This window comes from Syngnathus typhle, linkage group LG7 (genome assembly GCF_033458585.1).
Source record: "Syngnathus typhle isolate RoL2023-S1 ecotype Sweden linkage group LG7, RoL_Styp_1.0, whole genome shotgun sequence".
Taxonomy (NCBI): domain Eukaryota; kingdom Metazoa; phylum Chordata; class Actinopteri; order Syngnathiformes; family Syngnathidae; genus Syngnathus; species Syngnathus typhle.
The window spans coordinates 13,149,800-13,291,208 of record NC_083744.1 but is presented as its reverse complement, the minus strand read 5'-3'; the positions used below and the strand labels follow the sequence as shown (position 1 = coordinate 13,291,208).

The 141,409-nt window shown below is 36.8% G+C and overlaps 9 protein-coding genes across 22 annotated transcripts; 5 read left to right on the top strand and 4 right to left on the bottom strand.

The window, feature by feature from the left end:
- Positions 1–3,946: 3,946 nt before the first annotated feature.
- LOC133157510 (protein preY, mitochondrial-like) lies at positions 3,947–4,506 on the top strand. Its single transcript, XM_061284117.1, has 2 exons — positions 3,947–4,215; positions 4,371–4,506. The coding sequence occupies exons 1-2, from the start codon at positions 4,013–4,015 to the stop codon at positions 4,504–4,506; spliced, it is 339 nt and encodes a 112-aa protein (XP_061140101.1). The 5' UTR covers positions 3,947–4,012.
- Positions 4,507–4,631: 125 nt separating this feature from the next.
- On the top strand, positions 4,632–4,891 carry LOC133157511 (phosphatidylinositol N-acetylglucosaminyltransferase subunit Y-like). The gene has a single exon (XM_061284118.1). It carries the CDS (start codon positions 4,632–4,634, stop codon positions 4,842–4,844), a length of 213 nt encoding a protein of 70 aa, XP_061140102.1. The 3' UTR covers positions 4,845–4,891.
- Positions 4,892–5,084: 193 nt separating this feature from the next.
- Positions 5,085–7,390, bottom strand: si:ch211-176l24.4 (uncharacterized). The gene is made up of 3 exons (XM_061284116.1): positions 7,326–7,390; positions 5,501–6,860; positions 5,085–5,372 (listed from the first exon to the last, which is right to left on the bottom strand). Exons 2-3 carry the CDS (start codon positions 6,854–6,856, stop codon positions 5,226–5,228), a joined length of 1,503 nt encoding a protein of 500 aa, XP_061140100.1. The 5' UTR covers positions 6,857–6,860; positions 7,326–7,390; the 3' UTR covers positions 5,085–5,225.
- A 3,065-nt stretch (positions 7,391–10,455) lies between these two features.
- On the top strand, positions 10,456–22,999 carry LOC133157534 (BTB/POZ domain-containing protein 10-like). Of its 2 annotated transcripts, none has more exons than XM_061284147.1 (8): positions 10,456–11,007; positions 14,905–15,146; positions 15,603–15,924; positions 17,431–17,533; positions 19,194–19,314; positions 20,223–20,420; positions 21,208–21,318; positions 21,590–22,999. In XM_061284147.1, exons 2-8 carry the CDS (start codon positions 14,966–14,968, stop codon positions 22,027–22,029), a joined length of 1,476 nt encoding a protein of 491 aa, XP_061140131.1. In that variant the 5' UTR covers positions 10,456–11,007; positions 14,905–14,965; the 3' UTR covers positions 22,030–22,999. The 2 variants fall into 2 exon arrangements, with proteins under 2 accessions (XP_061140131.1, XP_061140130.1); XM_061284146.1 differs by lacking the exon at positions 10,456–11,007 and adding an exon at positions 12,120–12,436.
- Positions 23,000–25,230: 2,231 nt separating this feature from the next.
- bmal1a (basic helix-loop-helix ARNT like 1a) lies at positions 25,231–38,893 on the bottom strand. Of its 2 annotated transcripts, XM_061283303.1 has the most exons (20): positions 38,731–38,893; positions 36,623–36,766; positions 36,315–36,378; positions 35,835–35,982; positions 35,287–35,307; positions 35,091–35,123; positions 34,916–34,945; positions 34,022–34,179; positions 33,824–33,903; positions 32,992–33,084; positions 32,792–32,909; positions 31,946–32,095; positions 31,093–31,339; positions 30,197–30,303; positions 29,898–30,048; positions 29,736–29,815; positions 29,519–29,630; positions 29,306–29,399; positions 28,754–28,847; positions 25,231–28,556 (listed from the first exon to the last, which is right to left on the bottom strand). In XM_061283303.1, exons 3-20 carry the CDS (start codon positions 36,358–36,360, stop codon positions 28,399–28,401), a joined length of 1,920 nt encoding a protein of 639 aa, XP_061139287.1. In that variant the 5' UTR covers positions 36,361–36,378; positions 36,623–36,766; positions 38,731–38,893; the 3' UTR covers positions 25,231–28,398. The 2 variants fall into 2 exon arrangements, with proteins under 2 accessions (XP_061139287.1, XP_061139288.1); XM_061283304.1 differs by lacking the exon at positions 36,315–36,378.
- Positions 38,894–40,213: 1,320 nt separating this feature from the next.
- On the top strand, positions 40,214–77,503 carry ppfibp2b (PPFIA binding protein 2b). 10 transcript variants are annotated; one of them, XM_061282419.1, is made up of 29 exons: positions 40,214–40,427; positions 47,112–47,211; positions 47,332–47,540; positions 53,982–54,068; positions 55,305–55,418; positions 59,672–59,818; positions 61,603–61,830; positions 62,599–62,691; positions 64,485–64,596; positions 65,874–65,935; positions 66,025–66,100; positions 66,209–66,291; positions 66,520–66,587; positions 66,680–66,742; positions 66,855–66,915; positions 67,082–67,129; positions 68,484–68,643; positions 69,102–69,134; positions 69,891–69,923; positions 70,070–70,205; positions 70,298–70,417; positions 70,767–70,917; positions 71,547–71,658; positions 71,731–71,819; positions 71,911–72,033; positions 72,816–72,941; positions 73,020–73,208; positions 76,483–76,692; positions 76,791–77,503. In XM_061282419.1, exons 2-29 carry the CDS (start codon positions 47,130–47,132, stop codon positions 76,866–76,868), a joined length of 3,093 nt encoding a protein of 1,030 aa, XP_061138403.1. In that variant the 5' UTR covers positions 40,214–40,427; positions 47,112–47,129; the 3' UTR covers positions 76,869–77,503. The 10 variants fall into 10 exon arrangements, with proteins under 10 accessions (XP_061138403.1, XP_061138406.1, XP_061138408.1 ...); XM_061282420.1 differs by lacking the exon at positions 40,214–40,427 and adding an exon at positions 45,687–46,028; XM_061282422.1 differs by lacking the exon at positions 67,082–67,129.
- A 4,656-nt stretch (positions 77,504–82,159) lies between these two features.
- rep15 (RAB15 effector protein) lies at positions 82,160–85,874 on the top strand. The gene is made up of 3 exons (XM_061283656.1): positions 82,160–82,305; positions 82,991–83,306; positions 83,697–85,874. Exons 2-3 carry the CDS (start codon positions 83,034–83,036, stop codon positions 84,240–84,242), a joined length of 819 nt encoding a protein of 272 aa, XP_061139640.1. The 5' UTR covers positions 82,160–82,305; positions 82,991–83,033; the 3' UTR covers positions 84,243–85,874.
- Positions 85,875–85,924: 50 nt separating this feature from the next.
- poglut3 (protein O-glucosyltransferase 3) lies at positions 85,925–89,199 on the bottom strand. The gene is made up of 6 exons (XM_061283652.1): positions 88,861–89,199; positions 88,435–88,632; positions 88,016–88,299; positions 87,699–87,909; positions 86,683–86,879; positions 85,925–86,606 (listed from the first exon to the last, which is right to left on the bottom strand). The coding sequence occupies exons 1-6, from the start codon at positions 89,114–89,116 to the stop codon at positions 86,169–86,171; spliced, it is 1,584 nt and encodes a 527-aa protein (XP_061139636.1). The 5' UTR covers positions 89,117–89,199; the 3' UTR covers positions 85,925–86,168.
- A 147-nt stretch (positions 89,200–89,346) lies between these two features.
- LOC133157258 (NADH-cytochrome b5 reductase 2) lies at positions 89,347–93,916 on the bottom strand. 3 transcript variants are annotated; one of them, XM_061283653.1, is made up of 10 exons: positions 93,548–93,916; positions 92,925–93,048; positions 92,642–92,770; positions 92,493–92,565; positions 92,292–92,398; positions 92,090–92,219; positions 91,311–91,394; positions 91,053–91,138; positions 90,878–90,977; positions 89,347–89,692 (listed from the first exon to the last, which is right to left on the bottom strand). In XM_061283653.1, the coding sequence occupies exons 2-10, from the start codon at positions 92,964–92,966 to the stop codon at positions 89,520–89,522; spliced, it is 924 nt and encodes a 307-aa protein (XP_061139637.1). In that variant the 5' UTR covers positions 92,967–93,048; positions 93,548–93,916; the 3' UTR covers positions 89,347–89,519. The 3 variants fall into 3 exon arrangements, with proteins under 3 accessions (XP_061139637.1, XP_061139638.1, XP_061139639.1); XM_061283654.1 differs by lacking the exon at positions 92,642–92,770 and having other exon boundaries at positions 93,548–93,915; XM_061283655.1 differs by lacking the exons at positions 92,642–92,770; positions 93,548–93,916 and having other exon boundaries at positions 92,925–93,088.
- Positions 93,917–141,409: the final 47,493 nt, after the last annotated feature.

Genomic DNA, 141,409 nt, shown 5'->3' with positions numbered 1-141,409 from the left:
GGTTGCCAGTCAATCCTAGGTCCCGTGGAAAAACCATTCACATTCACCGCAATGAACAAATGAGGAGAATTTGCAAACCCTACACAGGAAGGCCAGAACCTACATTGGAACCCCAAACCTCAGACGCACTATCTACGCATCACAGAAATGATTTTAACAAAGCGAATGTAAAGGGTGAAAGGTCTGACGTATAATGTTTGTTATTGTGGGGTTTTTTTTTTTTGTCTTCAGCTGGACTAACCTAAAAACACAATTGGACAGAGTTTTAAGTCAGAATTTATGAATTGGTTCTGCCAGTCTCCTCTTTATTGATAATTAGCAAAAAACTAGGCACAGTTGGACCCGAAGTCATAGAATTCAGATTTCAATTAAAGCAATCAGAAAATGTTCACAGTAAACAAAACACCATCAATTAATGGCATCAACTGTGACCGGAACATATTATCTCATGAGATTTCAGTTTGGATGTTTCTTTGTGTTTTATTCATCCATCTCTAAGAAAAGTATGCATTTATAAGACATTTAGTGCAAAGATACAAACTGGAGTAGATTCTGCTTTGTAGGATAGTTAAAGAAGAGAATGTAGGTCTTCACAATCTTGCAGCCTCTGAGAATGCTCTAATTATTCCCCACTAGAAACAGTGTGCTGTCTCATTAGTCCACTGAGATTGTAGCTGGACGCTTTTTTTTTTTTTCCCAGCAGCACTCATCACCCATTTCCCTCTGTCATTAACATCTCTCCTGTCACCCCAACACCCCACATGCATGAGTGCATGTCTTTTTACTAAGGAGGAATCCATCCTTGCAGGGATGTTAGGTTCTCCATCCAAATATCGCAGCAGCAATCATCTATTTTAACATATGATCTATTGGAATTCAAACCCAAGCCCAATACCCCAATACCATAGCAGTATTCTGGCGAGTTGTCATAAAGGCCTCGTTAAAACACTTAAGCGGCCCACTTGACTTAAGCTGTTGGAGCCGCCTCCACCGCTTGGCTGAGTTGCTATGCAACAAAAAAAAAAAAAAAAATCCACAAGAGGTCCTTGTGTCTTTAAATAGCATGTTTCTCAACACCCACCCTGCAACCAGGTACTTACTCAAAAACACAAAACTAGTCTCTATGGTTACATTTGGAAAAGTACAAATAGGTTTATGATGCAGTATATGACTGTGTTAGAGACCTTACTAAACATATTTACATAATGAACTAATTAGTTAAACTAACTTAAATCTTTGTCTCAATATGTCCACAAGAATCCCTTTAGAAGTGCCTTAGAAACCTCTTAAAATCACACCAAAATTGTTAATTATAATTTTAATTATCAACAAATTTGGCTTTGTGAGAAATGTACATGCTTTTTCTATATAAGTAATTGATTATTTTTATTTAGTATAATTAATAAGCCTTTTGTAAAAGCTGTACCTCTGTTTATTTACCCTCAAACATCTGAATGTGTCATCAGAACATTCAAATATCAGTACAGAAAACAAATCCCCAAAGTATTGTGGTTTATCCAGGTAGTCCTTGGAAAGGTTTAGTCATTCCTTTTTATATGATTTTAGAGAGAGTTTTGTACTTTTTTAGATAGATATTGTGTTTGTGTGTGTTTATGCACTTCTGATTGCCTCAGACAGCTCCTTTGTTTTCATTCTTGTGGCAAAGAAAAGGGGACAACAGGTGTCTGCAACCTTCAAAACAGCCATTTAGACCAGAGCTAGTCACTTCACAATGCCAGTAACTCGTAAAGCAGTATGTCATGGATTACAAGTAACTAGATCAACACTGCTACTTAATGTCACAAATTCACATTAACCTTTCGGTTCACTCTGACATTTGCTTTGAGGGAAATGTGAAATAAAAAAAATGTGCAGTCATGTATCTCCACCGGGCTGTGAAAGTTGAAATCACATCTTCTTGACCAATGAAGACATCTTCCCAATACAAACTAGGTCAACAAAGTAGGGGGGGGGGGGAACACAGCCTGAAGTAGTCAGAAAAGTCATGCTGGTGGACAGCTCCTAAGGGCCAGCTGTCAGTCGGCAAATATCTTGTGTCCACATGAATGACTGTGAAAAGGTCACAGAGGTGTCGGACTGAAGCTTTGTCAAATATCACTGCTGTGGAGTGGACTCGTAAAATCGGCCAAAACCTCGTAACCTGTCTGGTTTCTGCTGCTGCCGTGTGGGTGATGCCTTCACTGCTGCTGCTATTGATTCCACTTGTAGAAAATGTCAAGAGGTGCTGTGTGTGAACTATGCTTTCCCTCTCTGAAGGTCTCTGCTGTGATGAAAATCTACAGTCTTTGAAATATGCGCAACATTTCTTGAGAGGTGCAGGAAACAACAGTATTTCTACTATTGGCAGAGAGATCCAGTCTGCCTAGAAGTGGTTTGAAGCAGTTCTGGCAACACTGCTGCACAGTCAGATGCATGTGAATGTGGGCTGTGCGGTGGTGTCATTTATTCATGTGCCTATTTTTATTGATAGAAGCAAATGAAATTCACTTTTATTTCCCAGGTTGCTCTTGAAAGTTTCTGATTGAACTCTCATCAGAATTTATTTCCAATCTTGTTTCTATCCATCTATTTTCTACAGCACGGTTCCTCGTTTGTGTCGCCATCCAATTGTCGACTATTCCTCACTTGAAACCTCAGTAATTCCATTTAACCACAATGTAAACCCTGCAGAAGACTTTATTGTATTGCAGTAAAATCATGTTGGTCTTATAAACCTAACTATTTACCGTAATTCTCGGACTATGAATCGCACCGGAATATAAGGCGCACCAGCCATAAAATGCCCAAAAAAGTGAAAAAAAACATATATATGTATATAAGTCGCTCCTGAGTATAAGTCGCCCCCCCCCCACCCAAACTATGAAAAAAACCGCGACTTATAGTCCGAAAATTACGGTAGTCTTGATGGGTGATATGAATATACAACTCAAATGATAACAGCATTATGTTCTGTCCATATACTGCAAATGTTTGGTGTGTTGGTCCACAAGCACCATTTTTTCCAGTGACACATCAATAAGGGCGAACCCTAAACCACTCAGTCATTTGTGCTGTTTGTGTACATCTTTCTTCTGTGTCAGAGTAATTTCAGCCAGAAGCTCCACTCAGCTGATTGATACAGCTCACGAGTAGACAACCAGCACAAGGAACTGTCCCTGACTGCAGCATGCGACATAAAATCTCTCGTTTTACCTTTTGCTGGGGGTAAGATTTATTATTGTGTTGTGCAGCTAAAAAGAACAACTAGTTGCAAGTACTGTGTATGAGTCTCAAAGCAAATAACATTTGTGTGTGTCACAGACACAGTTGTCAATATTCAATGAAGAGAGATTTAAATACATTTAAATAAAGAATCACTTCAGACAATGAATTGTTCATTTTGAAGTGTGTGTGATTTATCTAAATAAATCATTCATGCAACAATAGTATTTGATCTTTATAAGCATGACATTCTGCTCTGGAAACAAGAGTGTCTCTAGCTAGCCCAAATGTATCACTGATTATAGTGTTGATGCACATGACCTTGGTTTGCTTACTGTCAACATTGTTTTGGATGATGCGTTGGCCAGTCTAGACATCTTCTGCTGCATAGGCTGGTTATTGTGTGACAGTAAATAAATATGATCGGGAAGTCGAGGTCATCAATTTGGGTGCCGTAGTGACACTGAATGCCAAGTTTGACTCAATGTGGGGAAAGTACATATTTGCACTGCAGAACAATGCTGCCACTACATGGACAAATGTGGAAGCGCTTTAAGTACAATCAGTTGTGAATCAAATAATGATGATCATGCCGAAACCTTTTTTTTTTTTAAATGCAACAAGTAAATAATAAATAATGTATTATTTAAACTACAATCACAGAGATTTTTTAAATACTTGCCCGGAACGTAAAAGGCTGAGTCCCAACAGGCGGGGGACTATTATTTGAGGTGCACTCAAACGGTTTTCCGGAAGTCATTAGGGGACTATCTTTAGCTCTATTGTGGACATGTTGCGCAATGTTTTGGGCCGATTTTTGACCGAATCGCCCTTAATTCATACCAATGTTAGACACAAGGCATCCATTCAGGCAGCTGTATCTGTTTTTACGTCGGTGAGGAGCTTTACGGATGTGAAGGACGAAACGAAGCAGGCGTTTGACACATCGCTGCTAGAGTTCTTAGTGTGTCCACTGTCCAAGAAGCCACTCAGGTAAAATTGTCAATTGCTACTTTAGTTATTCGGTTTATGGCTCGTAATGCAATTTATGTCTGTTTTAGTACGGACGATATTGACTGTGTTACTACAGCATTCCCATCACAAAGGCAATTTCACTGAGTCACGGGTGACTTTGGTCTGCTCTGCAGGTTTGAAGTCACGACCAACGAGCTCATCAACGACGAGCTCGGCATCGCTTATCCTATCGTCGACGGAATCCCCAACATGATCCCCCAGGAAGCCAGACTTGTACAGAAAGAGTCAAACCCATCTGCCCAAGGATAGAATTGTTCACTTTGCATCCTCGACTAAACTTTTAGCACCCTAGTTCATATACTATAGTCATCGAAGTGGAGTAAGAGGTGATACCAATCTAATATTTATTTGTAGAGGTTCACACAACTGCAAGCATGTTTTCCTTGTCTATGATGGTAGGCTTGGTTCCCATCGTGTCCCTCTTTGGTTTGTTCTACTCTGCTGCAATGGATGAAAACTTTCCTCAGGGCTGCACGAATAGCAACAATTTGTGCTTCTACAGTCTGCTGCTACCCATCACCATCCCTGTCTACGTCTTCTTCCACCTGTGGAGCTGGATAGGAATTAAGCTCTTCAGGCACAATTAAATTTTGATGTGGTGTTTAACAATGTTGTATAAATTAGTGACACCCTGCCCCTTGTTTGCCCTTGCTTTTATTTGTATTTTTGAAATGCAAATCACTAGTAGAAAATTCAGGTCAGAATGTTACTTACAGTAAAGATGACATATTCTCTTAATGCAATAAACTGTACCAATAACATCACATTTTAACTTTCAACAATCAATGAGTAAACGTTCCTTTAAGATGACTTGCAAACTCGAGCCGATACTCTTGCTTGTTCTTCAATTATTCCAGAAGTAGAAAAAACAATTTCCATTCAACCTAAACAATAAATTCTGTTTTCTGAAAGGTAAAGTGTAGTAGACAAATGATGGCAGTTGATTTTACGGGAATTTCCGATAAACCTCAACGTGTCTTCTTGCCTTTCATGTCTTTCTCACTTGCTCTGCTCTGAGAAAGTTTCATCAGCGGCGACTCAGGTCTGGGCGAATGTCCTTCTCCTTTGGTCTTGAAGAAGAATGACTCATTCAGCCTCATCTGTACTGGCTTCACCTGGCAAAGCAAACAAGGCATTATTTTTGGATTGATGATAAACCGAAGGTGTAGTATTTAAATGGAGGAAATGCTATCTACAGAATATGAGCCTGAATGTCGGGGATGAGAACGTAGGTTGTAATCACCTGGTTCAGGTCAACCTTTTTGCTTTGGCCTGGCAGCTCATTGCAATCGCTGGATGTTGTCGTGTCGCCGGACTTGGGCTCCGACTCCGTCAGGGAACTCTCCGTGGTCTCTCCTTCCCTCTTCTCATTAACAACAACCCCTTCCTTCACCTCCAGGTCTTTCATGGCTGAACAACATGATGAAGGCACGTTGAGCCCTCGGGCGGGCAGTTTATTCTCACCCCATTTCTCATTCTCTTTGACTTCACTTGAGGCCCACCTCCAGGGGTCTTTCCTAGCTCTTTGAGGCAAGCTCAGATCCAAAGGATTCTCGACATCATAGCCACCCGCCAGTCTTCTCTTTGTGGAGAAAGCAAAATAGGAAGAGAGTTCGGCAGTGAAGAAGTTTTCTGTCTGAGTGGCGGTGCAGGCTGTGGGTTTGAGGGGTATGTGGAGAGCGCGTTTCTTTGTGACCTTTGGTGGTGACCTATCTGCTACGGCCATCTTGTCCATGTGGAGATTCATCACATTAGGCTTTGAATAAAGAGAGCACAAGGGCGCCTCGGCCCCGATGGGGCTCGCGGATTTGTTTTGGAATGAATCGTTCTTTTTTCGACTGTGCGATCTGTTCTTCTCCGCAGTCCTTGTCTTCTTTCCTGTCTTTTGTCGTTTCTTTTTTCTTGAAAGCTGACAAGAATCCTTGTCGAGGTATTTGATCTGATCCAAATATTTGTCTAATATCTGGGTTTGTTGCGGCGAAGTTGTCGTGGCAGCTTTGTAGCTGTCTTCCCCACTGGTGTCTGAGGAGGATGATCTGAATATCTTTTGGGTGATGAACAAGTCCTGGCTGTTGCTCTCCTCCCACTGAATGTTGTTATCTTGAAGTTGAGACTGATGCTGAGCTATTTCGCTCACAAAAGTAGCCCGCTCACAATCTGTTTCAGCGGCTTTCTTAAACTCCGGACACTCTTTTGGGAACTTGGGACGTATCGAGGCAAAATTTGGGACACAAGCGGAGTCACGTGACAAATCGAACGCCACTTTCTTTTTTCTTTGGCCTTTTTTCTTGGTGTCCTGAATTGTGCGATGAGACTTCTCCTTCCTAATAGTGCCGCTACTTCTCGGGTGAGACGTGACAGATTTCGATTCTGTTGTCACTGCAGCATCGCCGCTGCCAAATATACTGTTTAAATCGGGTTTCTTTTTCTTCTTCTTTTTCTTCTCTTTCTTTGGTTGCTTTTTCTTCAGGATGATGCCATTTGAGTTTAAGGGTATGTCGTTTTTTCTTTTTGACCCACTTTTGTCCTTCTTTGTTTCCCATTTCGTTCTCCCAGGTGAAAGCAGGGACTCCCAAAAGTAGTCAATCTCATTCGACATGGCTCTATAAAACAGAAAGGAACACCCAAGTTCATTGATTTGAACAACAACATAATCATTAAAGAATATTACTATCAGTGTGTTGAAGCACTGAATGATACAGCAACAAATTAGGTTGCACCATGTTAATGTTTAATATCGCTTAACAGTACAATTAATGCATTAAGAAGAGGTTAACTCGTCACGGGTAGAAATAATGAGTCTACTTAAAAGGAAACAAAAGCATAAATTTAGACAACTGCAGGGAACTTTCGGGAATGATTCTGCGTGCTGTTTAATTTAAAACAAAACAAAAACGAGAACTCGACGCAGATTAGTCAACGCAATACTGTACGTAAAAGACGGTCACATTTCCCTTGTTGTAAACCGTTTTCGAGATGTTTCTTTTACTCTTCTGTAACGCATACGTTTTACTAGCATCATTTTTTCATTAGTATAATGTTTAAGGGTGACAAAATGACTACTATACCTGAATATTTCGCAGAAAGTAAAGTTGAAGTCAACATCAATAGGCACCGCCGATGCCGATATCTGGTGTTGCATTCATGAACGTAAGGTAATTTACCCTTTTTAATCCGCTTGGTGCGTCCAATTTTCAACAGTGTGTCTTGCAATTTGTGGAAATCTGCTCACAAGTATGATGAATTATTCCACCAGTAGTTGTAATTTCAAGCAGCCAGGGTAGGTGGCAGTTATGTATATTGTGCATTTATGGTCAAATCTCTCACAGAGGTAAATCATGATCAGTCGTCAATTTATCCCACCAAATTTAACATTGAAAAGAATTGTCAAGGTTTGCAAATAAGGGTCAAGAAGAATGTCCATCAAATGCTATTGGGATTAAAGTAAGAAGAGGTATTGTACATTTTTCATCGTTTTTGCAGTATGTGCCGAGCTCAGAAAAATCTTGTGCTTTGTTTCGGTGAGCTTTGGGTTGATCAGGGCCTAACAAATGTGATGGTCCAAAAAGATGATGACATAAAACCAGAAAGCATTTGATCTCGATACAAACCTGGAAGTTTGAACTTAAGTAAACAGTGTATTACTTTTTCAAATGTGTGTTTGCTTGGACAGTTGAAAGACTCAGTCCTTTATGCCTCCAATTAAACAGGAGACATGTTCTCCCCTTAAAATGGAATTATAAATTGCATGTTTTTAAATTGATGTTAGAAAAAATAAGAAAAAAAATGAATACAATTAAAATGCAAATTCCAGTCTATTTCTGATGAGGTGAGCATTTTACCCTGGTGTCAAGTGAAACAACAGGGGGTTGCCTTTCGAAGAAGGGCAAGCCAGTGCTGTTCCAGGAAAAGCGGGAATAATTAAACCCCTGTGATGCTCATGAGCTCACTCACCATATGACCCTTCAACTTAAATCGTAAATCCTGCAAATCACAAGATTAATTAATTAATTCACCAATCAATTGGAAGTTCATTTTATGATGAGATACAAATGATTATAATCCATTTTAAAAAAAACAGATATACGGGCCACGTGTTAACAGAACATTTGTGTCATGACCTCTCACTGCTTCGACTAATTTGAAAAAACTCGAAACTATGACCAAAGTAAGTTGTGGGGCTTCCTTCACTTTTTCTATGCACATTTGTCATCCTTGAGATACTTGCTGAAAACAGAGTGCAGTGACACCTGAGCACAAAAGCCCGATTCCTGGTATTAAAAAAATACATCTATTAATACAAAAAGCATTAAAAAAAAAACTACTCCATTTACACTGATTCGTTATATCTTTCATAAATAAAGTGTATTACATATTAATGTGTGCCGTTATCTTCACATCCAACATTAAATTTCATTAAATTTCAGACGTTGATCCGTCTGGTAATTTACTGCCATGTATTTGTACACACAGAGGATATAACGTTAAGCCCGAAGCTTCTTATTTATGACCTGGCAAAATTTTGAGTGCAAATATCTTTGGACAGTGAGGTTATTTAAAACCATTAACATAAAACTATGTAGCTTTAATATCATAACGGTGATGTTGAGATGTATCATGTTTGACTTTAGTTATGGATTATTAAAAGTAAACTTGATTTTAATTTGGCGAGAAAATGATAATAATGCAGTGGAATATGTTTTGTGTTGCCAATAAAATACGTGATGAGAGATTTGAAATGTGAAAATAACTTAAATGTTAACTCTTTTCAACAAGAGATAAAACTATCTGAATCAGTTCCACGATACACACACACAAACACACACACGCACGCACACACACGGACACACTTATCACCGTTTATAAAGATCTACAGGATTACCGACTGACGCCACCAGCAAAGCGCTCTATACTCTTTCATTCAGAAGATATTCTCTGACGTCAGACCAGTGTAAAAGCTTCTTTTTTGGGAAGCACACTCTTTAAACAATGCTAATTCTTGAGTAAAGACTCAATGTAACCAAGGAGACTTGGAAATGGTCAACGGCAGTCATAAATCTATCCAATTGTGGCAACTATTGTTGTGCGGAAGGTTAAGAGTCAGATAAAAAGGTCAGATGTGAACAAATTGAAATGGCAAGACCACGTGGGAGAAAAAGAAACAATTTTAACATGATTGCAGAAGTTTAAGAATTTGTGTGACAAAATAAAATGCATGAAAAAACATCACATAGTATCTTTACAAGTATCATTGAGTTAAGTTGGATCTCAAATGCATGCATTGCTATAAAAGATTGGAATTTTGCTCCTCAAGAGTTTGTGTCTTTGGTGTGTGGAGTGGTATTTTGGTTTGGTATGAGGAAGGTGAAAGAAGTCCAAAGCGAAAAGGAGGTGTTGTCATTCCTCTCCAGCCACCACCAGCGGTGTGACATCATCAGCGCTAATGACGACAAGTCATCAATGGCTGGCCCAACTGGATATAAAAGCAACTCCAGTCCAGAGCTTATTTCGTCAAGTGATAGCCACCATCAACCCAACTAGAAGTGAACTATGATTGTACTCGCCTAATATATTGAAGACTCAGGATAGGCCACATCAGGTATGTTGAACTCATTCGATCTAATAAATGGGAATTTGCAGTAAGCCAATATCAGCATTTTGACATCTACTGTTTATAATATTACATACAGTGACATACATTTGAGTTGGTGTGTGTTGATTTGTTATTTTTAACATTATCTTCCTTTTAAAAGGTCATCAAGTTATAGTTCATCATGAGAAGTTTTCAGTCCCAAGCCCTCTTCATCTCACTGTGCCTTTTGCACCTCTTCGTTGTCACAGAAGGGCGCCCCCTCAGGTAAGTAGCAGTAGATTTAACTGCCCCGTTTCTAAATGTATTCCTACTCAAAATACAATATACATGTTGTCCAGGAAAAGGACAATAAGTGAGGTCCAGCTCATGCACAACCTCGGGGAGCACAGGGAGGTGCAAGAGCGCCGCGACTGGCTGCAGTTGAGGCTCCGGGGCATCCATACCGCCCCGCGCCACAGCCAATTGGAGGCGGGCCGGCCGAGGAGGAGGTTGCTTCCCGACGAGCTGCCCGAATTGACCGGCCTGACAACGGAGGAACTCCAGGAAGCCCTAAAAATATTTGAGAATCTCCTTAACGCCACACAACCGGAGTCTGAGAATTTCACTTGACAGGCGGACTTTTACTGCAACAATTTCAGTTTTTTTTTTTATTCCCCTACTTGGATACTTTTCGATAAAAGTTATTTTTTTAAATGTATGTGCTATTTTGTAGTTATATTTATTAAATTGTTATTTAAGAACTGACTAATTTGTTCACTGAGGAGCAAAGACTTGAGTAGGCACTTTATTCTTGTTTTTTTCCCATCTATTTATTTGCGAAATGAAAAACGAACAATGTTGTAATATTACCATTGCACTTACTGGCACTTGGAGATTGTTGTCAACATAAATCAAAATTTGCGTTTCAGCAAAATGTGTGGTTGTGTATGTATTTGTTGTTTTGAAAATGCAGTTGGTCGTGTTTTATTGCGTCTAACGCGAGAAGTCATGAGTCGTCCGTGATGTCACGCGAGAGTTTAGCTCGGCAACCACAACAAAGAAGCCACAGGCAAATGTAGTCCATGGCAACCCAAGCTTAAAAAAACAATCTATCGAAATTAACCAGAGGTGGTTTCTTACCCAGAATGAAAGTTCGCTTCTGGAATTTACACGTTAAGGTAAAGAAAATATTAACTTTTTACCTGACCTAACGTTAACAATTTAAAATGTCTGAGCAGGTAAGGCTTATATGAAAATCATGACGGAATATGTAGAAACGGTATTGCCTTCAGGGGTTACTATGTTCAGTGGCTCAAAGTAATAAGACTATGTTTAATAGTCTCTTTACATATTTTGAGCACATTTTTTGACAGTGATGGGTTATACGTCACTTCCGGTGCAACGAGTGTTGCCGGAAGTGGTGTCCCGGCAGTACGTGAAAATGTAATCCATTCCTTAAATCGATGGAAATTCATGATGATTATTATTATTTTAATACTTATTTTTGTTCAGGGTCATTGGAACTGTTTCTCTGCACTCAAAATAAACCAATAATCCCAAATCTTACATATAGGAAATGATCAGACTGACTTTTTTCTTCATTTGCAAGTGAACTCGATCCTAAATGCTTCAAGTACAAAGTGACTTTACACACAATCAATCCACTCTTAATAAAAACCAATACCAAAATGAATACCATTTAAATTAGTAGATGATCCAGCATCTCTAGCTGTCAACAGAAGTCCCACAATTCTCCATTTTCTGTTATCTCATCTCTTACTTTCTTCTCTTTTCTTTCTTACCGCTATTTTTTATTTTTCTCCTTCGTGCTACCGCTATTTTTATTTTTATTATTCATGACAGGGGTTCGCTTTGGCCTGGGGAGTTAAGTTCAGCATTCACGTTAAAGATATCTGGCGCCATCTAGCGTTGTGAATGGGTATAATGTCTAGACCCCGAATATAAGACGTCCTCCACTTTTTCAGTCTTATTTCAATGCAGAATAACACCGTCATATTCGGGCCAATACGGTATATATTCCTACTCAGGACTTCCATATATAGAGTGTAAATTCTGTAACTGTAGACTCATTCATTCATCCATTCATTCATTCGTTCGTTCGTTAGTTCATTAATTCGTTCGTTCATTCATTTATTTGTTTGTTTATTAATTAAGTTGTCATTTTACTTCTTTCCGTCGGTGTTGAGATTTGATCAACATTTACAACACCGTTGCTTGCACGAGGTATCTAGAAGCGGGCGTTTACGAGCGGCACCTGAAGGCAGCATTGCTGCGATTCAGTCAAGCACGCGGCCATTCACAGTTTAAGCTCTCTTCTGAGGCTCCGAATCACTCGTCGATGCACGCTATCCCTTTTCTGGATGTAGGACAGGTTCGAAGGTGTGGGACGAGAGGGTTGCGTTTTGCGTGAGCGCTTCAAGTCAAGTTTGTGAAATGATGTCGATGAAGTTGGAAAGTAATGAGCAAGGATGCTGAAACTGACGGCAAGCCCGTTTTGTTCGGAGGAGCGCAAGGCTTTTGTGCCGCTGTCATCCCGTGTCTCATCCCTTGCTGCTTTGTCTACTCTTGGCCCGCTGATCGGGACCGGTAGGTCTGCTTGCTTTTAGCTTTGTCATTGACTTAACCGGTACTTTGCTTAGTCTCCTTTTGCCTTGCTTTTTGGGTATTGTATCGTTAATCAGCGGGACAAGACACGCAACTGACTGCCACATCTGACTTTTTATTTATTTATTTTTTTAATACCCGTTTATGGATCTTAATCAATACAAATGTTATACATCAAAACCATCTTTTGAAAGGTTCCACATTTTTGTTCATTGCGGTCAACGATTTTTTTTTTTTTTTTTTTTTTTACGTGTCTTTACAGTTTTATTGCTGGTGGTACTGCTTTTGTCCATCAGTCTGTGTCAGCAGCCACTAAATAATTGATGGGACCCTCACCCCCCGAGTCTTTTACCTCTTACTTTTAATAGATAGCCACGACAGCCTGTATCTTTGTCATGGTTAAGTCGTTTTTGATATTAAGAATCTAACCCTTTATATCCCCCCCCCCCCCCCCCCCCATGTGGCTCAAGGCCATTGATCGAGTCAGCAAGATGAGGTATAACTAAAAACAGAAAGGTATCTTCTGCTTTCTAACAGGAAGCTATTTGAGAGCAACTGAACAGCAAGAGAAACCTTTCCTGCTATACATGCACATCTTTTAGTCAGAAGATGACACAAGTAGCTTTCACATATGACATATTTATATCACATCATCAGTTCCTTTGTTCACATCACCATATTGGTCTGGCTGCTCGGCTGCCTGCCAGCTTGGCTGATTTTCTTTTTATCATCCAATTTTGGCCAGCAATTACAATCTCCTCTGAGATTATCCTTCAATATTCAGGGTAGCAAGAGAGTGAGTGCATTTTCTGTTGTTGGGCACAGGAGGTTGTCTCATCTGTAAAATGTTACCTGCAGAGCCGTAATCTGTTGTTGTGACCCTTTTCTTCAAGGACGTTTCTGTGCTTCAAAAACCTGAAAAAAAGATGCTAATCATGGTATAATATTATATTTATTTGAATGTTACCCTATTGTATTGTGTTTACATATCTCAAGCTTTACTAATCAGGAGCCAATCAACCTTGTCTGGATATTGTGTAGCAGAAAAGACATGAGTTGAACGAACTCAAGATGGCATGCCATTTAATGTCTGGGTCTCCTTTTTGGGATATGATGAGTAATATAATGAGTCACCTTCTCCCCCGACTCATAGAATTTGACATGTACTGCACCTATTTCTAATCTACCTGATACTGGAAAGACATACTTGACAACTCGCAAAGAAAAGCATTAAATGCACATTTGGACAGATTTAGATTTTTGCCAATATACTATTGTAGGTTGATAATACAGTAATTCCTCGCTATATATGGCGGCTTCAGTATATCGCGCCCCCCCCTGCCCCCAAAATAATAAAAAATTCAAAATAAAAATTCTAAATTGAGGAATTACGGCACGAAAGTTGCCCGCACGCCAGCAGAAGGTTAGAAAAACATAATAAATGCTCATAAAGGCTACAAGACCTTCTCCCAGCAGCTTGATGTTTCTGTGACTACAGTTGCATGTATTATTCAGAAATTTCAACGGGACTGTAGCTAACCTCGCTGTATGTGGCAGGAAAATAGATGAGACAAATAGAAGAGACAGGTAAGATGAATGGTAACAAAAGAGCTCGGAACAACCACTAAAGAAATTAAAGGTGAACTCCAAGGTCAAGTTACATCAGGGTGTATTCACACCAGAAAAGTCATTTGGCCTATTTGCTCCCATTACGCAGAAAAAGAAACCTGGAAATAGAGAAAAAGATGCATTTCCTACGTGCATATATATGCTGTTATTGTGGCTGCAAAATACTAATTTTGAGTGTCAATGCAGGTTTGCGAAGATAGTTTTGGTGAATACGGCAGCTTGTTAAGCTTAAAAGGTGACATGTATCCTGTATTTGATGCAGCTCAGCAGTGGTTTGTATTCAGACCTGTAGCGAACAGCACCGAGTCCACTTTGCTAGCCTAGAAATCTTGACTTTACCAGAAAATTGAGTTTGGTGAGTGGTCACATGAAGCACATTTTTCCATTGTGTTTTACTTCTTTTGAAGTTTGGGCCATACTATTGTTTCAGTACCGGTTTTGAAGTACTAGATATTGGTATCATGACAATATTCATCACTGCATCTTAAGGTGTTGCTTTTGTTGGTTTTCTGCTCCTGCAGAGTTCACAGAGTTCCTGCCGTGTTCTACTGCATTCCAAATATGATTAATATTCTTGATTTGCCGCAGTTCTGCGCTTTAGAGACTCAGTGACCTGTTTTCCGATACCACTTTCTGTCGGGGCATACATTTTTAATTATTTGTAATTCTGCCCTGCTTTGAACTCATGAAACAACATCAACCGAAACTTTGAGTGTGCCATTGTGTGACTGAAGATCATGATATGCTATCAATGCATTTTCATTCAACTCTATTGCTTTCTGTATTGATTGATTGAATATTTATTGCTTTCCGAATAACAGGCAGTGTGGTGTGTCAGTGTTGGACTGCGAGCAGCAGCAACAGCAGAGCTGGGCCGGAACCATGAGTCTGAATGGCGCTGGTGCCACCAGTGATGCGTGCGGCGGGACGAGAGCTGCAAGTGAAGGTTACCGGGAGCAGCGGCGGCGCTCCAGTGACCGTTCACGTGATTCGTCCCACGAGAGAGGAGAGAATCAGCTCACCCCCTGTATTCGGAACGTAACATCGCCCACTCGGCAGCATGGTGAATACACATTTTCATTAAGGAGTCCATTTTAATCTTATTGGAATTGCTATTTTCCCCCCTCAATATTGCAATTTAGAATTAACATGAAATAATTTCTCCAAGGTCTTCTTACCATGCATTTTTTGACAAACACAAGAAAGGAATTCATCTGTATTACAATCAACCACGCTAGATTCGTTACACTGATGTTTCGGTTTTTATAGATTGGGCTTCAGTTCAAATAATGGCAAGAGAACCATGATTTAGTATAAAAGATATCTCTGAATTTGAAGTGATCTTGGTTAATGGGGAAAAGTGATATTCCAATTCTCTTTCAAAAGTGACAGCTGCAAAACAATTGATAGTTCCGAGGCTCAGCTGGACCTCTCCAAATGCAAACATTGCAGTCCAAATGAATTTCTAGGTCCCACATTTATTCATGAACAAGTGAGTTGAGCTATTTTTTTCCTTCAGACCGAGAACGTGGTGATGGCGGCTCATCCTCCAGATCCTCCAGTCCACGTCCCCCACGGGTTTCTCTTCCCTGTTCAAACATTGGAGGCGCTCTGTTTGCGGGACACATGCCACGGTCCTTTGGTACTGCTGTTGGTGACCACCACCCCAAGACCCTCAGCCAAGGATCATGTGATATGATCTATGTGTATGACCTCAGCAGTAAAGAGGTTCATCGTGGCGGTCTGCGAGTCGGAGAGCGAGTGACTCTCATTGTGGATAATACGACATTTGTGGTGGATCCGGCCATCTTCACAGCTCAACCCAATACCATGCTTGGCAGGTAAAAACTAAAATGTTAACTGTTTCTCTCACATCAGAAACTTGAATTCAACAGTATGATGTCATCGTAACGGTATCTGCGGTAGGTCTTTATTTTTTCAGGATCTCAGACTGGACCTGTGTTAAATGGACAAATATTGTTTTGTTTTAGGTGTTATTCATGCAACCACATAGGGTGTGCAGGGTTCCTATTTCTAAGAATGTGAAAGAACTGGAGTAACCACAGTGGCATGAAGTTGATGAGCCACAGCATGAAGTTATGGGAAAGAGTAATAAAAGTGAGGCTTAGAAAATAAGTGAAGATCTGTGAGCACTAATATAGTTTCATGCCGAGAAAGAACTACTGAGGCATTGTTTGCGCTGAGAATACTGATGGAGAGGTTTAGAGGGCAGAAGGAGTTACATTGTGTGTTTGTAGAGTTTGAGAAATCTTATGACCGGGTACCAAGGGAAGAGTTGTGGTATTGTATGAGGAAGTCTGGACTTGCAGAGAATTATGCGATGGGAGTGGAGGACATGTACAAGGATAGTGTGACAGCGATGAGATGTGCGATAGGAATGACAGATCCATTCAAAGTGGAGGTGGGATCACACCAAGGATCATCTCCGAATCCTTCCTTGTTCGCAGTGGTGATGGACAGGTTGACAGATGAGATCAGACGGGAATCTCCACGGACTATGATGTTTGCAGATGACCGTGATCTGGAGTGAGAGTAGAGAGCAGGTTGAGTCAAGCCTCGAGAGATGGCGCTATACTCTGGAGAGCGGGGAAATGAAAGTCAGTAGAAGCATGACTGAGGACACGTGTGTGAATGGGAGTGAGCTTGGTGGAATAGTGCAGTTATGACCGGTGTAGCACAGAGGTGTTCAAGTACACGAGTTTAAAAACTTAAATCGATTAATTGAGAGCAAACCGATTATCACATTAATTGCCTTGTATTTTAATAATCAAGGAATCGTTTCATAAATATATGTTTTAACTAAAGATTGTCTAAATCTTCTGAAGTCGTGATTTTCTGATTTCTCTAGTCTCGTCCTTCATGAGAGCAGACTGATTCATCTTTTATGTTTCATCCAAATAAGCTTTTGCTTTGTAAAAAATCAATAACCATCAATCTTTGTGTGATATTGCTTCACTGTTGTTTAGTTGATGCTTAACTGCTAAACAATGCCAAATAAATAAGAATATTTGGTCAATAAGCACTAATCAGGGGGAAATATGTTTTTTATACACTGTGATGAAATGGTGTCTGATTATTGGATTAATTGATGAAATAAGCGATATACTAATCGATCAAAATATTCGATAAAGCACCAACCCATCGAAAAGTGTATCCATGATGGTCCACATACAAATATTACAAAAACAATGCGTGATTTCCATTTGTTCCTTCCGTTATTGGAGTAGCCATTGTGGGGGTTTCTTTTATTTACAGAAAAGCAGCAACAGTTTTGTCAGTGTGTATTGATTTCAAAAGCTTTGTTTTTCTTCCACATCTCTTTTCAGGATGTTTGGCTCAGGGCGAGACAACAATTTCACGAGGCCCAATGAAAAAGGAGAATTTGAAGTCGCTGATGGTATCAGCTCCACTGTGTTTAGAGCAATTTTGGTAAGAACCCCCTGACAGTTTTACACTTGATGCATTTTCTTTTTGTCCTTTTCTCACTTGTTACATCCCTTTCCCTATGCCCATTATCCCTCCTCGGTCAAACTTGTCTTCCTCCTCTCTCCTGCTTTAATTCAGTGACTGTCCACTGTTGCGTTACACCTACAGGAGCTTTAATGACATTCTAAATGAAATTACATAAAACATTAGGGTTGCAATTATACACATATAATAATTGTCATGTATCAAATTGTTCAATACTATTGTCAAGAACTGCAACCTGGTTCACCAGATGAAAGGATATTTGCAATACTGTGTTTTGCCAACACTAAAACTAAAATTGGCACACTGGTTCGAAAATAGCAGTTGGTGTTTTTCTAGCACGTAATTTTTTTTTCAACAGTTCACCTTTTTGATAAGCAAAATTCTACTAGCTGTAGTAAAAATAGTAAGAAACACGGATTATGATTGGACTCATGTACAGCTACATGGCAACTTCTTTGGGACAGTTGGGTAAAAGGCCTGTGCAACTCCCAATCGATCAGTACTATTAGTAACTGCAAATAGAAAGATGTTTTTTATCCGAACTTTGTAACCATAGGCATATCAGTTCTATTTTGTTTTATGTTGTTTGGTTCTCAAAGGTTGTAACTATTCCGCCTTAGTGTTTTATTTACACTTACTGCATATACATTTATTTTTTTTTTTTAAGAAAAATGATATAATTTCGCTCAAAAACCTGCTCCAAATGACCCGGCTTAAAAACAAAAGACAATTACACATTGTGTATTTAAAACAACTACACAGATTACACTAGGTTAATGCCAACATGTGATGGGAAACACCATAAGTTATGTTATTACTCTTCAAGTAACAGATATCTAAAAACAAACGGTGCAGCAACACAGGTAAACTAATATTATAATATATAGTATATTATTGTATACTTATTTATTGCATATATTGTTTATTCTCTTCGAAGAACCACCTATATTATTGCTGTATTGCTGGGATTGAGACTTTACTCGTCCTTTTTAAGTGTTCAGTTCCCTGAGATGTGTATTAATTGAGGACAGAAAGAAAAAAAATATGGGTTTCTTTTTCTTTTTTTTTTTTGAAAAGGGTAAACTACCATCCTCTGTCAACATGTTTATGGCTAAAATAACAAGCGAGCATAACCTGATGTAGCACCAGGACTGAACGTCAACTGCTTTCAATTAAAGTGGTGGTCTAACAGTTCTTCTGATGCATATAATGAAGAGACAATTGGATGAATTAGGAATGCTATCAAGATGGTTTCCGGCAATTCCTCTGCCATTTTAGACAGGCTGCAGCCAGGCATGAAGAGGTGGGAAAGTGCAGCAGGGAGTGTGACGACAGCAGCTTTCTCCTCTTTACCCATTATATCCGCCTCCCACCCTCAGTCTCCCTCTTTACCGCCTATGATGCTGCCAGATTTTTATGTTAGTCAGCACTCCACCCCCTGCCCCCATCTATTTCCCACACACATTCTCTCGCTCCCTCCCTCCCCTACTGGCTCTGTGAGTTGAAGCAGCAGCATCAATAATGGCGTCTTGTTTCCCATCCTCCATGTGTGTCTGTGAGTGAACGCCCGCCTCTCTGCTCACTTATTCACTTGTGTGCATGCCGCTGAAAATGGCAGGATTACTACAAATCGGGGATAATCCGCTGCCCTGACGGCATTTCCATTCCTGAGCTGAGGGAGGCATGTGACTACCTGTGTATCTCCTTCGACTACAGCACCATCAAATGCCGAGACCTCAGTGAGTACTAGGCACTGTTCACACTGTGTGGAACTGCATGCACGCTAATGTACAACTTGCTTTTGTTGATGCGCCGCTTTCAGTAAGTGCCGTTGCCATCTTCGATGAATGCATTTGATTTATCTTGGCTTTAATAGTACTCTACAGAGACTTGACTTTACAAACACGTTTGCATGAATGTTGTAATGAACATCACGACTTGGATCTGCAAGTTAATACGTAGTGTAGCACGGTGCTTCTGTTGCCGTTTTACATGCACTCCCGTTTGCGTTTAGACTTTGTGCGTCCTTGTTTGGCAGCGTGTGGGAGGGACAGCTTCTACTCATGGCTTCTCCTGCGTGTCTATGTGTGTGTGTTGGTGGTCTAACTAGGTCATGATTAGCTGGGAGATTTACAGCGTTTTATTAAAAGGCACAGCAGAAACCCACGCGAGCAGGTCCGGTTCTCAAAGCACCATTCTATTGAAATGAACTCATTAGTATTACATTAAGCGGCGTTAATCGAACATCAATCAACTCAGGTTAGATATCTGATGGAAATGTTAATCCATTCAACACTGAATTCTATACAGAGATGAGTCTTACGTAATACTGTTGAATAGTGATCCCAAAGTGTCAGACTTTATTTCATTGAAATGGCCCAGTGAGTAGTTGGCACTATCGATACTGCCGAGAAGTCAAACAGGCAACAGTTACAACGTGTTCTCAATAAAGGGATTACTCAACATCATCCAACTCTACTGTCCTCCTCTGTGTGGAACATCATGTAACTCCATTTTTTTTTTTCTCCCATCAATAATAAACAGCTGATGACAAACATGAAAATCAATACAACTAGACTGGTTGTCTGACTCTGTGTAGAGTTTTGAAACACGTTACTGACAAACATTTCTTTTGTTGTCCCCTTAGGTGCCCTGATGCATGAGTTGTCAAACGACGGGGCCAGGCGTCAGTTTGAGTGTTACCTGGAGGAGATGGTGCTACCGCTGATGGTGGCCAGCGCACAGAGCGGAGAGAGAGAGTGCCACGTTGTGGTGCTGACCGATGATGATGTGGTGGACTGGGATGAAGAGTACCCTCCGCAAATGGGAGAGGAGTACTCTCAGAGTAAGACTTGACTTGTTGAATAATTCTATGAACAAGGGTATGTTTATATTAGACTATAGATATTTCTCGAACCATCCTTTGAATACCTTTAATCACTTGAAAACTTGGACAGACTTTTTCATGCTATTGAATTGAAAAGGTGTGTCCACATTTTTGAGTGGCACTCAGTGCCTGCACGTGCATGTTGGTTTTTACACCGTGGTTCGGAAAAGGAGTGGAAACTGCAGCGTATCTTGTGAGACGATATTATCGTGGTATTTTGCAATGGTAACAATAACGTGACACGCTGAAGAAAATAAGCTACAATTTATCACTATGTGTAAATAAAGAAAAAGAAACATTGTTACATTCACATACTATTTATCAAAAAACATCTTTTATGCTTTTTTTGTCGTATTTCCATAAGTTCAAATTCTAATGTAACAGATAAATTGTTTAAGATGATCTTTGGAAGCGACGTGAGTCCCCTATGTAGGCTTCTCTAAGCTTTTAATAATAAATGAAAGAACAGATTTACACAATACCGTCAGTAGTGACATGATTGAAAGCATGAGGGAGCCTGCAAAAACAACATTGATGTCGCCTTGGTTAGAATTTGAATGCTAACACAAATGGTTTATAATGGTAATGACGTGAGCAAGTAGGCCTACTTTGAAAACTTTCCATGATATTATTGAAGTTGTTGTTCTCGTGTTTAACAAATATATTTACTCATCAGTCTTTAGATTTTATGTTAAACAAAGGCTAAACCAAAATGACCTGTAATTGTCTCTTTGTAAATGAACAGTTATCTACAGCACCAAACTGTACCGCTTCTTCAAATACATTGAAAACCGAGACGTGGCCAAGTCGGTGTTGAAGGACAGGGGACTGAAGAAGATCCGATTGGGAATAGAAGGTATTTTTCGAATGATGTTTTACATACAATGCAAAGCAGGAGACTGCACTCATTTATTTACATGCATCATAGTTATGGTTATAGAGTGAAGAAAAAAAGAAATAACATCAAAAAAAGGACAATCCAGGACATTGTAGTTGGATGTGTTTGGAAATAGTGACCTTAATCAGCTCCAAAAACAAATTAAAACTAGTTGAAATGAAAAACCAAACAACAAAATGAAATCAAAAACTATAATGAAAAATGACAAACTATTATATTCCTGCTCCAGGCTACCCGACCTACAAAGAAAAGGTCAAGCGGCGCCCCGGGGGTCGTCCAGAGGTCATCTACAACTACGTCCAGCGCCCTTTCATCCGCATGTCGTGGGAAAAGGAAGAAGGCAAAAGCCGTCACGTGGACTTCCAGTGCGTCAAGTCCAAGTCCACCACCAACTTGGCCGCCGCTGCCGCAGACATCCCCCAGGACCAGCTAGTAGTCATGCACCCCCCGCGTCCGCAGGTGGACGAGCTGGACGTGCCCCTGCAGCCAAATGCACACGAGCCTTCCCAACTGCTGCCGTCGGTTCTGGGCGTGGAGGGCGTGGCTTCTCAACGAGTTCAGGACAACCAAAACCTAGTCGCTCACGTTGTGGCACCTGGCAACCCGCAACACACTCAGGCAACTTACCGCTACGAGGCCGACCCAGACCCGCCCTCGCCCTCTGCATGACACCCGTCCGTACTACACAGCTAGTACAGGTCACCTTTTCCGCAGGATTTGCACCATGAGCCTTCTCAGTTTGGAGGTGGCCAACGTTTATTTGATATTGTTGATTTTTTTTAGCTTGAGTGGGGCCCTTTTACACTGTTAGTCCTCTCACTGGTAAGACCACATAGTTTGACGTAAAATGTCTTCTGCGAGGGTGCTCATTGTCCTCACTGGGCAAGGCAAGGCCACTTTTTATTCATCTAGCATCACAAGTTACATCACCTCGTTGATGCTGTTGTTCAGATGTTAGAGCAGCACTGTGCCACAGTAAAGCACACACTGGCCTTGATAAGAAACGGCCCTCTTCTGCCCTCTTGTGGCTAAACATCATATTGCCTTGTCGCATCTTGGCTGGGGCTTTTTCCCTCCTGGACAGCACATACACTGGGGTCACCCACCTTTTGTTACGTTTAGACCAAAGCCAAGTGATTTGTCAATACAAGACTAGATACTGAAAAGACACTTCTTTATGTGGCTCTTTTTAGCTGGATCAGAAAGTGTGTACTATATATTAAATGTCATCATGATCTCTTCATTAGCAGCTTGAAAGGTTGTTAGTGATGGGAAAATTCATCTTTATATGAACCAATTGTTGTACTTTTTGACTAAGAAAGAAAGAAAGAAAGAAAGAAAGAAAGAAAGAAAGAAAGAAAGAAAGAAAGAAAGATTTAAGAAATGGTGAGTGTGCTTTCAGCCTAATGTTGAACAGAGTGCCATCTAGAACAGTGTTTCCCAACCTTTTTTCATTCACGGCACACCTCATTGGAAAAAATCTCGAGGCACACCACCAACAAAAATCTGTTAAGTGTTACACCAGCTTCTACATTAAAATCTGTTATATATATTACACCAAAAGACGTAAAGTTCTATTCCTATATATGTATGGAGAATCGAATAATTGAATAAAAATAAATACTAAATATTCTTTCAATTGTAAGTATTTCTTTTGTAAATGAAAGTGACAGTTTTTGAAAAAAGGTTTATATTTTATATATATATATATATATATATGACTTCAACCAACCAGTAGGTGTCGGTAATGCGCATTGAAGCTGGTGCCACCACGCCGTAAAACAAAACGAAGAAGAAAATGACGTAACTTCCCGTTCATGAACGCGAACGATTCAATGGGTCAACTGCCTTCCTTCCTTCCTTCCTTCCTTCCTTCCCGTGCATCAACGGATCAGTCAGTGAATGTGTTGCGTCTCCTCCCTGGCGTGATTTTATAACACTTGTAGTAGTTTTTAAATGACGTGTATGCATACATACGCCTAAATGTTGTTATCCAATATATCTACTGCAATTTCACATTAGATTGCTGGTTTGAAATTTACTTTTAATATTATTTTCAAATAAACATTTATGTTAAAACTTGTCTGGTGTTTTATTCCTTGTTTTTCTATTCGCCAATTAAAACATAAAAGTCAGACATTTGGTTAACTGCTTTATATGACAATATGTGGCCTTTTTTTTTGTTTGTTTTTAATAAAATGTTTTACCAGGTAAGCCAATTGAGAACATTTCCTCATTTACAATGGCAACCTGGAGACAAGGTGTGTGAAGTGTCTTGCCCAAGGACACAATGACATGTGACAGAGCTGGAATCGCACCGCCAACCCTCCAGTTACTAAACGACCCACTGCCTGAGCCACAGCCGCCACAGGTTTACGTTGTTATATGAGTTGGTGTCATAACGGATTTTTTTTTCAACCTTTTATTCAAACACATTCGGTATAATAACACCATCAACTACAATCCAACAAATACAAAATTAAATATCAATGTCGGCATAACGTGTCAGCTGGCATAGCAGCAATGCTGTCACTCACTTGTGAATCTTCGTGAACAAACCTGAAAATAGCGGTGTACCTAATAGAGTGTCCGAATGACGTCACAGATCAAACAGCCAATCAGAGAGTGGGGGGGGGGGGGTATACCTAATAACAGGCCACTTTATTAGGGAAATATCATGGTCAAAGGTCATAGGTGTCAAGCGCTAGTCCTCGGGGCCGCGTTCCAATATGTTTTCCAAGTTCCCCTCGTTAAACACACCTGCGTGAAAAGTTTTAGCTCCTTTCACGTTCCGCAGGGGCTAAAACTTTTCACGCAGGTGCACTTAACGAGCTAGTCACACGGACACTTCATTAGGTACACCACCATGTTCAAGTGTACCTAATAACAGGCCACTTTATTAGGGAAATATCATGGTCAAAGGTCATAGGTGTCAAGCGCTACTCCTCGGGGCCGCGTTCCAATATGTTTTCCAAGTTACCCTCGTTAAACACACCTGCGTGAAAAGTTTTAGCTTCTTTCACGTTCCGCAGGAGCTAAAACTTTTCACGCAGGTGCACTTAACGAGGGAGTCACACGGACACTCCATTAGGTACGCCGCCATTTTCAAGTGTACCTAATGACAGGCCACTTTATTAGGGAAATGTTATGGTCAAAGGTCATAGGTGTCAAACTCTAGTCCTCGGGGCCGCGTTCCAATATGTTTTCCACGTGACCCTCGTTAAACACACCTGCGTGAAAAGTTTTAGCTCCTGCGGAACGTGAAAGGAGCTAAAACTTTTCACGCAGGTGCACTTAACGAGGGCATGAATGCACATCACTAGTACAAAAGAGTGCAGACGGCCAAGAGACGCCAGGTCGAAATAGCCGACTGGTTGGTGATACGGGCTGTCACTTGGAAAAAACTTAGTTCGAGTCCAAGTGTGAGCATATGCCTGAATGTGCTTTTAGAATTGGACCCTCGCTCCGTATGCAAATGCAATTATTTATGTGTAAATACATAAGATGGCTCGCGCTTAACCCTAGCTTTAAACCCTACTTTGGAACCCTAACTCTCTTCACCCCGCCCCTTAGGTAGTGGGCGTGATTCATTGGTTTGCTCCGCCAATTTGGGGACGGGCCCTTATGTATTTACACATAAATATTCTAGAAGAATCAAAGTATACAACAAGTGGTTCATGAAGCAGATTTGAAGCTTAATTTTTCCATCACTAGACCATATATCATCCCACGCACAACTTCTCAGCTCCATTCTTGGAGGACATGTTCATAGAGACAAAAATCCTATGGAGCTGCTTGATTGGCTGAGAGTTGACAAAAAACAACTGCAGAGCTGGAAGCTTTTCAGAAAGAAAAAAAACAATGCCACACTGACAGAAACAAATAGTTTTATTTTAAAAATATTTCACTGCTGATACAATACACTCATCATACTCATATTTGCATAAAGTATACTCTTAACATAATATTTATAGTTTGATACATAATTGTCCGGTGGGGAATGGGTAATCGACATGGGGAATACTTTATCGTAGTGTCTAGCGTTTAAAACACAGAAAAGAAACACTACAACAGACAAAGAGTGGACAACCTCATCAGCTGAGCTGAGCTGAGCTGACCGACCATCTGTCTTTTGGGTTCGGAACAATGTTATGAGTGCTGTCAAATTATAGACTTATAAGCACAAGCAATCATAAAGAAATAAAATAAATAACTGCCCGTATGGAGAGAACTAGCTTTAGTGGCCTGTTGCAAAACGTAATTTTTGAATTCATGTTTGGATAGTGGTGGAAAAAGTCTTGCTCTTTGCCGCAAATGGAACAACCATGCACAGTTGTACATTGATACTCTTGGAAGTATCTAAAAACTAAATGACTTATTTTGACTACAATTTGAACAGGATTTGGCTTGGCTTATTAAAATAGTGTCTGTCGTGTTCTTAAGCACGAGTTAAGTTTGACCTGCCAAAACATTATGACCGGGTGGAGCAATACTTTACGGTCACCAATACTACAGCTGGATGTAAAATTATGCCTTTATAAAAGGCATTTAAAAAAAAAAAAAAAAATATCTAAACTAAAGTGGCGTTCCTTAGTTCATCTTTATATGGCATTAAATACCTAGACAGCAAAAACACAGCACTAAATTTGATTATCGTACAATACGAGCCTTTAAAATACCTGTTTAGTATTAATTATGATAAGCTCAGTATTGTCTTTCATTACATTTAATTAAAACATATAATTACTTGGTAGTTTTACTATCTTATGCAAAAAAATGCCTCCATTTTGACTAGGGGTGCATGCCGTAAAATGTTTTAGAACACTTTTCCAAATACATACATATAACCTTTTGGATGTACTGAAGTGTTGTACTGTAAAGTCTCCATACGGGCAGGCGGCGACGCACGCTAACAACCCTAACCCCCCCCCCCCCCCCCCCCGACATCTCATTTCAAATCAAAGCTTTAAAGGACACGGCTTGTAGCAGCAGCCAGGTGACAAGGTCGTATCGAGATTTCATTATCACCAATGGAATCTCAAATGAAGTCGCGGACATCTTTCAAGATTTAATCATTAAATATTCAGTAGGTGTAATGTAAGTAATCCCCATTGCACTTTTCCTTTGCGGCTAAATGCACTTGGATCTTGGTTTTTATTATTTTCAACTCCCCTCAGTTAGTTGGTAAGTAATAAAGTGTTTCATTTAAAAAAATTGCCCTGACGCTTGTGTTATCAAGAGCGAAATGGAACAAATTCAAGAGTTTCTTTTTTTTACCCCGGCCGGGGGTGTACAAAGGGATATTAGGGCCACACTGAACACCACTGAGAATTAAAACTCAATGTTACAAGCATAAAGTTGTAATTTAACAAGTACAAAAATTGCAATCATCCAACACATTTGTAAAATTCTGCAAATACATTCTTACATGCATGAAGTCATAACGTGAACAAGTTGACAGTTTTGAGAATGTTTCAGTTCATGTGGGAATCCATATTGCCAATTGGTCCTTGACAAATAGACTTTTTTTTCCCCATCGACAATGACAATTTATAAAATTGATTTTTCTGCTTACAAAATGCATTCCGTAAATATTTAAGGTATATTTATTTACATTGTTTTTTTTATAGTCTTTGTTTTTTCTCCCAAAATATGACTTCATACGTGCAAGAGTACATATGGGCGTTCATATTCACAGCATTTCAACATTTTCTTTGAATAAGAGATTATACGTGTTTTTTTTTCTTCTGAAAAAATATGACTATACTTTCAAAAATAAAGTGATACTGTGAGGGAGATAAAGCCACAAAAAGTAGTAATGTTACGATTATGACTTTAGCTTTGTTCTCTATATTAAAACATTTTCATCACAAACATTTTATACTACTTGATTTTCCAAAAATAACTTGATACTTGAACATTCTTTTATCCCCCCTCCCCCAATAAAAGATACAAATTACTTGTATATTACAACTTTTCTTTTCAGCGTGGCCCTAACATGTTTGTTAAATGACGAATGCAGACTCCTAAAGAATCAAAACGTAACTGACTCAACAAGATTTCACCAACAGATATTAAATGACGGCAATTTAGTGACTGAGAACACAGGGCTTTTTATGTCTTGTGTTTTATGGTAATTACTTGCCAGGAAACCTTTGCTTGGACAAAGTGCACAGATGTCAAACTGAATGATGAGAAGCACTGCTTTTTTTTTTTTGTCTTTGGTCAGCACAGAGTCTGACGTAAGCCTTAAAACACATAAGGCTACTACTCTTGTCACATTCCAACGTTTTTGTTTGCTTGTGGAAGAGTTACAAGAGGGCCATGACTACTTCCTTTCCCCATCAGGAGTTCAGCTTCAAAAAGAGCACTAAGCAAGAGTTTTTGGATGGTTTTTGAATGAGCCATTCAAACTCAGACACACCTGGATGTCTTCCTCGGATATACACACCACTGGGGAAAAAAAAACGTGGAATTCTTGGGGTCGAGTGTCTTCTGAGCAATGATCCAGAGAGTTGTGACCGTTTTCTCGATGTCAACTTGAACGGGCACCAACACCAACAGGACTAACACCACCTGTGAGACTGGATCTGCTGAATGCTTCAAAGTTTGATGTTGGTCGGGGCTCGGCAGCTGACAGAGAAGCCCAGAGCCAGTGTTAGAAAGAAAACGGACTGTCAGCAGACCTAAATTAACCGCTCTATTTATACAAAGTTCAACTGTGGAGGTAACCGTCACTGCAAAAGTGCTCGTCTGTACATAGATCATGGAAATGCCTTCATTTGGCTTCATCTTGAGGCTCCGGGAATCCTCTTCTTCCGTTTAATTCTTCATTTCTGCTTCATTCTGAATGCCACGAATGACACTTTTGCAGAGAAGTTGGCAGGTACAGTGGATGAAACAGAATATAAAATGGAACAGGAAAGCGATTTCCTCTTGACTGAACTCTCTCTACCGGTGACTCTGGTGCTGAATGGGGGTGTACTCTTTCTTTTCTCTCTCTTCCGCTCTCTCTCTGCGAGATGCCCTTCAACGTCTTCACAAAGGCCAAGGCAGGTCGCTGAAGTCCACTGGGCCGCCTAGGCCAGCATCTGCCTCTAAAAGAGACATGATGACAGCCATGGCCGCCTCGTCGTTGCTGGGGCTGCTCGAGCCAGGCTCGTCCATGATGTCTATACTCAGGTGGGAGTTGTCGCCTGAATTGAAGGATTCAGAAGACAATTAGCACGAGCGTGAGCAGAAACAAGATCTTACAGTGTACCGCCACTATGCAATGATTTTGATTTGCTTTTAATGTGTTTAAAGCGTCTGGCAAGGGTAAACCTAAATAGAAATGGGGTGGGTTGGAATATATCCATCGCGATTGACTGAAATCTGTGACTATGAGACTCACTCATAATGGACTGGTTGGAGTAGGGGTAGCCGACAGAATCAGGACCAGGAAGGATCCCCGTGCTGGCCAGCTCAGGAGTCCCTCCGTTGTGAATCTATTCAAATGACAAGTATTAGAGACTGTACAAACACAACAGCTGAAATATGTGATGACATTTTTCTTTCCGTTAGCAAGTTGTTTTGATTCAACACAAATATAATAAGTCTGCTTTCATGAAGGACTACAGAAATTGGATACTACTAATTGCTGAAAGGCTGAAATAAACTGTGGTTTATTTTCCTTGATTTGGAAGCTGAAATGATACCTGGTATACCTTTACAAGACATGCTTTTTTTTGTTTTGGCATGGAGACTAATAGCTGATTAGAGGAGCATACATAATCTCATACATAAGGTCTGCATTAATGACTCCCTTTTAGTTCGCATGATTGGCCCATTATGGGTGTAAAGGGTATAATTATGTTCATGAGCTTTTTTCTATTTAATGTGTGTACTTTTCAAGATTTGATTTTCCAGTAGGTATCGCGCACGTGTGTGTGCTTGTGTTTGCTACCTTCTTTCCCCCAGGAGAGCAGGTGTCCGGCGGAGGAGTACTGGTGATATTCAACGGGCTCGAACCACAACTGGATGGGGAGGAGCCTCTGATCCTACAATCAAAACAGTGAATTATTTGTTGACAAGAATAGAATATTAAAAGGAATAAGAAAATAAGAAGGATCCCCTTGATTAATATAGAGATGATGTCCCAATAGGATCATGCTCTTACCTTTGGATCTCCATCACTTCCTCTGCAATCATTCTTCCAATTTTTCCAGCTCCTGCTCTTGTGCCACCGGGAATGCCAGGCACCGTCTGCAATGCCCGTCTTCCTCCACCTACTGGTCAGCGGCAACCCAGAAGAGCAAGGTTTTAACACAAGGCAGGGGTCGGTAATGCTGGACAGTGGCGACGCTCGCAGTTTATATTGTGCATTTGAAGCTTACCTTCTGAAGGGAGAACACTATCCATACTCTGTGGGGATGCAGCAGATTGAGTGTATTCTGATCCTTCTATCATAGGACACCTAGTGAGAGACAAATCATGTGAAAATGATCGGTTTCAAAACAAGACTTTCGGACATCTTGTATTTGTCCTCTGCCACTTACGACACAACGGTGTTAGTGGAGACTATGTATTCCACCTCCTTGGTCCAGGGGTTCATAAAGCTGAACCATCGGCTCCTCAGTGTGATGAATGAGCCATCTTTGATCTTGAATTTGTAACAGTTCGTGTTAATCTTCTCTCTCATCTGCAGCACTACAAGAATCAACAGAATAAGAAAATGAATCGATTTATGGGACTTCAGCTCTCTCGCTCTGTTATTTTAGTCTACGGTGCTACAGCCCAACAGACTTTTCTTTCACAATATGTTCGATAGCATAGTGTTATCATGATACCAACGTACCTTGTCTGTGGCACTCTGCCAGATGGCTGATGTCATCCTGGTGAAAATACTCGTAGAAGGACGTTCCCAGCAGCTCCTGGGGTAGGTAGGCTAGGATGGCTGTTGCTCTAACAACAAAAAACACAAAATGATTTAGACTTGTCAAAGGCACATCATCGTATTTGTGCACTCATACATTCAAACTGGTGGTCTATCTCTATCTCTCTTTGAGTTATGGACGCCCCAGAGCTAAATTTTAAAATTATCATTACAAAAACAAGACGTTTCCAGAAAATAGTGGGCAATAAGTAATGCAAAATCTTAATGGCAGCGAGCAGGGTTCCACATTTAACAGTCTCCTGGTGGCTGTGACTGTCAGACCAGCCGACCAGGACTGTACAAATTTAATAAAAAACACCACAGATTATGTTCTTGCTTTTAAAAAAATATTTAATATTGAGTATTGAGAATTTCACCCATTAAAATGAATAATTGTTGATCTTTTTACCGCATTACCACACTTTTTTTTTCATGTCAAGTTAAATCCTTCTGCGAGGAATGGATTGAGCAAGATATGGAGCCCAGAAAATGTCAAATATCGAATTTTTCAAATGATAAGTAGGACTTTTATTCCATAGTTTGGCAGGTCTTCTGACGTACACACAGGTGCACCAAAAGTATTTGTTCCCATTGAATTAATCTAAAAGTTTGAAAAAAAAATGTTGGCTTATAGTTGACAGCACAATCCCAAACACAACAGATTTTGTCAATACCAGGATCGTATCATAAATTTTTGATGGCAAAAATGACAATTCCATCATTACCAGTTACCAGCATCTGCAACAGCCGTTGGGAAAGTGGTGAGAAATAAACTATTCAAACTGCTAATGTTTGATCTGATGATTTGCGTTGCTCACCTCTGGTCAACGAAGACGAATTTGCCATCTATGGCATGCCGGGAAACGTACTCAGTGGGCTTCACTCTGATGTCTGCCAAGCTGGGCTGGGGGACAATATGCGGATGTAGTCGACCAATGGCGACCAGGCAGCTCAAGTTGCAGCCTTCGTTATCAGGCTCATTGTCTTCATCAAGACCCATCTTTGTAGGCGGCCAACTTTTTAGGTACCCAGTGCTATGGATCGTGCAGAAGCTCTTGCGATCAGCTGTGATGACAATACAACAGGGAAATGTAAGAATATATGCATACCAAAATAAATGATCAATTATGTCCTATCCTATATTTCACATTTTACGGGTTGTGCTTTAGCATAGGAGCATTCGGTCTGGTTTAGTATGATGTGGATGTGTGTCATTCTGAGTCAGCGCTTAGAATTGAAGCGGCTTTAAATGGAACAGGAGAACTGAACCACCCACTCAGTCGCTCTATTTGTCAATGGATGCTACAGCTGATTGTTTACTTTCAAACTTAGCTGTAGAAGATGTGTGGGACATCATGCACACTGTGATCATGATGCCGCTGATCCACTGGCAAAAGTAAACATTTAAGTAGGCCAACTTCCTTTGTTGTATAATGTATAATGCTAAGTGCTCATTGAAGTGTGAGTCCTGGTTATAACAAGGATGTGTGTGGCCTTTTAAAGAGGGGCAAAAAGAACAAGAGTTTTTATGACGTGGCAGCTAAAACTGGTGTACAAAGTTTATAAAGATAATGATGAGAAGGGGGGGGGGGGGGGGGGGGGAGGCCAAGAAATAAACAAAAGTAATTCATTCCAGGATAGGATGCTTAAGTATATAGAATTGTTGCAAACCTTTTTTCTTTGAGCAGGTTGAGGGAAAGTCCTTGTCCTCTACTTTGACAGATGGCCTGTTGCACTTCATCCTACAGAAAAATGACCGTCTAGCACCAGAACAAAGTCTGGATGGTCCAGGTGTGATGTCTGTCTTGACTGGAAGACCAGCTGCAAATTTACATACACACAAAAATCAACATTATACTACCTCAAAAATGAAAAAAAGAAATCCTAAAAAATGATTTGAAAAACACTGTTGTAATTTCTCAAAGCAAAAGGCAGCACAAGGGAAGTGGAACTTTGAAAGACCTTGGAGTGCTGCAAGCTTCACTTTCCCTTTTGCGTAAGTCGAAACACTGGTTCTGGTGGTGTTTTTGGTCTCCTGTCTCTTCTGGTGCATGTCTTATCGTAACTTAATGGAATAACTGACTTCATCCACACGCCTTTTTTTTAAAGTCTAAATCCATGAGTGATGCAATAAATAAAACAAGAACCTAACTACCCCCTCTGTATGAAGTGGATATTAATGAAACGGCGGGTTTTCTCGGGTCCTTCTGCAATGAAGCATCACTTTGATTGATTTCAAACAAGCCAACTTAAATGTAGCCTACCTTATTATTTCCACTCATTGTCTAAAAACATCCAGGCATTAAGTAGAGGAGACAATTAAAGGGACATTAAGCGAGCTCAACACTGGCACTTATGTAATAGGACGATTAAAAAATTAAAAAAGACCTTGGGGTCCAGAATTTGGAAATTGTGTTAATTCTGAAAGCTTGTTAAATACAAAGTCTTGGAAAGGGAAAAAAATTCAGAGCCAAGCAAAGGGTGTACAATGTAGTGAGCATTTCGAGATTGGCTTACTTTTAGCATCAATGAGCCTTTCACGAGGGGCTGTATCGGAAGAAGACAGCTGTTCTTTGACTTTAGCGATGTCCTTAGGATGTAAGTAGTCAAAGAGACTCTGACCTATGAGGTCATTCTGGAAAAAGAAAGCAACACAGAAACTTAGTCACTCATTACTCACGCACGGACGCACCCACACGCACACACACAATCCATACCTGGCTGTAGTTAAGAATCTTGTAAACTGATTCCGAAACAAAAAGAATCTTTCCCCGATCACATCCAACCACAAATAGGAAACCATCAGCAGCCTGCCGTATGCAAAAGATAATACATAAAAACAAATATTTAAATTCTGGAAACAGTTCAACATACAAACAAGCACACCAACAACATCCCCACCCCCCGAAGAAAACATTTTCCTTGGTTTAAGGATCATTATTTTCTCTAGCGTAAATCAACAAATTACACCCTAATGTGGGCTACTGATTGCAGCCTCTTTCGGCTCTTGTATGTTTCTGAGGATTTCTCCCTTCAGGAGGTAAAATGCATGGCCTATTGGGTTAAGGGCCGGTGATAGACTTGGCCAGACATTTCTTCTCCATGGAGAAGTTTTTTGTTGTGTTTTGGGTCAATAATTGGCCCTTTCTGGTAAAGGGCTCAAATGTGATTTGGATACTTGCTAAACACATGATGGACAGTGAGCCCTAAAAAAATGGATTTGAGGAAGAATCCGATCGGAATCAGATATTCCTGCAGTCTGAACGCTTCCATGTAGTCCTTGGTGCTAACTCAACCTGTAGCAACCATGTTTATTTCCTGTTAACATAGCAAAAAGGTATGCTGGAGTTAGTGTAGTTGCTTTCTTGTCTTCCTCCCTGCTTCCTATGCACGCAAGTGCTCACATCCCTTACTCAGCAGAAAAAAAAAAGGGGGGGGGGGCTGGTCTCTCATCATTGAATCCAATTGTTTATCATATTGTACCTTGACATTTTAAAACACTGGTTAACAATCAAACCGGCAACTGCCCCATGCCCTGCGTCAACTCACCCTTAGTATCAAATGTTTCAGCTCATCATCTGAAAGGAAGGAAGGCTTGTAGTTGGCCTCTGTGTATGGATTTGCTGCTCCTGCATGAAAGAGTAAAGTACAGTCACTAAAAACCAGGACTATTTTAAAAACATTTCTATTGAATATCCTTTCCAGATCTGGCCAAATAATTCTATAACTGATGGAGTCCATTCTAACCTCTGAGTGTCTTCATGTGCTGAACAGCCATGCGAAGAACTGTGAGCTTGTCCAGTTTACGAGACATGGCATTACATGTGGGCACCAGTGACGCCAGCTCATCGATGAAGCTGTTCATCTTGTCCCTTCGACGCTTCTCAATCTGGCTGTGAGCCTCTCTGTGAAGAAGCATAGAGGAAATGTTAACATTAACACGTGCCTGAAATTCATCTGCATAAATTGGCGACATTTCGCACACACTCTCACTTGAATTACAGCAACAATTGATGAATCCATAATGGATTATCACATAGATAATTCATTGTTTAGAATGTATTTATTCATTTAAAATAGTGCAAATCCTCAAAATTTCAGCAAATTGTGCATCAAATGTGTGTGTCATTACTAGAATTGCAAATTGTCTTCGCTTTTAACAATATCTTTTTCTTTAAATATTTGACCAGTTTTTACTCGTCTGATTTGAAAACGAGTTATTTGTCAGTTTGTTTTGTAGCTTTTACTGGATAGAATATGAGGTGCTCATACATTTATTTGGGTTGACAGTCATAATGGCCCTCCGAAAGAAACTGACAACAATGCGGCCCGCGAAGAATATTAGTTTGACACCCCTGGTGTAGAGGGTATTTCGTTATTATAATATTTAATCAGCTTAAAACTTTTTTCAGGGAATCAGATTCTATTGATGTTTGCAATTATTTTAATTGTGTACACTAATCAATCGCTGGAAAAATAATTTTGACAGGTCTGTGATTTCAACACGACCATAATCACCTGATCAATCTAAATTTCAGCTTCTGATTAATGACTTTCTTCACAAACACATGATCAGGCAAAATTTTTGTGAATCGAAAAAGATTCACAACTGCATGGGGAAAAATAAAAAAAGTTATATACCTGGCATTCTTTATTCGGCCTGGTTGGTCACTGAAAGGAGAAAAATTTTTACAATTAAAAAAAAAAAGATCAGATGAATATTTTTCAAGGGGTGATCTTTGGTGAAATTACAATCTAACACAATCTACTTAAACTGTTTTTCTGTTGAAAAAGATACGTAATAGTGACACCTTACCTTCCCAGTTTATCTTTGTCTGGGTCCATGTCACTAATGAGGAAAAAGAGACAATACTGGTTTCAAGAACATTCAAAGAAATGCAACAGTGCGGTGAAGCTTGGAACAATCATTTTCAGTACAGTAAGTATACCAGTAAATAAAAAATATACAACAGCTAATAACATATGTGATGTTTTGTGATTGTTGAACTTACTCAAATGAGAAGCCATCGATTCTGTAATAAAACACATTGATTGGTCAGTTGTCGTGTATTAATGTCAATAGACTTTCAATTTTCATCACACTATGGCACTAAGTAAGCAATCTTGATCTGCTTGTCAAAATCTGATCTTTGCACCTCATTACACATGGACTAGCAAATGAAAATCAAATGCTGGGCCGCTGTTCTTTTCGTTCACTTCTAAAAACCCGCAATTGTCCGTAAGTGACGAAAATGAGTGCATTGCATTTGTTACACACGTTGTAGTCATTGATCCAGCAAATTTGTGATTCGCTTACTATGTCTGTCCTCTTAAGGGATCTGTAGCAGAAAGATGGCTGCGACCTGAGGCGTGACTCATACAATATAATTAGACCTATGTTTCGATCTTTAAAAAAATGTACGTTGATGTGATAGACAAAAAAAAAATCATATTACTGAAATCGATAATGGGTTTTGAAAATGATTGAACATTGACAAATCAAAGCCGTATACGCACTGTACCTATAAGCATACTTTTGTATTTTTCCTTCTTTACTTACTGATATTCTGTGGTACTGCCCTTTCTTTTCCGAGTGTAGTCCATGCCAGGAGTGCTGATAGAGCTCGAGATGAGGTCGGTAGAGCTGGGAGACATGAAGTCAGTCATTGTAGAGGAGATGTCCATCCTTTGGTCTGCCATCAGGTCATCTGTCAGAAAAGAGAACAATTGCTCTTTCTTTTTCTTTTCTTTGTATTAAACTGCCTAACCTGTTTCAATCTCTACTCATCAATGAATCAACCTTTACGTAACCTCGACTTTTTAAAACCATGGTAAACCATCAAACCGGCCCAAGCCTGGAATGGAATAACTGATAAATACTAAAACGAAGAGCATTTTCACTGTAAATTTAGTTTGTTGTTATTTATTCATGAATACAAAATGTTTCATTTATTCCGTTTTTCTTTTGACCTGTTTATGAAGTTTTTTTATTTATTTTAAATTTCATTTAAAATTTGATTTATGTATGTCAGGTTATTACCACAGATGTTCATCACAGCCTCTGTGTTAAAATCATCTCCTTCCATCCACTCTCGATCCCGCAACTGCAAGCATAAAAAACAAAACAAAAAAAAAAACGTCTGACTGTCAGAATGTTCTACATTAGTGTTGGAATGGTTCATGAGTCCGTGCAAAGATTTAAAATAAATTAATACGGTAATCATTTTAAATAACTGTGATTTCAATCGTCAAAATTGTAATTATTTCTTCCCTAATTGCCCAGCCTTACACATATAATATACAATACAAACACAATTAAGAACATGAGTTACTAAGCCACTTGATTACCTTGATAAGAACCAGGAAGAGGCCTCCTTGACTAGATGAGTCGTATCCAGTACAGAGCAGTGCAGTCGGCTTTAATCTCGTGTGGTCTCTGGTACGAAGGTGATGTGCTCTGATCCTTAGGTACAAGGTGAAGCTCGTGTAACTCTGGAAAGAGATGAAAAAATCAGTGACAGAAATCAAAACTACAAAATAAACCCTTCTAATTTCAGAATAACAATGCTGGATCAACAGTTTTAAGTTCAAGATACTCAAAGTTCCATACAAGTAAAAGTCCTGTTCCACCCGCGTGTGTTTATCCACGTTTTGGCTAGTTTTTCTTTATTTTATTTTATGGCTTCGTTTTCCGTAGTCTATTCTTAGCCTAAAACACTTGAACCATAATGCAGTTGGAGAAACGGTGCAATTTAGCAGTAACATTTTGTCATCTTCCAAAGATCAACCAAGCATTAGTGGAATCAAAGCAAAGGTGTAGACAACTTCACTGCAGTGAGCATTGTCCATTTTTATTATTGTCCATAAAAGTTGTTTAACTAAACAACAATTGTGTAATAACATCAAAACTGCTATTAACATTGTGCGCCTCTCATGTTGCTAAATGCGACCAAAATATTATACAAAGCTCTTAATTATTAATGATTACATATTAAGACTTAATATGATACAGTGTAGCTTTTACACCACAGCCAACTATTTCCATACATTTTTTTTTTTGCAAATGTCAGGAAAGCTATAATATGAAACCAAACATTGCGTTTGTTGTTACAATAATCTTGTAAAATTCTGTTCAGATGTCAGTAATTTTTTTTAAGTGGTTTTACCTGACAGTGCACATTTCCGGGAATCTTTTAATCCAGTTCCACCCTTAATGCATACTTCTGACAAGGGTGGTTCAAACAACACCAATATATAATCTATAATTTAAAAACCAAATTAGAATGTCAACAAGGCAATTTTGGACCATATTCTTGCTATGTATTGTGACCACAAACTTGAATGTGACCCAAATTAAACTGAGTTCTGATCACAAAAAAGATCTCTGGCAGTTCACGTGACAACAATACAATAGTGTGATTACTAAAGTTTAGCTTGTGCGCTACAAGCAGCACAAAGCTTTTTGCAGTTGAGATTTTTGCGACCATTCAACTGACACAACAGAGCTCTATTTTCTTAAAACAATTAGTTGGAAAAAAATTATATATTGTATAAAACAAAACGGAAGGCTTTCTTCTCCATGAACTGGCTAAATGTCGTTATAAATAATGCATGACAAGGACTGTGATTATTAATTACCAGGTAATGCGTAGGAGCCAAAACGGACAAAATTCTCATCATACATGCTTCAAATGCAGGAATACCAAATTAACACTAAAACGTCAGCCTGGGAAGATCTTAAATCAATCAAGAGTCCCCTTCGAAGACCATACAGCACTAAACACCGAGTGTGGTTTCATCTTAAACACATAATTGATCATCATCAAATGTAAACATCTGCAGAACACATAATTGATCATCATCAAATGTAAACATCTGCAGAGAGAAGCGCCCCTTGATGTCGTCATTTTTTTCACAGCCAGTGCAAGTCTGTCACGATTTCCATGACTAAATGAGCCTGTTGTATCGAGGCATTTCGGGGATAAGGGTGGGCTGCTAAACACCTCGCCTGCATTACACAAATAGTACATGAAGGATTTTTTCAAGTTTTCGAAACAGAGAAGATGCTGTCGAAGAAAACGTGCACTAGTTGCTCACTACGGCCTGTTTACACAGCTAGCCTCTTAGCTTTAGGTAGCATTGTTGGTCACCTGGTCGTTAGCACTGGACAGGCGGGGGTTTAAATTACGGCGCTTTCATCAAAGATTCCGTTTGTCATCAATATGGGTAATTCCCATTGATTTCGCTACTCTTAACATGTAGTCCAATTGACCAGTATTGGTATTAGACTGTTAGCCGCGGACCGCTGTCAAGAATTGGCCAGGGAGCTAATGTCCCTCCTTCCCAACGCTGGGAAAACAACGACGACATACATCATGGATGAACCCCGGAGAAGCAGAAAAGTCTCCGATGTACAACGGAGAAAGTACGCATGCTGGTTTTCATGTAATACTTACACTTGGTCCGCTAGGATTTTATTATCCATTGAAGGCCACTAGGTAACGTGTTGTAGAAAGTCCAAGAACTGTGACATAAACGATTTTCAATCGGTGACCTAGTTTCTCTTCACCGTCATGCCTGTCGGACCACTAACCTAGTTTTCCAACCAATGGGAGTAGTGCTATTTGCCATTGGTTCATCCCTGGCCAATCAGAAAGAGCCTTACGATGGCGAAAGGATGACGGGGATACAGTCGGCCAATTAAAGCCTTCAGTCAAACGGAATGCAGAGGCAACTTGCGTGCGAGAGCGCGGCTTGTGGCCACCAAGAGTCGCTCACCGGGACTTCGACAACCAGCTCGGTGAGCGGAAGTATATCGAAGCTGCTTGTAATTTTCAAAATAAACGTTTGGTCGTCTCTTAAACATCCATCCATCCATTTTCTATACAGCTTGTCCCCACGGGGGGTCGCGGGCGTCCTGGAGCCTATGTCAGCAGTCATCTGGCAGTAGTCGGGGGACACCCTGGTCTCCGAAACAGCAAAATATATTTAAATATAGATGTATATTTTAAGGCATGGGTGGTTTTAAGGAAATTAATAAATCGAAGGAATTAATTAATTATCTTATTTTAATTTATTGATGTACAGTCAAATCTCTACATACGATGTTAATTCGTTCCGGGACCTACTTCATATGTTGGATCAAATAGTTATCCACCCATCCATTATCTACACTGTATTTTTTCAAGCCCAAATGTCGCCCAGTTTTTTATTGACCCCAAATATGATTTCACCGTCATTCTGTGTAATAAAGTGATACCATGAATTTGTTCGATCAGAGTTGGAAAATAAAAATAAAAACTCATGTGCTATGAGTTGCCAGTGACTACCACTAGATGACAGTGTTGAGTCGGATAAATCCACGAGTTGTTTTTGTCATTATACTTGGTTAAGTTTATACTGTTTGTCGTATCGGAATTTCCACAATATTATTGAAAGACACTACTATAAACACTACAATACATCATCTCTACATCTGTCCGTGCCACGTATGGTACGACATAGTTGTGTCCCTGGGCAAGACACTTGACACCTTGCGTCAGGGGCGACGGATGACAAATAAATTGGCTAATTTCTTTTGCATTTACAGAAAAGTTCATTCATGTATACTGTCCCTGCAAAACAAAAAAAATTAGATACATCCCACATGAGTGATTGTGAATTTGTTATAGCGGCGATTATCAAGCACTTACAATGACGCATATTACGTGTTAATAACCAAAAACAACATTGGCGTATTAAATAGTGTCTGGTCTTAACAAAAGACTTTTGAGGATAATTCTGCAGTAAACTTGATTTGTTTTCATTAGCTTTGTTTTTCAATGTAATGTAAGTCATTAACGTTTTAAATTTAGTAGAATTTTCTATTGTATCTCGAACAGTATGAGAAGTGACGACCTCGTTACTTCCGAGGCGTTCATGAATGCATCATGGCTGTCACATGGCAAGTGGAATTGATGGAGCTTGCGCTTCAGTTGAGCGACGACACGGCAGCCAAGTGTACTGTACTCTTCCGCTCACCTTGCGTGCGACACCCTGTTGTGTCACTTTAGGAATGTTTGTGTTTCTGCCTGGGCGCGATCATTTCATCGGGAGGAGTCTCCAAAAGAACATATTTAAGGATTTAATCCGAGAACCTCGAGGTGACGCCTATGTAAGTAAAACGAAGTCACGTTTGCCTTATGTTGACTATTATAAGATAATGCGAAGCTGACGTAGGATTCAATAAAAGTTTTCGAGAGCGTGGTAAAAACAAAATAAACCCCGTGAACACATTGAAAATGCCTGGTGTTGAAAAGGGGTAGGTAATAGCAGATAATACCGCATGATCAGGAATTATTTTAAAATTTTAGGAGTCATTATTAGTAATTAGGAGTAATTACATATATATATATATATATATATATATATATATATATATATATATATATATATATATATATATATATATATATATATTCCACTTAATGTCTTGTGTCTCAGTCATTGCAACTCCTAGAATACAGTTTTTTTTAACTATTATAACAAAGGTTGAGCCCAGTTTGCTCTTTTATGCACTGTCAGCTTTGCAGAATGAAAATGATGTGTTGTTGCACTGACACACACACGCACACACACACGCACGCACACACACACGCACGCTCGCACGCACGCACGCTCGCACGCACGCACGCACGCTCGCACGCCCCCCCCCCACGCACACATATATTGTATATAATGTATTTATATTTTGTGTCTCAGTCATTGCAACTCCTAGAATAGTTTTTTTTTTAAACTTTATTACAACAAAGGTTTAGCCCTGTTTGTTCTTTCATGCACTGTCAGCTTTGCAAAATGAAGTGTTGTTGCACTGACACATGCTGTGTAACTAACTGCCCATCATCAGTTTCTGACATGCAAGACAAAGTCTATAAGTTTTGGGGGGATAATAAGAGGTAGTGCAGATAAAAACTAATGAGTGGCTCTCTTTAGCTGAAGATCTAACATCTAACACCAGGGATGCATACACACAACAACACAGGGGGCTTGAGAGGACATCTCCTCTGTAGCAAAGCTCATTTAAATGTGAACAAGTTGAAAGGAATCACTGGCCCAAAGGGAATGGCATCAGTACTTAAAAACAGCGTATGATAAAATGGCTGTTAACATGGAGCGGTGCAAGATAAAAGCTTAAAGGTTCTTCGGTAAAACAGTTATACAACGTGTTTTGTTTCTAATCAAAGAAATCCATTTGATAGTCTTTTTGTATTTTGCTAGACAGTATCAGACGCTTTGTCTGTCATCCTAATTTACATCTCCTCACGCAATTATGTGTTTTAAACAAAAAGAAATCGACTGCCGTCTGTTGGGAGCTGAGGTGGTGAAGAAGAATGAAAAAGATAGATGTAGGCGAGAAAGAGGGAATCTGGTTGTTGCACCTGTGAAAACAAAGTCGTGCTGCTAATCTGCAAGAATTAATCCTCTGCTTACTGCAGGGATGGAGGGTAAAAAGTGAAAGAGAGAAAGAAAGAAGCACAAAATGAAATGACTGCAGTTCTTGCTGTTATCTGCTCTGCTGTCAACAGAGGGAAAAGTGCGAAGGAAATGTGAGAATGGATCCTCAAGGATGAAAAAAAGGTTGAAAGTGCAAGACAGGAAAAAGATACAAATATATTACCCACTCACCTCTGTTCTTTTAATGCTCAAACTGAAAAAACATATATTAGTCATAAACGACTTGACTTTGGCTACAGGAGAACACAATCCATTACTGCATGCTGGGTGACCTCCATTATGTTCCGAGTGGATCATGGAATTAAAAAGCAATAGAAATGGAAAGTGTCCCCAGGCGGTGATGGAACGTAACAATGTTTTTGGAATGTGGGTGGAAACCGGAGCATCACGAGAAAACCCACACAGGCACGGGGAGAACATGCAAACGCCACACAGGAAGGCTGGATCCAGACTCGAACACTGCACCTCTGAACTGTCAGGTGGACGTGCTAACCAGTGCACCACCGTGCCACCCTAGAAATCTCAAAAGTGCTACAGAAAATTTAAAAAGGTTTCAAATTAAGTTAAGTAGTTAAGAAACCAAAACGTTGCAGCAGACAGTTGGTTAAAATGAATGATGGTTAAAACCTAATGATTTGAGAAAGAAAAGTTTTAGATGCTTTTTGAATGCCTCCAAACTTTGAGTACCCTTCGGGGACTCCGGTAGTGAGTGCCAGATTTGTGGGCCACTGACTGGAAGGCCCTGTCTCCCATGGTGATGAGCTTAGTCCTGGGCTGGCGGAAGGAGTGGCTACTGGGACAGGAGGCTTCTTGTGGATGCGCGTGGGTTGGGAAGCTCGACAAGTATTCTTTTCACCAACTCACAATGTTCATGTTTGCAAAACTTCATCTCCACTATACAGCATTGATGGTGCACTGCTTAACCCTCCTTAGATGCCAAATGGTGGACTATAATTTATTTCAATGAGGGCTGCAAGTATGGATCGGAGAAAAAAAATTGAAGGTGTTGGCAATGGTTTTTCATTATTAGCTGTGTCTGCCACATCGACGAGTTATTCTGCTCTGTCACCTCTAGCAGTCAAAACTACTTAAGAAGAAGGGTGCAAAATGCTACATGAGTTCATACTTATGTTTAATCAACCAACAGTTGTGGAACAATCGCTGTTGAGAAGCCAAGCAGTCAAAGATCCCCGTCCGGGCATTGGTGTGGCCCAAGCTGGTAGCTTAGCCTAAAATTTGATTCTTGTATGTTATCAAAAGTTAAGCATACTCTCCCAAAAAGTGAAACCAAAACATGGGACTTCATCACTCCAGCAAATAAGCCTCGTTTGTGACGTAGAAGAAGTAGAAGTAGAAAGAACACCTCAATGACAAATATAGTTTTGGTCATTCTATTTGTGATGTGAAATATTCATATAGTTTCCTCTCAAATTTGGTGCACTCATATATACAGGGTGTAAAGCCTTTTTTTTTAATATTAGTGCCCACTTTGAAGATTGGGAACTTATGAGAACTAATAGTCCCCGTTCAGAGGTAGTACATTTAATAAATAGCTTCCACAGATTTGTCCAGAGACATTTGCAATTGTAATAAATGGATGGATGGATGGATTAATTTATCCCCATTTCACAAAGATTAGCCTCTCCACGTCTGATTTATAAGAGATCGAGGAAACGAGCATCTTTCATGATCGACTCAGATTTACAAAATCAATTTGATTCGATTCACAATTCACTTTGATTTTTCAATTCGGTTAAGAATTTCAAGCAGTACTATTTTTTCTTTCATATGGATGACATTCTCAGAAGAAGCAATCCTGCAGCTAGTCGAAACATATTTGGTGCAATAAAATGATGAATATTTAGAATAAGAATTGAACCCAACGCAGTTACAATAAGTTATTGAGCATGACCTGATCGTAACACCAATCATTTATATCGATTCCAACCACAGAACAAGCTGTGTAAATGTGGCAAAACACAGTAAACTCATGACAGTACTCAAAGCTAATGACACATTGACACATGACACAACTTCCTTCTCTGTGACTGGAACATTACCCTGTCACCTGATCTTTGTGACGTTGTCTACTTGCTGTGGAGCAGGTTATGTGTGTAACCATAGTCTCATGTAGCCTCGGTACCTCGGCCTAAATAGTACAACAAATACATTTGAAAATATGCAGAGGATGATGTATGTATAGTTTTATTACCATGTTTGCATTTACTTGTGGAACATACAACTTTTTTTTATGGAATTGTGCAGTGTTTTTTCCCACCAGTTGACTTTGATGGAGTCATGGAATGTGATGCTTCTTTTGGATGGCATCATATCAAAATGAAAGCTATTCCAACAAAGGTACTCTGGGGTGCTCTAGCTCCACTCTCTCTCTCTCGCTCATCCTCTTACCCCTTACCCTCTCTTAACCTTGTAATATATATAAAATTTCAGTATCTGCGATGCTGTCCCTGTTTTTAACACAACCTCGTTACAGCCAAAATACGTGTTGTTCCTGATCTTTAGAAAAAACACGGGTCACATTCTGAGGAAGTTTGACATCTCAACAAGTGAAATAGTGCAAAATGGTCATGTGGCCTCAACCCCAAAGCATGTTTGAAGATCCCATGAAGTTTACAATTCATTTAGAAAACTTATTAATTGCAAACACATTTAAGAGGTGTCATTTTGAGTAAATACTTAAGGGCAAGATTTGAAAGTCTTGGAGAACTACACCCTCTCTTTTTTTGTAGAACGTCAACCATGTTTGGCTAGTCAAACATCTACAGCGATGTCAGTGATTTGCAAATAGAAACCAATCACCTTTGGAATTTCAGTTCTACCAAAACCTTCTTCACCAAGGGCGATTTGTGAGTCTCACTATGCATGTGAACCTCTGAGATGGACAGGAACGTATTACCACTAAATATTCACAGCTAAACATCCACACAAAAGGAGTATATGTGTGAGGCATTTCTCCTCATTTGACGTAGCCTGTTTGGATTAGTGTCACCAGCTAGAGGCCAAACCTAAGCCTCGGGCGCTAAACACAAACTGTGTGTGCATGTGTATGTGCGTAGTGAGGCCAACAGGAGACACCAGATTCTTCACCAATTAACATCATCAGGACACCACCTCTGACATTTAGGATTTGTATGTTCTCTGTCATATCCTTGAGCACCAAATCATCTTCTCTGAGCGGCGAAGGTTGGTGAGGATTTGTACACGGCACGAATGTTGATTTTTCGTCAGCATTTCTAAGGTCGTATAAGGTCACAGACATACAAACATTCAAATTATCAATGAAAATTACATTGTGTGAGGGACAGATAGACCGTAGCCAAGTGTTAAGACTAAATAGTCTACTAAAATGGCCAAAGCTTCATTTGAAGGATGTGGTTGGACCAGAGCTACAAACTAATTTTTTTTATCAACCCTTTCCAACTTTAAAGAGACTATTGCAAAGCACAACTGGTTTAACTTTCCCAACTGCACATCTATGGTAAAGTAAGCTTCGTTAGCCAATTCATTCTAGCATATAACTGCCAGTTAGAACCTATTTTAATCACTCCACCAGTGGTAACAGACACATGGTTATTGGCTATTGTACTTTGTCGATTCATGAAACCAGGGGTGTCAAACTCGTTTTTTTCGCGGGCCGCATTGTAGTCCTAGCTTCTTTCGGAGGGCCATTATGACTGTCAACCCAAATAAATGTATGAGCACCTCATATTCTATACAGTAAAAGCTACAAAACAAACTGACAAATAACTCTTTTTCAAATCAGACGAATAAGAACTGGTCAAATATTTAGAAAAAATATATTATTAAAAGTGAAGACAATTTGCAATTCTAGTAATGACACACGAATTTGATGCACATTTTGTCTTTGCGGGCCACATAAAATGATGTGACGGGCCGTATCCGGCCCCCGGGCTTTGAGTTTGACACCCGTGCGTTAAACAATGGTAACAAAACATGCACATTTTCACACCTGCCATTTGTCAAACCCATGTTGAGTGACTCATTGTTTTGCCTGTTAACAGCCTGCCAACTCTGCACCCTCATTCGCAGGCACTGTCATCTCTCAACAGGCCAAGTCGCACTAATAGAATACAACCAAATAAGTTCGAAGTGCGTGTACTTTATTAAAAGGTACACTACGGTGCCACAGACATGTTGCAAGCCTACCACCAATTTCCTCAACAGCGGTTCAAACAAAATAGCACCACAAACAACTTCTCGTTTTCCTTCATGCGACATCGTAAGTGTTTTGTTTTTGTTATACAAGCTGTAGTCACTGAGCCAGCAAATTTGTGATTGGGTAATTTGTCTCCTTCCGATGTAGCAGAAAGTGTGTGAGAACATTTCACTAGTGTGTGTAGAAGGATTTCAGTTGTGTGCGTGAGGACACATTTCAATTGTGTATATTAAAGCATTTCACTTGTGTGTGAGGTTTTTACTATGGTGTGTGAATGTGTTTTTTATATATATATAAATATATGTGTGTGTGAATGGTAATTCTGAATTATGTACCTAATGGCCCCTCATACACATCAGATTGTTATAAGCCAGGGAGTCATGTATCAACCCTTACTCATTTGTTTTGTCGCAAGAAGCAAACTAAGGCATGAGTGTGTAAAATTCTTGATTTAATTTTAAAAAGTATTACACACACACACCTCACTGTGTGGTCATCTTTTGTGGCATTGGTGTTGGTCAAGTCTACATAAATTGTGCCCTCGCTCTTGCGTTTCAGTAAAAATATGATGGTCTTATAGTGCACCATGAGCAACCCTTCAGAAATTAGTTCCATTAGTGAACTTGAAGAAAAAATATGATGGGATCACAGTTGTAATGGCAGCATGTTACTGTACAGTACATTGACTTTGTGCAGATTGGCAGTGTGAGCTGTCACAGTGTCTTGTCGCTAATGTTGATGAGCATTAGGATGATCTGTAGGGGGCATGATTTCCCCAAAGCAAGATTACATCACATCCTCCCCCTTGCGTCCTTCATGATGATGTCTTTCTAAATTGGCATGACAGTATGACATGATGGGAGCCTTAAAGGAGGAGAAGAGAAAAATGTCAGTCCAAAGTCAGAGTGAAGGAAAACAGCATCATAGTGTATTCAAGCAAAGCCAATGTAGAATAATTCAACCATTATGATTAAGGAAAATATTATTTACTTTTTAAACGGTATTGGTTGACACAGGGCTATTCTTCAAGTCAAGCAGGCATGATCTGGCTCTTTGATGAGTGAAATAAATAGACAACAACCTCATTACAGTGTATACATTTTTTTTTTTCTTAATTGAATAACTTTTTTAATGTCCTTTCGACAGATGCATATCTGAGGTCAAATGCTACCCACCATTACAATGGAAACTGAGGCTAGTCACATGCTCGAGGCAGCTCTGGAGCAGATGGATGACATAATTGCAGGTATGGATGGAACAACCTAATATTCCCATGAACGGTTTATCTAATCAGTTTAAGCTATTCCAGTTTTACCCCAGTACTGAATGTTTTTCTCCTCTTATTCTCTACCCCATACACCTCCAGGTTCGAAAGCAACAGCTTTGGAGCTCACTAATGGCGCGTATGACCTTGGTTCTGTCGTGAGCCACACCCCTCTGCGGGTTCTTCAGTTAGCTGTAGACCTCAAACTTGCTTTGGAGCTCCAACCAAACCAGGAAGAGAGAGAGCGCCTCAGAGCACAATTGCCTACAGATACAGCGGAAGCTCTCAAAGACTGGCTCCAGAGTGGAGATGTGAGTACGTCGCGTACGTCCTTGAATGTCAAATCCTGCTCAACTGTCATTTTTCATATGTCAGGGCAGTGGCCTGCAGAGGGCAGGCCAACGAGGCAGCCACGGCAGTTCTTTTAAAACCTCACCAAAAAAAAAGAAAAAATTCAATCATATTAACTTCTGAATTGTGAGAAATGAAATCCAGAAAAGACATTTCTTTGAAATATTAATAATTAAAAAAAAATTTGCGGTTTAACCCCTATTCCACAAGACCAATATTAATCTCAATGCCTTGTTTGGAATAGAGGGAAGCACGTCCAACAAATAACAAAGAGAATGTTTGGGTTGACTTCTTTTTTTAAAGCAATAATGTACTTTTTCAAGGTAAGTTTGGCAATACTTGTCTGGATGTCTCTTTCAATAAGAGTAGTTTTGTCCAATTTCACATGGGAAGACAACTTGTTTAGTGACACGTAGTTTACCGTACATAAGTTAATATGGATAGTTTTCATGGAGGTCAACTGTTTTTTAAACGTAAAATAGCCACAAGCTATTTCATAGCTGTTCATTCATCATGTTGCTTTTGCTTTACCTACATGTTATTGGTACTTTTACATACGTTTACTTGTCGTTAGTAAATTTCAGTTGGGGATAAGAGTTACTAGTCGAGTAACAAGCCGTGCAAATTATCCAGTTATCAATCATTTAGTGTTTTCACAGTCCAAAGTCTGTCAGTTGCAGTCCGGTTAGACAGGGTCAGCTGGATGGTCAGAGGGAGGTGAGGAATTTTGCTATTGTGCAACAGAAAGGCTATTTATTTCCAGCACCATGTATTCTTTTTGTTCCTGGTCAATCTGCTATTTTTTTTTTCATAAGTGACTCTATATGTCAAATGTTTAGTAAATTGGCCTTACAGATCTGAGGTTGGGGGTTCAAATCCAGGCTCATGCCTTTCTGTGTGGAGTTTGCATATTCTCCCTGTGCTTGTGTGGGTTGTCTTTGGGTAATCCAGCTTCCTCCCTCAATAAAAAAAAACCCCAAATATGCATGTTGTCTTCATTGACGACTTCTGATGATTTGAATCAGAATGTGTGTTGCATTGGGAATGCATCTAAAACAGGCTGGACTTGCTGACCCCTGATCTAGAAAGTTTCTTCTGAACTTGGCCTTCTCAATTGTTGGTGCCATGTTACGTCATGCACCACATGAACCATTCTTGGCGCGTTGAGCTTGACTAAGCGGGTACTTGAGGCAGAAAAATGAATGGTTCAAGCATTATTTTGAACCGAGGTATGCACATTATTGGAAGACTTGTTTAGGCCCTAAATATCAAAGATAACAATAAGAAAAAAATAACAGAGGGTTAGCTTCGATGAATACTTTAGCCTTTGTAATGTATGTTAAGCACCACAATTTCTTTCTCCAACTGTTTTTAGTGGTACAATGGAAAATACTGTGAAAGAGTGGCTGCATAAAGTTTCCCAAAGAAGTGGACTATTACCAATTTCCTGTCCCTCGGCCCCTTTGCTCCAACCACTGGTTTTCCTGCGTGTCCTCTCACAGCTTCTCTTGTTCTTAATAAGCTATTTCCGTGGTCTCATTTATTCTTTTGAATTTAAGGTTTCATAAACTTCCATTTGGGTTTACTGGTTGAGAGACATAAAACTGTTTTTTTTGGGGGGGCTTGTGTTGACCTGCAGAGGCTGCTGTTTTCTTCCTAGAAAGCAGTTCGACAAGATGTGTAAGATACTTTAGTTGGCTGAAATGAAAAAGGTGGATCTTGGATCCAGTTTAGCAGCTTCTGCATTGTTTCAAACAGAAGTTGATCCATCTTTGTTTTTCAACATCGGATGTTTCTGCTAGATGCCATTCAATTCACTTGTATTTAATTTTTTTTGTAGCACTAAATTGAGCAAATAAATAAGCTAGTTAATAAACAATTTTTTTTTTTTTACAAAAACATTCATATTGGTATGAAGCCGGTTCTCTAAAAAGAGCCGTAATTGACACTTTAAGGCCCCCACCTTAATCCTGCAGCTCACCACATTTCTTGTTTATTTGGGCTCTCACTTCCAACCACACGTTTCACAGGCTTCACATTGCTTCTCTCCTGCCTCGCCTTCTGACTCTCATTTGATCCATGCCAATTGTCAAACCTTTAATACCAAATACCTCTTTCTCTAAGCACCACTATAATAGTCAATATTTATTACTATTGTAAGCCACTCTAACGTTGCAGTTTGAACATTAAAACTGTGCTTAGAAATATCGGAAAATAAATGACTGTCCTTGATGACGAAATCAACAACTTTTCGCACGTATTAGGAAAAACAAAGGCTCGGAAGCATTCCCTCTCAGAGGCAATACATGTGGATTGAAAATAAGTCATACCTTGCTAATTTCTCAACCAATTTTAATGAAGCTTGCTGACTTGTCATCGCCACAGCGTGTGCTAACATTAAAGAAAATGCATCTTTGAATATTTGCTTTTCCTGACGTCCACAAGTATGGAACATCTGATCTTTTATTGGCAGTTTTTATGAATGTAGGTCTCCTCCCTTGATGATGTCATGAGATGAATAACTGAGTGGCTCCATAGGGGACACAGAAAGAAAACCAAAGTATGTTTATGAGACAAAGTGGGATAAAAAAGAAGAGTGAAACATTTACGGATGTGAATCGATGAAACTTGTATGACATGCTTAGCAGATGTGTGTGGCAGCACGCGCGTGTGAGAAGCTGACTTTGAACCAAGATGGTCACAAACAGATGACAAAACAGGCAAAACCTTTTTGACCACCCCCTCTTTCTGGGCTTGGCCATTTGGCCGCAAGACAGACTGCAGCAGGGCAAGAAGGAAGCTGAGAAAATAGTGCATGAAAGCAAGGAAGGGGTATTTGTTGATAAAAGGGTTAAAAACCAACACAAACAGGGGAAAATCGAGGAACAGAATGTAGACAAAGACAGGTCAGTCTTACTGAAGAAGATAACAGGAAGAAGAAGGACTGGGAGGGAGTTTTCTGCTCAGACAGCAGAGATCTTAAAAAAATGATAGTGAACATTGAAGTCATGCGTTTTCACACGTGACATTACTTTCTTCAAACTTAAGACTTACATGACTTGGTCTGAATACACACAAAGGGAGAGAGGGATTGAGTAAGAGAGGGAGAGAGGGAGAGAGAGAGCCTCACATTCTAACCAGCTGAGATAAAATCCTAGAGGAAATAGACAGGGCAGAAATGGGCTGAGAGCATGGAGACTCCCATTGATGTCTACAAGCACTTCTCGTGGCTCAGAAAGGTAAGTGTTTAAGCTTAAGTTGATCATTTTAGTGTGATGAATCTGTACTTTTACAAGACCGCATAAAAGGAAAACTGTGGTGATGCAACAATTCATTTTCTAGCTTTGATGCATGATGTCATTTTGGTCTTTTGTGTCTTTGTTGTTTTTGGTAACTAGTTTCCAATTTCATAGCAGAATTCTCAGGGGATTTGCAGGAATGCATCACCAAGGCCATGGTATCAGGTTAGGCGAATTAGCCATCAGCTGATTCCTGTTGACAAAGCCGCATCTGTGATACTACTGCAAGATCCAATCATTGACAGTCACACAAAATCTGCCCTTGTAGCTCGAGAGTCACATTTGTTTACAGGACCAACACAACATTTTCCCATGACGGCAGTAGCTTTTGGGTTTTATCGTTGTTGTCGGACACATTGTTTTCATCGTTTTAAATGTCGTGTGTAATGTAGATTGTGTGTCTGGTAGTGAAACTTGAAATTGACACGGGACTAGGTAAACAGAGTTGCTTCAACCCAATTCCCTTTTTTGACAAGTCATGTAAAACAAAATGTGAAGTTTTAATAAGTGTGTTGTACTTGCTGAAATAAACAAAATCAAAAAAAAAAAAAAAAAAAAAATCATAACATTTTAGCAAGACAGTCGAACATTGATCATGGTAATTCATGGTAAATGTTATGTGCCTGAAGTTAAATCTATGACTGAGATTATAATAAGGCAGAATTCGGAATGAACTATGTTAAATGAGGGTCCAATGGTCTAGGCTTGGAACGTTGGGGGTTGATTTAAAAATCGTTTTGCAGACTTTTCATCATATATTAGTCCTCATACACGGCATAAGACTTCAAGTCAGCATGCATCCAAAGAATATGTACTTTTACAAGACAACATAAGAGGAAACCTATGTGGTGGCCTCTTTTTGTGGCTTTATAGCAACACATGGGAAAACAAATGGGCTGCCACACTGTAGGGTGTGCTTCCCAAGTCTGTGTTTTTGTCGAATCCCATCTTTTTATATACATACCAAAGCCGATCTTCTAACGTGAACGCAATTTTTCTGTGAAGTGACAGGCATGCGTATACAGCATGACATCATATGGCACCCAGTGTTTACAGAAGTGTTGCCTCCCCTTTAGGTCTCGGTCATGACACATTTGTTCTTTTACAGCACCTACCCGTCCCCATGTAGTATTTGTCAGCTATAAAGCATTTCAGCACGTATTTTATGCTCTTCTGACTGCAATGGCTTTCACGCCCAGTTGTGACGTTTTTGGATGAAATTAGAGTTGACCTGCAATATGAAGATAGCCTACCTAGCCTAGTCAACGTCTCTAGAACTTTTGAGATTCAGTGAAATAATTACACGTGAAGATTATTGATCTGATGCTATTGTTTATCTAAAGTACAAGGATAGCTATAGAAGTATTACTGCAGGAATACAACACTATTTTGTGCACTATTGTCCATATCCTGTGTGTCTGTAGTGGTGTGATAGACAGGCACTGCGCAATGTTGGTCGTGTAAATGGGGTGCTGCATGTTGTATTTTTCAGCATTCTTTAGCACTCATGTCATATATTGCTCCACCCATGATGTAAAAAAAAGCATTTGTTGCATGTACATTGCACAGCTTTTTGAAACAGTTTTGGAGCAATTTGAAACCCATCGCACATCCCATGTCGACTTCATTTAATATAAGAGGTTTCGATTTTAGATATGCATGCTTGGGAAATATGAGCCCGTCCTCAAAAATACTTTCTTTAAATTTAACTTAGGTTGTAGTAGTTTGTGGAAAGGCAAAAACTTTGACAGTTGTCACACAAGCTGACAGGTGACAGAGAAATAGTCAGTTTTCTTTTATCAGTCCCAAGTGCCATTGACAGTTTATTTTAGTCTGCTGAAAATGTGTGATTGACGCACACATGGATTACGTCCAAGCATGCAAAGTTCAAATGGATGTAGATAGGTCAAACTACAATATTAAGGCTTAACCTCCTCACATGCCAGGATTCCTATCAAAATTAATTGTATTCTTCATACAATCATCACAAATATCACTAAAGTCATCACCCTATCTTTCTGCCAGCCTGTTTATCCATATTCTGAATAACTGCCTCCTTTTAGTCACTAGAAGATTGTCAGCATGATACATGATTTGTTTAAATCCTAAATTTGGGATCTTCTCAATTAAAAATGATGTTTTAAGAATTCAATTAACATTTTCCATGGCTGAGAAGTTGGTAGCCTCAAACATAAAATATATATACGTACATATAAATCTTCAATTTGAATTCCGAGAATGTTTCACAATGTGCAACAACAAATCCTGCCTGGTTGTCTTAAGATGCAATGTCTGAATGGATGAGACCTCTCATGATGTTTCAGCAGGCTACCTTGTGCTTTGTGAAAGACTTGTTTTTTTATGTGAGTAGCCCTTACAGCATGTCCTCAGAAACATCTTGCACTCTAGACACATTGGTGCCTTTGACATTAAAAGAAAAAGAAATGCAGCACCTTGTGACCCTGATGCATTCAAATTGCCCTAGTGATAATACAATCTTTTTTCCAGTTGTATAACACCAAAGATTAAAAGACAATCACAAGCTCTGTATTTATTTTCATCTTGAATAGAAATGTTTTGCACTCTGGTCCTGGAGCAAAATCCTAATGGGTTAAGCTACTGCCGCCTCCAATCCTGGCCACTCATCTTGATTAACTCCATGTTCTTAAATCTCAAATTTTGATATCCTGTTTCATAAGCAGTAAGAGTCATAATAATCGTTGGATCTTTTTGATTTATTTTTAGAAATGTAGTCAATGCTGTGCAAAAGTGTTTGCTGATGAATCAAGTCTCAACATATTTAAGGCAAATTGCTCAGTGGCAGGGGCATTGTTGATTCAGTCTCTCAAGTTCATGATGTCTAAAGAACAATAAGACATCAGCTAGGAAATTGCAATTTAGTCAAATATCAATATGTATAGAAACATCATCATTTTCAAGTGTTCCTTGCTGCTTTTTCTAGAAATTGCTTAGGGTTGTTTGACCTGTAGACAAGATTCTCAATCAACTATTTCATTAGGACCCATTAGGTCAATAGACAATGAAGATATAATCACCTCAACTGACATAACAATTATATTTCTGCTCTCTGTGTTTGTACAGGTGAACCTGTGTCCTCCTTCCAACAATGAATCCTACCAAGAGCGACTGCTCCGTCTAGAGGGTGACAAGGAGTCCTTGGTTTTACAGGTGAGCAATTTCTTTGTGTGTGCACGCGGGCACGTGTAAATTGACTTTTAATATTATTTATCTCTAAAAAGATGAATTCACTTGTGTTTGTGTTGATGCAATCATTGAAAGTGTAAATGGGATTCGTCTGGAAGGTTTGGTGCCACACTTGATACACATCTGAGTTCCTGGTTGTGAAGTATATGTTGTTCCAAATAAAACATGCCTGAACGTCTTTGACCCATTCAAGCATGTACTTGCATTCACTGGTTGCTGTTAACACCAGATGCTATAGTCACCAGACACTTCTTTCACCTTAATAGCTACTTCATCCAGCTTTGATAATTACAATGTTCACCTCTAAATCGAATGAATCAGCTTGGTGTATTTTTTTGTGCACAAACCAAACACAAAACTGACAAAATGGAATTCTCATTGTTTATATGTGACCACGGTTGCTGATACCCAAGGTGCCCGGAACTTGTTTTTCCAGATTATCTGTGTGCTAGTTTGGTCCTTTTGCTGTTATCAGTGCAGCTCTCACCTGCTTCACTTACAGACCTACTTGTGTGTATTTGTGATTTTGTTATAGCACCTAGTGGAAAAAATGAACATGCATAAGATTATTTGTAATCAACCATGAGAGAGTTCATGAAAAAGGAGCTTCACATTCAAATAAATGTGTCGAATTATGTGCTCGTCTCGTGGTAAACTAATAGAATGCAATGACCAAAGGTCAAAGTGCATGCATGTTGATAGAACATTTTTTTTTTTTGCATACTGATGGATAATTATTCGTGGATTTTTAAAAAGGAATGAATCTAAACTGTCTACACACTGTCCTTTTAACAAGCGTGCCTTAGGTTAGAAAATGGCTGCGGGGTTGACTGTAATGGGAGTTGAAGTGACAGTGAATCAGCTACTATAGAGGAATTCCACACAATTTCTTAGAAAGGGGTGTGTGTCTGTCTGTTTGCATGTCTGTAATTTGTAGGCTTGGCAGGATGTGAGTGTCATGTCATGGGGATTATTGTAAATGTCCAGCTCAGATTCCTTCGCGGTAGACTTACCGAGTAATAAAAGGGTGTTGTTGAGTTGAGGAATCTCATGTTTGATATTATCTTTTTTTGCTGACCGATGAAACAGAACAAGGGAATGTTGTTATGCAAGCTGGTAAAATGTTGTTTAATGACGTTTTCTGTTCATTGACTAATTCTACTGTGTAAATGTAATAATAAATAATTGTGCCACCTTTAGGTAAGTGTACTGACTGACCAGGTGGAGGCCCAAGGGGAGAAGATCAGAGATCTAGAAAGCTCCCTTGAGGAACACAGACGGAAACTAGCCTTCACTGAGGAGATGCTGCAACAGGTAACACTGACATGGGAAAACTGACACATACAAAAACTTCTTTGTGGGTCCAAAACTATGAATGACTTTATTTACATTAGCACCATAAGATCCTATACAATTTTAATAAGCAAGTGATTCAGTCATAAATATAGCCAAAACATGTATGAATAATAAATTGCCAAATTGTTGGCAATTGATTGGCCGTTTCAAGAAATTGAATTGAAGATTTTATACTAAATGGTTGTATTTCGTATCTCCATTGCCGCAAATGTTTTTGACCTCATCATTGAGGCAAACGTTTGAGCATGGCCATCCCAGGCTCAACAATAGCACAACTGAGTTTACCAATGAATCTCTTCTCTGTTCAAACATTACAATGGATCCTTTGTCTTCTGCATTGTCAGCAGTCAAAGTAAAATCCCACATTTGAATACATATCCCACTGAACCATGTTTATATCTGTTTTTAGCAAGTTTTTACAACCCACAGAACTTAAAAGTAAGCATGATCTATTAATCAAAAAGTCTTTTCAATTTAAATGAAGGGAAGATGTAGTTTCTCCTAGAGCAGGGGTGTCAAACTCATTTCTTTCGCGGGCTGCATTGTAGTCATAGCTTCTTTCGGGCGGCCATTATGACTGTCAACCCAAATGAATGTATGAGCACCTCATATTATATACAGTAAAAGCTACAAAACAAACTGACAAATAACTCGTTTTCAAATCAGACGAGTAAAAACTGGTCAAATATCCTTTATTATCGTATTATTAACAATAAAAATGAGCACATATTCAAATATCCCCCCCACAAATCCAACTTTTCGCCACGCTCGATGTTTGAGCAAATGTTTGTGAGTTTTCTTTTAACGTGTAGTTAATCAAGATTGAGAGTCTTTACGGAGAATAATAAAAATTAATTTCTACAAAAACAATTGGGTCCTCGCAGCTTTCACTGTTGCGGCCCGCTTAATAAAATATTATTCATGAACAAAACTGATGGTTGCTGCTTTTTTTGAAAGTGGCATTAAGCCAACAGGGATTTCAACATTTCAAACTAACAATACAGGTCCAACTGTCACTGCAAGAGATCTCCTAAACAATGCCTCACGAGAGGTGTTTGTTAAGTTTAGAGCTTTTATTGGATTTAGCTGTATTGATCCACAGCTGTTGTCCTGCTTAGCGGTAATATTCGTGCTGTTTGTGTTTAATATCGTCCCATTTGACAGATAATGATTGACAGTGTCATACTGCTTAACTAATGTGAGTTTTTGTTGAAGTGAGATGAAGGACAGTAAAATTTGTCATTTTCTTGTGCACTGTTTTGTCCTTCTTTTGCACGCTTATTGTATGACCTCGGCGTTATCTCATTTATGCAGCATTTAAAGTTACTCGATAATTCATCCTGTGTCATCACTTTTTCAAGCGAATGCTCAAATCAATTAACGGTGCCATTTGTTAAATTACAGAACAAATTGTTTTTTTTCGGAGATCTGCAAAAGCTGGTGAACGTTTGTTACATGGTTGTTCTCAATACGGGTTAGCATGGCACACTTATGGCCACAGATTCCTGATGAATTAGGTTTTAAGACTGCTGATTATCCTGCTCTAAGTGAGACTGGTGTTAGATTACAAATGAACAGACAGCTGTCATTGCTACGTAAATACTGTGTGCGTGCGTGTCGTGCTGGAATCATTTGGGGTTTTTAGCTGTGTGTCTGAGCGTGGCTGTGGTGCTGATTTTATTTGCCATGTGCTCTCCATTTGGAGTCTTAGTGAGCTCACTGTGATAAGATAAAACTGATGTTTCTTGTCGACATCCAACATGGATTTTTAATCTCTTCAATTAATGACAAATTTAAAGCTGTTGACTTTGAAAATCACCCATTATATCACTTATCCATCATGCAAATCTTCACACTTTTAAGATTTGTCTGTGAATAACTGCTCTTGTTACATTCTCATTTGGGTAGGAGCCAACATTCAATCTTAAAATGTTCCTCTTGCTCTTTCATTTCATTTTTCTCTTTGATTTTTCAAGCAAGACGCAGCAACGATTAACTTTGTACAAAGAGTGCTGCCAAGCATGCTGGAAAATCTGCAGCTTCACCATCACTCCGGTATGAATGTTATTATTAGGATATGCTTGGTTTCAAATGTCATCTCTGGTATTGGTGATGTGTTCATGGTGTGCCCAGCTTGGTTCTGCTTGCACTGGATAAATTGATGGATAGCTCGACGTGATAATCACAAGCTTAGAAGTGTAGCGAGTAAGAGGGGAGCTTCGCTCCATGCAAAAATTCCCTTCCCTCCCTCTGGGCCAGTTTTAATTCTGATGTAGATGTGGGAAAGCCCCTCGCAGTTAAGGCTTGTCGGCTTTTTTAATGTAAAGAGGGTTTACGATTCTTGGAGACCTGCTATAGAAAGAGAAGAAAACTATGTGAGTAAAAATCAACTCTTTTGTTCCAATGGGCATTTTAACAACAAAGCCATGCTACAATGGCCACAATGAACCTGTGACCCTATCAAGAGTTACTTTAATCCAAGCACCTATTTTTCTGTAGGTAAATATAGAAGAAGGAAAAACCAGAGTATGGAGTGTATTTGCAATGTAATTGAACGATGATTAATGTTTGCTGTCTGCCTCAAAGACATTATAGTTCCCAGATCAACTATGAATTTTAGTTCCTGTGCTGTCCTTTAATATTATGGTATATTATTGTGTGCTACTGCAGCCAGTAAAAAGTAAAAGTAATCTTCTTCATTTTTTTCTTCATATTTTAAACAGAAAAAGACTTGTACCACACCTACTTTGCGATACATTTTACTTCCAGTTGTATGGCCATCGCTAGGGATGGGAATTGATAAGATTTTTACGATTCTATTTTCGATTCTGTTTAATGATAAAAAAAAATCAATTCTCATTTGGGGGAAAGAAAAAGACACACATACACACCGATTATGATCATTTTGTTTTATAAATGTAAATATGACATTACAAACCTAAGAGTGAAGAATGCAAACATTCTCCTACAATAGAAACCATCACCCATGGAAAATCAGGGGCTTCTACGGAGGCAAATGGGTGCAAGCCTTTAACTACAAACTTTGTCACTGCACGATGACATTCCTCAGTTAAACGTTTTGCTCCTCCCTGCTTCCTTGAACGGATAAGCTCGAGGTACATCCACTACTGCTGTATTTCCTCCCCTTGTTGAAATTTCAACATTGCATGTATTGCACGTCGCTCTGTTCTCGTCCCTCTTCGCGAAATGTAACCAAACTTTGGAGCGCTTCTGCCTCACAGGTGCCATCATTGTTTAAGTTGCTATGCATAATGACGTAATTTGCGCTGAGGGGAATCGTTAAGGGAATATTTAGCAAAATAGTAAACAATTCCAAGGAATTGGTAATGTAGGAACCGGTTCTCAACAAGAAGAACCGGTTCTCGATTCTCATCCCTAGTCATTCTTCTTCACTTTTTGCAATTACTGGTACTGTGGCCTTCTTTCAATCCTTTATTTGTGTGAAATGTATAGCTTGTCTTGATTACATTTGTTCATGTTTTTTCATTGTGATGACAACCTTGCAAGATATACAGAAGGTGTTAGGGTCAAGTCAAGTTAGGGTGAGGAGGATGCATCAAAATGAAAACTCTAGGCCAAAACTGAAACTCAAAAAGGAAGAAACCCAGGCCAAAACACCAAAATAAATGATAATACCTGAAACCTAAAATAATTTTCTGCATTTTATCTAATATGTGTGAAATCCCTGGTTCCTCCTGCAGTAATGTCTGCTAACATTTTTGCAATCTTTGCAATTAGCTGGAGCAAGACATTGGTTATCAAAGTTTTTTAAAAAAAGAGTCCATGGATATTTAAATTAGATTTTAAACAGAGGAATTGAGAGCAAATGAAAACACTCGTGGTCAGAGACCTTGAAGAGACGACATACATACACAATTTTGTGCCCACCATCAATTTTTGCTTTCACACACTTTTTTTTTTGTCTGTCTGCCATACCATGGAGGCATCGAGTTTTATTAATAGAGCCCTTGACTTCCCTGTGTATGAGTGTGTGTATATTTAGCTTCATGGGGTCTGGGTCCCCAGTCAAGTCTGATTTCTCAGTGTGGGAAGAACACTGAACTTAGGAACGCCTAAACATCTCTAGTCTTCGCTCGGGTACATTATGTGTGGACATTTACTCTCATGTTTGTGTATTTTTGCTTTTTTTCCAACTCATCTTATTGATTCTATGTATTTGTTTTTCTCAGGAACTGGTGAGCAGGACATCTCTGGAAACTCAGAAGTTAGATCTGATGGATGAGGTCTCATACCTGAAACTGAAGTTGGTTAGCATTGAGGAAACGGAGAACACACATCCGCAAGATCCCATGGACACAAACCAGAACAAAGCAGAGGTAGGCAAAGTTCTGCTATATGTATGAATGTGTGTGTGTGTGTGCGTGCGTGTGTGCTTTTTTAACTTTAATCATTATGTACTTTTAAATATACCAACATAGTAATAATGAGGCTAAACATAGTGTTTGGTTGAGATTATGGCATTATATGGTCGTCATAACATTTCGATCCTGCTTGAAGGGAGCTTGAGTTCCAACGTAATGGTCTATCCTGTCTATTTGTATACAAATATGTAATATTTCAATTTTTTGTTTTACCTTTGAGGGAATAGGAATCCTGTATTGCTTGTACGAATCCGCTTTTTTATTCATTTTGATTGGATGAAAATTCTTACAAGAAGCTTTGATGGGGTTGTGATATATTTGAACGCTTGACACAAATCTCATGTTTGCTTGATGTCAACCGTTGGACGGATAAAGTTCCTCCAGGTGCTTATTAGTAATAAAGTAATAAAACCAGTGGATATGCAAATCTCTACTTTGCAAGTTAATTTGCTATGTGCGCTCCCAAATTTTCTTCCAGTGCCATTCAAATTTTCAGTTACTGGCCATGGTGCTCTGAGTAAATAGTCTGGACTGGAGCCCCTCAGTTTCTCTGCTACTGTAATAATGCCAGTTTATTTAGTTAGTGGTAAGTGTAACACACAAACACTGACTAAAATATGCCTTAACCAATATTGTTACGCTGTTTTGCTTGTCTTGCGTGGCATTCACTGCTCTTCCAATCTGCCACAAAGCCTCATTTGTAGTGAGGACGTGTGTGAATGTTAAGACATCACATGGCATCCAAAGCCATTGCCTGGGGATTTTAGCCAGCAAATTTGCACTGCTGACTACATTAGTCACCAAATGATGACGTTGTGAATGATGTGTGGAGGGTGGAGTATTATTAAACAGAACTGGAGTGTGTGCACGTATTAATATTTCGAGCGTAAAACGTCACTTTGGCCCATATCTGCTTGTTCACTCAGCTGCAGAAAGTGTTGTTCAGTGTACACACTTACAAGGGAACAACAAACAAATACTAACACTGATCACAACCAAAATGCACCGAGCAGTACTTTCACTGTGTATTTTCTATTTCTGGCCAAATTTATATTATGTTGAATTAATCTAGCCATTTTCTATTAGACTATTAACCTAATGGCCACTTTTACTAAAAGGCCTAACCTTCTGCTATTCTTTAATTGAGCTTATTGGATACATACTGTACGTTTAGAACATAAGTTCACATGCGCACATATAAAATTTTGCAGAGGTCCTCAAATGAGCACCAGAGGTTGTTAGGTGCTCATTTTTTTCCCCGATCCAGCAATCTCATTTTCCACTTTGTGTGTGCGTGCTTAATGTAACATACTTCGTACCTCTAGTTCTTGAAAATTTCATTTGTAATTATGATTTCTCAGCTTTTTCCCTCCAGGAACTGTCCCAGTCTAGCAATCAAAGAGCAACAACAAACTATCACCATAATCAATCACTAGAAAAATGCTAAATAATTGTTGGTTTTTCACTTGAAGAAACTTCAGTTGCACAGTAAATTTGACAAATTTCATAAAACATTGTCGCAGTACTTGTTTTCACGTCTTTGGGATTGTTTTTCTCTTTGACAGTAGGCAGGTCAGCCATATTTCCACGGGTTGCGAGGGAAGCAAAAAAGTCCTAGATTCACATTTTATGACCTCGCAACTGACTGCTTCATTTGTATTTTTCTTTATTTCAACAATTTCCTGCTCTACCACCACCCTTGACTTGCCTGCCATGGTTCATTGGCTCCTTCCTCCTAGTGCGTGGTAAATCTCATTAGTGAGCTCCAGGAGCAGATGTGCAGGTTTCAAGAGGAAATCAGCACTCGCATTCAGGAGAAGCGGGCCCTGGAAGATGGTGACACCCAGCGTGGAGAGCCACGTGCTGACCAAGCCCAGGGTCACAGCCCTGTGGTCGGGCTGAGCGGCACAAACCTGAGCCCGTGTGGTCTCAGTACTTGGAAGCACAACGGAGCACTGACTACAAATGTAGGGAGACTTCATGGATGACTGTGTCTTACCCGCTACTGCCACCCCCCCACACACACACAAATCTTCGCCTCTCCCCCTTTAACCAGTCCAAACCGCACCTGGTATAGAACATTTTCCAGAAAAACTAACAATTGTTGCCGTGTCTGTTGTGTTCATTTCTTTGGGATGTTCTTGCAGAAATGGAGACTTATGGTTTTCCTCATGCTTCCATTCTTTGAGGTGATAGCAAATAGCCGTAGCAATTGTGTTCCAGGTCACAGCACCATAAAAAATATAGTATTTCTCTTAAAGCAACCGTGTGGCTTGACAGTATCTTAATATGTTGTATGTATCACTTGCATGACAGAATTTTTGAACTAACCAGGTTTGTAGGAAAGTACTTATCCAATAAATGAAAATATTTTGATGTAGAAACAGAATGATTAACTTATAAATCAGACATTGCCATTGGTGTATAAGATGTGCAGCCTCTTCATGCTCATATATATGATCACTTTGAAGGGTTCTAATTTCCAACTCTTTTTGATAACCGCACGTGCTGGTGGGTCTTTATGGGAGATCCTGGTTCCTGCATTAACCACTGTTTCTGACTGGGGAGACCTTTACAACTGCAATGAGTGTTAACCTGCTTTTTGAATTCCCTTCCATCTTAGCATGTGCACAGTTTGGCAACAGAATTACCCATTTGTACACCGCCACCCCCTCCGTCACAATCATTTTATCGCTGAGGCATTTTGGGTTTAATTAAACTTGTTTTTCCCGTAGGATTTTTTGCAAGAAGTGAAGAAACTCAAGAATAAAGTGGAGGAGTTGGAGGAAGAGAAGGGACAGTATGAGAGGCAACTTCGAGTCACCAAGGTACATTACAGTCCATGCATGATGCACAATTTATTAGGACCGTAACGGTATACGAAACTACATTAAAGGGGAAGTCAATTCAAAAAATGTCTTTACAATAAGTCCTCTGCATCTCAACAAGTCTAAATGTAGTATTCTGTTTATTATTGCATTTGTGAAATATGAATTGGGCAGAAAAACCCACCCATTTTTATCCACCTCAGGGGACGGCCATTTTATCATGTACTGCCATTTCTTAACTGAAAATGACATTGCAGTGCCCAAGTGCTCAGGTAACGATCATCACAGGCTGTATTGGGGAAGTTTGTTTTCTACACAAAGTTCAGTTTGCAAATTTTAAAATCAACTTGTTCAGTTCATAGTTCTGTTCACCTTTTCTGATTGAACTCATGGGAAAATAACAGTGTAGTCAATCATTTTGGAAGTGACTAAAATGTGTTTGCTGCTAGAGTTGATTTCAAACTGCATCTGTTGTAATAAGCTCTTAGAATGAATTTTCTAAATTCACCATAAAAGAAGGCTTTCTGAAGATCTCTGAAGAAAGGTCAGCAATGTGACTAGTTTTTTTAAAAATACCATTTATTTTGGGGGTTTTTATTCTTGTTTTTCAGCGTCTAGTACAAACAGAGCGTTAAAATAACTGAATCTATAAAAATCCTAAAGCAGTCATGTTAAAGAGCGTTAACTGCATGTGCAATTAGCTCTCTTCCACCTAACAATTTTCTGAGTGCCGTTGCATCCTCTGTGCTCACATTGCTTCCTTCTCCCCCTCCTTTTTCCTGTACTATCTGCTGTCTTCTCTATAAACCCCTCCATGTGGCCTGCTGTCTCCTTTTCTGCTCCACTGTTCTCTACATTTCGCAATCTCCTCCATCATTACTCTCTTCCTGTGTGTGTGCGTGTCTGTCCATTCTTTCTCTCCCCTCTAGCTCTCTATCTCTTACTCACTCCATGTGTGTTACCAGTCGCTCATGACTCAGCTCTCCAGTCTCAAGCTGACTGTGGGGCACACACAGCTGGAGAAGCAACAGTGGGAAGAGCGATGGCGCAGCGCACAGGTGCCGCCTCTTACTTTTCCTGGCTCCTGCTTTTCTGGCTCTTTTTCTGTGTTCTCTTTTTTAGCACAGTCGCTGCTCTTGTATGCGCTTTTCCACCTCTTTCTAACCTTGGCAAAGATTTGAAATACTTGTTTATCACTTTACAACACAAACCCTTGATTGCTGTTTCTTTATCCAGACATGGTATTTTTTAAGTGGAACAAATTTCGCTATTCATGTTACGCAAGCATTTTCGCATGATTGCCACGGGACAGGGACTTTGTCAGAAAAAGACAATGTGGGTTCACAGACAATCAATTAAATTGAATTACAGAAAAGAAAGCGCTGTTCATTAACAAACTTCAAGCAATGAACTTCAAATGAATGATCCATCCATTTGTTGTGGACAGTGAATGGAATGATATGAGGAGATACATTTACATGGTTAGGGTTACCTCGTGCTAAAATGATGTTGACACGCCTAAAACTAGCATTCCACTTTTTACTTGTGCCCTTCTGTGGAATATTTTTATTTTTTTTAAGTTGTGTTGATTGGGTCATTATCCTTTTTGGAGGACCCATGACCTCTGGCAGCCGTGGCAGCAAAGCCTGTTTCTTTCTTGTTGTATACATGGACTAATTTAGCTGACCCTTGTGGGGTTTCCTTTCTGTAATGGAAGCATGCTAAAAATATTGTGCTCAAAGATACGGAAGACTGACTTAATGATTTTTTTTTCTGCTCATCTGCTTCCACAGGGTGAAATTTCCGACCTGCAGCAGCTCCTTGCCTCCAAAGATGCTGAGATTGAATGCCTACACACCCAACTTCTGGCCAGAGGCAGCACAGCCAATGACAATGCAGAGAGAGGTACATGCTGATGTCAGCCTGACTGTCACATCGAATCTACAGTTCAGGGAGAATATTGTAAATGTGTGTGAGTGTGCGTATGCACGTCTGTCAACTTGAATTACTTGTGTTTCAACTAACTCTTAACTTATCCGTCCTTTGCCGTGTTTTTGGCTTTTTTCTTGATTTTATGCTGCCCTCTGCTGTAGAGGAGGTGTACATCAAACATCTGATAAACAAATGTAAGACAAGACCGCCCTTTTGTCGTTGATCTCTTTCCCATTCAGCTCATGTCTGTTGGACCGGCACAATTTCTCTGTTTCCTGTTGTTGAGTCTGAATGTTAATCTTCCCCACTAAATCGTTTACTTCCCACAACTTGAGTCTCAATTCCACTACTTTGTAAACCCATGGCAATTACCAACTTAAGGTGGATAAAAGTATTATATTTGATTATTACAGTTACATCAGTTTAAGATTAGGTCACAGCAAAACTTCTTGTCAGTCATGTGCCTAATCAATGAATCAAAAGATAAACAAATGTAGCCTTTTTTATTGCAAAAAGATCATGCTCAGTCTTTAAAGAAACAGTTGAATATGTTTGTTGTCATGGTTGTAATTTCCATTCTGATAATACATAACTGCATCATACTGAGAGATGTGCCGATTTTTTTTTTTGCTAAACTCAGTTACATTGGAGAGTAAAAAATAATCAGAACAGCTTTCTGTATGATGTGGTCCAGTTTTACACCCCTGCAAACTACCAACACAATAATGAAAATCCTTCTGACAACATTATATACATTTTTAAAAGTATAATACTCGGTACAGATTTTGTGTTGGGTTAGGTCGTTTTATTGTGGAAGTGGTCGTACTGCTGTCCATGTTAATCTGCAAGTCACTGTTTGGCTTTACAGGTTAATTGGACGATTAATTCATTCACTGCCATTGATGGCTATAAACATCAGATATCCATTTTAACTGGGCTGGCAGTGAACAGAGGCAGTGGTTTATTCCTATCTTCGGCTTCTACGTGACATCATAGAACATAGCAGCTGCCTTGCATTGTTTTTTTTAAGTACGCGAACATCGTGAAATTCATTTCACAGTTCGTTTTTGTCTCCAATGGCAGGTGGTTGCGCTTCCCGTCAGCATGCATTTGTTTTGTTGGCTGCGTCATATTAACATGGCTGTCATATCGCTCACAAACATCATCCGGTCAGACACTCATCAGATGTTTTAATGAACTTGATATGAGCTTGGATTCATGAAATTCACTTGCATGGCTCATGTTTTCAGATCAGGAATACCAGAGGCTGAAGGTGGGGATGGAGTCTCTTTTAGCTTCAAACGATGAAAAGGTAATAAAATACATTTGTACGACTTGAGAGATGAATGATCTCTGACATCATTTGAGAATTCAAGCTCCCCACCCGGTTTGCATCTACAGACGCGCCGTATAGAGGAGCTGACAAATCTGGTTGGCCAGTATAGAAAGATTAATGAGCTCATGGCACTCACACATGGTAAGAATATCACTACAGTTTGTGCTTTACTGATTAAAATCTAGTTAACGTTCACATGCAACAATGTTCTTTTCTCTTCTTTTTATTCATTTTTTTTCTACCATCCAGGAAGCAGTGAAGAGGAGCTGAGTGGCAGTTTAAAAGTCAGAGCCATTGCACACAAAGCCCATTGTGATATCTACAGGTCAGAGGTAAGGCCACAAAGCATCCAAAATATCCTCTAAACATTTCAAATGTTCATATTGCTTTGTATTACATAGCAAACAATTTCTCCTTTTCTATACAATCGCACTATTTTTCAGGGGGAAACCATTTTTATTTAACCTTGAGTCTTCCCGGAAAGACTCCAGTCCCTTATGTGGAATGTAAATTGGATGGACATTTTATGAATGATGACAAATGTTTTTGTTTTTCCATAGATGTCATCAAGAGGATCTTCGCCACTTATGTTATCCTCATCACCTTACCAGAGAGACCTAGATTCATGGTATATATACTGCTAACACCTAACATATCCATTGCATTGGTATTTTGCACTACTGTGGATCTCATACATGTTTTGCGTGCCATTTATTTCAGTTTTCAGAACTCTATGGACATATCACTTTCTACCGGCGATGCAACCTTCTTAAATGGATCATGGTGAGGTTTTCACCCCTTTGTCTTTCATTGATTGCATGTACAAAAAAGAAAAGATGATGACGTTGGAATGGTACATAAACATAAATATACATAAACTTGTCCTTTTCTTTAGGCATCAGCGCAGGTTGCATTCAAGCAGTCTTGAGGAATTGCAGAGCAGATCTCTACAAAAGGTTCCCACAATTTCTTCTGATCCTGTTTGACTGCCATTCTGCTGTTATTCTAATTGAACTAATCAATATGAGGCATTGTTAGTGTACTCATAGATGTCCTGCTTTTTAACATGCAAACTTAAATTTGTTCTTTCTGCTTGCATGTGTGTATTTGCGTGGGCGCTAGCCCGTAGAGGTCCTGCCAGATGAAAGTGAATCAGACGTAGGGGGAGAGGTACTGGTCTACTGCATGGCATAACACAATCTAACACGCTGCTTTATAAACAGAATTTACAGTTGTTGATTGCATAACAGTGTTTGGGGGAAAAGAAAAAAAAAAAACAGAGACACTCTTCAGTGAACTGAGGAAACTGCCACACAAGGTCACTTAGGGTTCTCATTTCTTTTCTTGAGCTTCTGTTCCAGGCTGCAATGTTTATTATTATTATTATTATTATTATTATTATTATTATTATTATTATTATTATTATTATTATTATTATTATTATTATTATTATTATTATTGCTACAGAAATTAAGGTCCAGAGACCTTGCACATGTCCATGTAGGACTTTGTTAGCATTGCCAAACGGCTACTGCTGTTGCAAATAAATGTTAAAAAGTGTTCCATATCTTATAGGACGTCCATAAGCTATCTTAACAACTTGAAGCATTAATTATGATAAGATGTCTGAACCACATTAGTTTCATCGTCAGCCTGATTCGGAATCAGCGCAAAAAAAAAAAAAATCATCTCAAAATGTTTCCTTGCATCCCTGATTAACAAATGTAGTAAAAATGTGTTGACTAATATAGATACTTCTGTTCATGAATAAAACCATTACAACCAGAAACTGCACCTACAGGAGGTGCAAAGGCTAGTCAGGTTCTTCCACATCAGACTCATTCAACCAGTATTAAAACTTGCGTTCTACACTGGGGCATTATCCTGTTCCCAGAATGTTGGAAAGAGAATCAATAAATACAATGTAATTAAGAATTCGGCAGAACTGATAGATCTTGCTCATTGCTTGACTGATGAATTAATCACACCCTCTCCTGTGTACTCTAGATGTAACTGTTAAAAACGTACTAACAATTATTTTATGGAATATTTTTCTTACATTTGACAGGTCAAGCGGATAAATTCCTTTTCCATAATGATACAGTGTATGATCTTGTTTATGACGCACATTCGCACACACACAGACACAAGGGGAGAAATCCACATGAAGTAGCTGTCAGAAGTGTTTAACATCATGACTGCCTCCCAGCTCTTTTTTTCTGTTGGCCTTTCTCCTGTTATTTACTCCTAGCCCCAATGACTTGGGTGCAGCGTCCCACATGCACCCTCCTGTTATGCAACAGTACCACATCCCGTCATTATCATGATCAAATTGGATGTGTTGTGTGCTGACAAAGGCGAACACTTGACATATTTGCAGTCATCAGAATTAGCATGTTCACTGCACATCGGAAATGAAGCTACATCCACCTTGCTATATCCTTGAAAAACTCTCGAGGCTATGGCAGTTGATTTGACAAAATGTTGCGCCTGCCATTTTAAAAGAAACATTTCTCTTTGGCAGAATGCTCTAATGGAGCTGAACAAGTACCAGACGCTGCCAGGGAAGCTGTGTGGAAAAAGTGAGCTAAGGACCAAGATGAACGGTGACAGAGAAAGAGAAGAATATTTATCTCCTGTCAGGCTCTCGCCTGTCTCTAGCCACGACCATGACTACAGTCTGAGTGAGTTTCATCTTTGGTTTCATACAATCTGCTCTCTAGCTGCTTTCAAATTTGGATCATCTACTCGAATATTTTATCACCAATAGTGAGCGGATGCCCAATTCCTATGTATTGACTATATCCTTGTTATTTTGTTGTTGTCTTTCTGTTTTTAACTGTCACTGGATTTGATGTGACCTATATCCACTACTTTTCTTCTATTTACTAAACACCTTAAACAACTTGTGCGTCCATACAAAATACAGGTAAATAGTGTCAACAGTGGGCAGCGGCTAAACTAAAGCAAACCATAAATAAATTGGAAATAATAAATAGTGTTTAGGTTTGATTGCAGGTAACATCTGACTGAGAAACTCCGTCACTTAACTGCTGCTTCAACTGCTTTCCACTTGTGCTCTTTCTTATCTTCCTGCCTGCTTTGCTGTTGGACTTTTCTGTTTCCTTGTTTATGGCTACAGTTCGCTTCAGGAGTGCCAGTGCTCCAGTTTTAGGTACTGTATGCTCCACTTGGTAAACCAGAAATTCATCTTCATGAAAAGGAAATCACAAATCTTATCAGCAAATCAGTATCTGTTATTTGTGGAGAATGCATTTCCAGTCTTTTGCAATGCCAACACTGTGTCGACCATTACAGAATATATCAGACCTCTCCTTCAATAAGGCTGAGCTGGAAGCTAGCAGGAATGAGTGCACCATGCTTTAAAAATAGATGATTTTTGTTTTCGATTAAGTATCCGAAGTAAACAAACAAGTATGTTACCTGACATGCCCCATGCTCCCTGTGCCTCATATGGCATGATCTATTCTTGAGTGTGGGTTGTGGAATAAAAAGCAACTCAAACGATAGCATTTACACGCAATTTAGAGAGCTAGTAAGATCATGGAAGATACCGGAGTTTATTCTAGCACCTCTCTTGTTATGTTTTAGACTGTGAAGACGATCAAGCCAACAAATTAAGGACAAACACTGCATGGTGTGGAGTGACCTCATTATTCAAGCTTGTCCTCGACTCATATGAACATGCCTAATGTGGACGAAGCCTTATGCACGTATAATGCTGAATATCTGCTGAATAAATATGAATCACAAACTTTGTGAGTCATTTTTATCAAGTTAGCAGCATTGTACCTGCCTAAGGCTCCTTGGTTTGCTTGTTTGTACAATCAACATACTGTATGAGGTCCTTTTGGGTGTGACTAATGCCCGCTCATTTTTTTTCTTCTCACTTTTTACTAACCTGGCTCAGGATCTCCTGGAAAGTATGATCTTTACTATACTGGTGGGTATTGCATAATTCATCTGTGCATCACTTGTGTAAACAAACATACACGTAAACCTTGCTTTTTATTTCATCGTAAATTAGCAATTGTGTACTTCTGTTGTCATCTATCTGTAGATTCCTCTTTTTTTCTTCCTATCCGATAGAATGTTCAGAGCAACTAGAAGGGTGTATATTGTCGGAGCAGTCACCTCTATCTTCTGAAATGAACTCTGGACAGCACTCTCCTATGTCACCCGAAAACAGGAAAAGCCAAAGAGGCATAAAGAAGCTCTGGGGCTTGTAAGTAATCAGAGTAAAATTACGGCATTCTCGATAGATTGGATTATTTTGCGTGCTTATTACCTGAACTTTATCGGTCATGCTTTTTGCAGGATTCGTCGGAGTCAATCAGGTAGTCCAGTTCCAACGCATGACCCCGATCTTGTCGAGTTCAAGAGGGGAGGCCCTAGAAACACAACTGGACCAAGACAGGCACGTTCAGGGTACATAAGGTACAAGACATTCACTTCTGTTTGAAGATACGCATGCATGGACGCAAACGCACGTGCGCACACACACACACACAACACACACACACACACTTGCACACTGATCAACTTGCACCTTTCGACCTTGAATTACAACTTTTTATGATTGCTTTTTTTCATGTCTTTAATATTTTGAGTGATTCAGCATGCCTGTTTTGACATGTGTTGTGATTTCAACTTGTTGATAAAGTACTGTATCTGTCTATCATATCTAGCTATTGGCTCAAGTTCTTCAAGTGCCTGTTGGAATTGATTCAATAGCTCCACGGTACCCTATCCAAATCAAATCTTGTTTCTTCGATTTGAATTTCAGAGACCTGAAGCTGCATTTTTCTAGGTGGAACACAGAGCAGGTGTGTACATGGCTTGAGGACATTGGACTGGGCCAGTATGCCACCATGGCCCACCAGTGGGTCAGCAGTGGTCAAACTTTATTGTCTGCCACACCGCAAGACCTAGAAAAGGTACACACATGAGGAGTGAGCCAAAATCCTTTTGTTGAGAGATGCCAAAGGCAAAGAGTGTGAAACAAATATTTAGCTTTTTTTTTTTTTTGTCCAGGCTTTGTTTCATCAGTTTTTTATAGAAATCCTTCTGTTGAAGCACAATTAAAAACAGTGTGGTTTTCCTTGGTTAATTTTCCATTCTGGTTTTATTTAAAACTTATGTCAAATTTATTTTTGGAGCACTGTGGACTTTTCTTTCATTAGCAAAGCGGTACCAACAATTTTGTTTACGTGTACGCACAGCAACACCAATCGCCAGTCTTCTGAATCATCTGCTCATTTCGCTGTCAGGCTTATCTTCGGCACTGCATGTTAATTGTTTTTACTTGTACCTGTCTCTTCACTGTTGTTGTTTGTCTGTTCATTTGACATTTAGTAACACCTGCCTCTGAAATTCAGCCTGCCCTTTCGTTCCGCCTTCAACATTGTCACGTCATCTTCCTCACACCTCCCTTCTGCTTTGTCTACTGTCTCTTTCATCGGGATGGTGTTTTTTTTTTCTTTTCTTTTTGCAGGTGCAATTTCATCTCTTAACCATCAAACATAGCTGTGAGGGGAAAATGAATTCTATCTTTTCGTTTCTCTAGGAAATGGGAATGAAAAATCCATTGCACCGGAAGAAACTCCATTTAGCCATCAAGACGTTTAATAGCAAGCAGCACGAGAAGTCTGCCGAGCTGGATTACCTCTGGGTCACTCGTATGTACAAAACACCAGAAATGTATTTATCTCAATAACAATAATACTTGAAATGCAACATGTGTTCCGAAGGCTGGCTAGATGACATTGGCCTTCCTCAGTATAAGGACCAATTTAGTGAAGGAAGAGTGGATGGGCAGATGTTGCAGTACCTTACTGTGGTACGTTCGATAGAAAGTCGAATAGCATAATCAGCATAACATGAATATAAAATTGTTGTAAAACCACTGATGTTTCCACCTCTCTTTTCAGAACGACTTGTTGGTCCTCAAAGTGACCAGCCAACTGCATCATCTCAGCATCAAGTGTGCCATACATGTTCTACATGTTAACAAGTTCAACCCTAACTGCCTCAAACGCAGGCCCGGCACTGAGGTCAGTAAGAAATATGTACATGCTGGTAAAACAACCAATAATGAATGAGATGACATCGCCATTTTACTTTGAGTCTGACTTTTTCAAGGGCCAACTTGGCAGTGCTCAGAAAGCACACTTTTGTCCGTCAAACAACTTTTTCCCTCTTTTTCTTTTTTGATCGATGGAACTCATTTTGATTCTTCAGCCCCAAAGCCGAGTCGTTAAAATTTGAATTCATACAATAATTCCTTAAATACTGACCTCGACTCAAACAGAGACCATAATAATAATAATAATAATAATGACTGTAACTATAAATGCTACAGATCCTGGAATCTGGTCTCTTACATGGACGTGAAAAAACTCGTGAAACCAGAAAATTTAGTCTGGATATGCCAATTCGGGTCCTAATAAAATAATTTAAAAAAAGGAGCACCTACTAAAGAACTAACAATCTCTCCTATGACTCAGAGTGGCTTACTGGCTGTCACTGTTGCTATAAACAAGTTCACCGTGCGATGTTAAAGATGATTTTAAGTTATTTGCCAATGATCATTTCCTCACCATTCTCACCGCTCTCAACCACCTACCCATCCAGTTACGGGTGGGCTGGAGCTTATTCCAGCAGACTTTGGGCAAGAGGTTGGCTGCATTTATTGTAAACTCACAAAAACGAGCATTCAGACTGATTCACTGAAAGGATGGATGATCTTTGCATGTATGGCACAATATCTAACCACGAGAAGAACTGCGAGATGAGTAAAAAGCGGTAACCATGTGTGTTTATGTGTGCGGTTCAGAACCAGTTTGCTCCCAGCGAGGTGGTTCAGTGGTCCAATCATCGAGTCATGGAGTGGCTGAGATCTGTGGATCTGGCAGAATACGCCCCAAACCTGAGAGGCAGTGGAGTTCACGGAGGACTAATAGTGAGTTTACTCTACGCGTGGAATTATGACACAATATTTCACGATTAACTTAAGTGTCTTGTGCCTCTTCTGCAATAGATGTTGGAGCCTCGGTTTAATTCCGACTCGCTGGCCATGCTGCTTAACATCCCTCCTCAGAAAACACTGCTGCGGCGCCACTTGACCACCAATTTCAGCAACCTGGTGGGAGTACAAGCTCAGCAGGAGAAGAAAGAGTACATAGAGGCAGTGAACTACACACCACTCAGCATCACTGCCAAAGTCAAGGTGAGGCAAATAAGGCCAGCACTACTGCGTTCTACAGCATGGAAGGGGCACGAGGCAAAAATAGTTGTATAAGAGAAAGCAACTCCTATCTCGTGTTACATGAATGAAAAAGCAGCGTTATCTGCATGAGTCCTCGTTGCGTCAGCTCACTTTAAGCTCCACGCATTTCCTGTGTGATAATAAAGCGAGGTCGGAACTAGAGATGCACCGATCCGATATCTGGATCGGATATCGGTCCCGATATCAACAAAATAGATGGATCGGGTATCGGAAAATACAACCGATCTGTGAGCCGATACTTTCCTTAATCTATTGGGACGCGGGCTACGTCATACGTCAGCAGCACGTGTGCCGCATGCCACGAGAGTTTTCTAAACAAACGCAAACATGGAGCGAACGTTCGCTTCTCTTCCCCGGGTTGCTAAGCGGACGTCAAACCATGCGCGTTCGCTTCTCTTCGGGTTGCTAATGGGACGTCAAAGGCTGCGCGTTCGCTTCTCTCCCGAATGGGGGGGGGCGGAGGCTAATCGGATGTGAAACGCTGCGTGTTCGCTTCTCTTCCGGGGGGGTGTTAATGGGACGTCAAACGCTTTGTGTGGCGGGCTCTATCTAGTGTGGAAACTGAGAAGCTGAGCTCAAGCTTCTTGTGCGGGCCATATTCAATTATGTTTTCAGAATTTGCTGCGGGCCAATAAAAACTGGACCGTTAGTTTGGACACCCCAAATTTAGAGCAAAGAACTGTGTAGTCTGCCTGATGCCATTGCCTTTGGTCTTTTCTGTTCCACATGTAGAGTTATGTAGCTTGTTAAGTTTGAACTGGACTGCCCCTACACCTGTCTATGGACCCCGTGGAGGCTATTTTGTGTGTTTTGGGGTGTTCTCTTGTATTGAGGGGTGCTGGTTGGCCGCTGTTACTTTTTTTCCTTTGTCTTTTAGCTTTGTTTTGCTTTGATGGCTTTTATCTTGAGCACTTTCTGCCTTTCTTTGTGGCACCGTTGTGTGGCAGCCTTATGAGAGCCTATTGAGTTGCGCTCATGCCATCTGTGTGTCTTTTGTATACCCACTCTGTGGTATGAATACGGCTGGGGCCTGAATTTCCCCACCCCTGGGGATCAATAAATATACAATCAATCAATCAATCAAGTCAACCATAATATCGGATCGGTATCGGGTATCGACCGATACGCAAAGCCACGGCATCGGTATCGGTATCGGAACTGAAAAAGTCGGATCGGTGCATCTCTAGTCGGAACTCCTCTGCTACTCCTCACGGCTTCAAGGCTTAGCCGCAATCCCCCGTCACTGTTCCACCGAAGGAAAGAAACAGGCACATACAACTGGAACTCTGGAAGTTGTCCCTTACATGATTTTGAACACTCTGTACTTCATCTTTACTGCTGCTTTAAAAAAAAAAAAATCATTTTAATAGCGTACACTATAGGTCATCGGGATGCATTGTGGCCGGTGGCACGTTCTGCCACCAACAGGGACGTATCAGAGTGAAATGTACTGGTCATGCCAATAAATGATTACATGCAGGGAAGTTTACAGAGAAAAAAAGACTTCCAATGAAAGCAAAAATATTGGGTCTCATTCACCAACAATTTGATTAAATCTATTCTAAAAAAAAAAAAAGTTCAAGTAGAATGGCATCTATCTGTTAACTGTTACAACTTTGTGTGAGATGCTTGACTAGCGCGCGCGCGCAGATCCGCCGCATTGGATATGCGCTGGTCCGAGGGGCTGCGTCAGCCGGTCAGCACAGGCCAGAGCAGAGCCGTGACACGTTTACACTTTAAAATGTTTAAAAAGTGTTTCAAAATACAATAAAGTGTATAAAAAAAAATATAAAAGTCTTGTGCGGATATGGTAAAAATATTGACTCTACGTCGCCGGATTTTCCCCTAACGTGGGGGCCAAGTCAAGTCAAGTCAAGTTTATTTGTATAGCCCTAAATCACAAGCAGTCTCAAAGGGCTTCACATAGACAGAAATTGACAATTATTCTCAAAGCATCCCCTGATCTTAAGCTCCCAAAAGGGCAAGGAAAAACTTAAAAACCCCTAGCAGGGGGAAAATGAGAAACCTTGAGAAGGGACCACAGATGGAAGGATCCCCCTTTCAGGATCACCAGGTTGAAATGGATGCAGAGAGGGCACAAATGATACAACATGAAAATCAATTAAATAAAAAGTGGATGTCCATGTCACAGCAGAGGGCTGCCGAAAGGAGCCCTCAATTGTCCTGGCAGTGCTCTTCGAGGAGGTTGAGCTGCAGTTCCCCTATCCTGAATTGGCCACGAGAATCCAGATAGCCGCTGTCAGCATGGGTACCACCTAACCACCTCCCCGGCCGGGGAGGGGGGAGGGAGGGGGTGGAGAGGGAGAGAAAACAAACTCCAGCCGAATCGGCCACTACAGGTTAGTTAAAGGCCATGTCATAGAAATGTGTCTTTAAACGTGTCTTAAATGTTTCTACTGAGGTAGCAGTCCTAATATCCATTGGTAGGGCATTCCAAAGCTCTGGAGCCCGAATAGAAAATGCTCTAGAGCCTGCAGACATTTTCTTAGCCCTCGGTGTCGCTAAAAGGGTAGCGTTTTGCGAACGAAGGTTACGAGACGGAACATAAGGAACAACTAGGTCGACGAGATATGAAGGCGCTAAGCCATGCAGCGATTTATAGGTTAATAGAAGAACCTTGAAGTCACATCTTAAATGGACCGGAAGCCAATGTAAGTTGGCTAGTATTGGGGTAATGTGATCAAATTTTCTTGTCCGAGAGAGCAGCCTTGCAGCGGCATTTTGTACTAACTGTAGACTTTTGATGCGGGACTTAGGAAGACCCGAAAATAGTACATTACAGTAGTCCAGGCGCGACGTGACGAACGCATGTATAATAGTTTCCGCATCACCGGTCGAAAGGATCGGACGAATCTTTGCAATATTACGAAGGTGAAAAAACGCAATTCTGGTTATATTCTTAATGTGCTTTTGAAAGGAGAGAGTTTGGTCAAATATTACCCCGAGATTAGTTACAGTATCGCTTTGAGTGATAGTACGGTTATCTATAGTTATAGCGGTTTCCTTGAATAAGTGTTGATAACGAGCTGGACCAATTATCAACATCTCAGTTTTATCTGGGTTAAGAGTCTGGGGCGGGTCTTGAAACCAATTATCAGCAATAAAGGAGGGATCACTGTACTGTAATATCATTGCTGCATCTCCAGGCATCACCATATAACAAAATGACAGATCTTTTGTCTTTTTGTTTCAGCCTAAAAAGTTGGGCTTCTCTAACTTGACGCATTTGCGGAAGAAGCGGCCGGATAAATCAACAGACTACGTTTGCCCGGTCGAGTCGGCGGGGTCTCTTCAGGGACATTCAACAGTTAACGGTACCCAGGTGTATCACTACAACAACAACAACAACTTCAGAAGCCTGAGCACCATTGTGACCAGAGAGCCTGATCAGTCCAGGCACCAGGTAGGGCCAACAACAGACAATGACGCTTGGCATGACATCTCACCTGTCATGATTGTCCATCAGCCAATGACTGCCACTGTTCCTTCCTTTGCTTGCAGCCCTTAATACCTCAGCCCGAATCCCACCCCCATCCCGTGCTCCTCAACCCAGCCCATCAGTATGACCCAGTACCTTGACAAGTGAGGAGATCTTTGTGACGTTCCGATAAAGCTGCCTGGTGACTCTACAATCACAGCTGCCTGTCATGATGGATCTAGTCCGCTTCATGTATTATTGGTCAGGTGCTTATTAACAAGCCCAACCTTGGCCTCCTTTCCTGGTGACAGTGTAAAGGCAGTTTTTCTAACCATTGTGCACCTACAAGAAATTATTTCATGTGTGAGTTCACTCGGACACTATCTCCACCTCTTTTCCAGACTGAGTAGAATTCTTCCACACGCTTGAAATAAACTTCTCACATTGTTGCTTTAATTCTTACAAAATTGTATTAATTATTTATGGAATGGCAGAGCCAAACATAAAACTGAGTGCTTGTTTTGGAACAGGGAAACTGACTTTGTATAATGTTATTTTACAGTAGTTGATGACTTTTTATACTAAACTGATACTTTGAAGAATGGTTTGTGTCATGTAATCAGAAAAAAGGTTGAAATATACAAACTGTGTGTGTGAGGATGCAGAAGGTTATTTACATTTTCTTTTTTAAATTGAATTAATGTAGCTGTAGGCTGCAACATAACACTGGTAATTATTTTTAAAAGTCTGAATGCTTTCAAAATGTCAATTGAAAACATTAAAATCTTTCAACATCTTTGTTTTTATGACTCAGTTTTATGTGAAATAATTTTAGAATGTATTCATATAAACTTTATACTGTGGACACTTTACTCAAAAGTCTATTATTGTTTCCAGCTAATTCCACACTCTCACCCTTTATTGAGGCAAGACACATTATTATTTCATATCAGAAAAGAAATAGCACATTACAGCAAAACAATTAACAAAAAGTCATCCAGTGGAAGTCAACTAGTGGTAGAGCATTTCATCATTTTGCTTTTACTTGTGTGTTACTTGGTTGGTGTAGAAAAATTGCTAAAAGATTTTTTTTTTAATTTATATAATTCACAGGATAATTTCCCATGGCACACCTAAGATCTCTCACGTTATATTTATCTGCCATGGTTGAGAATCACTACCATATTGTGCGTACAGACCCCAAAATGCTTGGTTGCTTACCTAACCCGCACACTGGGTAAATGTGGGTTTTGAGTAGACTGGGTTAATTTTACCAAATGTTTAGTTAGTTAATTTTCATCCATCCATTATCTGTACCGCTTATTTGCACGAGGCTCGCAGTGGTGAGTTAATTTGACTCAGCAAATTGGTTTACAGACTGGATTTAGTTGGGCTTTTTATACTGAAGTAGAAATAAATGTTATATAAAAAATTCTTGGGAAATTTTGGTGGTGGCAGGATTGACTTTGGGCCCAGGGATTCCAGTTCAAATCCTCTACAGACCTGCTTCTTGAAAAAAAGTGGTTTTCACCTAGTAACCCAATTTTTGGTAGCCTTAATTTATCAGTGTGGGTAGGTTTAAAATCCTTACCCAACATACTGAGTCCAATCCTCAACTCAATGCACAAGGTATACTAAATATCCTAAACATTGCCAAGTCGGGGTCAGAAGCAACCCATCTCTGAATGGTGAACCGTTTTCCGTGGCCTCAACAAAACATTTGCCACGGTTTTGCGCCCACCAAAGCTGCATTCCTCTTGGTTGAGTAGGGGCAATTATTTTCTTCTAATATGCAGGATCTGCAACTTCTGTTAATTTAGCATAACACTTTCATTTTGAAAAGGGTAATTCAAAAACCTGAGCTTTTCAAAAAGATATTTCCCTCACTAAATCATCCCATTGTATGCCATTGCCACAAGCATGATCCCTTAATCCTCCATCCTCAGCATCATATTGGCTGACCAGGCTGCTGACTTACACACAAACTGAAAAATAAACAGTTTTTCATAATTCACCACTCTTTGTGCATTCGTGTGCATGCATGTGTGTGTGTTGCAGATGGGGATCACAAGGGGCACCATATTACAAATTGAAGCACTTTCGGAGAGCATCAACAACATGACAGTAAGCAGCATTTAAACGGCATGTGTGAATGAATACTTGTAGAAAAAGTCATTACTAATCAAAAATATGATTCAAATTTCATTTCACTTGTTTTAAGATGAATGATTGGTTTTCATATTGATCGCAAACAAAGAAGTATCAAATGCGCAACTCCTGATTTTAATATGGCACTTGTCAACGGTAAAGATCTTTGCTTTGTTTCCAGTACCTGCTCAGCCGAGATGAGGCACAGAAGGAGCTGAGGCAGTCTCAGACAGCGCTGGTTTGAAGCAAGTTCATGTGATGCTGACCACTGAGGCCTGGCCGAATAACACTGAATCTACTTCGACAAGCTACTGCAAAAAGGAGCACTATACAGTGTGGCTTGCAAAAAAAAGGATAAAGATAATCCTGACCCGTGCATGTTTACACCTCAAATGTAAAGCCAAACATAAATCAGACTCATATTTTGCGTAATGAGAAAAAAGTGACATGTATGGTGAATACAGGTCAATTGGTTGGAGACTGACCAATGTGTGTGTGGGCGTGTGTGTGTATTATATATACATATACAAACAGCATATATACATATATACTATGGTGATAGATATGTTTTTTTAAATTATTGACCAATCTTAAGTGTTGTCACGTGCTATCTTTGACAATGCAATAATACGGAAGAGGATCAGGGCCAGTGAAGAACCAAAAAAAAATAGAGGTTGGCAGGATTCTAACTCCTCAAATTTCCCACTTTGTAGTTAAAATTTACTTTCAAGTACCAATCCTGAAATTAAAGTGAGAATTCTGAGATTAAAATCCAAATCCTGCCAAACTTGTTATTGTCTGTTTTTAAGGTTTCTTGAAAAGTGAAAGCAGATTATTTTCTTTCAATTCTTTTCTTTTTTTTTTTAAAGCACTTGTGACACATCAGTCTTATTGTGTGTTTGTTGCAGTGCATGAGTGTGTTATATGTGGTTTGGATGTAATGTGGTCAAAAGCAATTGACACGGATCGGATTGAGCAGGGCAACCAAATGCATCTTGGACCAGGGTTTATTCAGCAAAACAAACTAATAGACTCGGCAAACTGACATGGTTTAACAAAACAACAAGAGGACTGACCAACACGGACGTGAACCAAAAGCCGTGAATCAAAAAGACAACAGGAACCAAAAAGACAAAGACAACAACACACACACAATGACCCGAAGGGTCGTGAGGGGCAGACAGGACTTATATACACGACAGGTAACAAGAGGCAGGTGAGAAGAAGCAAACTAATCATGGAGGGGAGGGGGCGAGCACACAGACGGAAACCATGACAACAAACACATAGTAACACGGCTGGGGACGAGACAGCAATAAAATACATGAATACCGCAACTGTTTTAACACAAAAACGTGGATATATTCATATCGTAAATATTTTGTTAAATACCTCTTTATAACTATTATTACCGGTACTTAACTACTTTTACTAGAATTCTCATCCTTTCCTATGTTTTGTTTTTTAACCACTTATTTTGTGTCAGGCCACACTGGTAGTCCAGGGGTACATGACAAAATCTAACTACATTTTAACCGAGAACAGGTGGCATTGTATAATGTGGACAGACAGTGAGAAATACTTGACTATGTGATGTCTTTGTGCTATTGGATCTGTTATACAGCATTCATTTGCAAGTGTTTAGTCAAATTTAGTCTGTTTTCTTAAGGTGGACTCAATTTGACTCATGCTCGCGAGCATGACTGTTGCTAGTCAGTCCTATAAAAAAAAAAAAAAAAAAAAAACATTTTCCTTTAAAACAACAGAGCTTCTGAATAAGTCACAATGGCTACAATACCTGTAAACCTCCAAATGAAGGACTACACATTTGACAAAAAGTATTTTGAAAATGTTCATTATGCTCTTCAACCACTTCATTAGGCACCTTAACAGTTTCAATTACCCAGCACATTTATGTTACCATAGGTCATGCATGGGAAGTCACCTCCAGTCCTCAAGGGACGGTGTCCTGCGGGTTTTCTATGTCTCCCTGTTGCAACACACCTGATTCAAGTGGTCAGATCTGGTTAAGGTCTGCAGAAGCTGGTTAACAATCCTGATCATTTGAATCACGTGTGTCGCAACAGGGAGACATAGAAAACATGCAGAACACCGGCCCTTGAGGACCGGCCTTGCCTACCCATGCTGTCAGGCTATATATATTGGCGGTGTCATGTCAACTAGTTGGTAAGCGCTTCGATTGGCTCCCACAACAATGCAAACACAATAAACTAGCTGTCTCGGATCGGATGGAGCAGGGCGACCAAACGCATCTCGGACCAGGGTTTACTGGAGAAAACAAACTAACAGACTCGTCAAACTGACATGACTTAACAAAACCAACAATAGGACTGACCGACAAAGATGTGCAGCAAAAAGACATGCAGACAAGAACAACAACACACACACAGTGACCCGAAAGGTCGCAAGGGGCAGACAGGACTTATATACACGGCAGGTAACAAGAGTCAGGTGGGAAGAATCAAACCTATCATGGGCACACAGGAGGGGAGGGGTGAGCACACAGACAGAAACCATGACAACAGAGACACATAGTAACATGGCTGGGGACGAGACGTGACACTAGCAAAATAGCAAAAGAACAAAACCTCCACCCATGTGCACAGTTAGACTGTGCTTTGCACTTGACTTGCACTGGGCTCGGAAATAGGGTCCTTGATTTCAGGTGATGCTATGTTTGCCCCAACCACTTTTTCACTTTAGGGAGCAATGAGCTACTTTTTTACACAGGGTCATATTACACAGCATTGACTAATTTTTGGGGGTTTTCATTCAAAAATAAAACTACCATTTAACTGATGCAAAAATTTTTTTTTTAATTTGGCACTGTATGTATGCATGTGTGTGTGTGCGCGCGTGTGTGTGTAAGTGCGTGTGTGTGTGTAAATGTTGGGAGTACCCTGCCTTCTGCATTTGTCAAGGTTTGTCAATAACAATTCCCATTTTGAGAAATTTGCAATGGATTGTGTTCTAAATAAATAATATATTAAATTGCTTTTGCCAGTTTGGATGTTCACATTCCCATGCCTTGAAAATCCCTGTCTCCCTTTTATCGCTGTTCATTTTTCTCCAAAACGTTAAAACCAACATCCTTATTTGAGCCTCCCTTGCAAAACAGAGAAAAGAAACTTGTTTACTAGTCAAACCCCTTGGGCCAACCGCAGTCCTGAAAATGCTTCTTTGAGTTTATAACTGGTAAGATAACTTTTTGTTGACTTACGTAAAGTTGCTTAAATGACAAAAGCCCCACCCATGCTAACATTGTTGCCTCCCATATGAAGCTGGGATGGAAAGTCCTTAGCTCTACTGAAGGTACTGCACACACCACAAAACCGAACACACCTTGTGTACGTACGTGAGCAGGCCAGGAAGAAGAGCAGAGGGTCGGAACTGGACTTGGAAGTTCACACAACATCCAGGCCCATCCTGGTGAGTACTATATTTTATTAACAAACATTGCTTATTTGCTCCACAAATGTTACAATAACCATAATTAAATTAGCAGTGCTATTGCTCCATATGGCAGAACAGTTCAATCTCCAGTGGTCCACAATCCAATATCTGGCTTCCAATTACTTCTAATTCCCATCCACATTTCACCTCTTCAAGATCAGATCTTCTAATTTCGCATAATTCTTTTTTCAGTATCAAACTGTCCATGTCGTAAACCTTACATACCTGTACAGCCAAAATGTTAAGTCATGCCATACAACTATGAAGACAGAAGTCACTCAGTCCCTCCAATATTTTATTTGATATCACAAATTATATGTATAAATTATTTTCGCAGCTATGTATTGGTCAAGCCCTCCGGGAGAGAAAAGTTCCTGGAGCTGTTCCTGTTTGCGCTCATCAATAAAGTTTGCAGTTGAGTTGTTCTCGTTACTGAGATGACCAAAACAGACATACAGATGCAAATAAATAGCTATTTTTTCAAAGTTCCTGTCCAAAAACATGATCTCAACATTGAATTAGTAAAATTTTTTCTCGCAAAGCAAAGATAGATCAATCAAGCGATCGATCAATCAATAAAAACGATGACATTTAATTCAGGTCCCCTGTGAGTCAAAGTACATAACTTTTGACCCCCAGTGTTTGCTTCTCTTCTCCCCAGTGTGTTGGTGAAAGCACCCTCTGATCTCCAGTGTCCGTCTAGCATGGGAGAGAACATGAGTAAACCCTCCGCAAAGCCCTTTCAGGATGTCGCCTTCTTCACTCCTTTCAAGCCCTACAACTCTCCCTCCACCAATAACCCCCCCCCTCGACCAAGCGTCTTCTCAACCCTGAGACGGCGCCCGGTCGCCAAGCCCAATGATTTCATTCCTCTCTTCAGTGACTGCATCACGACTGCCTCTTCTCGAACTCTGGAATACCTCCTCTTCAAGGACCCAGAGGACAAGTTCCACCCCAGCCCAGAAACCCTCACTCAGGTAATATGAGGCACGGCTATAGACCGTCAGAAACCCGTGTAACCTCAATATGGCTGATTTCAAGTGCCTTGTTGTCGGCCATGAATGCAGACACATTACAGAAAGAAGGTGGAAGACCGAGTTAGGAAAAAATAAAAGTCTGACATGGGAGCCGCCACGAAGACAGACTTTGGGTTGGTTTAGCTGTTTTATAGAGTGCCTCGTTGTCACAGTGTGGAAAATACCTGCGATGATAGCCCAGCTAGCAGAGGCGTTAAGAGTCTGGAGCACTGTATCTATTTTCAAATTTATAGGGAGGAGAAGTAAAAAGTTGGTCGAATACTTGATTGACAAAATATTTGTTCTTCACGACTTCCCATCCCCGACTGCGTCTAATGTCTTTTGCCACAGATCTTCTTAATGACCTACATCTCCCAGAGCGTCAACCTCAACTTGACCGACACCTTTAACTGTACGGCCATGACCCCCGAGCAGCGCATCCTTCTGGGGGCTGACTGGGTGTGGGCCGTGTTGGAGAAGTCCACCAAGAACCCTCGCATCCAGATCGCCGTGCAAGTGCTCCACCTGTCTGACAAGGAGGGCGGCGAAGAGGACGGCCTTCTCCCAGAGACGAGCAGCGAAAGTGTCAAAATGGCCCAGAAGGAGTCCAGCGACAAGAACATGCACGAGAGGATGGTGGACTTCTGCTCCTCCGTCGGCAAGGACTGCTACGCTCTCTTCTTGTTCTTCGGGAGGAAAAACGACAAAAGCAATATCTACGGTGTTCTCAGCAACAACTTTGAGGCGGCCATTGAGAAGTGCAACAAGATCGACAGAGCTCTTCTCGAGAACTTCTTCAAGGGATCGCGGTATCTGCACACACCCTCCGGGATGATGCAATCCATTGTCTCGAGGAACGAGGGGGACCCGCTCACCCTCATGATTAAATTCAGCTGATCCCAAGATCCTGTCTTAAGGTCTTAAGGTGTGTAACATCGCGTCCAAAGAATGGTGAGTCCCAAGTTAAACAGAGTGAGTGAGTGAGTGAGTGAGTGAGTGAGTGAGTGAGTGAGTGAGTGAGTGAGTGAGTGAGTGAGTGAGTGAGCGAGCGAGCGAGCGAGCGAGCGAGCGGGCGGGCGGGCGGTTGAGTGAGTGAGTGAGTGAGTGAGTGAGTGAGTGAGTGAGTGAGTGAGTGAGTGAGTGAGTGAGTGAGTGAGTGAGTGAGTGAGTGACACAGACAGACAGACAGACAGGTTGTGGTACGTGGCTGGAAGTGTCACAGAATTCTTCATGTATTTCGATTACTCATGGATCAAGATCACACTTTGAATTTTCCCAGTCAGATACAAAAGCAAGTTGTGTCAAAAGTACTGAGACATGATGGCCAGTTGGACACCGGCACGGGAATATTTAGTGAAGGTCACATCAAGTTCACCTGAAACTTCATGATTACATAAGATTACATAATAATTTGCATAGGAGACCAAGTTTATTGTGTTGCCTTTGTGAACTGCAGAAAATAAGAATATAAAAATAGTTGGTTTCTTTGAGATTAAACGAAGCATCCTTTCTTTTATTAGTAACTTACTTTTTGACACAGTGCATCCTTTTCCATTTTTCCTCTTTGCTGTAATTTGTGCCCTTTCTGTTGTATTATTACAAAGAAAAAAAAAAACTAATTCTGTTTTTATGGTCTAGCGAGATCTGCTGATGTGCCATCACACACGATGGTTTTCCAAGCTCCTTTGTGACCTTTGGAGAGCGAAAACTGTATTAGCTTTGGGGTTTTGATTTTAGTGACGTTTTATAATGAACACTATGTATCAAATAGTCTATATTTTGTCTTTCTTTCTCTATATACTAATTTAAGGCCCGTGATATTGTGTTTATAGACTCATGAACTTGATTCAGGCCTTTAAGGACGTTGTTGTCAGTCTCTTTGAGTGCAATTAGTAAAATATTTCTATAAAACTATTTTGCAATGTATCAAAACCCAACATAAGGCAGAAAAGTTCAGCAAGGCTCGCTTAGAAATGCCACCTAAATGTGTGACCACAGCATTGCTAATATTGCACAGAGGGTCCAAATCCTCTTGTCTGATTTGAAAAGTAACAGTTTAGTTTTAGCAATGAGCTTTAGAAAAAAAGATGTATAGTTGAATATTTTTGCCACTGTCATTAGACAGACTACAATCAGTCGGTTTTTACTTTATTTTTCTTGTTTTTGCATGATATTTGAATAATAATTGTAAGTAATATCCTTTCAACTTTCAAAGTTGAGAGGGAATGGGCGACTGCAGTCATCAACTAGAAATGATGATGAGTAAAGGATATAAAATGCAACAAAGTTTGTTCCAAATTGTCTTATTTTTACACGCTGCAGGTGACTGTCATTTTTCTTTTTATTTCACAGAACTGTTATAATGAGTTAAGCAATTTGATGAGATAATTGCGTTGAGCATGTTGCAAATAAGATAGAATTACCTTAAACATATAGCACCAAAAATATGGTCAACTTAATATTAGCAATTGCTGTACAACTCATGAATTTGAATTCTCATTCCGAACTCTGACGCAGGATATAAAAATAGGATTAATTTAAAAATAATGACTTGGTTAAAAACAACACACATGTAATGATTCAGTCAAACAAAGAAAATTTTATACAAAGACATTTTATAATATAATAAAGAAATAATCACATAATCATCATTAGGACCAAGCTTTGTTTGTAAAAAAAAAAAAAAAAAAAGAATGTTGTTCTGGTACAGAAACGTGTCCAACTTTTCAAAATAGGCATTTTCCAATGATACAATATTACAATCCAATATGAAAACTCACATTTTCTTCATCCCTGATTGGGATTCTTTGATTGATGAATGTGTCACAGTTCCTCTTTGGTCGTTTCTTCTTCGTCGCTCTCACGCCGACACTTGCACTCATTTGCATGTTCAGCCGACTGAGGCACCGGCTCCATGTCAGCGTGGCGGCTCGGCTGACCCGACTGCCGCCGGGCGTACGTCAGGAGCACTCGATAGTAGTAACAGTAGAGTCTGCTGGGCTGCAGCAATTCCCGGGCTGCAGCCTGACCAGCGCTGGCGATCTTCCTTGCCTCGGTGTCATTCTCTTTGGCCCATTTGATTTTTTCCAACAGGTCTGAAAGATTTCTCTTGAAGGCGACGTAGTGAACGCCAGCTTTCAGGCTACTATAGAAATGCTCATAGTAGTGTGAGTCCTGCTTCAGAACCAGACTGTTCCCAAGCATTAGGTAAGGAAAGCGATACGCCGCCACTGTGCCATCCACATTCACCTGGTACTTGTACTGAGGAGAATGGAACAGGATGAAGAAGAAACCTCAAATGGTTTTTTGCACATGGTTCCAGTGACTTAAGACTCACCTTAAAGAAATCAAAGAATCCGACAAGCGGTGCTTTGCCAACGTGTTTTTCACGGTCTCTGAAAAAGAACCATCCTGTGATGCCGGCATCTAAAAGCTCTGGATGTTTCTTGGACAGAGACACCAGCTGGAGACGTTCTTCTCTGCTATCGCGGCCACGGAAAAAAGCCCGATGGGTTTTGTTTGCCCATGATGGACCTAAAAGAGATGATCCAGAGTCTTAGCTTTTAACTGATCCAGATCACTTGACAGCTTTGTAAATTAGGACTATTCTCTCCCTGGTTAAATTTGTTTCTGCTCTGTAAAATACTAAGCAAACAAATGTGAGGTTAGCTGCTTCTCTTAAAATGTTTGCAAGAATGTAAAGAGATTTTTTTTAAGAAACTAATTTGGATCAACATGCTTTTAATTACACTTTAATGCAAATAAAATGATACCTGATTATTCGATGATGAATAATCGATTGTAAAAATATCCAATAATGACAGCCCTACTTGTAAGCAAAGGAACTTGAAAAAAAAATACATTCTTTGGGAGTTAACTACTTAAGAACAAATACAAAGAAATCTATTTTGTAATCTGCTCTTGGCAAGGCAGGAAGGAAACTAGAACAAAAATAGAAAAAGCATAATGACTGGCTGAACTCAAGAGGTGTCCGTTGTCATGGCGGAACCTTGGCATGACTCAGCAGCGCGAATGCGAAGGCACGGAAGTTATTATGGAGATTCATTCAGCACAGCGAGTTTGCTTGAGACTTGTGACAAATTTCATGTTTTTCTGAAACAGCTCCAAGCTGTGTTCAGTCAGGCATGGTAATAAATAAGATGAAACTTTGGCTTTTATATTTTCCTCCTGAGCCTTAATGGAGCGGACACATGAATTGTGGTGTGATGGCTCAGACTTGCAGGACCAAATTCAACTGGGGAGGGAAATTAATTTCCATTTGATCTAGTCAATTCTACACAGGGAGTGATGAGCTGAGAATCAAAATTCAAAACTCTAACTGACTCAAGTTACCTGTGTTGCCTTGAATGGAGAGCAGGTCATTGGTGACGCCTCTCATGCTCTCCAGAGTGGAATGAGTGACCTCGTATGTTGGGAGGACGATATCTCGTGAGTCTGTGGAACCACACCAGGACAGGACCGGGACAGGATTTGCGTCGATCGCCCTCGTCTCCAACGGCCAGTCACCAACATTAATGTAAAACTCCACATCAGGTAGCCTCACCTTCACAGCCAGTTATCAAGCAATGTCGTCAGAATCGCATCAAAAGGAACTCATTAAACACGTTCTGTTCTTGCGAACAGCGCTGAAAGGATTTCGAAATCGTTACCTTCCTTGTCAGGGATAGTAGCATCTCATCGGAAAACATCTTGAAGTCGGTGTATTTTCCCAGCGTTCGTCGGAACAGACGATTTTTGATAATGGCATAATGAATAATACCCCCTCTGTTTGCAAATTTTTGAGGCACCTCCTCCCTCAGACGCTGCAGATTAATCGTCGGGAATGATTTGAAATCTGCCTCAATCTGAGGCTCGTCAAGCGGACACTGCATGGCATCCTGCCAGGCCGAGGCGTCAGGTTCAGGACAGTCACAGTATTCATCATAGACTGGACCTACACGTTGAAAATAATCATCTTTTGGAATTATGACATTTCACATTGGTTAACTTGTTATTGTTACAAACAAGAACAAAAAAAAAACGATTTGCATCTCCAACATATGTCCCACTATGTGCATAGCAAACTGACCTGGGATGATGTAGGGTGATTTGGCAACAGCAGTTTCATGATGGAAGATCTCAACTCTGAGGCCCATTGGTGCTGTATTGTACAAGCGGTACCTCACCATGAAGGATCCATCTCCTCTGTCCAAAGGTGGGGGGACGTGGATGCGAACGTGCTCCTTCTTCTCCAGTGACGTTATCTTCACTGTAAATGTGTCTTTGCCTGTACGAAACAGTGTTTAACTTAATTCGCATTCAAGGAAAAGCTTGGAAAATAGTAAGGCTAGATAACTAGATAACGTGAGCAAGCTATCTATCAATAAAAAAATCAAGTCTATCTTCCGAGACCAGGGTGAAATTACTAGTACTAGTTGTGGAGCAATTTGCTCGTTCAAGCGGGATGTCACTGATGACAAACTAACAATTGTAATTAAGTTGATTAAATTTGTACCTGGAGATGAACTCAGATGTTCTCCTTTAAAATCGACCGCCTGGATGAAGAAGTGTCGGACAGGCAAAATGACATCAGGATAAAGTCCTGGACCCCAGATGACACAACTTCCAGGGTCGATTCTTTCGCAGTTAACAATCGTGATTTGTAAGCTTATAAATACAGCGAAAACCAAACCAACATGTGGTAACGCATGATTAAAATGCGGGAGTGTGATTAGGTTCCGTTTAAACATCGTATTGCGAAGTAGCCACATAGCCTATGTTAACAGAAAACTTATTTCTCAGGAGACATATTGGCTCAGATGGACACGCCCACTAGGCGATGATGCGTTCATTTAGCGTCGAACATTTTAAAACATCACGTGACTCAACTTGATTTTCTTTTTCTTTTTTCACCGTGTACAATGCCATAGCATGTAGAAAAACATTGGCCAAACAATCTTAATTCTTTCTATATAGCATTAATTTACAGGCGATAATTTACATGCGCCGCATTGATAGAAGTATCTTCATTAAAATATCAAATTATACCCTACAATAAAACTGCATTCAAAACCCCACGTTACCATTTTAGAAGATGATAAAATCATTTATTTTGTTTTGATAGTGTTAAAAAACAGCGGCATTATTACAAGAACTATTTTGCTAATCTTGATATTAGTATGCAAAAATGTGTTCTGTTTTGTATCCCAGTTTGTCCAGATTTGGCAGACACGCATACTGGATCATTGGGGGGGGACCACACAGAACAACAAGAACATCTGAGGATGGAGGTGGGAGGTGCGCCTTGATCATAGTCGAGGTAACAAATCCAGAACTGTACTTCCAACCTAAATAATAGACAAAGAGAAGGTAGAGGCAGAAGGTTTGACTCAAAATACTTTAGTGTTCCTGTTTGTCATCAATAGTGTTTGTGTGTCGGCATGACAATAAGAGTCACGATCTTTGATTTAAACTGGAAGAATCATAGATGGTAGTTTGTTTGAAAATAATAGAAATTGCAGGTTTAAAACATTCATTTATGCCCTTGCTCTCTCAATCACTGTAAAAAGGTACAAATAAAGAAAATGTGCAAATAATAAGACTCTGTTGTTAAATTAGTAACAAGTTTTTGGTGACATCCATGGCAACCAAAAATAAAACACTTCAAAGAGCAAGAGCACTATTGTATTGCTCATAAATAATGATCATGGATCGGATTTTCTGTCAGGAACGAATGAAGACACCGCATGAAAGAGTAAGAACATCTTTCAAGGATTTCACGACAGAGCTTATGTAAAATATTTAGCTCGTTATTTTTTTTTTCTCGCTTTAAGGATTATGCAAATGCACATTTTCCGAGCTACTTTAACACACTGTCAGAGCTAAAGCTCCCTGCTTGGATTTTCCCTCAGCTGACAAGTCTTTGTTACCATTCTTTCTTGGAAAATTCAACAGTGCAATCTAAGGACTAAAGCTTGGAGAGTTTCGACGACACGTGTGCTCCCCTCTGTCCTATATCAGTTTATAACCCTAACTCTGAATGGAATTGTTTGCATCATGAATGCAGCCAAATTCATTGTTTCGCAGTACTTTTCGTGTGGAATTGTGTCATTAATTTGTGCTGTGTTATTGTGAAGCATTAGTGTGCGGAGGCAAACTGCATAAGCACAAGCTACCTCCTGCTCACCAGACGTAATATTTGCCTTCCACAAGTAGTGCATTTCTAATTTCATCCTTAATAAAATGCCGCAGTCGTCAAACAAATTAAAGTAAAAGTCAAGCCCCCAAAATTATTTACACTAATGTGTTGTATGTGCCTCCTCTAGTCCAAACACATATTCATATTGCCTTTGTGGAATATTAGTTAGGCAGCAAAATTCAAGTCTCAGGTCACAATCAATTTTCCTAGGATGAGTCGTGATTGGCTGTGATCTGTGACACACAAACGCACGCACGCACTCAATCAATCATAGTAAGCCAATGATGTTGAGAAAGTCACATTGACCCTCATGGCTGAAGAAATGCTTAATTACCTTCGCTAGGTTTGTCCAGCGTAAACCAGAGCTTCAGTTTGTCAGGATGGCTTTTCTCCACCTCGTGAAGCTCCTCCCTGAGAAGAATATCTTTCTCTGTCTGTAGAACAACATATAGAGAGATACTTTAAAAAGTGTTTCAACTGTATAAAGGACAATAACCTCTAGAGCTGACCTGGTTGGCAAAAATGAGATGGCACATCGTGTTGTCACTGGGGTCTGCTGCGATTGTCCGAATTAACTGCAACATTGGTGTGATACCTGTCATGGCAAAAGACTTCATTGATGTGACTCATATGTGACTCCCGTGTTGCAAATAGTCTCTAAACTTGGTCTTCATCTTTAATTAAAATTGTATTTTTCTAAGAGTATCATTGCATCAACAACTAACAAGAATAACTCAATAACAGACTTGAACAAAACCTGAACAAACCTGTTCCTCCAGCAATCATTCCAATCTGTTTAAACTTCAAATCCCTTGGTTTGGACTTCTTGTCTGGTCGGATGGAAAACTGACCTGAGAAGAGAAAAACCTGCATTTATCTCTCCTTGTACAACAGTGACATCTGCTGTTACAATCGTGCACATACAGTACACTCAGTGTTTCATTTTTTTCCCAATGTTATGATAAAGCAAGATGTGATAAATCCTATACACAACACCTCATGATGACAAAATGTTGTTTTTTCAAATTCTTAAAAAATCAAATAAAAAACATTGACTCTAATGAATTATTTGTGGACCTCCAAGACAGGTGTGTTTCGAAACACAAATCTAGGAAAGGGTAGAGAAAATCTTCTGCTGTTTTGACGGTTCCAAAGAGCACCATGGCCTCCATTATCTGTAAATAGAAGTAATTCTGAACCAGCTGGATTCTTCCTGTGGAGAAAGGATAACCTTACAGAAGGACAATCATCTCTGCATCACGCCACCAACCTAGTGGGCAAATTCTCAGAACATTGATGTTTTCTTGGAATTTTCCCCCAAAGTAAAGAGCAGATCCTAAAAGAGCAAAGCTAATTCAACATGGTGGTGCTTGAGAGATGCTGCAAAGAGGAATGGGGAAAAAATAGTGGCACCATATTCATAAAGTAATTGCTGTCAAAGGTGTATCAACAAAAGACTGAACATGTGTACATGTGATATCTTGGGTTTTTTTTGTCCATTATGGGGGTACATTTCGGATGCACTGCAGTAACTGCACACACATACCCTTGCCTCTATACACGAGCAGTCCGTTAGGTCCCCTGAAGTCAATTACGTCTCCAGTCGCCATGTTGTCCAGGTACTGAGACATTTTCCCTCCCTCTGGGAATGAGGGGTGCATGTTCTTATAGTACACCTAGCAACACAAAACATTATTTTAAATCAAGTACTATCCATCAAATGTGAGCTTGTACCTCTGAACATGTACCTTGACAACCAAGTCAACATATCCTTGCTGGTCATCACTGGAGACTGGCGTGTAGGCTCTGACGACCAGGCTGCCATTCACCTTGGCCGAAAGATACACGTGCTGACCTGGTGAAATGAACCAAACAAGTGGATTTAATACCCAAAGCATAAATGCACTAACATAGTCATAAATGATAAGGACAGTTGGGTGATTTAGTACCTACTGGTAATCCAAGGATATGATCTGAAGACGGAAGACCAAAGCGAAATTTCTTTGTGTCATGACTAATTTCCTGCAAAGGAAAAGAACAAGATCAATGAGAGCCTGACTAAAAATTGCATTGATTGGTAGGCAGACAGTGTGCATGCCTGTTTAGCAATGAGCTTCAGAGGATATTTAACCATAGGATCGAGCAGGGTGACTGGCTGTTTCTTCTTGTTTGAGAAGTACAGCACACTTACAACTATTACGCACACAGCAACCACCACAGACAAAAGCTGCAACAGATATAACATACAAATGTGTTGGCAGGTTTGCAGCTTTGACATGTAAGTACTTTACAGCAATCAATTCTACATTCAAATTCTCAGTCTTACAAATGTCAACAAATCCTCAATGACAGCACAGGAAAATAAAGAGTGTTGTTCTCACCATACTTGGATCCATAGTTGTACAGAGTTGAAGATTGTTCATTCGTTCATGCAGCCTGAGAGACCAGAGTCCACTCAGTTATAGGACCTTTCACCTTTCGCCCATCATGCAACTGGAACATTAGCTGTTGAAAGCACCAATAGGAAGTCAGCTTTCAACATGACACTACACGCCTTATTTAGGTTCTTTCGCTTATCCCCGCCTCGCCCCCCCTCGTCTAACCAACCCCTCAACTTTCATCTTACTGCTGTTTTTCTACTCTTGAAGTATTTTATCTTCTTCACTATATTTACTGTTAAGACATTTTACATCCTTTGGATGTGAAAGGTTAATTCTGCCTTGAATACTGTAAGGGGGTGTGCACACTTGTGCAACCACATCACTTGCTTATTTTGACTTTTTCCAGTAGCTGACTCTTTGAAAAGGTTATTAATTGTGGGAACACATTTTTGAAACGATTTATCTCGGTGCCTTTTACATCGCAGAAACATTTGAACCGAGGTGTGTAGACTTATGCAATCAACCCATTTATGGTAATACTTGAAAAATATCCATTTATGATGTGGGTAAAGCTTCAAACAATTGCAAATATTCCATCACGACTGATAATGACTAGCCGTCACCTTGCACAAGCACCGGCGTCTTCCTCCGGAACCTCCGGAGTGACCTGGCAGCTCCTTTACCTTTATCCGCCCACTCCTACTTGAGCTGCGGACGGACAACAAATTGGCCCCATCCTGTCGGCCTCTCCAAATGCTGAGGTTAGGCTTTAATTGTGGCGCGGAGCTCGAAGCGCCAGACAAAACAGCGGCGCCCGTGTCAGCTGACGTGTTGTGAATAGTTCACATAATACCAGTGTATACACAGCGGACACGCAGGCAGCCACCTTTGCTCTTCTCTCCGGATAAGAATCTGACATAAATTCTGCACATCTAAAATTAGTAAATGCCACTGTAGCCGTAGTTAAATATCACGTAAGACCCTGGGGAAGGGGGAGGGGCAGGGATGGAGGTGCTTGAGAGGGGAGGAGGAGGGGGGGGTACCTTGGCCTATTTTTTTTTTTTACTTTAACTTACTAGAGGGGAAAGAGAGAAATGATGGAGAGGAAACAGCAGCTGTAGATTGTCCAGGAAGAGGTGGAGAGGAGGGAGGGGAGGGAGGCTGTCATCCTTCTGCCTCCCCTCCTCTTCATATTGAAGCTATCAAATAAAAGCATCATTAGGGGTTAAGTGGGCTCCACTCTGCCACCCTAATAAAGTTACTTTGGAGAGGGGCCAGGGGTTGTTCACACACACTGTTGAGGAAATGAGCAGCACTGTCGTTGTCAGCCGTACGGGTTGTTGCATGCCTTTTTTTTTTTTTTGGCCATATTTGATCTCCTAATTTCATTTGATTAGCTTGTTGAAGATCATCACGTGCAAAAAAAAATAGTAATGAAAAGATCGCTCATGAAATTTGTTCTCTCCAATTTTTAAGAAACAATCTTCGTTAGCTATGGCTGCCATCTGGTGGTGACAACTGTTAATACAACTCAAATCATTTCTGCTGCTTAATTCGTAAGTCCGATTAAATTCAACGGACACTTTCCAAGCTCTTGCAGTCTGAGCCTGGCCGAGAGCCAGCGCCGGGTGGGAAGGGGGGTCGGCGGGAAACCACTTCCCTCTCCTCGTCCTCATGAATTTACCAACATCATGCTGCAGGCAGCTCACAGTTTGCCAACATGGTGTTTACAGCCGCTAAGTGACGAGCAGAAAGCCATTAAAGCTTTTAATGTAGCATCGCCTGCCTCTCTTGTTGCAAGTATTTATCAGTTGCCGATGAAGCTACCTTGATACAAGGCGGAGCCAATGTGGTTGTGATTTGCAGAGTAAACGTTATTCCGCCGCCATGTGTCAGCACCACATGGTCTTCTGGCTTTTGTTGCGGCGTACAGTCGGCAGGGGTTGCGGGAATCGCTCGACAAAAAAAAATCACTTTGTGCTAAATGACTCCAAAGCATTTAGTGTCCAACACTCGGCTCGGAATTTGGAGAAACATATGGAAGCTTTTACGTCGTGTTTTTCTGGTCGATATACGGAATCGGTAACAAATGATAATGTCTTGCAGCTGTGGGATAAATAAGGTGTCTGTTAGTGGACGACTCGATGGCCTCCATTTGAAAAACGAAAAAAAAAAAGGCTAATTTTAACCACTCCTCATTCCTGAATTGTAGCATTTGTTGGTCCACTTTGTTTTCTGACCTCATATTTCGAATGATTTATCTCAACCGATCCATCACATTTGCTTTGAAATCGTTTCTCAATCGTATTTCAGTTGATATCGAAAGTATACCCAAAACAAGATTGTTTTAGAGATGACGTATACTTCTCGGGATGAACCAAAAAAAAAATGGGGGGTAAAAAGGGTAACTCTGACAGCTCTCGGAAAGGTGATCTGCTCTGCGGAATGCGAGCGGGGTTTCTGACAAATTGCATTAGTCCGAAAATGGTGGAGTGTTTTGAGAGGCTCTAATTTGTCATCTCCAATAAAGGCCATCAGCGGTCCGTCCGGGCACGTTGCCCGACGGCCAATCCACGGCCAAACTGATTGGATGTAATGTCTGACAGCTGTCGGGAGCGGATGCGAGTTTTGCAAAAAAAAAAAAAAAAGAGTTTGTGCACATCAATACGTTGAGCGAGCGGGCGAATGAGCTGCCGTGAAAAAAAGCACAGGAGGGTCGCTGGGCCCCATCTGGCGCTGCTTTTTGTGTTTTCAGGGCCTCGTGTGAAGTGGTCGCTGTGGTCACGTGGGAGCGGCCACCTCCAGCTATGCAGTGTCCGGGTCATGAGGTTTTTTGTACTCTACCTGCGGCGTTCTGCAATGTGTGACGAGTGGCCAAATGCGGTTGCGGTCCAGTTGGGTGGGCCTGGAGTAACGACGTTGCATCATCGCCCGCTCGATACTTGATGCGGAGGTTTCATACTGCTTTGGGAAATTCACGTCAGAATTAATCGGGCTTATGGACACAGTTTAATATTTTTTTTAAATGCTCTAACTCGAGTCGCAATTTTCCAGTGCGCGACTTAATTTGTCGATGCTAATATCCGTTAGCCGGTCTATGGTGTTTTGCATGTTATGTTAGCATTGAGCTAGCAGACTTTTCTAGTTTGGTCGGACACTCTAATTTTGGGTTTGTGCATATCTCGAGAGTTGTGCAGTGGATCAAGCGTTTGGGTTTTTGAGCTCTTTGTCACAGATTAGCAGCCATTAGCAGTCGGCGCTTGTCTCATCCCCAGCGCTATCGATTTCACGGCGAGCCGCAGTCAAACACATGTTAATGATGCAAACAACACAAGCGCCCGTACGCCGAATCGTCCCCGGGTTGTCAAGAACGAGAACGGGGATTATCCTTTGACAGCACAAACACACGTATGATTAGTTGCCATATTGTTACGCGCCGTATTTATCCCTATTGATTTAGTTTGATGAGAACAATCCGAGCTGAGACAACGGCGTATTCTTTCGGGGAAGGCGCGTGTTGCACGAATTCATATTTTATCACACGACGATTCATAAATAAAAGGAGGTTGTTGAAGAAGAAAAAAACGGCGACAAAGCTGCTGTTGATGTTTTCATCTGTTTGTTGGCAAGACGTCGACGTAGCGAGCGCCCAAGACGACGTGCTAAATAATACAAGAAATTACACCAAGCCGAACACGTTTTGAATATCTATTATTTACACAAGCAGGGTGTGAAGTATAGAGTAAGCAGTTTGTTTACTAAATATGTGTTTGGGCCCGGATGAAAACACAGCGCTTGCATAATTCATAGGCCGCTCGCGTTTGTTTGTTTGCCAAGCACCGCAAAACGTGTCGGTGCAGATGCATCCCCTCGCATTAAAAATAAAACTAGTGCAGGGCTGAAGAAGAAGAAAAAAAAAAAAAACTCATCAATATTGCACATCGTGCTCTGGTGTGTCTTTGTTAGCTTTGTATGTTTTTGGTGTTATTCGTGTTCCTTCTCTCCAAATTTTTCTGAATTGAAATTCTTGAAATATTTTATTTTAGAAAAATTTGTTTATAAAAATCAAAAATATACACGTAAAAATGTATTTAAAAAAAAAAAATTAAATCAATAAAATTTTAACCGTGATTTGATGAATTTTTCTGTCATCCTCCCCGCAATGCTCATTTTCAAGCCAGGTGAGCGATTTTAGTCTCTCGCCGCCTTCAGGGCATCTGAAGCTCCGTTCCGAATCCAAATGCCAATTTGGAGCGCACAAATAGGAAGAAGCCGCTGCCAGCCGGCGTGCTCGCTGCCTTGTTTGGCAGCCACCGGCGGCGGCGCACACATTCATGCATCTGTAAGATGTTTTCTTTTAAATATATATTTTGATTTAAGCCAGCATCCTCTCAGCTTGGCGCATCTATAATTGGAGAGGAGGGAGCTGTCCGGAGGTGCGCGCTTGTCAGTCACCCTTTCGGTTGCCCTCAGGGCCGCTGGCGCTCCTGTGGGTATCAAAGTGGTGCTAATTAAATGCGGGCCCCGGCGTACGGGCCTCCGCATGGCTGGGGCCAAGTGAGATCCCCTCGCCTGGCTGCCGCTGTCCTCCCCGTGCCTTTGAGAATGCTGCTGCTTGCACTAATTACCCATTGTCCAATTGACTTCATGTTTCATCCAAAGGCGGCCCCCTCCCCTTCTGATGACTCTACCAACCCCCCGCCATCCCTGTCACCACCTCCTGTATTTATTATTTTATATTTGCCCAGCCCACTCTGTCTGGCTTTGGCCTAATGAATCTTATGGAAATCTCCTCCGGCCAACGTTGGCCTCCGATGTTTGTAATTTGATTTGGGCATGATAAAAGTGAAAGCGGGCATGTGAAGGAACCCCACACACACAGCGTCTCCACCCACCCCATGCACATCCCAGCACTTGGTAACCGCGTGGGGGCTATCAATCTTCCCCCACGTGCCTGGCAAACTGATATCCCAGAAAATTAACTTCAATTAATAACCAAAGTCCCCTGATGTGGCAGGCAGGACATGGCGGCTTTTTGAAGGAGAACCTTCAAAGATGTCTTTCTGCAAGTTTCATGCTGGGGAGCAGTTTTTTTTTTTCTTTCTTAAAATGCTTGTCATTAGCAACCATTTAAATATCCCATGATTTGGTCTTTTTTATTTCATGATATAATTATATTGATTCTTTATTAATGACATACCGTAATTTTCGGACTATAAGTCGCGTTTCTTTTCATAGTTTGGGTGGGGTGGGGTTGACTTATACTCAGGAGCGACTTATATACATATATATGGGTTTTTTTCACTTTTTTTGGGCATTTTATGGCTGGTGCGATTTATACTCGGGTGCGACTTATAGTCCGAAAATTACGGTATGTAAGTATGCTTTTATTTATTCATTTATTTGCGTGTTCTATTTCTTGTATTAGAAGAACCGAGAATGCTTGTTGTGTCCTCACATGCCCTTTCTCCATTTCCCACGGTGGCGCAAATACAACAAACACGGCGTGCTTATCGCTCTCCGCTCACCCCTCCCCTCCCCTCGCCACAATAAAATACGATTGTGTTTTCCTCACGCTTCTCGTCAGGCATGGCGGTCACGTCTGAGGGGAGAGCCGGCGAGCTTATTTATTTGTGGCCTGTCAGGATAAAGAGGGCAACACGGAGGCAGTCTGAGAAGATCATTTCTCCGGGAGTAGCGTAGCCCGAAGCGCTGGCTGTGCAACGGCGTACACACACACACACACACACACGCGGTGAAAGTGGCTGTTGACCTGCTGAATAATGCTTTTTGACGAGTGTGTGTGTGTGTGTGTGAAGCAGCTTAGCGCTTCCTTCCTTGCGCTCCTGTTAGAGGCTAAAAGGATCCATGTCAACAACAAGCAAAGGGACACACACACATGCCAAGACAACACCAACATGACACGTCTTAAATACAATATACCGTATTTTCCGGCCTATAAGGCGCACCGGACTATAAGGCGCACCTTCAATGAATGGCCCGTTTTAAAACTTAATCCTTATATAAGGCGCACCATTAATGCATCATGTCAGATTTTTAATACAAAATCAAATCATTCTCCATTTTATCTTTTTTATTTCAACTTCAGATGCAACAAATGACTTTATAATCACAAAATAATGATCCATAGTCTTTTTGATTCATGATTCATAGTCTTCAGCAGGCTACTTATGCTTGATTTCATCACACAATGCTCGGGCCAGTTTAGGAATTTAGTCCGTATATAAGGCGCACTGGACTATAAGGCGCACTGTCGGCTTTTGAGAAGATTTTAGGTTTTTAGGTGCGCCTTATAGTCCGGAAAATACGGTAGATAACGGCGGTGAGGATGTTTAAAGGCTCCATTACCCCCCCCCCCCCCCCTTTACTGTCGGGGGCGGGATCAGTGTCACCAGTTGGCTCCGAACTCGGCGGGGAGCTTGGAGAGGAGCCAGCAGCCTGTTTACAAGCCAGACATGTGTTTGATAGTGGCCTGCCACCACTTGATAGCTGCCAAATCCCCTCCGTATGAAAAATAAACTCAAGGGCTTCCTGCGAAGCGCCCGAGCTCAGCCAGGATGCTGTCAGAGAGAGAGAGAGGCGCTGACTCGGTTTATTCCGGGCGGCTGTTTGGGTGGTTTGTTTGCTTGACTTGGCTCATCGGGCGCGTTAAGTCTCGCCTTCTGCCTGAATTGGAAGGATCCATTTGAGAAGCCGCGTCAGCGTTTTTTGATGTCCGAGGTGGAAATCTGTTTATTTATACATCGTGCCTTGTTTTGGGGGTGCTGGTGTTGATTTTAGTCAGGTTCCAGAGTGGAACTATACAAAAAAAAATGGAAATGTTTGGGGAAACAATATTGAAATATTTAAAAATATTTTTTATATATATATATTATTATTTTGAACCGCTTCAGCTATCAAAGCATATTTTTATTTTTCAAGGCACACGTGAAAATTGAAACATTTGGGGAAAGAATATTGAAATATATTGAAATATTTAAAAATATGTCTATTTTTGAACCGCTTCAGCTATCAAAGCATATTTTTATTTCATTTCATTTTTTGCCATATTATCCTTCAAGGCACACTTTAAACCAAAAATAGACGTCTAAAATAGGTTGATTTTTAAACCAAAAATAGACGTCTAAAATAGGTTGATTTTTAGATCTAAAATAGGTTGATATATAGACCTAAAATAGACACCTAAATTAGGTTGATTTGTAGACCCTTAGGTTGATTTATAGACCTAAAGTAGACGTTTAAAATAGGTTTATTTATAGATCTAAAATAGGTTGATTTATAGACCAGAAATAGACGTCTAAAATAGGTTGGTTTTTTAGATCTAAAATAGGTTGATATATAGACCTAAAATAGACGCCTAAATTAGGTTGATTTATAGACCCTTAGGTTGATTTATAGACCTAAAGTAGACGTTTAAAATAGGTTTATTTATAAATCTAAAATAGACCAGAAATAGACGTCTAAAATAGGTTGATTTTTAGATCTTAAATAGGTTGATATATAGACATAAAATAGACGCCTAAATTAGGTTGATTTATAGACCCTTAGGTTGATTTATAGACCTAAAGTAGACGTTTAAAATAGGTTGATTTTTAGATCTAAAATAGGTTGATATATAGACCTAAAGTAGACGATTTATAGACCAGAAATAGACGTCTAAAATAGGTTGATTTTTAGATCTAAAATAGGTTGATATATAGACCTAAAATAGACACCTAAATTAGGTTGATTTATAGACCCTTAGGTTGATTTATAGACCTAAAGTAGACGTTTAAAATAGGTTCATTTATAGATCTAAAATAGGTTGATTTATAGACCAGAAATAGACGTCTAAAATAGGTTGATTTTTTAGATCTAAAAGAGGTTGATATATAGACCTAAAATAGACGCCTAGATTAGGTTGATGTATAGACCCTTAGGTTGATTTATAGACCTAACGTAGACGTTTAAAATAGGTTTATTTATAGATCTAAAATAGGTTGATTTATAGACCAGAAATTGACGTCTAAAATAGGTTGATTTTTTAGATCTAAAATAGGTTGATATATAGACCTAAAATAGACGCCTAAATTAGGTTGATTTATAGACCCTTAGGTTGATTTATAGACCTAACGTAGATGTTTAAAATAGGTTTATTTATAGATCTAAAATAGGTTGATTTATAGACCACAAATAGACGTCTAAAATAGGTTGATTTTTAGATCTAAAATAGGTTGATATATAGACCTAAAAAAGACGCCTAAATTAGGTTGATTTATAGACCCTTAGTTTGATTTATAGACCTAAAGTAGACGTTTAAAATAGGTTTATTTATAGATCTAAAATAGACCAGAAATAGACGTCTAAAATAGGTTGATCTTTAGATCTAAAATAGGTTGATATATAGACCTAAAATAGACGCCTAAATTAGGTTGATTTATAGACCCTTAGGTTGATTTATAGACCTAAAGTAGACGTTTAAAATAGGTTTATTTGTAGATCTAAAATAGACCAGAAATAGACGTCTAAAATAGGTTGATTTTTAGATCTAAAATAGGTTGATATATAGACCTAAAGTAGACGATTTATAGACCAGAAATAGAGGTCTAAAATAGGTTGATTTTTAGATCTAAAATAGGTTGATATATAGACCTAAAATAGACACCTAAATTAGGTTGATTTATAGACCCTTAGGTTGATTTATAGACCTAAAGTAGACGTTTAAAATAGGTTTATTTATAGATCTAAAATAGGTTGATTTATAGACCAGAAATAGACGTCTAAAATAGGTTGGTTTTTTAGATCTAAAAGAGGTTGATATATAGACCTAAAATAGACGCCTAGATTAGGTTGATGTATAGACCCTTAGGTTGATTTATAGACCTAACGTAGACGTTTAAAATAGGTTTATTTATAGATCTAAAATAGGTTGATTTATAGACCAGAAATAGACGTCTAAAATAGGTTGATTTTTAGATCTAAAATAGGTTGATATATAGACCTAAAATAGACGCCTAAATTAGGTTGATTTATAGACCCTTAGGTTGATTTATAGACCTAAAGTAGACGTTTAAAATAGGTTTATTTATAAATCTAAAATAGACCAGAAATAGACGTCTAAAATAGGTTGATTTTTAGATCTTAAATAGGTTGATATATAGACATAAAATAGACGCCTAAATTAGGTTGATTTATAGACCCTTAGGTTGATTTATAGACCTAAAGTAGACGTTTAAAATAGATCTAAAATAGGTTGATATATAGACCAGAAATAGACGTCTACAATAGGTTGATTTTTAGATCTAAAATAGGTTGATATATAGACCTAAAATAGACGCCTAAATTAGGTTGATTTATAGACCCTTAGGTTGATTTATAGACCTAAAGTAGACGTCTAAAATAGGTTGATTTTTAGATCTAAAATAGGTTGATATATAGACCTAAAGTAGACGATTTATAGACCAGAAATAGACGTCTAAAATAGGTTGATTTTTAGATCTAAAATAGGTTGATATATAGACCTAAAATAGACACCTAAATTAGGTTGATTTATAGACCCTTAGGTTGATTTATAGACCTAAAGTAGACGTTTAAAATAGGTTCATTTATAGATCTAAAATAGGTTGATTTATAGACCAGAAATAGACGTCTAAAATAGGTTGATTTTTTAGATCTAAAAGAGGTTGATATATAGACCTAAAATAGACGCCTAGATTAGGTTGATGTATAGACCCTTAGGTTGATTTATAGACCTAACGTAGACGTTTAAAATAGGTTTATTTATAGATCTAAAATAGGTTGATTTATAGACCAGAAATAGACGTCTAAAATAGGTTGATTTTTAGATCTAAAATAGGTTGATATATAGACCTAAAATAGACGTCTAAATTAGGTTGATTTATAGACCCTTAGGTTGATTTATAGACCTAAAGTAGACGTTTAAAATAGGTTAATTTATAAATCTAAAATAGACCAGAAATAGACGTCTAAAATAGGTTGATTTTTAGATCTAAAATAGGTTGATATATAGACCTAAAATAATAGCCTAAATTAGGTTGATTTATAGACCCTTAGGTCGATTTATAGACCTAAAGTAGACGTTTAAAATAGATCTAAAATAGGTTGATATATAGACCAGAAATAGACGTCTAAAATAGGTTGATTTTTAGATCTAAAATAGGTTGATATATAGACCTAAAATAGACGCCTAAATTAGGTTGATTTATAGACCCTTAGGTTGATTTATAGACCTAAAGTAGACGTTTAAAATAGGTTTATTTTTAGATCTAAAATAGGTTGATATATAGACCTAAAAAAGACGCCTAAATTAGGTTGATTTATAGACCCTTAGTTTGATTTATAGACCTAAAGTAGACGTTTAAAATAGGTTTATTTATAGATCTAAAATAGACCAGAAATAGACGTCTAAAATAGGTTGATCTTTAGATCTAAAATAGGTTGATATATAGACCTAAAATAGACGCCTAAATTAGGTTGATTTATAGACACTTAGGTTGATTTATAGACCTAAAGTAGACGTTTAAAATAGGTTTATTTGTAGATCTAAAATAGACCAGAAATAGACGTCTAAAATAGGTTGATTTTTAGATCTAAAATAGGTTGATATATAGACCTAAAGTAGACGATTTATAGACCAGAAATAGAGGTCTAAAATAGGTTGATTTTTAGATCTAAAATAGGTTGATATATAGACCTAAAATAGACACCTAAATTAGGTTGATTTATAGACCCTTGGGTTGATTTATAGACCTAAAGTAGACGTTTAAAATAGGTTTATTTATAGATCTAAAATAGGTTGATTTATAGACCAGAAATAGACGTCTAAAATAGGTTGGTTTTTTAGATCTAAAAGAGGTTGATATATAGACCTAAAATAGACGCCTAGATTAGGTTGATGTATAGACCCTTAGGTTGATTTATAGACCTAACGTAGACGTTTAAAATAGGTTTATTTATAGATCTAAAATAGGTTGATTTATAGACCAGAAATAGACGTCTAAAATAGGTTGATTTTTAGATCTAAAATAGGTTGATATATAGACCTAAAATAGACGTCTAAATTAGGTTGATTTATAGACCCTTAGGTTGATTTATAGACCTAAAGTAGACGTTTAAAATAGGTTAATTTATAAATCTAAAATAGACCAGAAATAGACGTCTAAAATAGGTTGATTTTTAGATCTAAAATAGGTTGATATATAGACCTAAAATAATAGCCTAAATTAGGTTGATTTATAGACCCTTAGGTTGATTTATAGACCTAAAGTAGACGTTTAAAATAGATCTAAAATAGGTTGATATATAGACCAGAAATAGACGTCTAAAATAGGTTGATTTTTAGATCTAAAATAGGTTGATATATAGACCTAAAATAGACGCCTAAATTAGGTTGATTTATAAACCCTTAGGTTGATTTATAGACCTAAAGTAGACGTTTAAAATAGGTTTATTTTTAGATCTAAAATAGGTTGATATATAGACCTAAAAAAGACGCCTAAATTAGGTTGATTTATAGACCCTTAGTTTGATTTATAGACCTAAAGTAGACGTTTAAAATAGGTTTATTTATAGATCTAAAATAGGTTGATTTATAGACCAGAAATAGACGTCTAAAATAGGTTGGTTTTTTAGATCTAAAAGAGGTTGATATATAGACCTAAAATAGACGCCTAGATTAGGTTGATGTATAGACCCTTAGGTTGATTTATAGACCTAACGTAGACGTTTAAAATAGGTTTATTTATAGATCTAAAATAGGTTGATTTATAGACCAGAAATAGACGTCTAAAATAGGTTGATTTTTAGATCTAAAATAGGTTGATATATAGACCTAAAATAGACGCCTAAATTAGGTTGATTTATAGACCCTTAGGTTGATTTATAGACCTAAAGTAGACGTTTAAAATAGGTTTATTTATAAATCTAAAATAGACCAGAAATAGACGTCTAAAATAGGTTGATTTTTAGATCTAGAATAGGTTGATATATAGACATAAAATAGACGCCTAAATTAGGTTGATTTATAGACCCTTAGGTTGATTTATAGACCTAAAGTAGACGTTTAAAATAGATCTAAAATAGGTTGATATATAGACCAGAAATAGACGTCTACAATAGGTTGATTTTTAGATCTAAAATAGGTTGATATATAGACCTATAATAGACGCCTAAATTAGGTTGATTTATAGACCCTTAGGTTGATTTATAGACCTAAAGTAGACGTCTAAAATAGGTTGATATATAGACCTAAAGTAGACGATTTATAGACCAGAAATAGACGTCTAAAATAGGTTGATTTTTAGATCTAAAATAGGTTGATATATAGACCTAAAATAGACACCTAAATTAGGTTGATTTATAGACCCTTAGGTTGATTTATAGACCTAAAGTAGACGTTTAAAATAGGTTCATTTATAGATCTAAAATAGGTTGATTTATAGACCAGAAATAGACGTCTAAAATAGGTTGATTTTTTAGATCTAAAAGAGGTTGATATATAGACCTAAAACAGACGCCTAGATTAGGTTGATGTATAGACCCTTAGGTTGATTTATAGACCTAAAGTAGACGTTTAAAATAGATCTAAAATAGGTTGATATATAGACCAGAAATAGACGTCTACAATAGGTTGATTTTTAGATCTAAAATAGGTTGATATATAGACCTAAAATAGACGCCTAAATTAGGTTGATTTATAGACCCTTAGGTTGATTTATAGACCTAAAGTAGACGTCTAAAATAGGTTGATTTTTAGATCTAAAATAGGTTGATATATAGACCTAAAGTAGACGATTTATAGACCAGAAATAGACGTCTAAAATAGGTTGATTTTTAGATCTAAAATAGGTTGATATATAGACCTAAAATAGACACCTAAATTAGGTTGATTTATAGACCCTTAGGTTGATTTATAGACCTAAAGTAGACGTTTAAAATAGGTTCATTTATAGATCTAAAATAGGTTGATTTATAGACCAGAAATAGACGTCTAAAATAGGTTGATTTTTAGATCTAAAATAGGTTGATATATAGACCTAAAATAGACGCCTAAATTAGGTTGATCTATAGACCCTTAGGTTGATTTATAGACCTAAAGTAGACGTTTAAAATAGGTTTATTTATAGATCTAAAATAGGTTGATTTATAGACCTAAAATAGGTTGATTTATAGACCTAAAATAGTCAAAACTAAACTGTCGAGGTAGGGTCATTCAACAAAGTTTCCCAACCCTTATTAACTTGCAAAATCTTGATCTTGGCTCAATTTACTAGACATCTAAATTAAAAACATTAAATATGATCATATTTTGGAATTTTGAAGTCTGAACAAGCCGTAAGTTGTATAAATAATGCACAGAAGTTGTTTGGGTTTAACAAGCATATTGATCCGTACATGTGAATTGGTTATTCCTGTACCACTGATAAAGATAAAATTAAGTTGATTTTCAGACCAAAAATAAAAGTTTAAAAAAGGTTGATTTTTAAACCAAAAATTGACTAAACAAGGTTGATTTTTAAACCAAACATAGATGTATTAAATAGGTTGAATTTTAAACCAAAAATAGACGTCTAAAAAAGGTTGATTTTTAAACCAAAAATAGACGTCTAAAATAGGTTGATTTTTAGATCTAAAATAGGTTGATATATAGACCTAAAATAGACACCTAAATTAGGTTGATTTATAGACCCTTAGGTTGATTTATAGACCTAAAGTAGACGTTTAAAATAGGTTTATTTATAGATCTAAAATAGGTTGATTTATAGACCAGAAATAGACGTCTAAAATAGGTTGAATTTTAGATCTAAAATAGGTTATATATACCTAAAATAGACGCCTAAATTAGGTTGATTTATAGACCCTTAGGTTGATTTATAGACCTAAAGTAGACGTTTTAAATAGGTTTAATTATAGATCTCAAATAGACCAGAAATAGACGTCTAAAATAGGTTGATTTTTAGATCTAAAATAGGTTGATATATAGACCTAAAATAGACGTTTTATAGACCAGAAATAGACGTCTAAAATAGGTTGATTTTTAGATCTAAAATAGGTTGATATATAGACCTAAAATAGACTCCTAAATTAGGTTGATTTATAGACCCTTAGGTTGATTTATAGACCTAAAGTAGACGTTTAAAATAGGTTTATTTTTAGATCTAAAATAGGTTGATATATAGACCTAAAATAGACGATTTATAGACCAGAAATAGACGTCTAAAATAGGTTGATTTTTAGATCTAAAATAGGTTGATATATAGACCTAAAATAGACGCCTAAATTAGGTTGATTTATAGACCCTTAGGTTGATTTATAGACCTAAAGTAGACTTTTAAAATAGGTTTATTTATAGATCTAAAATAGACCAGAAATAGACATCTAAAATAGGTTGATTTTTAGATCTAAAATAGGTTGATATATAGACCTAAAATAGACACCTAAATTAGGTTGATTTATAGACCCTTAGGTTGATTTATAGACCTAAAGTAGACGTTTAAAATAGATCTAAAATAGGTTGATTTATAGACCAGAAATAGACGTCTAAAATAGGTTGATTTTTAGATCTAAAATAGGTTGATATATAGACCTAAAATAGACATCTAAATTAGGTTGATTTATAGACCCTTAGGTTGATTTATAGACCTAAAGTAGACGTTTAAAATAGGTTTATTTATAGATCTAAAATAGACCAGAAATAGACGTCTAAAATAGGTTGATTTTTAGATCTAAAATAGGTTCATATATAGACCTAAAATAGACGCCTAAATTAGGTTGATTTATAGACCCTTAGGTTGATTTATAGACCTAAAGTAGACGTTTAAAATAGGTTTATTTATAAATCTAAAATAGACCAGAAATAGACGTCTAAAATAGGTTGATTTTTAGATCTAAAATAGGTTGATATATAGACATAAAATAGACGCCTAAATTAGGTTGATTTATAGACCCTTAGGTTGATTTATAGACCTAAAGTAGACGTTTAAAATAGATCTAAAATAGGTTGATATATAGACCAGAAATAGACGTCTACAATAGGTTGATTTTTAGATCTAAAATAGGTTGATATATAGACCTAAAATAGACGCCTAAATTAGGTTGATTTATAGACCCTTAGGTTGATTTATAGACCTAAAGTAGACGTCTAAAATAGGTTGATTTTTAGATCTAAAATAGGTTGATATATAGACCTAAAGTAGACGATTTATAGACCAGAAATAGACGTCTAAAATAGGTTGATTTTTAGATCTAAAATAGGTTGATATATAGACCTAAAATAGACACCTAAATTAGGTTGATTTATAGACCCTTAGGTTGATTTATAGACCTAAAGTAGACGTTTAAAATAGGTTCATTTATAGATCTAAAATAGGTTGATTTATAGACCAGAAATAGACGTCTAAAATAGGTTGATTTTTTAGATCTAAAAGAGGTTGATATATAGACCTAAAATAGACGCCTAGATTAGGTTGATGTATAGACCCTTAGGTTGATTTATAGACCTAACGTAGACGTTTAAAATAGGTTTATTTATAGATCTAAAATAGGTTGATTTATAGACCAGAAATAGACGTCTAAAATAGGTTGATTTTTAGATCTAAAATAGGTTGATATATAGACCTAAAATAGACGTCTAAATTAGGTTGATTTATAGACCCTTAGGTTGATTTATAGACCTAAAGTAGACGTTTAAAATAGGTTAATTTATAAATCTAAAATAGACCAGAAATAGACGTCTAAAATAGGTTGATTTTTAGATCTAAAATAGGTTGATATATAGACCTAAAATAATAGCCTAAATTAGGTTGATTTATAGACCCTTAGGTTGATTTATAGACCTAAAGTAGACGTTTAAAATAGATCTAAAATAGGTTGATATATAGACCAGAAATAGACGTCTAAAATAGGTTGATTTTTAGATCTAAAATAGGTTGATATATAGACCTAAAATAGACGCCTAAATTAGGTTGATTTATAGACCCTTAGGTTGATTTATAGACCTAAAGTAGACGTTTAAAATAGGTTTATTTTTAGATCTAAAATAGGTTGATATATAGACCTAAAAAAGACGCCTAAATTAGGTTGATTTATAGACCCTTAGTTTGATTTATAGACCTAAAGTAGACGTTTAAAATAGGTTTATTTATAGATCTAAAATAGACCAGAAATAGACGTCTAAAATAGGTTGATCTTTAGATCTAAAATAGGTTGATATATAGACCTAAAATAGACGCCTAAATTAGGTTGATTTATAGACACTTAGGTTGATTTATAGACCTAAAGTAGACGTTTAAAATAGGTTTATTTGTAGATCTAAAATAGACCAGAAATAGACGTCTAAAATAGGTTGATTTTTAGATCTAAAATAGGTTGATATATAGACCTAAAGTAGACGATTTATAGACCAGAAATAGAGGTCTAAAATAGGTTGATTTTTAGATCTAAAATAGGTTGATATATAGACCTAAAATAGACACCTAAATTAGGTTGATTTATAGACCCTTAGGTTGATTTATAGACCTAAAGTAGACGTTTAAAATAGGTTTATTTATAGATCTAAAATAGGTTGATTTATAGACCAGAAATAGACGTCTAAAATAGGTTGGTTTTTTAGATCTAAAAGAGGTTGATATATAGACCTAAAATAGACGCCTAGATTAGGTTGATGTATAGACCCTTAGGTTGATTTATAGACCTAACGTAGACGTTTAAAATAGGTTTATTTATAGATCTAAAATAGGTTGATTTATAGACCAGAAATAGACGTCTAAAAAAGGTTGATTTTTAGATCTAAAATAGGTTGATATATAGACCTAAAATAGACGTCTAAATTAGGTTGATTTATAGACCCTTAGGTTGATTTATAGACCTAAAGTAGACGTTTAAAATAGGTTAATTTATAAATCTAAAATAGACCAGAAATAGACGTCTAAAATAGGTTGATTTTTAGATCTAAAATAGGTTGATATATAGACCTAAAATAATAGCCTAAATTAGGTTGATTTATAGACCCTTAGGTTGATTTATAGACCTAAAGTAGACGTTTAAAATAGATCTAAAATAGGTTGATATATAGACCAGAAATAGACGTCTAAATTAGGTTGATTTTTAGATCTAAAATAGGTTGATATATAGACCTAAAATAGACGCCTAAATTAGGTTGATTTATAGACCCTTAGGTTGATTTATAGACCTAAAGTAGACGTTTAAAATAGGTTTATTTTTAGATCTAAAATAGGTTGATATATAGACCTAAAAAAGACGCCTAAATTAGGTTGATTTATAGACCCTTAGTTTGATTTATAGACCTAAAGTAGACGTTTAAAATAGGTTTATTTATAGATCTAAAATAGGTTGATTTATAGACCAGAAATAGACGTCTAAAATAGGTTGGTTTTTTAGATCTAAAAGAGGTTGATATATAGACCTAAAATAGACGCCTAGATTAGGTTGATGTATAGACCCTTAGGTTGATTTATAGACCTAACGTAGACGTTTAAAATAGGTTTATTTATAGATCTAAAATAGGTTGATTTATAGACCAGAAATAGACGTCTAAAATAGGTTGATTTTTAGATCTAAAATAGGTTGATATATAGACCTAAAATAGACGCCTAAATTAGGTTGATTTATAGACCCTTAGGTTGATTTATAGACCTAAAGTAGACGTTTAAAATAGGTTTATTTATAAATCTAAAATAGACCAGAAATAGACGTCTAAAATAGGTTGATTTTTAGATCTAGAATAGGTTGATATATAGACATAAAATAGACGCCTAAATTAGGTTGATTTATAGACCCTTAGGTTGATTTATAGACCTAAAGTAGACGTTTAAAATAGATCTAAAATAGGTTGATATATAGACCAGAAATAGACGTCTACAATAGGTTGATTTTTAGATCTAAAATAGGTTGATATATAGACCTAAAATAGACGCCTAAATTAGGTTGATTTATAGACCCTTAGGTTGATTTATAGACCTAAAGTAGACGTCTAAAATAGGTTGATTTTTAGATCTAAAATAGGTTGATATATAGACCTAAAGTAGACGATTTATAGACCAGAAATAGACGTCTAAAATAGGTTGATTTTTAGATCTAAAATAGGTTGATATATAGACCTAAAATAGACACCTAAATTAGGTTGATTTATAGACCCTTAGGTTGATTTATAGACCTAAAGTAGACGTTTAAAATAGGTTCATTTATAGATCTAAAATAGGTTGATTTATAGACCAGAAATAGACGTCTAAAATAGGTTGATTTTTTAGATCTAAAAGAGGTTGATATATAGACCTAAAATAGACGCCTAGATTAGGTTGATGTATAGACCCTTAGGTTGATTTATAGACCTAACGTAGACGTTTAAAATAGGTTTATTTATAGATCTAAAATAGGTTGATTTATAGACCAGAAATAGACGTCTAAAATAGGTTGATTTTTAGATCTAAAATAGGTTGATATATAGACCTAAAATAGACGTCTAAATTAGGTTGATTTATAGACCCTTAGGTTGATTTATAGACCTAAAGTAGACGTTTAAAATAGGTTAATTTATAGATCTAAAATAGACCAGAAATAGACGTCTAAAATAGGTTGATTTTTAGATCTAAAATAGGTTGATATATAGACCTAAAATAGACGCCTAAATTAGGTTGATTTATAGACCCTTAGGTTGATTTATAGACCTAAAGTAGACGTTTAAAATAGGTTTATTTTTAGATCTAAAATAGGTTGATATATAGACCTAAAAAAGACGCCTAAATTAGGTTGATTTATAGACCCTTAGGTTGATTTATAGACCTAAAGTAGACGTTTAAAATAGGTTTATTTATAGATCTAAAATAGACCAGAAATAGACGTCTAAAATAGGTTGATCTTTAGATCTAAAATAGGTTGATATATAGACCTAAAATAGACGCCTAAATTAGGTTGATTTATAGACACTTAGGTTGATTTATAGACCTAAAGTAGACGTTTAAAATAGGTTTATTTGTAGATCTAAAATAGACCAGAAATAGACGTCTAAAATAGGTTGATTTTTAGATCTAAAATAGGTTGATATATAGACCTAAAGTAGACGATTTATAGACCAGAAATAGAGGTCTAAAATAGGTTGATTTTTAGATCTAAAATAGGTTAATATATAGACCTAAAATAGACACCTAAATTAGGTTGATTTATAGACCCTTAGGTTGATTTATAGACCTAAAGTAGACGTTTAAAATAGGTTTATTTATAGATCTAAAATAGGTTGATTTATAGACCAGAAATAGACGTCTAAAATAGGTTGGTTTTTTAGATCTAAAAGAGGTTGATATATAGACCTAAAATAGACGCCTAGATTAGGTTGATGTATAGACCCTTAGGTTGATTTATAGACCTAACGTAGACGTTTAAAATAGGTTTATTTATAGATCTAAAATAGGTTGATTTATAGACCAGAAATAGACGTCTAAAATAGGTTGATTTTTAGATCTAAAATAGGTTGATATATAGACCTAAAATAGACGTCTAAATTAGGTTGATTTATAGACCCTTAGGTTGATTTATAGACCTAAAGTAGACGTTTAAAATAGGTTAATTTATAAATCTAAAATAGACCAGAAATAGACGTCTAAAATAGGTTGATTTTTAGATCTAAAATAGGTTGATATATAGACCTAAAATAATAGCCTAAATTAGGTTGATTTATAGACCCTTAGGTTGATTTATAGACCTAAAGTAGACGTTTAAAATAGATGTAAAATAGGTTGATATATAGACCAGAAATAGACGTCTAAAATAGGTTGATTTTTAGATCTAAAATAGGTTGATATATAGACCTAAAATAGACGCCTAAATTAGGTTGATTTATAGACCCTTAGGTTGATTTATAGACCTAAAGTAGACGTTTAAAATAGGTTTATTTTTAGATCTAAAATAGGTTGATATATAGACCTAAAAAAGACGCCTAAATTAGGTTGATTTATAGACCCTTAGTTTGATTTATAGACCTAAAGTAGACGTTTAAAATAGGTTTATTTATAGATCTAAAATAGGTTGATTTATAGACCAGAAATAGACGTCTAAAATAGGTTGGTTTTTTAGATCTAAAAGAGGTTGATATATAGACCTAAAATAGACGCCTAGATTAGGTTGATGTATAGACCCTTAGGTTGATTTATAGACCTAACGTAGACGTTTAAAATAGGTTTATTTATAGATCTAAAATAGGTTGATTTATAGACCAGAAATAGACGTCTAAAATAGGTTGATTTTTAGATCTAAAATAGGTTGATATATAGACCTAAAATAGACGCCTAAATTAGGTTGATTTATAGACCTTAGGTTGATTTATAGACCTAAAGTAGACGTTTAAAATAGGTTTATTTATAAATCTAAAATAGACCAGAAATAGACGTCTAAAATAGGTTGATTTTTAGATCTAGAATAGGTTGATATATAGACATAAAATAGACGCCTAAATTAGGTTGATTTATAGACCCTTAGGTTGATTTATAGACCTAAAGTAGACGTTTAAAATAGATCTAAAATAGGTTGATATATAGACCAGAAATAGACGTCTACAATAGGTTGATTTTTAGATCTAAAATAGGTTGATATATAGACCTAAAATAGACGCCTAAATTAGGTTGATTTATAGACCCTTAGGTTGATTTATAGACCTAAAGTAGACGTCTAAAATAGGTTGATTTTTAGATCTAAAATAGGTTGATATATAGACCTAAAGTAGACGATTTATAGACCAGAAATAGACGTCTAAAATAGGTTGATTTTTAGATCTAAAATAGGTTGATATATAGACCTAAAATAGACACCTAAATTAGGTTGATTTATAGACCCTTAGGTTGATTTATAGACCTAAAGTAGACGTTTAAAATAGGTTCATTTATAGATCTAAAATAGGTTGATTTATAGACCAGAAATAGACGTCTAAAATAGGTTGATTTTTTAGATCTAAAAGAGGTTGATATATAGACCTAAAATAGACGCCTAGATTAGGTTGATGTATAGACCCTTAGGTTGATTTATAGACCTAACGTAGACGTTTAAAATAGGTTTATTTATAGATCTAAAATAGGTTGATTTATAGACCAGAAATAGACGTCTAAAATAGGTTTATTTTTAGATCTAAAATAGGTTGATATATAGACCTAAAATAGACGTCTAAATTAGGTTGATTTATAGACCCTTAGGTTGATTTATAGACCTAAAGTAGACGTTTAAAATAGGTTTATTTATAAATCTAAAATAGACCAGAAATAGACGTCTAAAATAGGTTGATTTTTAGATCTAAAATAGGTTGATATATAGACCTCAAATAATAGCCTAAATTAGGTTGATTTATAGACCCTTAGGTTGATTTATAGACCTAAAGTAGACGTTTAAAATAGATCTAAAATAGGTTGATATATAGACCAGAAATAGACGTCTAAAATAGGTTGATATATAGACCTAAAGTAGACGATTTATAGACCAGAAATAGAGGTCTAAAATAGGTTGATTTTTAGATCTAAAATAGGTTGATATATAGACCTAAAATAGACACCTAAATTAGGTTGATTTATAGACCCTTAGGTTGATTTATAGACCTAAAGTAGACGTTTAAAATAGGTTTATTTATAGATCTAAAATAGGTTGATTTATAGACCAGAAATAGACGTCTAAAATAGGTTGGTTTTTTAGATCTAAAAGAGGTTGATATATAGACCTAAAATAGACGCCTAGATTAGGTTGATGTATAGACCCTTAGGTTGATTTATAGACCTAACGTAGACGTTTAAAATAGGTTTATTTATAGATCTAAAATAGGTTGATATATAGACCTAAAATAGACGATTTATAGACCAGAAATAGACGTCTAAAATAGGTTGATTTTTAGATCTAAAATAGGTTGATATATAGACCTAAAATAGACGCCTAAATTAGGTTGATTTATAGACCCTTAGGTTGATTTATAGACCTAAAGTAGACTTTTAAAATAGGTTTATTTATAGATCTAAAATAGACCAGAAATAGACGTCTAAAATAGGTTGATTTTTAGATCTAAAATAGGTTGATATATAGACCTAAAATAGACACCTAAATTAGGTTGATTTATAGACCCTTAGGTTGATTTATAGACCTAAAGTAGACGTTTAAAATAGATCTAAAATAGGTTGATTTATAGACCAGAAATAGACGTCTAAAATAGGTTGATTTTTAGATCTAAAATAGGTTGATATATAGACCTAAAATAGACATCTAAATTAGGTTGATTTATAGACCCTTAGGTTGATTTATAGACCTAAAGTAGACGTTTAAAATAGGTTTATTTATAGATCTAAAATAGGTGGATTTATAGACCTAAAATAGGTTGATTTATAGACCTAAAGTAGTCAAAACTAAACTGTCGAGGTAGGGTCATTCAACAAAGTTTCCCAACCCTTTTTAACTTGCAAAATCTTGATCTTGGCTCAATTTACTAGACGTCTAAATTAAAAACATTAAATATGATCATATTTTGGAATTTTGAAGTCTGAACAAGCCGTAAGTTGTATAAATAATGCACAGAAGTTGTTTGGGTTTAACAAGCATATTGAGCCGTACATGTGAATTGGTTATTCCTGTACCACTGATAAAGATAAAATTAAGTTGATTTTCAGACCAAAAATAAACGTTTAAAAAAGGTTGATTTTTAAACCAAAAATTGACTAAACAAGGTTGATTTTTAAACCAAACATAGATGTATTAAATAGGTTGAATTTTAAACCAAAAATAGACGTCTAAAATAGGTTGATTTTTAAACCAAAAATAGACGTCTAAAAAAGGTTGATTTTTAAACCAAAAATAGACGTCTAAAATAGGTTGATTTTTAGATCTAAAATAGGTTGATATATAGACCTAAAATAGACACCTAAATTAGGTTGATTTATAGACCCTTAGGTTGATTTATAGACCTAAAGTAGACGTTTAAAATAGGTTTATTTATAGATCTAAAATAGGTTGATTTATAGACCAGAAATAGACGTCTAAAATAGGTTGATTTTTTAGATCTAAAATAGGTTGATATATAGACCTAAAATAGACGCCTAAATTAGGTTGATTTATAGACCCTTAGGTTGATTTATAGACCTAACGTAGATGTTTAAAATAGGTTTATTTATAGATCTAAAATAGGTTGATTTATAGACCACAAATAGACGTCTAAAATAGGTTGATTTTTAGATCTAAAATAGGTTGATATATAGACCTAAAAAAGACGCCTAAATTAGGTTGATTTATAGACCCTTAGTTTGATTTATAGACCTAAAGTAGACGTTTAAAATAGGTTTATTTATAGATCTAAAATAGACCAGAAATAGACGTCTAAAATAGGTTGATCTTTAGATCTAAAATAGGTTGATATATAGACCTAAAATAGACGCCTAAATTAGGTTGATTTATAGACCCTTAGGTTGATTTATAGACCTAAAGTAGACGTTTAAAATAGATCTAAAATAGGTTGATATATAGACCAGAAATAGACGTCTAAAATAGGTTGATTTTTAGATCTAAAATAGGTTGATATATAGACCTAAAATAGACGATTTATAGACCAGAAATAGAAGTCTAAAATAGGTTGATTTTTAGATCTAAAATAGGTTGATATATAGACTTAAAATAGACGCCTAAATTAGGTTGATTTATAGACCCTTAGGTTGATTTATAGACCTAAAGTAGACGTTTAAAATAGGTTTATTTATAGATCTAAAATAGACCAGAAATAGACGTCTAAAATAGGTTAATTTTTAGATCTAAAATAGGTTGATATATACACCTATAATAGACACCTAAATTAGGTTGATTTATAGACCCTTAGGTTGATTTATAGACCTAAAGTAGACGTTTAAAATAGATCTAAAATAGGTTGATTTATAGACCAGAAATAGACGTCTAAAATAGGTTGATTTTTAGATCTAAAATAGGTTGATATATAGACCTAAAATAGACATCTAAATTAGGTTGATTTATAGACCCTTAGGTTGATTTATAGACCTAAAGTAGACGTTTAAAATAGGTTTATTTATAGATCTAAAATAGGTGGATTTATAGACCTAAAATAGGTTGATTTATAGACCTAAAATAGTCAAAACTAAACTGTCGAGGGAGGGTCATTCAACAAAGTTTCCCAACCCTTATTAACTTGCAAAATCTTGATCTTGGCTCAATTTACTAGACGTCTAAATTAAAAACATTAAATATGATCATATTTTGGAATTTTGAAGTCTGAACAAGCCGTAAGTTGTATAAATAATGCACAGAAGTTGTTTGGGTTTAACAAGCATATTGATCCGTACATGTGAATTGGTTATTCCTGTACCACTGATAAAGATAAAATTAAGTTGATTTTCAGACCAAAAATAAACGTTTAAAAAAGGTTGATTTTTAAACCAAAAATTGACTAAACAAGGTTGATTTTTAAACCAAACATAGCTGTATTAAATAGGTTGAATTTTAAACCAAAAATAGACGTCTAAAATAGGTTGATTTTTAAACCAAAAATAGACGTCTAAAAAAGGTTGATTTTTAAACCAAAAATAGACGTCTAAAATAGGTTGATTTTTAGATCTAAAATAGGTTGATATATAGACCTAAAATAGACACCTAAATTAGGTTGATTTATAGACCCTTAGGTTGATTTATAGACCTAAAGTAGACGTTTAAAATAGGTTTATTTATAGATCTAAAATAGGTTGATTTATAGACCAGAAATAGACGTCTAAAATAGGTTGATTTTTTAGATCTAAAATAGGTTGATATATAGACCTAAAATAGACGCCTAAATTAGGTTGATTTATAGACCCTTAGGTTGATTTATAGACCTAACGTAGATGTTTAAAATAGGTTTATTTATAGATCTAAAATAGGTTGATTTATAGACCACAAATAGACGTCTAAAATAGGTTGATTTTTAGATCTAAAATAGGTTGATATATAGACCTAAAAAAGACGCCTAAATTAGGTTGATTTATAGACCCTTAGTTTGATTTATAGACCTAAAGTAGACGTTTAAAATAGGTTTATTTATAGATCTAAAATAGACCAGAAATAGACGTCTAAAATAGGTTGATCTTTAGATCTAAAATAGGTTGATATATAGACCTAAAATAGACGCCTAAATTAGGTTGATTTATAGACCCTTAGGTTGATTTATAGACCTAAAGTAGACGTTTAAAATAGGTTTATTTGTAGATCTAAAATAGACCAGAAATAGACGTCTAAAATAGGTTGATTTTTAGATCTAAAATAGGTTGATATATAGACCTAAAAAAGACGCCTAAATTAGGTTGATTTATAGACCCTTAGTTTGATTTATAGACCTAAAGTAGACGTTTAAAATAGGTTAATTTATAAATCTAAAATAGACCAGAAATAGACGTCTAAAATAGGTTGATTTTTAGATCTAAAATAGGTTGATATATAGACCTAAAATAATAGCCTAAATTAGGTTGATTTATAGACCCTTAGGTTGATTTATAGACCTAAAGTAGACGTTTAAAATAGATCTAAAATAGGTTGATATATAGACCAGAAATAGACGTCTAAAATAGGTTGATTTTTAGATCTAAAATAGGTTGATATATAGACCTAAAATAGACGCCTAAATTAGGTTGATTTATAGACCCTTAGGTTGATTTATAGACCTAAAGTAGACGTTTAAAATAGGTTTATTTTTAGATCTAAAATAGGTTGATATATAGACCTAACAAAGACGCCTAAATTAGGTTGATTTATAGACCCTTAGTTTGATTTATAGACCTAAAGTAGACGTTTAAAATAGGTTTATTTATAGATCTAAAATAGACCAGAAATAGACGTCTAAAATAGGTTGATCTTTAGATGTAAAATAGGTTGATATATAGACCTAAAATAGACGCCTAAATTAGGTTGATTTATAGACCCTTAGGTTGATTTATAGACCTAAAGTAGACGTTTAAAATAGGTTTATTTGTAGATCTAAAATAGACCAGAAATAGACGTCTAAAATAGGTTGATTTTTAGATCTAAAATAGGTTTATATATAGACCTAAAATAGACGCCTAAATTAGGTTGATTTATAGACCCTTAGGTTGATTTATAGACCTAAAGTAGACGTTTAAAATAGATCTAAAATAGGTTGATATATAGACCAGAAATAGACGTCTAAAATAGGTTGATTTTTAGATCTAAAATAGGTTGATTAATAGACCTAAAATAGACGCCTAAATTAGGTTGATTTATAGACCCTTAGGTTGATTTATAGACCTAAAGTAGACGTTTAAAATAGGTTTATTTTTAGATCTAAAATAGGTTGATATATAGACCTAACAAAGACGCCTAAATTAGGTTGATTTATAGATCCTTAGTTTGATTTATAGACCTAAAGTAGACGTTTAAAATAGGTTTATTTATAGATCTAAAATAGACCAGAAATAGACGTCTAAAATAGGTTGATCTTTAGATGTAAAATAGGTTGATATATAGACCTAAAATAGACGCCTAAATTAGGTTGATTTATAGACCCTTAGGTTGATTTATAGACCTAAAGTAGACGTTTAAAATAGGTTTATTTGTAGATGTAAAATAGACCAGAAATAGACGTCTAAAATAGGTTGATTTTTAGATCTAAAATAGGTTGATATATAGACCTAAAGTAGACGATTTATAGACCAGAAATAGAGGTCTAAAATAGGTTGATTTTTAGATCTAAAATAGGTTGATATATAGACCTAAAATAGACACCTAAATTAGGTTGATTTATAGACCCTTAGGTTGATTTATAGACCTAAAGTAGACGTTTAAAATAGGTTTATTTATAGATCTAAAATAGGTTGATTTATAGACCAGAAATAGACGTCTAAAATAGGTTGGTTTTTTAGATCTAAAAGAGGTTGATATATAGACCTAAAATAGACGCCTAGATTAGGTTGATGTATAGACCCTTAGGTTGATTTATAGACCTAACGTAGACGTTTAAAATAGGTTTATTTATAGATCTAAAATAGGTTGATTTATAGACCAGAAATAGACGTCTAAAATAGGTTGATTTTTAGATCTAAAATAGGTTGATATATAGACCTAAAATAGACGCCTAAATTAGGTTGATTTATAGACCCTTAGGTTGATTTATAGACCTAAAGTAGACGTTTAAAATAGGTTTATTTATAAATCTAAAATAGACCAGAAATAGACGTCTAAAATAGGTTGATTTTTAGATCTAAAATAGGTTGATATATAGACATAAAATAGACGCCTAAATTAGGTTGATTTATAGACCCTTAGGTTGATTTATAGACCTAAAGTAGACGTTTAAAATAGATCTAAAATAGGTTGATATATAGACCAGAAATAGACGTCTACAATAGGTTGATTTTTAGATCTAAAATAGGTTGATATATAGACCTAAAATAGACGCCTAAATTAGGTTGATTTATAGACCCTTAGGTTGATTTATAGACCTAAAGTAGACGTCTAAAATAGGTTGATTTTTAGATCTAAAATAGGTTGATATATAGACCTAAAGTAGACGATTTATAGACCAGAAATAGACGTCTAAAATAGGTTGATTTTTAGATCTAAAATAGGTTGATATATAGACCTAAAATAGACACCTAAATTAGGTTGATTTATAGACCCTTAGGTTGATTTATAGACCTAAAGTAGACGTTTAAAATAGGTTCATTTATAGATCTAAAATAGGTTGATTTATAGACCAGAAATAGACGTCTAAAATAGGTTGATTTTTAGATCTAAAATAGGTTGATATATAGACCTAAAATAGACGCCTAAATTAGGTTGATTTATAGACCCTTAGGTTGATTTATAGACCTAAAGTAGACGTTTAAAATAGGTTTATTTATAGATCTAAAATAGGTTGATTTATAGACCTAAAATAGGTTGATTTATAGACCTAAAATAGTCAAAACTAAACTGTCGAGGTAGGGTCATTCAACAAAGTTTCCCAACCCTTATTAACTTGCAAAATCTTGATCTTGGCTAAATTTACTAGACATCTAAATTAAAAACATTAAATATGATCATATTTTGGAATTTTGAAGTCTGAACAAGCCGTAAGTTGTATAAATAATGCACAGAAGTTGTTTGGGTTTAACAAGCATATTGATCCGTACATGTGAATTGGTTATTCCTGTACCACTGATAAAGATAAAATTAAGTTGATTTTCAGACCAAAAATAAAAGTTTAAAAAAGGTTGATTTTTAAACCAAAAATTGACTAAACAAGGTTGATTTTTAAACCAAACATAGATGTATTAAATAGGTTGAATTTTAAACCAAAAATAGACGTCTAAAAAAGGTTGATTTTTAAACCAAAAATAGACGTCTAAAATAGGTTGATTTTTAGATCTAAAATAGGTTGATATATAGACCTAAAATAGACACCTAAATTAGGTTGATTTATAGACCCTTAGGTTGATTTATAGACCTAAAGTAGACGTTTAAAATAGGTTTATTTATAGATCTAAAATAGGTTGATTTATAGACCAGAAATAGACGTCTAAAATAGGTTGATTTTTAGATCTAAAATAGGTTATGTATACCTAAAATAGACGCCTAAATTAGGTTGATTTATAGACCCTTAGGTTGATTTATAGACCTAAAGTAGACGTTTAAAATAGGTTTAATTATAGATCTCAAATAGACCAGAAATAGACGTCTAAAATAGGTTGATTTTTAGATCCAAAATAGGTTGATATATAGACCTAAAATAGACGTTTTATAGACCAGAAATAGACGTCTAAAATAGGTTGATTTTTAGATCTAAAATAGGTTGATATATAGACCTAAAATAGACTCCTAAATTAGGTTGATTTATAGACCCTTAGGTTGATTTATAGACCTAAAGTAGACGTTTAAAATAGGTTTATTTTTAGATCTAAAATAGGTTGATATATAGACCTAAAATAGACGATTTATAGACCAGAAATAGACGTCTAAAATAGGTTGATTTTTAGATCTAAAATAGGTTGATATATAGACCTAAAATAGACCCCTAAATTAGGTTGATTTATAGACCCTTAGGTTGATTTATAGACCTAAAGTAGACTTTTAAAATAGGTTTATTTATAGATCTAAAATAGACCAGAAATAGACGTCTAAAATAGGTTGATTTTTAGATCTAAAATAGGTTGATATATAGACCTAAAATAGACACCTAAATTAGGTTGATTTATAGACCCTTAGGTTGATTTATAGACCTAAAGTAGACGTTTAAAATAGATCTAAAATAGGTTGATTTATAGACCAGAAATAGACGTCTAAAATAGGTTGATTTTTAGATCTAAAATAGGTTGATATATAGACCTAAAATAGACATCTAAATTAGGTTGATTTATAGACCCTTAGGTTGATTTATAGACCTAAAGTAGACGTTTAAAATAGGTTTATTTATAGATCTAAAATAGACCAGAAATAGACGTCTAAAATAGGTTGATTTTTAGATCTAAAATAGGTTGATATATAGACCTAAAATAGACGCCTAAATTAGGTTGATTTATAGACCCTTAGGTTGATTTATAGACCTAAAGTAGACGTTTAAAATAGGTTTATTTATAAATCTAAAATAGACCAGAAATAGACGTCTAAAATAGGTTGATTTTTAGATCTAAAATAGGTTGATATATAGACATAAAATAGACGCCTAAATTAGGTTGATTTATAGACCCTTAGGTTGATTTATAGACCTAAAGTAGACGTTTAAAATAGATCTAAAATAGGTTGATATATAGACCAGAAATAGACGTCTACAATAGGTTGATTTTTAGATCTAAAATAGGTTGATATATAGACCTAAAATAGACGCCTAAATTAGGTTGATTTATAGACCCTTAGGTTGATTTATAGACCTAAAGTAGACGTCTAAAATAGGTTGATTTTTAGATCTAAAATAGGTTGATATATAGACCTAAAGTAGACGATTTATAGACCAGAAATAGACGTCTAAAATAGGTTGATTTTTAGATCTAAAATAGGTTGATATATAGACCTAAAATAGACACCTAAATTAGGTTGATTTATATCCCTTAGGTTGATTTATAGACCTAAAGTAGACGTTTAAAATAGGTTCATTTATAGATCTAAAATAGGTTGATTTATAGACCAGAAATAGACGTCTAAAATAGGTTGATTTTTTAGATCTAAAAGAGGTTGATATATAGACCTACAATAGACGCCTAGATTAGGTTGATGTATAGACCCTTAGGTTGATTTATAGAACTAACGTAGACGTTTAAAATAGGTTTATTTATAGATCTAAAATAGGTTGATTTATAGACCAGAAATAGACGTCTAAAATAGGTTGATTTTTAGATCTAAAATAGGTTGATATATAGACCTAAAATAGACGTCTAAATTAGGTTGATTTATAGACCCTTAGGTTGATTTATAGACCTAGAGTAGACGTTTAAAATAGGTTAATTTATAAATCTAAAATAGACCAGAAATAGACGTCTAAAATAGGTTGATTTTTAGATCTAAAATAGGTTGATATATAGACCTAAAATAATAGCCTAAATTAGGTTGATTTATAGACCCTTAGGTTGATTTATAGACCTAAAGTAGACGTTTAAAATAGATCTAAAATAGGTTGATATATAGACCAGAAATAGACGTCTAAAATAGGTTGATTTTTAGATCTAAAATAGGTTGATATATAGACCTAAAATAGACGCCTAAATTAGGTTGATTTATAGACCCTTAGGTTGATTTATAGACCTAAAGTAGACGTTTAAAATAGGTTTATTTTTAGATCTAAAATAGGTTGATATATAGACCTAAAAAAGACGCCTAAATTAGGTTGATTTATAGACCCTTAGTTTGATTTATAGACCTAAAGTAGACGTTTAAAATAGGTTTATTTATAGATCTAAAATAGACCAGAAATAGACGTCTAAAATAGGTTGATCTTTAGATCTAAAATAGGTTGATATATAGACCTAAAATAGACGCCTAAATTAGGTTGATTTATAGACACTTAGGTTGATTTATAGACCTAAAGTAGACGTTTAAAATAGGTTTATTTGTAGATCTAAAATAGACCAGAAATAGACGTCTAAAATAGGTTGATTTTTAGATCTAAAATAGGTTGATATATAGACCTAAAGTAGACGATTTATAGACCAGAAATAGAGGTCTAAAATAGGTTGATTTTTAGATCTAAAATAGGTTGATATATAGACCTAAAAAAGACGCCTAAATTAGGTTGATTTATAGACCCTTAGTTTGATTTATAGACCTAAAGTAGACGTTTAAAATAGGTTTATTTATAGATCTAAAATAGGTTGATTTATAGACCAGAAATAGACGTCTAAAATAGGTTGGTTTTTTAGATCTAAAAGAGGTTGATATATAGACCTAAAATAGACGCCTAGATTAGGTTGATGTATAGACCCTTAGGTTGATTTATAGACCTAACGTAGACGTTTAAAATAGGTTTATTTATAGATCTAAAATAGGTTGATTTATAGACCAGAAATAGACGTCTAAAATAGGTTGATTTTTAGATCTAAAATAGGTTGATATATAGACCTAAAATAGACGCCTAAATTAGGTTGATTTATAGACCCTTAGGTTGATTTATAGACCTAAAGTAGACGTTTAAAATAGGTTTATTTATAAATCTAAAATAGACCAGAAATAGACGTCTAAAATAGGTTGATTTTTAGATCTAGAATAGGTTGATATATAGACATAAAATAGACGCCTAAATTAGGTTGATTTATAGACCCTTAGGTTGATTTATAGACCTAAAGTAGACGTTTAAAATAGATCTAAAATAGGTTGATATATAGACCAGAAATAGACGTCTACAATAGGTTGATTTTTAGATCTAAAATAGGTTGATATATAGACCTAAAATAGACGCCTAAATTAGGTTGATTTATAGACCCTTAGGTTGATTTATAGACCTAAAGTAGACGTCTAAAATAGGTTGATTTTTAGATCTAAAATAGGTTGATATATAGACCTAAAGTAGACGATTTATAGACCAGAAATAGACGTCTAAAATAGGTTGATTTTTAGATCTAAAATAGGTTGATATATAGACCTAAAATAGACACCTAAATTAGGTTGATTTATAGACCCTTAGGTTGATTTATAGACCTAAAGTAGACGTTTAAAATAGGTTCATTTATAGATCTAAAATAGGTTGATTTATAGACCAGAAATAGACGTCTAAAATAGGTTGATTTTTAGATCTAAAATAGGTTGATATATAGACCTAAAATAGACGCCTAAATTAGGTTGATCTATAGACCCTTAGGTTGATTTATAGACCTAAAGTAGACGTTTAAAATAGGTTTATTTATAGATCTAAAATAGGTTGATTTATAGACCTAAAATAGGTTGATTTATAGACCTAAAATACTCAAAACTAAACTGTCGAGGTAGGGTCATTCAACAAAGTTTCCCAACCCTTATTAACTTGCAAAATCTTGATCTTGGCTCAATTTACTAGACATCTAAATTAAAAACATTAAATATGATCATATTTTGGAATTTTGAAGTCTGAACAAGCCGTAAGTTGTATAAATAATGCACAGAAGTTGTTTGGGTTTAACAAGCATATTGATCCGTACATGTGAATTGGTTATTCCTGTACCACTGATAAAGATAAAATTAAGTGTATTTTCAGACCAAAAATAAAAGTTTAAAAAAGGTTGATTTTTAAACCAAAAATTGACTAAACAAGGTTGATTTTTAAACCAAACATAGATGTATTAAATAGGTTGAATTTTAAACCAAAAATAGACGTCTAAAAAAGGTTGATTTTTAAACCAGAAATAGACGTCTAAAATAGGTTGATTTTTAGATCTAAAATAGGTTGATATATAGACCTAAATTAGGTTGATTTATAGACCCTTAGGTTGATTTATAGACCTAAAGTAGACGTTTAAAATAGGTTTATTTTTAGATCTAAAATAGGTTGATATATAGACCTAAAAAAGACGCCTAAATTAGGTTGATTTATAGACCCTTAGTTTGATTTATAGACCTAAAGTAGACGTTTAAAATAGGTTTATTTATAGATCTAAAATAGACCAGAAATAGACGTCTAAAATAGGTTGATCTTTAGATCTAAAATAGGTTGATATATAGACCTAAAATAGACGCCTAAATTAGGTTGATTTATAGACACTTAGGTTGATTTATAGACCTAAAGTAGACGTTTAAAATAGGTTTATTTGTAGATCTAAAATAGACCAGAAATAGACGTCTAAAATAGGTTGATTTTTAGATCTAAAATAGGTTGATATATAGACCTAAAGTAGACGATTTATAGACCAGAAATAGAGGTCTAAAATAGGTTGATTTTTAGATCTAAAATAGGTTGATATATAGACCTAAAATAGACACCTAAATTAGGTTGATTTATAGACCCTTAGGTTGATTTATAGACCTAAAGTAGACGTTTAAAATAGGTTTATTTATAGATCTAAAATAGGTTGATTTATAGACCAGAAATAGACGTCTAAAATAGGTTGTTTTTTTAGATCTAAAAGAGGTTGATATATAGACCTAAAATAGACGCCTAGATTAGGTTGATGTATAGACCCTTAGGTTGATTTATAGACCTAACGTAGACGTTTAAAATAGGTTTATTTATAGATCTAAAATAGGTTGATTTATAGACCAGAAATAGACGTCTAAAATAGGTTGATTTTTAGATCTAAAATAGGTTGATATATAGACCTAAAATAGACGTCTAAATTAGGTTGATTTATAGACCCTTAGGTTGATTTATAGACCTAAAGTAGACGTTTAAAATAGGTTAATTTATAAATCTAAAATAGACCAGAAATAGACGTCTAAAATAGGTTGATTTTTAGATCTAAAATAGGTTGATATATAGACCTCAAATAATAGCCTAAATTAGGTTGATTTATAGACCCTTAGGTTGATTTATAGACCTAAAGTAGACGTTTAAAATAGATCTAAAATAGGTTGATATATAGACCAGAAATAGACGTCTAAAATAGGTTGATTTTTAGATCTAAAATAGGTTGATATATAGACCTAAAATAGACGCCTAAATTAGGTTGATTTATAGACCCTTAGGTTGATTTATAGACCTAAAGTAGACGTTTAAAATAGGTTTATTTTTAGATCTAAAATAGGTTGATATATAGACCTAAAAAAGACGCCTAAATTAGGTTGATTTATAGACCCTTAGTTTGATTTATAGACCTAAAGTAGACGTTTAAAATAGGTTTATTTATAGATCTAAAATAGGTTGATTTATAGACCAGAAATAGACGTCTAAAATAGGTTGGTTTTTTAGATCTAAAAGAGGTTGATATATAGACCTAAAATAGACGCCTAGATTAGGTTGATGTATAGACCCTTAGGTTGATTTATAGACCTAACGTAGACGTTTAAAATAGGTTTATTTATAGATCTAAAATAGGTTGATTTATAGACCAGAAATAGACGTCTAAAATAGGTTGATTTTTAGATCTAAAATAGGTTGATATATAGACCTAAAATAGACGCCTAAATTAGGTTGATTTATAGACCCTTAGGTTGATTTATAGACCTAAAGTAGACGTTTAAAATAGGTTTATTTATAAATCTAAAATAGACCAGAAATAGACGTCTAAAATAGGTTGATTTTTAGATCTAGAATAGGTTGATATATAGACATAAAATAGACGCCTAAATTAGGTTGATTTATAGACCCTTAGGTTGATTTATAGACCTAAAGTAGACGTTTAAAATAGATCTAAAATAGGTTGATATATAGACCAGAAATAGACGTCTACAATAGGTTGATTTTTAGATCTAAAATAGGTTGATATATAGACCTAAAATAGACGCCTAAATTAGGTTGATTTATAGACCCTTAGGTTGATTTATAGACCTAAAGTAGACGTCTAAAATAGGTTTATTTTTAGATCTAAAATAGGTTGATATATAGACCTAAAGTAGACGATTTATAGACCAGAAATAGACGTCTAAAATAGGTTGATTTTTAGATCTAAAATAGGTTGATATATAGACCTAAAATAGACACCTAAATTAGGTTGATTTATAGACCCTTAGGTTGATTTATATACCTAAAGTAGACGTTTAAAATAGGTTCATTTATAGATCTAAAATAGGTTGATTTATAGACCAGAAATAGACGTCTAAAATAGGTTGATTTTTTAGATCTAAAAGAGGTTGATATATAGACCTAAAATAGACGCCTAGATTAGGTTGATGTATAGACCCTTAGGTTGATTTATAGACCTAACGTAGACGTTTAAAATAGGTTTATTTATAGATCTAAAATAGGTTGATTTATAGACCAGAAATAGACGTCTAAAATAGGTTTATTTTTAGATCTAAAATAGGTTGATATATAGACCTAAAATAGACGTCTAAATTAGGTTGATTTATAGACCCTTAGGTTGATTTATAGACCTAAAGTAGACGTTTAAAATAGGTTTATTTATAAATCTAAAATAGACCAGAAATAGACGTCTAAAATAGGTTGATTTTTAGATCTAAAATAGGTTGATATATAGACCTCAAATAATAGCCTAAATTAGGTTGATTTATAGACCCTTAGGTTGATTTATAGACCTAAAGTAGACGTTTAAAATAGATCTAAAATAGGTTGATATATAGACCAGAAATAGACGTCTAAAATAGGTTGATTTTTAGATCTAAAATAGGTTGATATATAGACCTAAAATAGACGCCTAAATTAGGTTGATTTATAGACCCTTAGGTTGATTTATAGACCTAAAGTAGACGTTTAAAATAGGTTTATTTTTAGATCTAAAATAGGTTGATATATAGACCTAAAATAGACGATTTATAGACCAGAAATAGACGTCTAAAATAGGTTGATTTTTAGATCTAAAATAGGTTTATATATAGACCTAAAATAGACGCCTAAATTAGGTTGATTTATAGACCCTTAGGTTGATTTATAGACCTAACGTAGATGTTTAAAATAGGTTTATTTATAGATCTAAAATAGGTTGATTTCTAGACCACAAATAGACGTCTAAAATAGGTTGATTTTTAGATCTAAAATAGGTTGATATATAGACCTAAAAAAGACGCCTAAATTAGGTTGATTTATAGACCCTTAGTTTGATTTATAGACCTAAAGTAGACGTTTAAAATAGGTTTATTTATAGATCTAAAATAGACCAGAAATAGACGTCTAAAATAGGTTGATCTTTAGATCTAAAATAGGTTGATATATAGACCTAAAATAGACGCCTAAATTAGGTTGATTTATAGACCCTTAGGTTGATTTATAGACCTAAAGTAGACGTTTAAAATAGGTTTATTTGTAGATCTAAAATAGACCAGAAATAGACGTCTAAAATAGGTTGATATATAGACCTAAAGTAGACGATTTATAGACCAGAAATAGAGGTCTAAAATAGGTTGATTTTTAGATCTAAAATAGGTTGATATATAGACCTAAAATAGACACCTAAATTAGGTTGATTTATAGACCCTTAGGTTGATTTATAGACCTAAAGTAGACGTTTAAAATAGGTTTATTTATAGATCTTAAATAGGTTGATTTATAGACCAGAAATAGACGTCTAAAATAGGTTGGTTTTTTAGATCTAAAAGAGGTTGATATATAGACCTAAAATAGACGCCTAGATTAGGTTGATGTATAGACCCTTAGGTGTATTTATAGACCTAACGTAGACGTTTAAAATAGGTTTATTTATAGATCTAAAATAGGTTGATATATAGACCTAAAATAGACGATTTATAGACCAGAAATAGACGTCTAAAATAGGTTGATTTTTAGATCTAAAATAGGTTGATATATAGACCTAAAATAGACGCCTAAATTAGGTTGATTTATAGACCCTTAGGTTGATTTATAGACCTAAAGTAGACTTTTAAAATAGGTTTATTTATAGATCTAAAATAGACCAGAAATAGACGTCTAAAATAGGTTGATTTTTAGATCTAAAATAGGTTGATATATAGACCTAAAATAGACACCTAAATTAGGTTGATTTATAGACCCTTAGGTTGATTTATAGACCTAAAGTAGACGTTTAAAATAGATCTAAAATAGGTTGATTTATAGACCAGAAATAGACGTCTAAAATAGGTTGATTTTTAGATCTAAAATAGGTTGATATATAGACCTAAAATAGACATCTAAATTAGGTTGATTTATAGACCCTTAGGTTGATTTATAGACCTAAAGTAGACGTTTAAAATAGGTTTATTTATAGATCTAAAATAGGTGGATTTATAGACCTAAAATAGGTTGATTTATAGACCTAAAATAGTCAAAACTAAACTGTCAAGGTAGGGTCATTCAACAAAGTTTCCCAACCCTTTTTAACTTGCAAAATCTTGATCTTGGCTCAATTTACTAGACGTCTAAATTAAAAACATTAAATATGATCATATTTTGGAATTTTGAAGTCTGAACAAGCCGTAAGTTGTATAAATAATGCACAGAAGTTGTTTGGGTTTAACAAGCATATTGAGCCGTACATGTGAATTGGTTATTCCTGTACCACTGATAAAGATAAAATTAAGTTGATTTTCAGACCAAAAATAAACGTTTAAAAAAGGTTGATTTTTAAACCAAAAATTGACTAAACAAGGTTGATTTTTAAACCAAACATAGATGTATTAAATAGGTTGAATTTTAAACCAAAAATAGACGTCTAAAATAGGTTGATTTTTAAACCAAAAATAGACGTCTAAAAAGGGTTGATTTTTAAACCAAAAATAGACGTCTAAAATAGGTTGATTTTTAGATCTAAAATAGGTTGATATATAGACCTAAAATAGACACCTAAATTAGGTTGATTTATAGACCCTTAGGTTGATTTATAGACCTAAAGTAGACGTTTAAAATAGGTTTATTTATAGATCTAAAATAGGTTGATTTATAGACCAGAAATAGACGTCTAAAATAGGTTGATATATAGACCTAAAATAGACGCCTAAATTAGGTTGATTTATAGACCCTTAGGTTGATTTATAGACCTAACGTAGATGTTTAAAATAGGTTTATTTATAGATCTAAAATAGGTTGATTTATAGACCACAAATAGACGTCTAAAATAGGTTGATTTTTAGATCTAAAATAGGTTGATATATAGACCTAAAAAAGATGCCTAAATTAGGTTGATTTATAGACCCTTAGTTTGATTTATAGACCTAAAGTAGACGTTTAAAATAGGTTTATTTATAGATCTAAAATAGACCAGAAATAGACGTCTAAAATAGGTTGATCTTTAGATCTAAAATAGGTTGATATATAGACCTAAAATAGACGCCTAAATTAGGTTGATTTATAGACCCTTAGGTTGATTTATAGACCTAAAGTAGACGTTTAAAATAGGTTTATTTGTAGATCTAAAATAGACCAGAAATAGATGTCTAAAATAGGTTGATTTTTAGATCTAAAATAGGTTGATATATAGACCTAAAGTAGACGATTTATAGACCAGAAATAGAGGTCTAAAATAGGTTGATTTTTAGATCTAAAATAGGTTGATATATAGACCTAAAATAGACACCTAAATTAGGTTGATTTATAGACCCTTAGGTTGATTTATAGACCTAAAGTAGACGTTTAAAATAGGTTTATTTATAGATCTAAAATAGGTTGATTTATAGACCAGAAATAGACGTCTAAAATAGGTTGGTTTTTTAGATCTAAAAGAGGTTGATATATAGACCTAAAATAGACGCCTAGATTAGGTTGATGTATAGACCCTTAGGTTGATTTATAGACCTAACGTAGACGTTTAAAATAGGTTTATTTATAGATCTAAAATAGGTTGATTTATAGACCAGAAATAGACGTCTAAAATAGGTCGATTTTTAGATCTAAAATAGGTTGATATATAGACCTAAAATAGACGCCTAAATTAGGTTGATTTATAGACCCTTAGGTTGATTTATAGACCTAAAGTAGACGTTTAAAATAGGTTTATTTATAAATCTAAAATAGACCAGAAATAGACGTCTAAAATAGGTTGATTTTTAGATCTAAAATAGGTTGATATATAGACATAAAATAGACGCCTAAATTAGGTTGATTTATAGACCCTTAGGTTGATTTATAGACCTAAAGTAGACGTTTAAAATAGATCTAAAATAGGTTGATATATAGACCAGAAATAGACGTCTACAATAGGTTGATTTTTAGATCTAAAATAGGTTGATATATAGACCTAAAATAGACGCCTAAATTAGGTTGATTTATAGACCCTTAGGTTGATTTATAGACCTAAAGTAGACGTCTAAAATAGGTTGATTTTTAGATCTAAAATAGGTTGATATATAGACCTAAAGTAGACGATTTATAGACCAGAAATAGACGTCTAAAATAGGTTGATTTTTAGATCTAAAATAGGTTGATATATAGACCTAAAATAGACACCTAAATTAGGTTGATTTATAGACCCTTAGGTTGATTTATAGACCTAAAGTAGACGTTTAAAATAGGTTCATTTATAGATCTAAAATAGGTTGATTTATAGACCAGAAATAGACGTCTAAAATAGGTTGATTTTTAGATCTAAAATAGGTTGATATATAGACCTAAAATAGACGCCTAAATTAGGTTGATCTATAGACCCTTAGGTTGATTTATAGACCTAAAGTAGACGTTTAAAATAGGTTTATTTATAGATCTAAAATAGGTTGATTTATAGACCTAAAATAGGTTGATTTATAGACCTAAAATAGTCAAAACTAAACTGTCGAGGTAGGGTCATTCAACAAAGTTTCCCAACCCTTATTAACTTGCAAAATCTTGATCTTGGCTCAATTTACTAGACATCTAAATTAAAAACATTAAATATGATCATATTTTGGAATTTTGAAGTCTGAACAAGCCGTAAGTTGTATAAATAATGCACAGAAGTTGTTTGGGTTTAACAAGCATATTGATCCGTACATGTGAATTGGTTATTCCTGTACCACTGATAAAGATAAAATTAAGTTGATTTTCAGACCAAAAATAAAAGTTTAAAAAAGGTTGATTTTTAAACCAAAAATTGACTAAACAAGGTTGATTTTTAAACCAAACATAGATGTATTAAATAGGTTGAATTTTAAACCAAAAATAGACGTCTAAAAAAGGTTGATTTTTAAACAAAAATTAGACGTCTAAAATAGGTTGATTTTTAAACCAAAAATAGACGTCTAAAATAGGTTGATTTTTAAACCAAAAATAGACGTCTAAAATAGGTTGATATTTAAACCAAAAATAGACGTCTAAAAAAGGTTGATTTTTAAACCAAAAATAGACGTCTAAAAAAGGTTGATTTTTAAACCAAAAATAGACGTCTAAAATAGGTTGATTTTTAAACCAAAAATAGACGTCTAAAATAGGTTAATTTTTAAACCAGAAATAGACGTCTAAAATAGGTTAATTTTTAAACCAGAAATAGACGTCTAAAATAGGTTGATTTTTAGATCTAAAATAGGTTGATATATAGACCTAAAATAGACACCTAAATTAGGTTGATTTGTAGACCCTTAGGTTGATTTATAGACCTAAAGTAGACGTTTAAAATAGGTTTATTTATAGATCTAAAATAGGTTGATTTATAGACCAGAAATAGACGTCTAAAATAGGTTGATTTTTTAGATCTAAAATAGGTTGATATATAGACCTAAAATAGACGCCTAAATTAGGTTGATTTATAGACCCTTAGGTTGATTTATAGACCTAAAGTAGACGTTTAAAATAGGTTTATTTATAGATCTAAAATAGACCAGAAATAGACGTCTAAAATAGGTTGATTTTTAGATCTAAAATAGGTTGATATATAGACCTAAAATAGACGCCTAAATTAGGTTGATTTATAGACCCTTAGGTTGATTTATAGACCTAAAGTAGACGTTTAAAATAGGTTTATTTGTAAATCTAAAATAGACCAGAAATAGACGTCTAAAATAGGTTGATTGTTAGATCTAAAATAGGTTGATATATAGACCTAAAATAGACGCCTAAATTAGGTTGATTTATAGACCCTTAGGTTGATTTATAGACCTAAAGTAAACGTTTAAAATAGATCTAAAATAGGTTGATATATAGACCAGAAATAGACGTCTAAAATAGGTTGATTTTTAGATCTAAAATAGGTTGATATATAGACCTAAAATAGACGATTTATAGACCAGAAATAGACGTCTAAAATAGGTTGATTTTTAGATCTAAAATAGGTTGATATATAGACTTAAAATAGACGCCTAAATTAGGTTGATTTATAGACCCTTAGGTTGATTTATAGACCTAAAGTAGACGTTTAAAATAGGTTTATTTATAGATCTAAAATAGACCAGAAATAGACGTCTAAAATAGGTTAATTTTTAGATCTAAAATAGGTTGATATATACACCTATAATAGACACCTAAATTAGGTTGATTTATAGACCCTTAGGTTGATTTATAGACCTAAAGTAGACGTTTAAAATAGATCTAAAATAGGTTGATTTATAGACCAGAAATAGACGTCTAAAATAGGTTGATTTTTAGATCTAAAATAGGTTGATATATAGACCTAAAATAGACATCTAAATTAGGTTGATTTATAGACCCTTAGGTTGATTTATAGACCTAAAGTAGACGTTTAAAATAGGTTTATTTATAGATCTAAAATAGGTGGATTTATAGACCTAAAATAGGTTGATTTATAGACCTAAAATAGTCAAAACTAAACTGTCGAGGGAGGGTCATTCAACAAAGTTTCCCAACCCTTATTAACTTGCAAAATCTTGATCTTGGCTCAATTTACTAGACGTCTAAATTAAAAACATTAAATATGATCATATTTTGGAATTTTGAAGTCTGAACAAGCCGTAAGTTGTATAAATAATGCACAGAAGTTGTTTGGGTTTAACAAGCATATTGATCCGTACATGTGAATTGGTTATTCCTGTACCACTGATAAAGATAAAATTAAGTTGATTTTCAGACCAAAAATAAACGTTTAAAAAAGGTTGATTTTTAAACCAAAAATTGACTAAACAAGGTTGATTTTTAAACCAAACATAGATGTATTAAATAGGTTGAATTTTAAACCAAAAATAGACGTCTAAAATAGGTTGATTTTTAAACCAAAAATAGACGTCTAAAATAGGTTGATTTTTAGATCTAAAATAGGTTGATATATAGACCTAAAATAGACACCTAAATTAGGTTGATTTATAGACCCTTAGGTTGATTTATAGACCTAAAGTAGACGTTTAAAATAGGTTTATTTATAGATCTAAAATAGGTTGATTTATAGACCAGAAATAGACGTCTAAAATAGGTTGATTTTTAGATCTAAAATAGGTTATATATACCTAAAATAGACGCCTAAATTAGGTTGATTTATAGACCCTTAGGTTGATTTATAGACCTAAAGTAGACGTTTAAAATAGGTTTAATTATAGATCTCAAATAGACCAGAAATAGACGTCTAAAATAGGTTGATTTTTAGATCTAAAATAGGTTGATATATAGACCTAAAATAGACGTTTTATAGACCAGAAATAGACGTCTAAAATAGGTTGATTTTTAGATCTAAAATAGGTTGATATATAGACCTAAAATAGACTCCTAAATTAGGTTGATTTATAGACCCTTAGGTTGATTTATAGACCTAAAGTAGACGTTTAAAATAGGTCTATTTTTAGATCTAAAATAGGTTGATATATAGACCTAAAATAGACGATTTATAGACCAGAAATAGACGTCTAAAATAGGTTGATTTTTAGATCTAAAATAGGTTGATATATAGACCTAAAATAGACGCCTAAATTAGGTTGATTTATAGACCCTTAGGTTGATTTATAGACCTAAAGTAGACTTTTAAAATAGGTTTATTTATAGATCTAAAATAGACCAGAAATAGACGTCTAAAATAGGTTGATTTTTAGATCTAAAATAGGTTGATATATAGACCTAAAATAGACACCTAAATTAGGTTGATTTATAGACCCTTAGGTTGATTTATAGACCTAAAGTAGACGTTTAAAATAGATCTAAAATAGGTTGATTTATAGACCAGAAATAGACGTCTAAAATAGGTTGATTTTTAGATCTAAAATAGGTTGATATATAGACCTAAAATAGACATCTAAATTAGGTTGATTTATAGACCCTTAGGTTGATTTATAGACCTAAAGTAGACGTTTAAAATAGGTTTATTTATAGATCTAAAATAGACCAGAAATAGACGTCTAAAATAGGTTGATTTTTAGATCTAAAATAGGTTGATATATAGACCTAAAATAGACGCCTAAATTAGGTTGATTTATAGACCCTTAGGTTGATTTATAGACCTAAAGTAGACGTTTAAAATAGGTTTATTTATAAATCTAAAATAGACCAGAAATAGACGTCTAAAATAGGTTGATTTTTAGATCTAAAATAGGTTGATATATAGACATAAAATAGACGCCTAAATTAGGTTGATTTATAGACCCTTAGGTTGATTTATAGACCTAAAGTAGACGTTTAAAATAGATCTAAAATAGGTTGATATATAGACCAGAAATAGACGTCTACAATAGGTTGATTTTTAGATCTAAAATAGGTTGATATATAGACCTAAAATAGACGCCTAAATTAGGTTGATTTATAGACCCTTAGGTTGATTTATAGACCTAAAGTAGACGTCTAAAATAGGTTGATTTTTAGATCTAAAATAGGTTGATATATAGACCTAAAGTAGACGATTTATAGACCAGAAATAGACGTCTAAAATAGGTTGATTTTTAGATCTAAAATAGGTCTATATATAGACCTAAAATAGACACCTAAATTAGGTTGATTTATAGACCCTTAGGTTGATTTATAGACCTAAAGTAGACGTTTAAAATAGGTTTATTTATAGATCTAAAATAGGTGGATTTATAGACCTAAAATAGGTTGATTTATAGACCTAAAATAGTCAAAACTAAACTGTCGAGGTAGGGTCATTCAACAAAGTTTCCCAACCCTTATTAACTTGCAAAATCTTGATCTTGGCTCAATTTACTAGACATCTAAATTAAAAACATTAAATATGATCATATTTTGGAATTTTGAAGTCTGAACAAGCCGTAAGTTGTATAAATAATGCACAGAAGTTGTTTGGGTTTAACAAGCATATTGATCCGTACATGTGAATTGGTTATTCCTGTACCACTGATAAAGATAAAATTAAGTTGATTTTCAGACCAAAAATAAAAGTTTAAAAAAGGTTGATTTTTAAACCAAAAATTGACTAAACAAGGTTGATTTTTAAACCAAACATAGATGTATTAAATAGGTTGAATTTTAAACCAAAAATAGACGTCTAAAAAAGGTTGATTTTTAAACCAAAAATAGACGTCTAAAATAGGTTGATTTTTAGATCTAAAATAGGTTGATATATAGACCTAAAATAGACACCTAAATTAGGTTGATTTATAGACCCTTAGGTTGATTTATAGACCTAAAGTAGACGTTTAAAATAGGTTTATTTATAGATCTAAAATAGGTTGATTTATAGACCAGAAATAGACGTCTAAAATAGGTTGATTTTTTAGATCTAAAAGAGGTTGATATATAGACCTAAAATAGACGCCTAGATTACGTTGATGTATAGACCCTTAGGTTGATTTATAGACCTAACGTAGACGTTTAAAATAGGTTTATTTATAGATCTAAAATAGGTTGATTTATAGACCAGAAATAGACGTCTAAAATAGGTTGATTTTTAGATCTAAAATAGGTTGATATATAGACCTAAAATAGACGCCTAAATTAGGTTGATTTATAGACCCTTAGGTTGATTTATAGACCTAAAGTAGACGTTTAAAATAGGTTTATTTATAAATCTAAAATAGACCAGAAATAGACGTCTAAAATAGGTTGATTTTTAGATCTAAAATAGGTTGATATATAGACCTAAAATAGACGCCTAAATTAGGTTGATTTATAGACCCTTAGGTTGATTTATAGACCTAAAGTAGACGTTTAAAATAGATCTAAAATAGGTTGATATATAGACCAGAAATACACGTCTAAAATAGGTTGATTTTTAGATCTAAAATAGGTTGATATATAGACCTAAAATAGACGCCTAAATTAGGTTGATTTATAGACCCTTAGGTTGATTTATAGACCTAAAGTAGACGTTTAAAATAGGTTTATTTTTAGATCTAAAATAGGTTGATATATAGACCTAAAATAGACGATTTATAGACCAGAAATAGACGTCTAAAATAGGTTGATATATAGACCTAAAATAGACGCCTAAATTAGGTTGATTTATAGACCCTTAGGTTGATTTATAGACCTAAAGTAGACCTTTAAAATAGGTTTATTTATAGATCTAAAATAGACCAGAAATAGACGTCTAAAAAAGGTTGATTTTTAGATCTAAAATAGGTTGATATATAGACCTTAAATAGATAACTAAATTAGGTTGATTTATAGACCCTTAGGTTGATTTATAGACCTAAAGTAGACGTTTAAAATAGATCTAAAATAGGTTGATTTCTAGACCAGAAATAGACGTCTATAATAGGTTGATTTTTAGATCTAAAATAGGTTGATATATAGACCTAAAATAGACGCCTAAATTAGGTTGATTTATAGACCCTTAGGTTGATTTATAGACCTAAAGTAGACGTTTAAAATAGGTTTATTTATAGATCTAAAATAGGTTGATTTATAGACCTAAAATAGGTTGATTTATAGACCTAAAATAGTCAAAACTAAACTGTCGAGGTAGGGTCATTCAACAAAGTTTCCCAACCCTTATTAACTTGCAAAATCTTGATCTTGGCTCAATTTACTAGACGTCTAAATTAAAAACATTAAATATGATCATATTTTGGAATTTTGAAGTCTGAACAAGCCGTAAGTTGTATAAATAATGCACAGAAGTTGTTTGGGTTTAACAAGCATATTGATCCGTACATGTGAATTGGTTATTCCTGTACCACTGATAAAGATAAAATTAAGTTGATTTTCAGACCAAAAATAGACGTTTAAAAAATGTTGATTTTTAAACCAAAAATTGACTAAACAAGGTTGATTTTTAAACCAAACATAGATGTATTAAATAGGTTGAATTTTAAACCAAAAATAGACGTCTAAAATAGGTTGATTTTTAATCCAAAAATAGACGTCTAAAAAAGGTTGATTTTTAAACCAAAAACAGACGTCTAAAATAGGTTAATTTTTAAACCAGAAATAGACGTCTAAAATAGGTTGATATATAGACCTAAAATAGACACCTAAATTAGGTTGATTTATAGACCCTTAGGTTGATTTATAGACCTAAAGTAGACGTTTAAAATAGGTTTATTTATAGATCTAAAATAGGTTGATTTATAGACCAGAAATAGACGTCTAAAATAGGTTGATTTTTTAGATCTAAAATAGGTTGATATATAGACCTAAAATAGACGCCTAAATTAGGTTGATTTATAGACCCTTAGGTTGATTTATAGACCTAACGTAGATGTTTAAAATAGGTTTATTTATAGATCTAAAATAGGTTGATTTATAGACCAGAAATAGACGTCTAAAATAGGTTGATTTTTAGATCTAAAATAGGTTGATATATAGACCTAAAATAGACGTCTAAATTAGGTTGATTTATAGACCCTTAGGTTGATTTATAGACCTAAAGTAGACGTTTAAAATAGGTTTATTTATAAATCTAAAATAGACCAGAAATAGACGTCTAAAATAGGTTGATTTTTAGATCTAAAATAGGTTGATATATAGACCTAAAATAATAGCCTAAATTAGGTTGATTTATAGACCCTTAGGTTGATTTATAGACCTAAAGTAGACGTTTAAAATAGATCTAAAATAGGTTGATATATAGACCAGAAATAGACGTCTAAAATAGGTTGATTTTTAGATCTAAAATAGGTTGATATATAGACCTAAAATAGACGCCTAAATTAGGTTGATTTATAGACCCTTAGGTTGATTTATAGACCTAAAGTAGACGTTTAAAATAGGTTTATTTGTAGATCTAAAATAGACCAGAAATAGACGTCTAAAATAGGTTGATTTTTAGATCTAAAATAGGTTGATATAAAGACCTAAAGTAGACGATTTATAGACCAGAAATAGAGGTCTAAAATAGGTTGATTTTTAGATCTAAAATAGGTTGATATATAGACCTAAAATAGACACCTAAATTAGGTTGATTTATAGACCCTTAGGTTGATTTATAGACCTAAAGTAGACGTTTAAAATAGGTTTATTTATAGATCTAAAATAGGTTGATTTATAGACCAGAAATAGACGTCTAAAATAGGTTGGTTTTTTAGATCTAAAAGAGGTTGATATGTTGGAGCCAATTTAGTTACCTTAGATTAAATTCTTACTTTTGTTTAAGATTCGCTGGCCTTGGGCCATGGACCGTTATTTGACAAAGCATTTGGTCACCTGATCAGTCACCTGATCAGGGAAATAAATAGGCTGCTCCCACTTGGTAGTTAGTCTCAGTTAGACAAGGAAGGAAGACAGTAGTGACATAGTTTTTTACCGCTAAAAAGCCCGCTTCAAGCTACTTCAAGTTTGCCCCAGGCTTGTAGCTCTTGGAATTTAGGAACCAAACTTTAGTTTACTTCTTTGAACCCTTTATGTTGAAACCTTAGTTGATTTACAAACGATTTGGATTTGTACCTGTGTGCCACCTGTTTGCCTGCCTGCCATTCCCTCTCCCCCCTATCCTTGCGTGGCCTACCACCTTTGCCTGCCTGCCATCGCCTCTCTACCTCGGCCTGCATGCCTGCTTGCCTCCATTTGGACATTCTACCTCCACCTTCAAAAGGGTATGAGCAACAGCTGTACACAGTGTTTTAAGATAAGCGTGTGACAAGAACTATACAACATCTAACCTTTGAAACTGACACTCACAAATAAGTAAATGGCTCCTTACTTGTTCTGTGTGTTCTAAAAGGCATCCAGACATACTGCATATTCAAAGGACAGCTGATGGAATCACAGACCACAAGGGGAACCCCAGTGGATCTGAGATGGCAATAAATAGTGGATTGGTCTCACTGGAAAATGGAAACATTGGATCCAGTGACGATCACTGCACCTTAGCTATTGTACCCGTTCAAGTGAAGCTGAGTAAGTCCAACCATGTTGTCCAGACGTATGCATTCCTTGATCCAGGCAGCTCCGCCACATTTTGCACTGAGAGTCTCCGACGACGTCTAAATGCAAGAGGAAGAAATCACAGGATCCTTTTGCGAACTATGGGTCAAGAGAAACCCACCGACAGCATCGTCGTCAGCGGCTTAGAAGTAAGCAGTCTGGAAGGGAAATTGTTCTATGGACTGCCTGATGTTTACACACAGAAAGAAATCCCAGTCAGCAAAGGCCACATACCAAAGCAGAAGGATGTGAAGAAATGGCCACACTTGAAGGATGTATTTCTGCCTACCATTGATGCTGACATCGATCTCTTGATTGGAACAAATGTGCCCAAACTCATGGA

Excerpts from the sequence above, each read along its gene's own strand:
- LOC133157510 (XM_061284117.1), top strand. The coding sequence starts at position 4,013 with ATGTTGCGCAATGTTTTGGGCCGATTTTTGACCGAATCGCCCTTAATT. Across the intron at positions 4,216-4,370 it reads CTGTCCAAGAAGCCACTCAG|GTTTGAAGTCACGACCAACG; the intron begins GTAAAATTGTCA and ends TCTGCTCTGCAG.
- LOC133157511 (XM_061284118.1), top strand. The coding sequence starts at position 4,632 with ATGTTTTCCTTGTCTATGATGGTAGGCTTGGTTCCCATCGTGTCCCTC.
- si:ch211-176l24.4 (XM_061284116.1), bottom strand. The coding sequence starts at position 6,856 with ATGTCGAATGAGATTGACTACTTTTGGGAGTCCCTGCTTTCACCTGGG. Across the intron at positions 5,373-5,500 it reads AAAAGGTTGACCTGAACCAG|GTGAAGCCAGTACAGATGAG; the intron begins GTGATTACAACC and ends TTGCTTTGCCAG.
- LOC133157534 (XM_061284146.1), top strand. The coding sequence starts at position 12,309 with ATGAGCAAGGATGCTGAAACTGACGGCAAGCCCGTTTTGTTCGGAGGA. Across the intron at positions 20,421-21,207 it reads GGGAGAGGAGTACTCTCAGA|TTATCTACAGCACCAAACTG; the intron begins GTAAGACTTGAC and ends GTAAATGAACAG. Across the intron at positions 21,319-21,589 it reads GATCCGATTGGGAATAGAAG|GCTACCCGACCTACAAAGAA; the intron begins GTATTTTTCGAA and ends TTCCTGCTCCAG.
- bmal1a (XM_061283303.1), bottom strand. The coding sequence starts at position 36,360 with ATGGAAGGAGATGATTTTAACACAGAGGCTGTGATGAACATCTGTG. Across the intron at positions 33,904-34,021 it reads GCACATGAAGACACTCAGAG|GAGCAGCAAATCCATACACA; the intron begins GTTAGAATGGAC and ends TCTTTCATGCAG. Across the intron at positions 28,557-28,753 it reads CTCCAACCAGTCCATTATGA|GCGACAACTCCCACCTGAGT; the intron begins GTGAGTCTCATA and ends CCTTCAATTCAG.
- ppfibp2b (XM_061282419.1), top strand. The coding sequence starts at position 47,130 with ATGCTACCCACCATTACAATGGAAACTGAGGCTAGTCACATGCTCGAG. Across the intron at positions 54,069-55,304 it reads AGGAGTCCTTGGTTTTACAG|GTAAGTGTACTGACTGACCA; the intron begins GTGAGCAATTTC and ends TGCCACCTTTAG. Across the intron at positions 69,135-69,890 it reads TGCCAGTGCTCCAGTTTTAG|GATCTCCTGGAAAGTATGAT; the intron begins GTACTGTATGCT and ends AACCTGGCTCAG.
- rep15 (XM_061283656.1), top strand. The coding sequence starts at position 83,034 with ATGGGAGAGAACATGAGTAAACCCTCCGCAAAGCCCTTTCAGGATGTC. Across the intron at positions 83,307-83,696 it reads GCCCAGAAACCCTCACTCAG|ATCTTCTTAATGACCTACAT; the intron begins GTAATATGAGGC and ends CTTTTGCCACAG.
- poglut3 (XM_061283652.1), bottom strand. The coding sequence starts at position 89,116 with ATGTGGCTACTTCGCAATACGATGTTTAAACGGAACCTAATCACACTC. Across the intron at positions 88,300-88,434 it reads ATCACCCTACATCATCCCAG|GTCCAGTCTATGATGAATAC; the intron begins GTCAGTTTGCTA and ends TTCAACGTGTAG. Across the intron at positions 86,880-87,698 it reads CTCCATTCAAGGCAACACAG|GTCCATCATGGGCAAACAAA; the intron begins GTAACTTGAGTC and ends CATCTCTTTTAG.
- LOC133157258 (XM_061283653.1), bottom strand. The coding sequence starts at position 92,966 with ATGAACAATCTTCAACTCTGTACAACTATGGATCCAAGTATG. Across the intron at positions 90,978-91,052 it reads ATCTCATTTTTGCCAACCAG|ACAGAGAAAGATATTCTTCT; the intron begins GTCAGCTCTAGA and ends GTTGTTCTACAG. Across the intron at positions 89,693-90,877 it reads GCTGGACAAACCTAGCGAAG|GTTGGAAGTACAGTTCTGGA; the intron begins GTAATTAAGCAT and ends TCTATTATTTAG.